This window comes from Pithys albifrons, chromosome 2 (assembly GCF_047495875.1).
Source record: "Pithys albifrons albifrons isolate INPA30051 chromosome 2, PitAlb_v1, whole genome shotgun sequence".
NCBI classification, from domain to species: domain Eukaryota; kingdom Metazoa; phylum Chordata; class Aves; order Passeriformes; family Thamnophilidae; genus Pithys; species Pithys albifrons.
In genome coordinates, this window is record NC_092459.1 from 110730698 (window position 1) to 110874876 (window position 144179).

At 40.1% G+C, this 144179-nt stretch overlaps 5 protein-coding genes across 8 annotated transcripts in view; 1 reads left to right on the forward strand and 4 right to left on the reverse strand.

The window, feature by feature from the left end:
- Positions 1–33655: 33655 nt before the first annotated feature.
- C1D (C1D nuclear receptor corepressor) lies at positions 33656–47617 on the reverse strand. 3 transcript variants are annotated; one of them, XM_071582085.1, is made up of 6 exons: positions 47510–47602; positions 40017–40103; positions 38881–39027; positions 37522–37588; positions 37005–37060; positions 33656–34213 (listed from the first exon to the last, which is right to left on the reverse strand). In XM_071582085.1, exons 3-6 carry the CDS (start codon positions 39025–39027, stop codon positions 34037–34039), a joined length of 447 nt encoding a protein of 148 aa, XP_071438186.1. In that variant the 5' UTR covers positions 40017–40103; positions 47510–47602; the 3' UTR covers positions 33656–34036. The 3 variants fall into 3 exon arrangements, with proteins under 3 accessions (XP_071438186.1, XP_071438188.1, XP_071438187.1); XM_071582087.1 differs by lacking the exon at positions 40017–40103 and having other exon boundaries at positions 47510–47617; XM_071582086.1 differs by lacking the exons at positions 40017–40103; positions 47510–47602 and adding an exon at positions 39917–39940.
- Positions 47618–59961: 12344 nt separating this feature from the next.
- Positions 59962–66897, reverse strand: DNAAF10 (dynein axonemal assembly factor 10). Its single transcript, XM_071582084.1, has 8 exons — positions 66686–66897; positions 65453–65553; positions 64157–64287; positions 63618–63719; positions 62843–62958; positions 62363–62497; positions 61582–61679; positions 59962–60857 (listed from the first exon to the last, which is right to left on the reverse strand). Exons 1-8 carry the CDS (start codon positions 66875–66877, stop codon positions 60650–60652), a joined length of 1083 nt encoding a protein of 360 aa, XP_071438185.1. The 5' UTR covers positions 66878–66897; the 3' UTR covers positions 59962–60649.
- A 50-nt stretch (positions 66898–66947) lies between these two features.
- PNO1 (partner of NOB1 homolog) lies at positions 66948–71818 on the forward strand. The gene is made up of 7 exons (XM_071548093.1): positions 66948–67153; positions 67243–67392; positions 69088–69171; positions 69836–69896; positions 70393–70510; positions 71025–71095; positions 71559–71818. Exons 1-7 carry the CDS (start codon positions 66974–66976, stop codon positions 71624–71626), a joined length of 732 nt encoding a protein of 243 aa, XP_071404194.1. The 5' UTR covers positions 66948–66973; the 3' UTR covers positions 71627–71818.
- A 1431-nt stretch (positions 71819–73249) lies between these two features.
- PPP3R1 (protein phosphatase 3 regulatory subunit B, alpha) lies at positions 73250–112063 on the reverse strand. 2 transcript variants are annotated; one of them, XM_071582088.1, is made up of 6 exons: positions 111798–112063; positions 87025–87064; positions 79213–79389; positions 77705–77764; positions 76757–76941; positions 73250–75413 (listed from the first exon to the last, which is right to left on the reverse strand). In XM_071582088.1, exons 1-6 carry the CDS (start codon positions 111798–111800, stop codon positions 75366–75368), a joined length of 513 nt encoding a protein of 170 aa, XP_071438189.1. In that variant the 5' UTR covers positions 111801–112063; the 3' UTR covers positions 73250–75365. The 2 variants fall into 2 exon arrangements, with proteins under 2 accessions (XP_071438189.1, XP_071438190.1); XM_071582089.1 differs by lacking the exon at positions 111798–112063 and adding an exon at positions 89203–89223.
- Positions 112064–138823: 26760 nt separating this feature from the next.
- Positions 138824–144179, reverse strand: part of CNRIP1 (cannabinoid receptor interacting protein 1) — a 7160-nt gene continuing 1804 nt past the window's right edge. Inside the window, exon 3 of the mRNA XM_071582092.1 lies at positions 138824–140269. Coding sequence (XP_071438193.1) covers positions 140105–140269 — 165 coding nt within the window. The 3' untranslated portion in view covers positions 138824–140104. The remainder of the gene's footprint in view (positions 140270–144179) is intronic.

Below are 144179 nucleotides of genomic sequence, written 5' to 3' on the forward strand. Positions count from 1 at the left end.
CAACAACCTGTTGCCTTCCAGGACCTGAAAGAAGGGTACCACCCATCCTCAAGCTTTCACAGTCATGTCACCTTGCACAGTGAAGGGCAAGGGGTGACAACAATTCCTGCCAACAGCAGCTGGGTTTTACTCCTACCATGATGCCTAAAGGGTGTTTGATTTTTTGGGTTTTTTTTTTCATTTTTTTCATTTTTATAGTTTTTAGAAGTACTTGTAACTGTAATAAAATGTAGATTTAGTGTGCTAATATTTTTAACAAGTTAAGTTCAATGTTCATATATGCTAACCTCTGCCATTTATCAGTAGCTCAAATTCTTTTAGTTATTTAGACTCTCTTCAAGGTAGAAAGCCGAAGGATATCAGAAGGCCTGCAGAACGAGACATAAACATGAGGCAATAATCTTGGCTCTAAGAACACTGGAAAACCTTTAAGAGCCCTGTGTGTGTCGAGGAAGAGGAGAGCTGATGAAGAGGAGGTCTCACTGACCCCAGACTCAAATCCTGAGAGGGTGGAACAGGGGTGGGACCCAAAGCAATGTGAAGCTGTACCGAGAGATGTGTGAACTAATGATTGGATGGGATCGTATTATAAAAGCCATGGAAACGAGAGCTTGGGCAGGTGCACGTGCATGTCATCATGTATTCCTAAGGTCCCTAGGCCTGATATTAAAGGACATTCACTTTTTATCTTATCCTACACTACCTTAGCTCAGAGTCCTGCTTTGTTGGGTCTCTCATAGCATCACCATCACCAGGGGAAGCTGACGTCTGTGGCTACATTTTCTTTAATCTCTTTTTTTAGCACCTTGGTCTTTGACTTTCTCTTCCATTTCTGGGTTATTATGATTATCACTATAGGAGAATTAATGTGGTTCATTAAAACCTACAGGTCCTTTCACTGTCTTCCAATGCACATTCAAAAACTGATGCTTAAATATTGTTTGTTTGTCAAGGCACGGGATGGTTTCGTGGAGTTCACCAGGGCTGTTATTTTTATTTCTATTTTTATTATTATCATTACCATTGTTGTTGCTGTTGCTATTTTGACTCTGCACCTGCTGAGGTAAAAAAGCCTGCAATGGAAGCATTTTCACCTCAATAGGGTGGGTGGAAGGATTACGTAAAGAACTTGTCTGTCTGGAAAGAGGGGCCTTGACAGGTCCCATGTTGTCAAACGACAATTGTGACTCCTCGCATTTCAAAAGTCATGCTCAGATGGTTTCATCTGAAACCCTCTGGGTAATAGTAGCCTTTTGAGGTTATGATATCTCTGGATGGAATTCAATAAAAGAAATTCACTTTCAATTGAAGCCCTGGAACACTGCCAGACAGCCCCAACAATGCAGTATGTCTCCAAAGAAAATTGGACTGAACCCCCCCTCCTTTTTTCTCCTCCCCTTTCCATTTCTCTCTCCATCTTTATTTGTGCTTTCAGCCTTGATTGTGGATTCCTTTTCTTGATATATTTCCCCTCCCAATAAGCTTGGGATCCTGAAGGTTTGAAGAAAAAGAAACACTGAAACAGTAGTAGCCAGTAATAGAGAGACACACACGCTCACAGTAGCAATGAAAAGTCGCTCTCAATAGCTGACCTTTGCCATCTACATGAAAGGAAACAGGATAGAAACCTCTGCTCTAGGTGGAGGGGGATATTATTACAACCACCACTTTCCTAGTCCTCATTAAGAAGGCAGATTAATGTACTTATTTGTTTAGTTGAAGGCCAAGGGCAGGGAAAAAGTTCACAAAACCTGCCTTGCTGCCAGAGGCAAAAGTGTTGGCTTTTTGCTTGGGTTGTCATTCATGATGACTTGGGGTTTTAATTTTTTTGCCTCCCACCCTCTTTTTCCCTAGGTTTGGCAAGAGCTGCAATTGTCTGTCTTCTCTTGTTTCTGATCATCTAAGTAGATTAACAAGTGTTCTTAGTTGGGAGGCAGAAAATGGAGAAGATCCATCAATCTTGTGAAAGCATTCATTTTCTCCAATGTTTTATTCATTAATGAACTACCTCTTGAGTTGTCACTGCTACATGTGATTTTATTTGGATCAAGTCAAATGGCCATAGGAACTGCATGACAAAAAATCCCAACCTCCCATGCCTTGGAAACAGACTATAGACCTCTCTGGCAAATTTTGTGCTGAACTTCCTTGTGGTTTGCATTTAATTCACCTTGGGCTGTAAATACCTTCTTTTGCTTCAGTTCCACAATGATTTGCTCTTCTTACATTAGGTTAATATTTCCAAACCAGTAAAGTTCCAGCAATAATAGAGTTAAAAAAAAATCTGACCTGCTTCCTCTCCCTACAGTGTTATTTGTCCTTTTATCCTCCAAACCTCAGAAGCTACACAGGTTCAGGTCTGGTCAAGTGTCAGCTGAGAAAACAGGCATGGGGTTGTGGGGGGAAGAGGGTCATTTGTTCTGTACATGCTGCTCTCTTCTGATCAGTCACATCAAAAGAATCGTAGGGGATGCTCAGACACCATCTTTTACACCAGAGGTCAAACCAAATTCCTGAATCACAGGGATCCTTGGGATCCCCTTGCACTTTCAAGAGAGTTGCCTGACTGTTGGCATCAAAGCCAAATCTAGAACACAAACTTCTGAGCCACAAGTTTAAATCCCACTCTCATTTCAGATTACTGCATTTTTAACTGTTTTCCCTAAACTGTTCTGTACATGCTATTAAATAGCTGTGATAGGACTCATTCCATAAGAGCACTTGCAGCTAATGTTCCTTGCAAAGACTTTGCTTACACAAATTCACAGTATCATTAAATATATCCAATCTCAGTTTCCTGCAGAAAACTCTTTAGGTATTGCAGTAAACTCTTTAAGAACAGCAGAAGCAGCAGATGGCAGCTCTGGAAAAATTGGCATGCACAAATATTAAACAGGGATTACATGTCTCTAACACACAAGATTTTCCCCTAAATTTCCCACAAGCAGAAGGAAATTAAACAACTGCTCCAAGTTCAACAAACAACTCAATGACAGAGTAAGGAACAGACAAGCAGCTCTTCTCACTTTCTCTCTCACACCCAATCCTGAAAACACGTCACCTCCTTAGAGTGAGGCTGGGTGTGAGAGAACTTCCTTGGGTCTAAGGTATTAACTAGATACTGAAATATTTACATGCCTTTACTGCATCTTATGATGTTATAGTAAAAAATTTCTCCCAGCTAGCAGACTGTATGCTCTTATTGTCTCAATAAATAAATAGAACACACACATGTGCATCTGAGTGCAATGAAAATTCATAGCAGTATTTGTTGCTCCCCATACATTTGTCCTCTGGCTCTATCCTCCTGAGTGAGTTGTAGAGTCTGTTCAGACTTGGTTTTCTTCTTGTATTGTATTTATATTAAAGAAAAACATCAATTCTCAAAACATTTACATACCTCCCTCCTTTGTTTATCTTTTATGGACCAACTGTTGATCTCCAGAAATTTTTTTCCCATTTTTCCTCTTTGCAAGAAATTCCATTTTTCCACACAAGAAAATATATATATTATATAATATATGAAAATATATGCTTACTGCCTGTGGAATTCACAGCATTTTTCAAAGAACAATAGTAGAAAATGGTAAAAAAAGGTAAAAAAATAGCAAGTTTAAAATCACTGCAGAACTACTTCCCTAGCCTTTTCAGTATCTGAAAGTTTTTAACTTTGTCATGAAGCAGTAATTGAAAGCTCTCCAGGCAGAGTAGTTCATGAATACCTCATCAACATGTTTCCTGTTATTTATCCCCCTTCATTTGAAATTTTTTTCAAAGAAAAAAATAACAAGAAACAAACAGTTATAACAGACTTAAACATGCAAGGCAATAGATTTGTGCTTTTGAAGCAATTCAGACATCTGTAGTCTAATAATCTGCTTTTTTTCTGTAGCAATAGTAGGGAAATATTCCTTGCAGTGTACAACAGAAGGTCTAATCTGCAAAAATTACAGACATTCTTCACTTTATTCTTGAAAAAAAAACTTTTGTCCACAGAAATAGAATTATCCTTTTGCTTCCTGGTTTTGAAACTATGGAGTAGAAACCTGGTCTGGGTCACATAGATAAACAAACCAGCTTCACAGCCAGTTAAATTTAGTTGGTGCTGGTGCATGTGTGTACACTGGTAATTCTTGGATGTAGGCACAGGATAAACACTGAAGTTTGGCATCAAACAGTGAAAAAGGTGCAGTCATACTTACCAAGATGAGCTCTATCATGGATGCTTCTATGTGAGGACCAAGGTCCTTTCCTCCATTTTTAATTTTAGCACAGCTTTTTCTAATTGACAATCCAAGGTGCACTATAAAAGAAAATAAACACATACTTATTTACATGGAATAGCATCCACATTGCTAACAATTAAAATCAAAATACCCCTTGAAGTTATAAACAGAGACCTTGAAGCCAGACCAAGAATTCCATTTTCACATTCTTCTTCCTTCCATAATTCAGGCTGTTAATAAACAAGTTATTTTCATAGCTGGGAAGACTATAAAGCCTTGCTTAGAATGTATAACTTGTACTTTACCCCCATGGAAGAAGACTAAATCCTTAGGAAAACAGAGCCATGAGTTCTAAGCTGTTCAAAAGCAGAAGGGTCCAGAAGAAAATCATTTTCCTCTAGCAGAGAGTCCATAACATCCAGAATCCTGAAGAGCAGTGAAATTTAGCTATAACATACAATACTAATTCAAAAATTTAAGGATCTGGGAATTTTTCAGTTAACAAAACCTAATGGGATACTAAGCTGGGTGTTCTAGCTGTAGTCATAAGTCATTTCATGAGAAGAATTCTGATCCATCCCCCAAATGTCATGATTTTCTCTTCAGTGATTTTATTCTAATAGACTGGATTATCACTTTGTGTTTCACTAAGTTCTCTCATTCTTTTAAGATGGTCACTGCAGCATAGCACTAAGAAAGTAATTTATTATTTTAAGCTAGTGCACAGAGTACCCCAGGTGACCAATATTGGCACCAAAATAACAAGTCTGACTCCCATCAGCCTGAGGTGTGGGTGTTCCTGGGAATACTTCCAACCCAGACCTCCTTCTCACAGTGTGAACATTAGGGCTGACACTGTTCCAAAGTCTAACCTGAAAAGGAGTTTTTAAACCCTATAATTATACTTGTTCAGCCTTGCAAAGTCATTGTGAAAATTAGCCAGGATAGGCAGAAAGTCTGCTCATATGACATTCGTCGTACAGAATAGTGTTAATAAAAGGCTGGATGAGGAAAGGAAGAAGCATAGCCCTCAAAAAAAACCCCTCAAAAAACATCCAAAATCCCAAACAAAACTGTTCATGTATCATAGGTATGTAAGACTTCTGTGAGAATGTTCTTTTTCCCTTCAGATTTTGACAGGAGCATAAAATGCCTTTAATTTTCACTTCTTGAGCTGTGTTTAAATCAGCCTTGTTTTCTGCACTTGAAAACACTGCTGCCCCAGCAACACTGAATTCAAGGATAAAGTGCATTTCAGTTCTCATTCCCACACTGCAAAGCCTACCATGTACTGGGAAGATATTGCAAGAAAGCAAATGCCTGCAAAGAGACATTCAAAAAGCAAAACAAAGGACAGTTAAATATTATGTTTTCCAAGTAAAAAAATATTCTAAACCCAGGAAATTTTTGTTTTGCTCTTAAAAGATAATTTGAAAATAAATACTGCAAAATAAAATCCATCCTATTTGATGTAGTAATGCTACAATGAATAGTTTTTCTTCCTCTTCTATGAGGGCACATTATCATCTCCAAGGCAAAAACCACCCAGCTCACACGAATCACTGACACTAGTGAAAGTACTCATCATTTCCATCATCATCTTCTTCTTCTGAGAATTTCGCAGCCTGGAGTCCTTTGGGACCTGAAGAATCAAATTACAAGTTAGAAATTCTACTACTAAGAAGAAAAAAGTTCAGCAGCTTTCATTGGAAATGGTGCTCTAAAATCCCTTGGCACTTTTTAGCCTCTCTCCTGTATGATGATTCACTTCACCACCCATACAGAACTCCATCTTCATTTTTTAATTTGTTAATCAATCTCCACACTAAAAGACAAAAGAAAGTTTCCCATACAAAAAGTCTTCTCTGTAATAATATTCCCTCCACAAGAGGTTTTATTTTGTTGAAAAAGGCAAGCATAGAGGCAAAAGCAAGCAAGTACAACCCACCAGGATTAAATCCCAGTGAATCAGAAAACAAACCCACCAAACTAACATTGGCTTCACACACTGTAGCTGCTCCACCACTGACCTCTCAGCCCTGATTCTCTAAGATGCTCAGTCTACAAGTGACCTCGAAAGTATCAGTCTGAAAACTCAAACTCCTCAACACAGTGGTTGCTGAAGAATACAAAGATGTTCTTATGTCAATAAAATTTCCTACTATGCCTTCTACAGGCAAACCACAAGCAACCTAGCAGTCTTTCCCTAACAAGTCTGATGATCTCAACCACTTCTCCTACTTAATTTCTATATCTCTACATCAACCATCTTTCTCTGATTCACTAAAACATTAAAAAAGGTAAAGAGAAATTCACTCAGAACTAGGAAGCAGCTACAAGGACTTGATCCTGTTCTTGGGATGGTCACCTGCTCTGCTGTCAGCATCTATCCACTAGGTAAAGAGTCCAAAACTAGAAGAGATGAGGGTTACTACTACTCCCAAGCATGTACCTTAAGCCACAGTCCTTCATGCTCTCAGTTCTAGGTGGCACTGGCTTAAACACTTGTGCCAGAGGTGGGTTCTGCTGGTCACCTTGCTGAGAGTGCAACCTTCCCATCTGGGGCAGGTGGCTCAGTAAGTCAAGCTGAATTAATTTCTGTCTCCAAGGACAGTTATTATTTCACAATTTGCCTTCAGCACTCAGCATGGAGCTCCCAACATACCTTATATACAAAGAACAGCCTTTCCTTGTCTTGTTTATCAAGGGTTTGTTAGACAATCACAACAGAACTATGCAGGAAAACTGCTCTCCAACACTGCTGGATTTTGTTTTGTTTCCCTCTTTCTTCCTCCACCTCCCACTCACTCCAAAATCTGAACCACAGGCATTGGTGCATCTGGAAGGGCAACTGTGGTCTGTAGTTCATATGGATCACTTCAAACCAGGGCTCACAGAGGTGTATGAGGGGAAAGGGGGAGGAAAGTTTGAGGGGAAAAATATTACATGATTAAAAAAAACATAGGATTAAAAATCACATGGATTAGAAATGTAAGATGCAGATGAAAGGTTATCCTTTCCTATTTGTTATCATGTTTCTTCAAGGGACACTGGCTTTCAGCAATAGTTTTTGGCTGGAAAACTCCCCAAGCTTAATTTTAATGAACTCATAAAACAGGACCCTAGAGATGATACAATACTCTGTGCAACCTCTAAACACCATGAATGACTAACACAAAATGACAAATGAAAGGAAATTCTACCTAAAATGTCTACTCATGAACAGAAATTGCAACTTAGAGGTTAAACAATATCCCACATGGACCTCAGTTCTGGACAAACATTGTTACAAAAACATCCTTTTCTTCCTGATTTTACTTTACTTGGGGTTTTTTTGTAATAAGACTCCTTTATAGCAGCAGCTGGGTCAAAAAGGATCCGTATTTAATTTTGCTGAGGTAGTTCATTGGTTTCAATTCAGATACAAACTCAAAAGTATCAGTTGGATTCAAACTCATTTATTGTTTGCTTTACAATAAAATAAGTTTGAAAAAGAGCCCTGAAACTCTCCAAGATACTCTTGTAATAGCTCTACTTCAAAGAAGTCCCCAAAATAAGCTTTAAAGGCATCACTCTTCCTACAAGAAAACCCAGGCATAAATACTGCACTTGAACCAAGAACCAAAAGCAGAGATATCTTGAATTTTGCCATGAATCATTAGAGAGCAGAATGCAGGCAGAGTCTGTCACACATCCCTGGGATATGCTGAGGGGAGAGCTGTGAGAGGAATGAGGTTCAGAATTGTGGAATTAGTGCTCTGATTTTCCAACTGAAACCAAAAGAAGCCAGCAAAAGCTTGCCTTCCTATCCTTTCCTCCACACTATAATAAAACCAATAACAAACTCCTGCCCACAAACTTGAGATTGTTTGCACCTTGTCTCATTTTCTGTCTATCTACAATGAAAGAGAAAACATCTGAAGTGGCAGTCCACATAGCTGGGGGATCATCAAGAGTTATGTGATACTGGAGATGGACAACCACAGACATTCCCCTAAATGTTGGGGCAAGGAATGGCAAGGAAAGCTGGGTGTAGTCAGGCAAAAAACCCCCATCAAAATGGCACAAAGACACCCAGAGCGGACCCATCGCTGCAGTGATATCAATATTGCCCAAGAGGTCTGGGCAACCTGGAACTGTACTCTGGGAAAAACTAAACAGAAGCAGCAGCTATGCCCTGCATGGATTTGATATATCCACTGGCATGTGCTAATCTGTGGAAAATCATGGGAAAGTTGTGGAAAGCCTCTCCCTGTAAGACCCACAGGCAATGTGGATGTACCAGGATTCACCATCCAAGGGCCTGCAGTGCATTCTGCAGTTTCCTGCTTTTCCTTCTGAGTGTTTCCAGGGTGACAGCCAGAGCCCTACTGTGTCACAGCATCATGCTGTGCCTCTCTGTTAGACCAAGATTCTGGGGATGCACATGCAGCAAAAGTCACTTCAAAATTGTTCCAAACACTTGTCTGTTCTGATCTGCCTCCTGTACAGAGCAGATAAAAGCACCCAGATACACCTTCAGCAGCAAAGGAAGGGCAGTATATTCTGGAGAATGGCTCCTATTTAAGTACCTCAGCAGAAGGGCAAAACCTCCACAATTTTCAGCATCCAGGCATTTTAGCTGTTAATGGCTTTTTGGGCAAGAAAGTCCTTGGCCATTGCCTGCTTGAAAAGTGCTACTGCAAATGACACACAGCAAACACAGAGCCAACCATTCCATGGAAACTGCTTCCTGTTGAACACTGAGGAAAATCCAGCTGCCTGTATCCTGTATGGCAGAACCAGTGTCTTTTTTCATCCTGACCAAGTAGTCCTCATTCAGCCAGAGAACGCGGGAGGTGTGAAGGATGCCCTTCCTTCCAAGCCTTTCTGTGTATGCTTGGCCAAACCATAAGCTGACTTATTCAAAAAGAGCAAATGGGAGCTGTGCATCACCTGCAGCTCACACAGGCCAACAGCCAAATGACTCTGGTTATTGTAACCTCTACACCCAGAGAAGTTTCTTTTGTTCTTAAAATAACACTAGTCACTGCAGAATGGAGACATAAGGAAATTGAAGACTGTATATATATATATACACACACACACACACACACATTTTGTCACAAATCCTGGGGCTTGTACATACTATTCACTTTAATTATAGATTTAATGATTTGCATATTACAGTACTGCAACTTCTGTATATCAATGAATATATCAATATTAGGTGTTAAATAAGAATATTAAAAGGCTCCTCTAATGCATAATTTACTTCATGGCAAACAATCTCTTCCTCTCACATCATTACTGTTGCAAATTTGGAACCTTATCTGAAAGGGTTTCCCTAATGCCTTTCCTAGAAATTAAATTATTAATAAAAATATGATTTACACTATGATTTTTTAATTCAAGTTGAGTAGCACTGTGGGAATGTGCTATTTTCTTAACTGAATTAATATAAAAAGTTGAGGGGAACATGGCAAGCTCTGAGTAAGAATGTATTTATTTTGAAAGTGTTGCTTGTATCTCAGTAACTGCATCAAATTCCCAGCCCAGCTCAAGATCTCATGGACCAGGAACTCTCCAAAGTGATTATAAGGAAAATTTCCCTGACTTAAACAGCTTGCAAAACAAACACATGATGGAAGATGGTGAGGCAAGACCCTGAATATCATTATCCCAACCTCAAAAAGTAGGAAATTCAGACTTCTGGAGTTACAGTGAAATTAGCCAAGGGGTCCAAACTATGGCAAGAAAATGGAACTGGACTCTATTAATTGTATCAAAAGGTGTGCTCATTGCTTACAATGGGAGTATTTCTTGTACTAAAGGTCTCATTAATCTGGTGGAAAAGGCGTAACAAGATCTAGTGGCCAAGAGCCAAAGTCAGGCAAGTTCAGAGACATGAAGGGTGACCATTTCTAAAAAGGGAAAGTAGGCCATTAGAGTTCCAATATGGCTACGTAGGGACACAGGGACTTCTCCAACTCCTGGAGGCACTGAAATAGAGCTGAATATCTGCCTAAAAAGATAGAGTTACTGTATCCCAGAAATTCACAGGCCTCACACAGGAATCACTACTCATATTGCATAGTCTGTGGTCATATTCAATGTCAATCTCTTCTGACTTTAACTGAGCAAAGAGCAAGCTTTCAAATTCCAACCTTTTATCTCAGCTACTTCCTGTCAGAGATGACATAACCATGGACAACACACCAGAAGCTAGACAGCAGGACAGTACCATCAACAGCTGCTGGTGTGAAAACCATGCAGTGGAAGAGGAAGCAGGGAATGGCAAAGAATGCAGGGGCCTATCTGTCAAAAATATCATGCCAACAGAACATGACATTTCTAATATTGACAGCAGCTGACAAAAGAAAACACGTGTACCCCACACTCTTTTTCTATCTGCTGGGAAAAAGGAAAGATTTGCCATGTCATTCCCTGAATTTACACTGTGAAGAAGGAGAGGGTCAACAATACTACCACCCTTCAGAAACAGCACAGCACAAGCCTTGGGAATTCATCACTGAGGTACAAACCAGGAATTAGCAGATGCAATCCACACACACCTTCCTCATGAAGAGAATGGGAAAGCACCCAACAGGTCCCAAGACAAAGCTGTCTTGCTGAGGTAGTTTAATAAGCAAAACAATCTCTAGGTCTAAAGGAAAAATCTTGGTTTCAAGAAATTCAGCAGGGGAGCTGCCATAGCATCACAATTTCCCCTCCAAATTCTACTCGCAACTCAGCCACCAACCTGCTGTGTGACCTTGAACAGCCCTTCACTTCCCCAGGGCTCTCCATCAGGCTTTGCATGCCTTGGGGAGCCTCATGTGACTCTTGCTTTACATATGTGCCATGCCTAGAATAGCAGGGCAAGAGGCCCTTGGCATTTCCACAGCACAAATGCTATTACTAGTACCGTTCACAGACCAATCCTGCTCCAGCAGTCACCGTGTGGCTGTCACCTTACTGGGCTGCATGAGCCATGGTTTGGGGAACAAAAGTCACAGCAGGGCTGTACCAAGAAGGATTGCTCACGTGCTGGTGACAGGAGCTGATCTCCTCTTTGCACTAAGCATGGAACAATATTGCACCCCAGATGCTGTTCCACAATGCCACCAAAATCACAGGTATTACCCTCACAGAGCTTGGCCTCAAAAGTCACCAGTTTCTTGTTCTATACATGGCCCTTTTTGGAAGTGGATGCATTAACATCAAGGGAAGGAGGAAAAACAATATTCTAATGAGAAAGAAATTAATGCTGCAGATTGATTTAAGATCCAGCTGCACATTCTATTATGGGACACGACAAAGCTTAAATATTGCCATTGTAATAATGTGACCAACTCAAAGTTATAAAAGACAAATTTGGAGTTTTAGTGGTAGCTTATTGGGTGGTTTCAGGGTTGGTTTGTTGGTTGGTTTGGCAGATTTTTATTGAGTTGGGTTTTTTTGTTTTCAAATGCCTGTCTTATAACTGACCTTATGGGCAGAGAAAAACTACCTGCAAATGGCTTCATGATCTGCCATTCATGCAGCCTACAAAAAAAATAGAGTATGTGGTTTCTTTCAATACAAGGTTTTGGACAGAGCTAGTCTTAAAATATTGAAAGTTAACTTTCCGCTCCAGTGCCTTGCAGCTCAGGTCTAAATAATGGCCACAGAACAGGAACAGGCAAAGACGAAATAAGTTTTAATTAGCTGTACAGTGAGGGTCTTTGTGTCATAGATAGATTTGATTATATCACTGATAACCTTCACAGGGCTTGTTATCACATTACACTATGCCATTCTTCTGAGCTGAAGAGATTTTCCACACACCCCAAACAGACTTAGCAGCAGTGAAAGAATAATGTCACAGGTCCCTTCCAGATATTTTGGTGGGATTCTTCTGTTTGACTGAGTTCACTAAACTGGGCTGGAGCCAGGAGAGCTCAGTGATGGCACTGCAAAGTAATGAGTGATATCAACACAGATGTCTGCCAACTGTGTGTTTACAGGGCTTGTCTGTAAACCTGTTTATGCAGTTGTATGTGGTACACCACGTACTGTACGTTAGCTCCTGAGAACAGGATCTGGTAGCTGCACACCAATGTACTCTGTGTAAACTCAGACTAGAAATTCCAGCACTGATATTACCTGACATGCCATGACCTTCAGGCATCACCCACTGTTATTTTACATACCCCAAGCTGTCACAGAACTGGGAAAGTCATGGAAAAAAAGCCCCAAAAATCGAGTAAGATGTTTTGTCTGTGACTTCAGCTCTTCCACTGCATTGTTGTGCACTTGGGAGAAGTATATCTAGTACTGAGCTTCACTCCCCCTTTGCTAGTGACCTGCACATGGCACCAGGCTGTTCTACAGCAATATTTGGAAAAGAAAGGTTTGGAATCCAGCAGAAGTCTTCATGTATGAAGGTAAGTGATCCTTCAAATAAGCACAGGCAACTTAGATCATTCATTCCCAGTTATTGCACCAGCCAAGAATGAGGCCTTCCTGCTGTACTTGGATAAGTAGCTATAATTTAGTAGGGCTCAGGCAGCAGGAATCATTAACAGCAGGATTCCTTCTACCTTTCCAAAGAAGGGAAACCAAAAACCCCTTCAAAACCTGTCTTTCTACAGGATACAGTAGATCTGACCCTCATAGCCCAGGCACAGCTTACACTGCAGCTATAACTTCACCAGGGGATTAGCTCTAGCTCACAACAGGACAGTGGAGAGCAGGATCATGCATTGCCATCTCATCCTTTCACTGCTCCTGGGGTAGATGGAGCCTCCAATGTGCTTGCAAGGAGGCCGACTCCAGCAGTCTTGTCTTATCTGCTATAAAACTGATAGGTGACAGGCTGCAAAACTGGTATGTTTGGTGATGAGCAGAGAATGAGCTCATATATGATATTTAACAAAAAAAAAAAAAAACAAAAACAAAAAACCCAACAACACGTTGGTAATAAACATATCCTGAAGCAGATTTGAGTCATATTTGGTATATACCACTCCACAGGCCTTGTGATGTCTCTGAGGGAAGAAGAAACCAACAGCCAGTGACATCCCTGAATTAAGCATGAATTGCCTTCACTCTCAGGTGCATATTCCTGAGTGGAACTCTGGGAAAAGGTTTTCTATTCTGTTCCCTATATGTCCAAATATGGACATACAAAGCAAGGAATAAAAAAATTGCACCTTTGACTTCTTACTTCCAAGTTTGTCCTGAGTTCTGGCTGCTGTTTATCCTCATGGCAACACATCATTGCCCTTCCTCACACACCCTTCACAAGGTCAGATTCTTGCTGATTCACATACCTTGGCAGGAAGGCCAGGCAGAGCTTTCCTCTCCCTGTCTCACTTCCTTGCTGGGGCCACCCATTTCTGCATGTTTCCTACCCAAGATTCTCCAAGTGCCTTTTTGCTGGAATTCAATGGGGCATAAGCTGACACAAAGAGGGCCGAGGGCTTCTGAACCAATGTGGGTAGCACATATTCCTCTCATGTAAGAGACAGCCAGGACACTTACTCTGAGGACAACACTGTGCTCCTGTCAGTCAGACTTCTCAGAGGCGTCTCTAATGGGCACCTGTTGGGCACACACACACTCCTGTCTGAACTCTGCCATTGTAGACAGTACAGGGTGGTCTAACCCTCAGCAGCTGTGAGGGATGGATTTGGGTTTATAATTCCCCCTCCTGCCTTCCTCACCATGGGTTGCATCCTGCCTCTCCCTCCCCAGCAGTGGTCAGACCTCTCTCTCCCCCACCACAACCAGCACAGCCTCGAGACCTCCAATACAACATCACTGCCACTGGCTGTGACACGAGGGAGCCCACAGTGCTGGGTAAAATCCCCTGGACATCTGCCCCCAAAACACACACACACCTCTTGTCAGCAGCAGCAGCATTTTGGCTTTGTGCTGGGGGACAAGCTCAGCTGCTGGAGCGTGCAGTTGTAGCTCCAAACAGCTGTTCTCCATCTCCTCCAGGGAAGAAGAAGCTGGTGGGTTGCATGGATCAGAGCAGCAGCCTGGAGCTGGCCCACAGGCCACCGCTTGGACCACATGGAACACTTGCAGTGGTTGTGTCAGGCAGCTCCCACCTCCAGCGGCACTGAGGCAATGCGAGGCTCACCCCTTCACTGGGGGCTTGTAACCATGTCCTCACATCTGTAACACACATCCAACATCTAGTCAGCTTTTATAAATTAAGCTTTTATTACAAAGTTCTGTTTATGAAGCTATACTGAATCATGATCCCTTTTCTTTTCTAGGAAGAGGTTTTAAGGCTTTGCCTTTTCAAGCAGTGAAGAAAGGAATTGCATTCCCCTTTCCCTCTTCTTCCTGCCACTGCCTTTCCCTAACTCTTCTGCACAGGTCTGTCTGTCTGTTTGCATTAATTATTTCCTCAATATCTCTCTTCCTGAAGAATTAAAAAAGCGTTCTGGAGAAAACCATGGATTTGAGCAGAAGTCAACACTAAAGCACCAGTCTGGGATCACTCAGCTCCTTAAGCATCAGTTTGAAGCTGCCTGTTTAAGACTTATTTAAACTCCTTAGAGCAGACTTACAGAAGGCAAGACCAAATAGTCATTTTAATCCCAGTGTTGCACTTATTTATTACTTTTTCTTTATTTAATCACAAATTACTGCAATGAAAAAGCAAAGCATAGAGGTAAGATCACAATTACAGCAAATAATTAACCACTTGGGATTTAACATACCTCTCTGCCAATGTTTCTCTCATATGAAGGTCTTTGGCACATTGAAAAGTACAGTAAATCCAGTAGAAAAATCAGTTTGGAAACTGCCATGTGGGGCAAGAAGATTCAGTTGAGATGCAAATTCCAACTTCAAACTGAGAAACACTTTCTCTCAGCCTTGTAACATCAAACAGCACATTTTAATATCTAAAACACCCTAAAAGGCTTCATTTTGCAACATCATCTGTTGAGTGGATCTTTAGGTACTAAAAGAACCTTATATCTTCAGGGAGTATAACTTTGCCAATGAAAGTCATTGCATGCTTTAGCCATTTGCAGATACGACAATTATTCAAATCCTGAAAAAGCTTTTCACTCCAATACCAGAATTACTACTATTACAAGAAATGTTTTGCTGAAAAAATAGGCAGAACCACCAACTGCTATATTACACCTTGAGCTGAAGTGTGAGCCCTCACTTACAGGAAAATTTATCAGGAATTTTCAGACATCTAGCAAGGTGATACTCTGAAAATCTTTCCAGCTTTAACCCACTTTTATTTTTGCAGAATAGTTCATCTTTTGATATATAATTTTTTTAAAGTAAGTCACTGAATGCTTTAAAACTACTCCTTAACAATATAAAGAAGGTTTTAGGATCTCTTCCTCTCCTTTTTGCCCCAGTTGTGGTGGTTTTGCCATTGTTTCCATTGCTGATTGAGCCTTCCCAAGCAGCACTTTGACCACATGTTTGGCTCTTTACTTGATCTCTCCCACATCAGAACACACTGCTTTGGCCTTCAAAAATGATTTGCTAGAAAACAAAATTACTTAAAAATATATGTGGCTGTGAAGCATTAGATTAATACAGGAGTACAGGAAATCAGAATGTTGTATTTTAATGAGCTGGCAGGTGGTTCATGATCATGATAAATTTCCTACTCTAGTTGACACATTTTCAAATGTTAATGTCCTCTAGAGGAATGAACTGTGTTGTAATGACTGGAATAATGGCTTCTAAGGTGAGCATTTGGCTTATTATGGTTTCAAGCCCTGGCACTCAATGTACATAGGTGTTAGACTACACACTCTACAAAAATGAAATAATTGTGATTATATAATGAAAAAAGAAGAGGTTTACAGAAAATGGGATGTGAAGAGGATCTGAATCATGGAGAGAACAACCTCCTTCATCAGTGAGAGACAGTAGTTAATCAAGTACTGTACATAACAAAGCAGACAAGCAGGCATCCCAAGGGCCACAATGTTCTGGATAATCACAGAAAGTTTCTTGTTGGTTTTATGGTTTCAGCAGAAGTAAAACTACAGTGTCCTGCTTCCTTCTCCCCCACCCTCACTGTGAGCTGGTTTGCTCAGGGAAAGGAATAGAGGCAGGTTGCACAAAAAAAAAACAGTAAGAGGAAAGTTGTGCTGTGCATTCAGTCCCAGAACAGCCAGTAACCAATGCAAGAAAGGCATCCACTGAGAGGCAGCAAGGACAATTTTAAGGATTGCCATTTTTGAACTGAAGGATCTGGATTTTTTATCTTGTGAACCATGGGCTCCTTACAGGCAAGTGCTGTAACTCCACACTTTCCTCCTCCCTTCATGCTCCCACATTCTCTGCCAGCAACAAGAACACACACAAATACTAAGGCCTAAGACAGCCTAAATATCTGCACAACGCAAACACCACCACAGCTCCTGCAGAAGCAGCATCATTCCCTGGATTCTCTTCTGTGGGCATACAGCTCCCCTCCAAGTACTTTCTCAATACCCAAAAGTTCCCGTGCACAACCACGCAGCAGCAGCATCCTCTAACAAGCTACTTGTCATCCCAAGTGGAATTAACCCAGTTTGCATCTACTGATGATCCCATGGTCATGGATGTATTCTGCTGTCCTCCCGACAATGACTTGTGTTTCAATGTCAAGGATACAACAATTTCTGCCTTCCCAAGATGAGCAGAGTCATCTGTTGAACACCAGCCATGGCCTTATTTGCTCAACTTTTGCACAATCCTACCTCTGCCCCCATAACATTGCTTTAAAAGTGTCCTCTGTCAAGAGCCACTCTGCAATCAACATTGCTGCCCATGTGTTATTAATTAAGTAATTTTACAAAATTAGAAATACAAATCACATTGTTTTCAACCAAAATAACGATCTCCCAATTATTCTGCCAACAGAAATGACTTGTAGCTCTTGGCAGGTCTTTTCCTTTTGGCCATTGTTTTCTTAGTTATTAACAAGGTTACAGTTGGTCCTTTTGATTAAAAAGCTTTTTGGCCAGAATCACTGCTATGGGAAAACAAAACCTGAAATTCAATATGCTTCTAGAATTCTTTTGAAATTTGATCTCAGCACCAATGATGGAGGAAGGTGAGGGGCCACAGGGGAGGTATTTTGTAACTTTTTCATTTCTCTCTCAGCCTAAGATTCTTAAAGACAGGCAAATAGGACTAGGAAAAAAAAAAAGAGAGTATTTTTATTCACTTGCCTCCCTGAAAGGTAAGGGAAGACCTGTGCTTAGCTTGTTCCTTTGAAAGAGGCCATTAAAGCAAAATTTGTGAGAGTCAACATCCTACAAAGGGGCATTTCTGCAGCAGCACAAATAAGTAAAAGCATAAAGAGCATTTCCAGATTTCTCTATGAAGTAGCTTGTTCCAATACCTCAGATTAGATGTTTAAGCAAGTATGTTAGGCACTTCAGGCTTGGAAGATTTTAAGGTTTGGGTATAATTGACTAAACAATTCAGAACATGGTGAACAGGGGTATCAGCCCTACCCTTCTCCATTGTTCTGCTTCCTTGCTCCATCAGAGAGAGCAAGTATAGATAACAAATCCAAACAGTAACCACGTGAAAACATAATTTTCAAGTAATACCAGTCTAAATCTTTAACAAGGCAAACTGAAGCAGATTGGATACTTTTTTCCCTTTTGCATCTCTCCAATATTTACAGTCAGTGATTTACCCCAACTAAGCATCTGGCACCGAAAAGGAACATACCACTACTTGTTGTAATTAGGGCTCTGGCAGACAGCACATTGTTGTATGCAAGTTACTTCAGCAGCTTTTGTATCTCAGCCTTTGCAGTATCCCAGTAATAGTCCTGGTACAGCTACTCTTGGCCATCTGGGAATTTTTCCCATCCTCAGCTAGAATAAATGCCATCTCTTCTGCTCTGACATGGTGCATAGGCCTGGAAGTGAACCAAAAAATTTCTTCCACAGCCATTTCATTCCATTCTTGGGAGGGAACAAGAATAAAAAAATAAAATTTAAGAAAATCAAGCCATTCAAAATTAACCCTTCAAAGGAGGACGCTGGAAAGCCAATGTTGAATGTTACCATTTTGATTGCAGAGACAGCAGGGCTAAAATTAAGTTGTGGGGTAGTCTTGCTTGACCTTAGAAGAGAAGGATCATGCATTTCAAGGCTTAGTAAGATTTATGCAATGCTGCACCAGTGACACTCACAGAATGTGCATTATGCTTGGCAGCAGGCCTGCAATCCAGCCACTTACTCCATCATGTACTATAACACAGAAGCAGTCACACCTGCAAAGCCTATGACAAATGACATTTCATTAACTTTGAAGACTGCTGGATCATTTTCCCAGGTTACATGTGAGCCAGGCCATAATAGTCCTTTCAACAGTCTATCAGGAAAAGAAAGTCACTATAATGTCCCAAATATTTCAGAGAGTAAATACTTCTCAATTTGTTAATGATAAAGTTCTATGTCAATTAGATGTAATGGGATAAAAGCCTATCATTAGGGATCCGGGGCCACACAAATTTAGAATGGTATTTCCCATTGCTCGTTGTGTCATTTCCCCACCACTCTTTCTCTCTGGTATTTATTTAATTTTTTACTGTTTCAAGTGACTAGCAGAGTGGTCCAGTACATTTCACACAATCTGCTTTCATGTCAAACAATCTTTCCAGGTATTTTATTTCAGTCCCTTGATGATTTAGTGGGATCAACAAATCAAACTGTGAGGTTTTACAAACACCAAAATGTCAACAGAAGAACATAGAATATAACACCTCGGGTGCTTTCTTTACGAATAGGATTCTTTTCTCCCCAGTCTGCCTTAGCTTAGTTACAACAACCAAACCCCATTTTAATCACACATATTATAGGTGTATGAGGATACTTGTCTGTGCTGCTGATAGAGAAGGGCTTACAAAACAACTCTCTTTGTAGAACACACGTCAGTGTTTTGCTCACTGTGACTTCTGTTGCCCTCAGTGTTCGCACTTCTAGCTGTCCTCGTGGAAGGAGAGGGAGGGGATTATTCATCTGTACAAAACAAAGCACATCCTCAGCAGTTCTGCTACACCGGGGCTCAAAACTTTGAACAACATTCGTGAAACTTAATACAGCTCAGACTCAGGCCTGCAATAGGATCCCACAAGTGTGCAAGGTTCTGAAGGCAGCAGCTCCATGGGGAAATTCAGCTCCTGATGGCATTAACTGCACAACAGTGACCACATAAAAAAATCTAGAGAGCAAGACAGCATTCACCTCAATTCTTCATTTACTTCTGCAGCTGTTTTGGAGGACCTGAGGATCACAGGGTGAAAGTCCTAAGGTATTCTTGCTGTGGGGAAAGAAACACTTGCAATAAACAGGCAGGTCTTTCTTTTGCCTGACCAGAGGCAGAGCCTACCTAGAGCAAAAGCCAAGGTTCTGGCTCTTAATTTGGACACACCAGTTCATCAATCTCCACTCAAGCTTATCCTGAAGAAGTTATCAGGAACACCACAGCCCTTCACAGTTAAACTGCCTCCTCTGAACAACATTAGGGCACACACCAGATCACAGCTCATACAGGACACTGTCAGAAAACACCTGTAAATCCTCCCTCCCCTCAGAATGAGGGCTGGCCCTCTATGCCATCTCATCACACATTTAAACATCAAAGCCTTCCCCTTGTTCTGGCCCTTGCTCAGCCACAGAGGAATTCAATCAGGATTAAGCCACATGAACTGCAAAGTCCTAGAGCTGCCAGGTCTCTGTTGGTGTTTGGTGACTTCTCAAGGAATCATTCTGGCAAAATTATAAGTGTGACGAAAAGCTATTTGCATCTTGAAAACAAGAAGCAAACAAAATTGTAATATTCCCTAACTACAACCTCTGGGGCCAACCAAGGACATAGTTTTCTGATGATCACTTTAATTGTGAAGACACAAATGAATTTGACAAAATGTAATCCATCCACGTAGAAAAAACAAAGAAATGCAGGTGATAATGTTGCTATTCCCTCAGGAAAGCAAACTCACTCCATGGGTAAAAGCACAGCTTTGCTATTGTAAACACGCCTACATCTAAGATTCATACTGCTCACACTGCTCTGTGAGCTGGAAGTTACATCTCATAGCATTTGGAAAAAAAATCTGAAAGCAGCCTGTCATGTGCAGATGGCCCATAAAAATTAGTCCTAAGTATTGTGCTGATTTACTTAAAACAGGCTGTACTATTTTGGATTGGCTCAGAAGGTTCTGAATCAAACACCAGCACAATGATCTAAACTAGGTATTGATTGATTTATGTCAACATCCTTTTACCTTAAAACATACTATGGCAGCCTTCATCCATTAATTTTGTTCTGTTTAGGAGTTTGAGTTTGTGTGTCTGTATTACTATTGTATTTCAGCTACATACCCTATAATAAATAATCTTAATGATCAAATGACAGGCTTCATATCTCTCTGAGCAGAGTTCATCTGATTTATTAAAGTGACACCAGACATTTACTCAAGGAGTAAACAGAGCTGACATTATAGGATGATCTCCAAGGGGAACACTCCAGGGTAAATACTGAGGAAAAGGAGGGGTTATACATTCCATTCCCTTGTATTTCTTGCCTTTTAACGTTATTATTTTTAATATTCCTATTAATATTACATATTTTGTGATCTTTAAGCAATAATCTGTGAAAGGGAGCCCTTGTAAAATGGTCAGTCTTAACGGAAAAAGAGCAATTGGTTGAATCTGTGAGGATCACCTGGAGAAGCCCAATGACTCTTTGTCCTAAATCACAGTCTCAGTGCAACTGTGACTACATGCTCTGCAGTGGAGTCCTGTCTTTACAAGGGATTCATTGAGGAGATCTGGATAAACCTCCTCAACTCATCACTAGTGACTACTTAAGAATGGGATTGTTGCCCTTCATCCTCCAAAAGCATCAACCAGATTTTCTTGTTAGGGTAGCGGGTTTGTGTTTCTTAATAAGAACAAAGGGAAACAAAAGGGAAAAGGGGAAATGTATAAATTAAAAATGATAAATCTTCCAGTCTAACCACGTGTTGACTTTTCTCTTATGACATAAAGACAAAATAACATGTGGGTTGGAATGACTTGACCTAGCAATGCTACCCCTTCTCAGAATGACAGTAAAAACCTGTCACTTTTGGTAGCAAATTAGATTGAAACTCAAGATAACTATTCTTTTATTTGCATAGAAAATAAGCCTTACCCTCCTTCAAATCTAGGACAACACAACATTCTGTTTCAAGACCCTGCTCTGGTGATCATCTATCCCCACCCTCAGGAGCCTGAAAATGCCACTCCAAGGAGCCAAATGGTTTTCCATACTCACCAACCAAAGCCAACAGAAAATAGATTACTGATGATTTTTAAATCACAACCAAGATGCACCTGAAGAGTGGAAACAAAATGTCTGGACCAGGAGGGCCACAAAGGACTCCTTCGCAACTTTCAGTTTGACAGAGATCCTCCAGGTCAGAAGGTTCAGGATTCTGAAACATTGTTTTTAAGTTGACACTGCTTTATCTTTTCAGCTAAAACTTGGCTAAAATGCTGCTGAAAAACAGAGCTTTGCCATGCAAGATTGCTCCATCTGCAACATGGCCTCACACATAAAGGTCCACATCTGTAGCTGGCATAATTCAATATAATGCTCCTTCAGCCAGCAGTGATATGAGCAACACTTATGGCTTCAAACTGAAAGGCCTCCCTACCATAAACACTGAAGACAGATGGAAAATTATATTTCACTACAACCAGCAAGTTAACCTGATGCTGTCATGAAAAACGTCTGTTTTCTTGACTCATCCATCATCAAGGCATAATAAACTTATAATCAAAATTATATCAATTCAACTGTTGCTGCCAATCTTTCCTTAATGGATTTAATTTAATAAAATTTTAAAAAATTTCCATGTCTGTCTATAGCAGACAACAATAGTAACAATGGCCTCATAGGGACTGTGGGGAAAAAAACCAACCTGTGGTCTGTCTATGGTCACTACTGGGGCACCAGGACTTACCTTTACAGGGCAGAATTGGGCTTACCTGCCCTTTCAGGGACATGGAGTGAAAAGAGTTAATATTTTCTTCTCCCAGCTCTATTTTGTCTGCCACTGGCTGGAATCCAAGCCCAGGAGGGTTGTTTGCTGTTATTTCAGGAGGGTTGGGTCTCTGCACCTGTAGATAAAGCATTGCAAAGTGTCACTGTAACATTGACGAGACAGCAAAATTCTAATCCCCCTCAGCAATTTGCCTCATTCAAAAAAAATTTTGCTCTTTAATTTCCCTCCTTCTTCCAATCACTCATGATGATGGGCCCAATTCAGTATTTACTGAAGTTTCCTTCTTCTTACCCAGCCTTTCTGCTGAGCTTGAAAAGTCTTGAAGTGACTTTTTTCAATAACTGAAAATGGCACTCACTACAAACCAGAAAGGTAAATTAAATTCTGCACTCAAGGAAGGGTTTCACCAGATCCAGGAGAAAGAAGGATTTTGAAATTTGTGATGGCATAACCTGGCCCAAAGTCACTGGGAATTTTGCTTGGGATTTGAGATATATTAATATGATATTTTCAGAACCTACAGACCCAGGATTAACAGAGATTGTAATGGATCAAACACGGGAAAATTTGATTCAGTTGGAGCAAAACTGGGATTTCTATTTAAACTAAAGCAGTACTTCAACACATGAACAAATGGCTTTTAAGTTGCTTGTGGGCACATTTTGACTTACAATAAGGAGGATATTATTAAGCCAACAGGTTACACACAAGACTACAATTCTGGAACAACATTTTTGGGGCCAAGAAACCTTACTAGTTAAGGATGTTGGTAGAATTTTTTAATAGGATTACAAAACTCTAAAACTCTGGACAACATGGTTGCCTAGTGGAGGACATGCTGTCCCTGTCCTAAAATCCATCTTAATTTTTACACTGATGCCCTTTCCAGTGTTACACAGGAGTGTTATTGGAAGTAGGACAGGTCTAGACATATTGTTTATGAAGAAAAGGGAAGAGGAGAAAGGGTAAAAATCCTTTTTTTCCCTCAACGGATATGCATGAGAACCTGTTTTCCCTCTAAAAAAAAAAGATAAGGGAAAAAAAATAGAAAAAGAGCTAAATGGTTTGGCAACCAGATTCATTCTTTACAGGTTTTTTTCTGGGACCTGAGTATTTTGCATTCACTCTCTAAGATAGAAACAGGTAATTCATCTTGAGATTTGGCAAGTGTAATGTTAAACCAGTGGGTTGATTGAGGAGCAAAATCTTCAAAGAGACTCATTCTGATGAAATTCTGGATTAAAAAGAAGAATGGCCAATATGTGAGTATAACTACATGGGTCAATGGGCTGGGACTGAAGCAAAAGAACTTTGCATTCCTCCTAAATTCAGTGGGGAAACTGGGGCAGGAAAGGGTGAATCACCAGAAGTTTTGTTCAAGGAATGTAGAACAAAACACAAGGTCTATTGCCCCCATCAGGTTTTCACAACCACATAATACCAGTGATTTCATTAGAGTCAGCCCTGATTTATTAAAAAACAGAGTCAAACTTCAGGTCTAAGGAAGCCTTTAAAATAAGTCTTTACTAATGCCTTATTAGTTTTTATGGTGTAAATCCACAGGAATCAGTCAGGCTATCCAAGATTTACAGTGGTATAAGTGAAAGCAAGATTGAAGAGTTAACATACAAATATGTTGGACCTCTGATGCACTTATTTACTAGTTTAAGCACAGACACAAGTGTTATCAGTGACCACATGCTAAGCAGATAATAAACACCACAAAAAATTAGACCTTGCCTTGAAAAAAGTTCTCAGATAAAGTCATAAAAAATGAGGTATTTGCTGGTGAAAACCAGCATTATTCCATTAACAGAAGAACACCTACTTTTGCTGGGCAAAGCTGCAGGCCTTGATCATGTTTTCCCACCCACTGGGAAGGACACAACTCTAATCTGGATTGTGCTGTCCTCAAAAAGCACACCCAGAGTGACACACCAGGCCAGCTAGGACTGAGAGGCAGGAACCAGGGAAGACAAATCAACACCTGATTAACCCTTCTGGTAAATGTTCATTCTCAGAAAAGTGCAGAACCTTTAGAGCCCACAGAGCACAGCTCCTTGCACCAGCTGAGCTCCTGTCCTGCAGTCTGCACTGGAGAAATGCTGCACTTTTCCTCTCAGTATTTCCCACCTCTCAGGATCCTGAGGGGAAGAAAAAAACACCTAATCCACATCTTTCTTACACCACTGTAAGTCACTAAAAAACCTATCCACATTAGCAGCCTTCCCTGAGTATAGAACAGAGGTGAGAGTAGAAATAGGTCTATAAACTCAGCTGAATTTAGAAGTCATTGTGTTACTTTCCAGTATTGCAGAGACTACATTACATTATGTGTATATGTACACACACGCACCTCTCCAGGAAATCAGACAGAAAGGAAGCAGAGCATACAGAAATTTGACTGATTGCTCATAAAACTCTCCTAAAATCTGTCAAAGTCCAAAGACACAGTGTATTCCCCTAGATAGGCTTGTTAAAAGAAGTAAGGTAAGAAAAGCAGCATTTTTAACCAGATGGGTGGAGCAGCAGTTTCACTTGTCTTAGGAATGCAATATTTCTGCATTTTAAAAGATTTGAGAGCGAGCTCTTTTTTTTTTCCCCCCCACAAAATCTCTCGAGCAGATTTCTACGACGTTAAAGTAAAAGCTCTTCTCGCCGCTGTCTCTTTGATGCTCCTTTGCTGCCACCACGTGGAAAAGAAACAGGACTTCTAAAAACGTGTAGAAACCGCCACGAGCCAAAGGCCTCATCCCAATCTGCTTTCCCAGTTTTCCTCTCCCAGTTTACCCATCACCCCGTGCCCTCAGGGACAGGGAGGTGACAGCCTGACAAAGCCACCCCGAGCCACCTGCCCAGCGTTCCTGTCCACAGCACAAAGCGGAGAAACACAAAAAGAAAAGCACAGAAAGCAACAAATAAACAGTATCACCACACAGCACATTTCTGAGGAAGGGAATCCTCAAGCATTAAATGCTCAATAACCCGCCCACACCCACGCTGAGCGGCTGCTCCTCCCCTCACTGCCACAGGTGTGCTCAATACAGATACAAGAAGTGCGAGGAAAAGTGACTAATTTTCATTGAAGTTTTCCTGTGGGGGAATTTCAAGACAGGTGAACATGTGCTGGGAGGCAAACACAGCACCTGGTAGGGCTGCTCAGGTGAGGTGCCCCCTCAGGCAGCACCACCAACCACTTCTTGCTGAGATGTATCAAGCGGTTAAAGAAACAAATATCCTTTTTTTTTTTTGTAGTAGGACAAATGGTTTTGGGAAAGGAATGCTGCCCACTCTGGAAGGGTACAGAGGATGCTGTGGAGAGTGCTGAGGAAGACTCTTCAGTGCAGATAATCCAAAGGAGCCCAACAGTTCATAATAATTATAGCCAAGTGGGGGTTGGTCTCTTCTCCCAGGCACTCAGCAATAGGACAAGGGGGCACGGGCTCAAGCTCTGACAGGGGAAATTGAAGTTGGAGATCAGGAAAAAATTCTTTCCAGAGAGAGTAATCAGGCATTGGAATGGGCTGCCCAGAGAGGTGGTGGATTCCCCATCCCTGGAGGTTTTTAAACTGAGATTGGACATGACACTGAGTGCCATGATCTGGTAAATGGACTGGAGTTGGACCAAGGGTTGGACTTGACGATCTCAAAGGTCTTTTCCAACCCAATCGATTCTATGATTCTATAGTTTCAAGGGGTATGTACACTGCTCACCTTCGCTTTTAATTGAAACCAATTTAACCTACTCTAAGATGTTCTCTCTGTTTTAATACATCTTGTTTTTGTAGCAATTACTGTCATTTAGGTAATATCACACAGATGTGCCCGAGGAGCACAAAGTTGTGAGAAGCCCTGTAGAATTTCTGGCAGCATTTCTTTCATTCAATCTAAATTGAGAGGCAGAAGCAGAGCCACCCGGTTGAAGTGTGTTGAAGGATAATACAGGAAAAGGAGCTCAAAGACTGAAAAAGAGATGAAATGGCCTTCAAGCACAAAGGTAATTAAACACGTCAATTTACACGCCTTTGCTGTTGTGCTGGAATCAAACTGAAAAACAAAGCTTAAGACTTACAAAGGTAAACTAACCTACTAAAATAAAGGAGCATCAGATACACTAAATAGGAAAAAAAACTGCAAACCTCTAAGCTCATGGTTGGCTGGTTCATTACCCAGATGCTTTGCAAAAACAGCTCCAAGATGAACTGCAGTTACGTCAAAGAAACATTCAGATATTTTAGCAACATGGGGACCACAGATGTGTAAACACACACACTGCCAGCAAAGTCACAGTTAACACCAGCTGACAATCAGCTTTTGGATTTTTTTGTTGGTTTTCTTTCCTGCTGTTGGTGGGACTTGAGCTCAGATGCCTGAATAAATTGTTACTAATCTTTGCCAGCTGAGGTAATGACCACTGAGGTTCCTGAGGCCAGCAGGCTACCCAAGGCAGGCTTTGTCTTAAATGACTTGGAATCTTAAATTCTTTTTGGACCAGATGAGCTTACCACTATGCAATAACCGAACACTTGGCTCAATTATATCTTGGCATTTTGCTATGGGAATGTAAGTGCCATGGCATCAGGAAAACTCTCTGCAAGTCAGAAGTCACTGTAGCTAATGTCAGAATGTGGCTTCTTTGCATTCTGAAAACTTGTGCATGAAAATCCAAGGGCAAGATCTGGCCCTTAATTGTTCTGGTAGTACAGCCTCACCAAGGTGGCAAAAGACAGAGGGAAAAAATTATTTCGTTCTTGTTAAATTTTTTAAGTGAGCCAAGTCTCAATCTGGGCAGTTTGTCCCCATCTTGGGAAAACATACAGGTACATCTAGAGATATCAACTTATGCCCAGAAATGACTAATTTATCTACCAAAATTCTGGTGTAACTTTTTTTATATAAGGAATGAGGTAAAATTCTTGGTCTTTAATGATCTGAGTGTCTTCCAGAAAACAGGATACTTCATTTTACACATCCCAAGAACACCTATTAAAAAGACTGTGTTAAATGGACCAGACTTACTTTTACCAGCTCAAACATAGAGCAGCTCCACAGCTTAAAAGAAACCCCCACATCTCCCTTTACTAAAAACAAACAACAAATTCAGTATGACAACTGTAACCCTTCTATTCTTTATGGCTTGAGACAAAAATTAAAGTTTCATATTTCTAATACATTCACCATATTTAAATAGTGAAAAGAGGTGCACTCACACTGGAGTTACCTCTTAGGAAGGTGCCATATGTGAATTAATTCCATTTTAGTGAAATTTAGTATGAAAACTAAATTCCACTGTGATCATAGTGTAAATTAATCAGACACATACACGAGTATCCTTTGTCTAGATTAACTATTTAAAAATTCAAAATCCATATAAAGCTACAGTAAAACAATGCTGTTAAAAATTGTGGAGTTGTACTAGATCTGCAATTCTGCAAATACAGAATGTTCCAGAGCCCTGTCATCATCTGAGATAAATTGTACTTTAATTGCAGAGCCCTTATTTCTCCCTAAGCAATTTGTGGCTTCAAAACTGTGCTGGGAGCTCAGTAATGCTGATGACCATGCATGGGAAAACTGGAACACAAGCACTCTAAGGGCCAGCACCTACCATGCAGTTTCTGAGGTTTCTCCAGAGCCCTAATTTGGACAGATTTTCACTGAGATAGCTTCTCTTTTTAATATCCTGACAATGCATTTCATAATTTTACCTCAGTGAGAGAGAGTCACAATCTTTCAAAAAAGACGGTCAGAGGTTTTAGCTGACATTCCAGTGTGGTCTATGCTTTACAAACCATGTTCTCCAACAACTCTAAGAACTGCTCAACCTTTAAAGGGGGTGGGGGATTCAGTCATGACAGAGACCAAACATGAAAAAGTCCAATACAAGTAGTTAAAAGCTGGCAAAATCACAAACATCTGGGAACAGAACATTACCATAAGAACTTGAGGCACTGTGTGGAAGTATTAGTGGTAAGGCCTGTATATAATAAAAGGTAAACAAAGCTTAACAAACACTGTCAAAGCAGGAAGTGGACTGTAACAAACAGACAAGTACATTTCACTGGAAGTAAATATTTTACTGCTACTTTTGTTACATAAAGACATTCATAACTACATAAAGCCGAATTCTCAGTTCTCTTGTGCTGGAGTTTTGCTACTGTGGCCTTAATGAAATGAAGAATTAAACTGACTTGGAGCAAAGAGAATGAAGGTTGTGATGTTATATAGAGGGTCCAACAATAGCATTTCAGTAACATGCAGTTCGCATTCTGTTACACACTGGAAGAACTTCCTGACAATCAGATCTGTGGCACACAGGTGGATACAATGTGTACATCCACAGACTGCTCCTCCTGCCATTAACTGCCTTGAGGAAACTCTCCATGGAAACTTCGCAGGAGAAAACGTGTTTTGTCTCGTGTGTGAGGAAGTTTGTCAGCCCAAGGCAACAAATTAAAAAGACTGTTTATGCTCTCCAACTTGCCAGTGTTTGTTACTAGGCTTTTCTCCTTCTCACCTTTTAATAATGGAGACAGGAACTTTGTGACTTTAAATAATGACTAATTTGTTCCCATGAGAGCAAAGAAACACTCAAGTGACAATGAAAATATAAGCATTCCAGAAAACAAACCCTACAGCATATTCATGAAAATAAACATTCATATCAAATGAGAGAATATCAAAGACTATTGCTTTTTCAAAGAACTACTTCACTTGCAGAAAGCAGCAGCTGCTCATTTACTTTAACAGGCTCTCTAAGAGCAGCCAGGAATTTGCCCTTAGAACTATCACTTTTAAAAAGTACATTTGCAAGCACAGCTGAGTTTTACTTCTTTTCTGCCTATTCTGGATCATTGTTATGCAATATATATCACCATGAATTGGAGGTGATGCTTAGCTTGGGAATTATTTTGTTGTTCATATGCTTTGGATATGCTGCCTAGGTACCTTAGATACCAGGACTCTCTGGATGTAAAGCTGGAACAATATAGAGCTGAATTAGATCCATTTTCTATCACTTAACACAGACTTTGAATTTGTCCATGGAACGTGTCCACACAAGACTGAGGAGAAGCCTCTTGGCAATACTGAATTATCATACTGAATTGCTTCCATCCATTTGCTGGGGCTGCCAAATTGAAATGATGCATTTCAAGGCAACCCTATGCTGAAAAGTAAAAGATAGCCTCTTAAATGTTCCATTTATAAAGCTTTTTATTCACAGTCAAATTTAGTATCCCCTCTGAAATATATCACTTTACAAATTGATACCTTGCCATTACAAGATTTCCACACCATATTCACTCAGCTTAGTAGTAAAAACAAGCTTTTGCTCTTTTCCCTTTGGTACAGCTGATGAAAACTGAGCAGTTCAAGGTCTGCTTCTTAGATCACCAGCATTAAGTATTCCATAGATCCATAATCTTCTCCTACAGGGAAGGTTAAAAGTCAGCAATAAGGTAAACTGTTAGTTCTAGCTGTAAGATATTACCAATGCGTGATACTGGAAAGCAGAAATTGAAGAAAAAAAAAACAAACCCAACCACTAATGCTAAGGATGTTAAGAGTGCTCTGCAAAACAAAAGCATCCTTGTGGACTTTCTGAAACTTTCTGCTGGAACTATCACTCCAAGCAAATAGGGAAAATTACACTGTAACACTGCAGAACTTAAATGCATTTTTTTCCTAATGTGTCACATGTGATTCTAAAATGGCAAGTTGTATTTACTTTCTGTACTATTTCCTTGTAACTGCTGGAGCCTAACACTTCTTTTTTTTTTTTAATTCCTGCCAAGTGAACATCTAACTAAGAAACACAAATAATAACATAAAGTAATAATGCCCCTTTTTGGCATCTTTACATTTCAGTTTATGACAAAGGAATAACCTGCCTACATTTGGGATGCAAGCAGGTTCTTTGCACCTTTTAAGCTGGAAGGTTTCTTTGGTTTAAAGTTTGTTAGACTTTTGGAGAAGTAGAACATTTCTAGGAAGCCTCAAGATAATTTCTCAAATTGTATCCTGATTTGCAGGTCACTGTGTGGCTGAAGTTATTTTTGACTTGTGAATTGCATCAAAAAGTTTGCTATTATTTCCCTACACTTTAACTCCCTAAAGCAGTTCCCCATTACTAACCAGCCACATCTGATGGAAGAAGAAATTACATTCTGACCAAGCTGTTCCACTTTTATGGATAACTTGGCACATGTGCCAGCTTGTAGCAATGTTAGACAGGAAATTTTTTTTTCTAGGTGTCAGGGGGGTTTTGTGTTGTTGCTTGCAGTAGAGACAAATCTGCATGAATTGAGATAAAGCTCAGTGAGATCTTGCCAGAAGGAACCCCATGCCACAGATGCCACTTACACCAATGTAACTCCACCCTTGTTCCCAGTTACAGCAAACAGAAGCCTTGATCTGAATATCTTCTAGGGCTGCAGAACCTGGTCTTCATCAATTCCTGGGTGAAAGAGGTAATTTCCTGAGAAAACCAGGATTTACCTTTAATTTGTAATAGTCCCAGCCCTGCAGTTAAAAAAATCAGTCTACCCTCTTAAACCTAAAATAATTCTTGATTCTGAGAGAATTTTGTTTGCTTTTATCATTCCAGATAAATACATTTGAGATGTTCAATAAAACTGCAACAGTGATAGATTTTGACAAAGCTTCACTGATTTTCAAGGCCAGGACAAACCAGGATGACTTAATAAAACATCCACTCTGAGGGGTGCAGTTCTCTAGTAATAAAAACTCCGAAGGAGTAGAAATGAGCACCATCGATGTGTTGACTTCCCAAGTCATGGGTAGCATTTAGAAGGATGAGAATTTAGGCCCTAGTAAAATTCCTCCTTTGTTTACAGCCACAGGAAACTATCAGAGAGATGCTTTCTAGGAGTGGATCTGCAGCAGCTTTTCACAGCTGAGAAAACACCTAGTTTCTCACATCAAAGGTACCCATTTTGATACAGTAAAATCTCTTTATATGGCTAGGACAGTTAATGTCAAATTCCTATTTTTATGTAGTTATTTGCCACTAACACTAGTAGGTTTTAAAGTCTTGAGTTGTGTTTTCATTTCTCTTTTATTTTATTGTAAGCTTGGAAAATTCCCCATCCAGCCTCATATCAAATTCCAGCCACAGCTGTAACTTCCCATGCTCTTGCCAACCTCCTCAGTTCCTTGGTGCAAAGACTAGAAAGCAAGAAAAGTTCCAAAACCAGGTTACCCATTACATGCCTGTATCAAAACAAAATCTTTAACAAAATAATCATCTCAGTGATATAAAAAACATTTAGTACTCATAATCATGATTTCAAGGTTCTTTCTAATAGGATTGTTAGTGAATAAGAAGCACATGGTGATGCTTCTTAGTTTGTGGGGTATTTGTCTGTTTTCTTTGTGTCAGAAAAGCAAAGCCACAAATCCAGGTTATGAACAGCCACACTGAATGATGCAAGTCTTAAAAAAAAACTTTACAAAATTGCATTTATCTATTTAAACTGCCTATTACTAATGTCAGATACCTGTATATAATTAATTATACCAGAAGGACTTCTACCTCGGTAAGTCTTAGCTAATAGCCTTGCATTATTCCTGTTTAAACATTTACCAATGAAATCTGTGTACTTTACTGGACAATGAATTATGACCTTTTCCAGAAATTATCCTTTTAAAACAAAAGCTATAATTGAAGCTTAAGAGGAAAATCATGTAATGGAAATGTCCTTCAATCCCCTTTTAATTAACAGCACTGTGCATAAATACAAGCTGAGCTGCTCATTTCCTCAAGACAAAGCCTCTCCAAGCAGGAGGACATTATCTGCCAGAACATTTCTTAATTAAAGTGCTCTGCCTTGTGCCACTTCAGACCACTTCTATGCTATTGTCTTCCCCAGTAGTCCGAAGAACACCTGGCCTTTCTTCTTTTTTTTTTTTCAGATCAGTGGGTTTGAGATTAACATTTTGAACCTCATGCTCTGCACATGCAAACCTCTACTTTCACAGCCAGTCCAGAATTCTATTTATATTAATGTAAGGCTGCTATTTGCAGTTATCAGGTTAGGACAATCAGACTTCCAAAAAGCCCCACTGTCCAAACCTACTGAGCACACCACAAGAACTGCTTTACTCAAGTGTGCTATCTTTGGTCAAGAACACCCTTTGGGCCTTTGCATTTTTAACCTTAACTGCACAAAAACCCCCAAACTCCCAAGTCCAACATCCCTTTTATATGACATATCCATGAGACTCAGCTCTAGAAACAAAGCATTCTCATTTTAACTCTCAACTGGCAAATGTTTATGGGCTTTTGACATGTATACTCACTTAAGCAGTCCTGTGGATTTGAGGCAGCAAAGTTCTGTACCAACATCAAAATATATAAAAGCCAGTTCTCTTCTTAGTGGGATTGAAGGAATTGCTGTTTATTCAAAAACTTTATAATAAACATGTAAATATAATAAACTTGTCAATGATACTTTACTTTCAAGTATGTATTTTTAGATAACCAATGAGAGAAGGACCTTCATTTTAGTACCTAATTCAATTTAGTCCACATTCTGCCCTGCACAGCTGCAGTCCATGTGAGGACAGTCACCATCCACTTGCACATCATTCAGCTTGCAGCTCTACTGGATTCCTTTGTTCTTAGCATTTAGTCTTTAAGAACATTTCCAAACCACTTCTGTGGACTGCTACTCAAACTATTTTTGTGAATGGAACTGTTTATTTTTCCTTCATAAGTAATTAGGTAACTGCTAATTGTTAAATAGGTTTCGGGCAGACAATTGAGCTTTTTATTGCAGCATCTTGAGAATTGAACCCACCTAACTCGATGGGTTGGACTCGATGATCTCGGAGGTCTTTTCCAACCCAATCAATTCTATGATTCTATGATTCTAACACACCTCCTATCCTGAAGGGCTAAGCTTCAAATTTTGAGGAAAAAAACAGTATTTGCAAGACAGAGCAGTGTTTTTGATTGCATCAGAGGACACTTTCCCTGATGAAGATTTGAGGAACACCAATGGTTGACCACACTCCTACCACCTCAGAGCACTTTTCTCAGAGATCAGCAGTAAGGGACAAGCACTGCAGCCAAAATTCCAATCAAGTTCCTGCATGTGCTGTTTCCTAATAGCTGTCCCAAGCCTGCTTCTTTTTTTGGACCCTACAGACTGCCCTCAGGGGATATCTAAGATTTCCATTGACTAGACATGGGGGCTTAGAGTAGAATCCAGGCTGTTTGCTTGTGGCCCTTGAAGCTCTGTTTTCTCAGAGGGAATATGGCACGAGTTCCAAGTTCAGAAGCTGAAAAGGAAACAGTTTAACACAGTGAATAAACTGTACAAAACTCTACAAAAGCAGCATTTCACACAATGCTCTGTAATGAACAGCACAGACTGGATAGCATGGTTTGAAACATTTTAATATTCATGAGATTAAGGACATATAAAAAAGCGTCAAGAAATCATCCAGCAGTACAAAAAAAAAGTGGAATTTGTAGGCATTATAAACAAAAAACATCACTGGTATTTATTACCAGCAAGCCTATGTCAGGTCATTATCCTTTGAATAATGAAATGTCACTCAAACATGCATCCAATGGCACTCTTAGACACATATTCAATGCAATCACTTCAGTGACAAGTGTTCTGGACAAAATATAATCCTGTAAAATTCTTTAGTATAACTTAATCTGTTACACAGCACCTCTCTGAGATGCATGCAGTATGCAAAGCATTTAAAAACAAGTTCTAAGTGTCTCTAATTTATATAAAACCAAGATTTAGTCCTTCTGTCTCTTTTTTCCTTTAGCAGGAGTTTTGGAAGTATGTTCATTTTCTGCGTTTGGTTCCCAGAGTGCATTTTTCACAAATCTAGAAGCAGCTCCTTTATCAAGTCTGGATGCCTTTTTCTTGTCTGTTATTTCTTTGACCTTGTTCATGTACGTTCTTATTCTCTCCTAGAGAGGAAACAAAAAAAAAAGCAAAGTGAATTTCAAACCATTCTTCCAAGATTGCCGCTAAAATGAATTAATGAGTAAAAAGTCTCCACACTGTACACTTTATAATACCTAGAAGAATAGCATCATTTAAATACATATAGCAGGCTCTTTTTAAACTTGAGACATCTCCTTTAGTAAATTTTCCATCACAGGTACCTGACACACCATCTGCATGACATCTACTGTAACAGGAACACAAAGTCCTACAGAGATGAAGACTCAGCAAGTGATTTACAGTGACATGAGAACTGTTCTGGCAAGCAAAGTTAGAAAATAAAATCCTGAACTCAGTTTGGAGTTTGGCCTACATAAAGGTGGCAAAATAATATTTAGATATTTGACACATTTATAGATGGAATTATACTGCCTGCCTACTGTCTCCAAAAGAACCCTAAATTCAGCATGTCCAAGCAAAGCCAGAAAGCATCTTCCACAAAATTAAAGATGTTAAAAGCATTACACATGCAACTACACAAAAGTCTAGGAGTTAAGATCCTGAAATGGTCAAGAGGGCCTATCAGTGACCCTGTTTAAGGCAGCCTGATGAATTTCCAGCTGTATCAGAAGTTTATGACTATAAATAACAGAAACAGCCTGTTTCCACTGCCATTCCATAAAGCAAGGGGATACTTTCTTGACAGCTTTGCCCACCATGTCCATGTGGGGGTTTTTTAACAACGCCACCCAAGTATATCCTCCCACCTTAAAAACTTCATTTCTGTGCCTACTCATCCTCATCTACGCCTGCAATAGATGAAGAAAATTACTTTGAGAGGGCAACTAAGCCCCTCTAAGATGGGAATCCCCCTCTGTTAAGTGCCAGCTTCTCTTCGCTGACTAGGGAGGACATTTATAGTAACTCAGTAAAATATTTAACAGTTTGGTTGACAGATTTCATGTTCACATATTTAGCCTAATATGGCCTTCAACTGTATGGCCTTCAGGTGTTCCTTTAAAAACAGCAACAAAATCTACACATATATGTAGCCCTCTACATGATACCTGAATTGTAACTGTGGATTAACAGAGCATTTATGGATGCTGCTAATAGAAATGTTGATATGCAACCCACACATTTCTCACACAGCCATCGTCATGTCTCTGAATCTGGGACAAAAGTTGCAAGACCTACATTGCAGAATCTGATTTTCAATCCTTCAGTGATCATTATAAGCAACTGTCAAGATCTTGGCCTCTCTGTCTGTATCAAAAACACAGCCTTAATGAGGAGGACTTTACAGGGTCTGAAATTATGATTGACTGTAATATTTCTTCGGTGCCTGAGATGCCTAATGAGAACAGATGGCAAACCTACAAGTATCAACATGGGAAAAAGGAGCTGAAAAATGTCAGTGTGACAAAAGAAATGAATTCTGATAGCTTGAGTGTGAGTTTTATTAATACAGTTTGAATCCCTGTATGTACACAAGGAGAGCAATTCTAAAAACAAAACAATTGTGACAGAAGAGTCTTTTTTAATTCCCTTTCCACATGAATAAGAACATCACAATGCTCTTGGAAGAAAGGAATGTGCATTCATTCACCTTGATGCTTGCAGAAGGAAAAGAGAGCTGGATAAGAATCTAGGCTATGATAATTCACTCATTCTTTGGAGTTCAAACAACTGGCAGTTGTGAAGTAAAATACCAGCATAAAATATCCACAGCAGAAGAGATAAAATTTTTTAGTGACACTAAATTAACACAATATTCAGACACTATATAATATAGGAGGAACAAGAAACTGACTGAAAGCTCATGAAATATTAACTGGTGCATTTTTTTAGTATGATCCAGTCTAGACTACTGAAAACCTTAAAAATAGAAGTATTCCTGTTACTCAGGCTGGCTTTCCACAGTTTTCAGTCCTATCTACCACTCCACTGGTTATGTAAGGATTACATTTAAGCAAAGCATTTTACGACTGCCCAGATTTAATATTTTCATTTACACAGGAATTAAAATGGGGAGCGAGAAGTTTTGATTTCTATTTTTCCTTCAGGCTAAATGATTTGATATTTTAAGTCAGCAGAATTTTCAAGATAGCCAGCCTTCTACACTGTAGTCATGCATCTAAATGGAATATAAAGACAAACCTAAAAGATTTATTATAGGTTGTAAATATGTCACTAATGCAGAATTACTGGACAATACACATACAACTGGTGCCAAAAAAGCTTTTAGCTTTGTTGCTGAACTGGATTCTTTACTGCTGAGAAAATGAATTAATGGAGGACTTGGAAGGGGGAGGGGGGCTCTTTCCCGTCTTTGCCAGTAAATCAACCACACTATACTTTTAGAGTCATACAAAAGTAAGAAAAGGCAGCTTCAGAGATTAACATGATTCCAAGTATTTGTAAGAAAAAAATGCCGTACTGGAAGTTATAAATTATTATCAGACATGTAACATTTTTCCATTTAACAGATACAAGTGAAAAGCTGCTCTGTTCAGAACCCAATTCTCAAACAAAGGTGGAAAAAAAAGAAAGATTAGATGATATCATTCATCATCTTGTTATTTTCTAATTTCAGCAGAGTCTGCAACTGTACTTTAAACAGTACTGTTTGGAACTAAAAATATGACTTTCTTAATTCAGAGAGCCCAGCAGGGCATATAAATAGTTACATAACACCAAGTAGCATATGCATGCTATTATAGCAACATACCAATTTTAAATGTAGATATAAACATTTCTTCTATATGGGTTAACTGTCCTGAGCAAGATGCATGCAGTGTAAAAAAATCTTACCAGTTCTTGTTTCACTGGATGTTCCTTTGGATTGATTCCCTGAGTAGCCAAGTATACTACAAGAAAAAAAAAATGGGATTTTTTTTGAAACTGAAAGTTGTCATGACTGAGGGTCCCATCAAGCAGTCCCATAGGAAAATTGTAGTTTCTACACAAAGTCATTAGAAAGAATTTAATTTAACTATGTTGTTAAGTATCTGACAAACTATTATCAAATGTTGCAGCTAAGAAAACCCCTGAAGAACATGATTAAAGTTTCTGTCCCTAAAAGGACAGAAAAGGTTGCCACTAAAAAACAGAAACATCCTCATGCATGTACAAAGTCAGCTTTTCTAAATATAGATTTTTGATTTGGAGTTTCAACATCATTTACCCTACGTATGGCAATAATGTGGGTCCTCAGGGTAACCAAAGTTTTAATTATTTGGCTATAAAATATGATTATTTAATGTTTGCAGCTGTCTAGGTGTTCAGATGGCAATCACAAATACTACTTTTTCCCCCACCACATACTCACCCCAGAACATTGAATTCAGCGTGTACACCGAAACCAAATCCAGCTTTGCTTGCTCAAGAGGATCTAACTAGAATGAAAAACAAAAACCCCACCACATTTGTACATTTTTAAGCAAGACGTGCACAGATTTTATTAATATGCACATTTTATAATTGTGAATGTATTAATGACAAGATGCACACTGAATTTTTGCACATTTTTGCACCACAAGTTCACTGACATGATATTTATACCTATTTCTGTGCCATCACAGACAGATCCATTCTCTCATCTCCAAGAATTCATGTCATTTTCCCAATCTGATGTGAAATGTCACAGTCCCATACAGCCAAAAGCACAAATATCTCTTGGCATGTAGCTCTTGGACTACTGTCTCATCAGAAACAAGTCCTGGCTTTTCCACAGAAATTTAGTTCAAAATAGTTGTTACTATCAATGGAAGGAAAAAAGATTGCTGAAACTCAAATATGAACATATAATGTATGTTAACACTACTGTGTGTTCAATGCATGCTGGAATATTTAAGGATGTAAAGCAAAGGAAGAATAAAAGTAATGAGGGTGTTTTTTTTCCCTTGACTGTCAAAGTCAATTTATTATTTTAGTCCTACAGGATTTCCAGAAACTGATAACATCATTGTACAGCTCACTAGTTCTAACATGGATACTGTCAAAAGATCTTGTGTTGTCAAGACTGTTTTCTTCATAATTTATTTGTGTAAGAAATCCTCATAGGATAAAGAAGCTTTCTCATGTGCTGGCTTTTTCTTGCCTTACAGAAAGAAATTACATGTTAGGCTTTAAATGTTAAAAGATAGAGAGGCTTTGTATGAAGTTCTCAGGCAGTACCTTGCTCTGCCTTTATGCCCTGATAGAAAGTGACATTTTAGAGACTTATAAAATAGCTAGAGGAGACAGCTCAGGTTCTGCAAGTCTAGACTTCTACAATCAGATCAATCCTCACTGCTGTCAGTTCACCTTTATATCCCCCTGGGTACACCAAGTTCCATTAAGTTTGCTGTGAAGAAGCCTAAGCCAAAAACGTGAATGACCCTTCCATTATCAAAGAGCACTCAGCATGCACTTTAAGGAAGGTCAGGAATAAGCCAGAATGTCCTCTGCCTAAATGACTCACTGGTAAGATCATCACTTACCAGCTTGGAAGAGCATTTCATTGTTTAGTTTGTAAGACTATCTGGGTATCTTAGAAATGTAGGAATTTCAAATAGCAGGTATTAAGGGTAGGAAGTGTCACACTTGTTATTGCAGTGCCTGGCCCAACAGACCCTTTTATTTCGGTTTGGGTTCCCAAGTACTCCTGTATTAACAAGGAAATGGCTTCCAAAGGAGGATTATCTACCTTTTGGAGCAGCTCACTCCTGGAAACAGACATCATTGTCTTCAGCATCTCATCTACAGAACCAAGGGATTTTTCAAATGCTGTGAGATAATCATGAATTTCAGTGGGATATTCTTCTGAGTTATTATCATCTTCTGACATTTCCATCTGCAAAGAGGAAACAAAACTAGTAATCTTTTTCATTAAGCGCCTACAAAGTCAAAAGATTGTATTTTACAATAAATTAGCATTAGCATTTATTCATTAAACATTGTAAGGAATGCCTACTTGTGAAGAGTTCTAGCAGGTAATGTCAACAGCAACACCGTTAAAGGTGCTGTAATTCCAGGGATATCTACTGGCTGCTGTGCAAAATGGCATGAAGGAGCATTACAAATGACATGACTGTAGTACCTATTCTTCCAACAGTCCCAAAACAGTGTTTAGCTTTTATGGTCTGTGATAGAAAGGAATTATTTGCTTGTTTAAAAGAAGTGCTCCATAAATCACACTACATAAAGAGCTACGCCAAGCAACAGGCAGGACACCAGGAAAAAAAAACAACAGGGATATGGCTTCAGCCTGTCTTAGAACAGACATTACTTCAGCTTTACAGGGGTTATTCAGCACCAGGTATGTCAGGGTCAGCTACATCTTCCAATACTAAATTTAGAAGTCAGTCCAAAAAATTCTTCTTGTGAACCCTGTATCCAGTTTTCTGAATTCTCTATGGGGTATTATAATCTCTGATATAACTCTACCAATAACAAAGCTGAGTTGATTCTGGGATTTCAGAATACTCTGGAAATTTTGTAGACACATCAATGCACAGCAACTGTGAAATAAGGTGTGAAAATCCCAAAGCCCCCCTTTTCTGATCCCAGCATTTATATAGTACCATGGCATTGGCTACAGCCCAGCCACCTGCTGGCTTAGAATTGATACCTTTAATTCCTCTCAAATCACATATTATCTTGGGCAGTTAATGTTACTTAGGGCCATGTTTTCTCCAACATCCTGTCTATTTGGTGAGCTGCATCAAGAACACTGGGAGCACCTGGATCACTGCAGCCTTTCCTCAGGATGAGTGTGATAATCCCACTCCACAGTTGCTGAGAACAGAGGGCAGGAACAGCAACAGAGAAACTGCACTTTACCTATGAACACCAAGCCACAAGGTCAGTGCAAACAGCTGTCACATCACTGGAGTTTGTCATAGGTAACAATTTGATCTTTCCTTTTTCCTGGCAAGAGAATGTGTGAGAGAGGTTTCTTTTTATTTATATTGCCTCTTGGAGATCAAAAAGGAGGAAGATTTTGAGGAAAAAACAGCGTGGAGCTACTCAAGCCTGCCTGCAACTCCAATTTTAACTACACCAGTGTGATTCCAGAAATCTGATCAGCCAGTTAACAAACTCGGGTTCACTGTTTTGGTTTGGATAGTTAAGAATTATAATCCCACTCAGCTGCATGACTGTTTGTCCTGGTCAGAGCCGGCTTTCAGACTGAGTACAAAATCACAATGCCAACCACAGGATGTTGAAGGTCCCCTCCCTACCCCAGCATGTGACCCACAGATGTAAATAATATTTTCAGTCAGCTGCAGCAGACCTAAGCAAGAAAGCTGAGCTGGACCTACAACATGCTGCCCACAGCAAGGCAAAATACCCCTGCAATTATTTCTGACATTTACGATAACACTGTTTGTTTCATTCTCTCCTGGCCACCTGCTTTACAATCACCCTTCTTAGGCTGATTAAAAGGGTTCAGAAACAATGTTTGTTGTTAACTTTTAGTCATATGATACAGCATAAAAAAAGTCCCTCAAAGTTACAAAAGAAGCCAGACTTTCCCAGTTCTTAGTACAGATAAGTTGGGTCAGAAGTTGTCTGTCCATACATATTTCCTACACTTACAGAGGGAGAAAGGTGTAATCCAATCCAATCATCACTTCAATACCTAACCTACAAGTCTTAATTTGATGGACAGGCATGGGCATAGTGATAAATTCCAACTTTACTCTCTCCCTTTATCAGTGTATCCAGCACCAGCAAGAATAAAAAAACAACCAACAAAAGCCTGTAGCAGGAATGTGTTATCAAAACTAACTTGAGCTGTTTTACAGCAGTTGCAAGGATGAACAGTCACTAGAGGATATTTGATATTCTTTTTAGACCAAGCTAGACCTAAATAAGAGAGAAGAGCAGGGAGATAGAAGGAAAGGTAACAGATACAGTTCAAAATGCATTTTGCTGTGATTGCTGTCTCATGAACCAGAAATATTTAAGTTTGTCCTCCTATCACAAAATATTCACTTGACACTGCCAATTAGCAAGGAGGGGCAAAAACATGCATTAGACTTCAAAGGACTTCATTGCTAAGTCCACTCCTTCTACCCAGCGAGGAGGAAGAGCTTGCTGAATTTGTGTTTTCTGTTCATTTCAACAGGAACTTGCAAGTTCCTACTCCTGCTGTGTAGGGACCTCTCTCTTTTCATTACACTGTTGTTTCAGCATTACTAATCTGGAGGCAGGATATGTTACAGTGTTGGCACATGCCAACAGTAAGGCAGCAGTCAACAGCCTCAAATGATTTTGATAACATTAAATCAACAAGAGTAAAATTACACTACATTAGAAAACGTGTACACTGGAAACTCCCCAGAACTGTTTCTGCCAAAATCAATACACAGGTTGCACAGTCACACCTGCAGAATGACAAAGCCAGAAGTGGGAGGAACAGAGATCACCTCAGGGATTCTTTAAACACACCTAAAGCCTACACTGCCCTCAGTAGTTATGTCTCAGTTATTAAACCACAAACAAAACTTCCCTCAAAATTTTTCAAGTGTTTCTCTGTGTATTTTGAACAAGCAAACATTTAAGTCATTGCTAAAGTCTAAGTTTACTAGATGGGTTTTCTGTTTTGAACTTACTGACTTTCAAACAGATTTTATTTGGCACAGACATCCCACTTTAAAAATTAGGGATAGTAGAAATACTCAGGTGAAAGAAGTAACAAAAATCTTGCTGAGTAAGTATGTGAATAATGGGGAATTCTAAAGGAACTAAGAGAAGAGCAACAAGGCTGGTGAAGGGACTGGAGCACAAGTGCTATGGGGAGAGGCTGAGGGAGCTGGGGGTGTTTAGCCTGGAGAAGAGGAGGCTCAGAGGTGACCTCAGCACTGTCTAGAACTACCTGAAGGGAAGTTCTGGCCAGGTGGGGGCTGGTCTCTTCTCCCAGGCACTCAGCAATAGGACAAGGGGGCACGGGCTCAAGCTCTGCCAGGGAAAATTGAAGTTGGAGATCAGAAACAAATTCTTTCCAGAGAGAGTAATCAGGCATTGGAATGGGCTGCCCAGAGAGGTGGTGGATTCCCCATCCCTGGAGATTTTTAAACTGAGATTGGACGTGGCACTGAGTGCCATGATCCGGTAAAGGGACTGGAGTTGGACCAAGGGTTGGACTTGATGAACTCAGAGGTCTTTTCCAACCCAATCAATTCTATGATTTTATGATTCTAAGACAGCATTTTCTTTCCCAAGCAGTAACACTTATGATGCAGAACACATAACCTGTGGTTGTGTGAACAAAAGTAATACATTATAAGATCTTTCATTTTGAGAATGCAAAGGAAAGTTCATAACCCATAAACATAGAAAAGGCCTAGATTGATTAAGGACACTGAGGCAAAACAACAGTGATGAAAAATGTGCTATGACTTCATAACATTAATCTACCAGAAACAATTTTCCCTTTTTTCCCCCGAGCTCAAAAGCTGCCCTATAGTTATTAGGGAAAAAAACCATAAAAATATATATTTGAGGAAAAAAAAAACTTTAAATTGCAAGAGTAAACCATTTTAATGAGAAAATTTATGCATTGCATTTAGGTCTGTTAAAAATGTTTTACAAAATGAGTTTCCAAACAGGTAGAAAATGTCTGGATATTCTGAAATTTCTGAAAAATTTGGAATAAATACTCATTTATTCTGAAACATGACTACATTTATGTAAACTTATGCTTAGAAAACAAACAACACTTTCTTTTCTTTGCAGTCAACATATCAATATACATATAAACCAGAACAAGTAATACACTGGAACTGGAGAAAGGGAAGGGATGGAAATATCAGACATTATTAAAGTACCACAGAAAAGACACAAATAGGAAAAGGAAAAAGAGCAAATATGTCATCTTCTGCAGACTGCATAAAAAAAGACCAAACAGGTGACAAAAGCAGTTTGCTGTTGTGTGAATGTGGCTACTGATCTGATACAACCAAGTTCAATGCTCTATTAAGGAATTTTAAATAAAAACAAAGAAAATACAGATGGTTGTGCACAATACAAGTAGCAAAATTGTCCATTTATCTTCCAGAAGAATAAAGAGAAGAACTGCAGAGCCCTTTTAAGAAAAGTACACCCATGACTGGCATATAAAGGTAAGACAAGGAAAAACTGCAGTCAATTTGCACATGGGTTTTGTGAGTAATTTTTTAATATATCTGTTCCTTTAACACAAACCTTAGAAAGTGATTGCCAGCTGGCTTAAAAAGCAAAACCAAACTTCCCTTCCACCCCCACAGCAAAACTTTGTCATAGTGAAAGACATAAACTCTAATTAGGCCCTGGATTCCTCTGTGAGAGATTTTGCTGAAGATAAATGGTGAAAGTGGTGGAAGGTACATGCATCTGTCAACATGGCAATAGGAAACCCCTAAAGACACAATTAAAAAATGCTCAGTGTTAGTGTCATACACACAGCTTTCAACTGGAATTAAAATTCCAAGTTCAGGATAAAAATGGTGTACTTGGAATATTTCGTCACGTGCAAACAATAAGACAAAAGTAATTTAACATTCTGCTAAATACTGCAGCTCACTTCACACTTCATGTTTATTCTTCTATATTCCCTAAGCACTAGAAGGCCTGGCCTCCATACTGAGCTCAAATCATCTATTTTTTCAGATTATTCACCTAACAAAAATCAGATTGGACTTCACTTCTTTTCACGAATATTTACAAATTGCATACAGACAGCCCAAACCAATGAGAGAAAGCCAAAACAAACTCAAAACCTTTTGGTCAGGGCATATAAAACCGCTCTCAAATTTCAAACAAACACATTAATAACGTCAATATGACAACCTATCTCTGTCAGCTCCTGAAAACTGGCACTATTGTCCCTCTGGAGTTCTGACTCACAGCCTGCAGTGAAGGCAGTGGATGTGCAAGCACAGCAAAGGTGTCCCTTCTGCTGCAACACTGTGGTTCTCCGCATCAGCATCCTAAATTTAAAGCTACCAGAGATCACAACCAAGTTCTCTGGCCACAAACCTCTTCTGGACACAGAAATCCATGTGTGAAAAACTCAAAAGGCTCTAATCTGTGACAGACACTCCTTAGCATTATAACTGATAATAAATAATTACTTGCCCACCAATCATCACTGTGTCCACAGGTTTCTTTTGCTACTAATGCTTTTCAAGCCAGCTTGGGGTAGCTGGAGAGCAGATCTAGCACAGTTAGAGCTCTCTTGCAATGCCAACTCACAACCTTGTTTGCAAGAAAGATTTCCATTGCAGAAGTAAAAAGGCCTACATGAAATACTAAGTATACACCAACAGGCTTATCTTGATTCCCTTAAAAATATCCCAACTCAAGCCATGGTAGTCAATCAGTGCACAATTTGCACTATATTATAAATAAGCAACAGCTGAGCAAACATTTTTAATCCTGCCTTCTAAGTCAGGATCCAGTCTGCCTCTGAGATAAAAGTCTCTTGAGCTTCAAAGTTTATTCTGATCCATCTGAAAAGGAGATTAAAATTTAAAGGGGGGGGGGAATAATATTTTTGAGGCTCACTTACACTTCAGCCCATGGTGGATACCACATGAAAAAACAGTAACCTCAGCTTGGCTCAAACAACCCATATTCACTATGGTTGCATCGATATCCACACAAACCATCTCTGATGTAAACCTTCAATTTGATCTTCACAATTCATACATTTTTACTCTCTCTAATCAGCTATCCTAGATTCCACACCTTTGATGACACAGTTGTTTCCTCTTCTGAGCAAATCCAGTATAACCTGGCTCTTGTTCAGCTCCAACCTGCCAGTACCCCCATCAGTAAGTACAATGATAAAACCATCTTTCTTTAGGTATGCCCAGAACACTTCTTCCTGAGAGGTTTTCATAACAGCTCTCACAAACAGGAAATATAACTTGCCTCCAGACTGCAGTTCCTGTGTGCTCTCAACTATGAACTTTACAACCTCTTCTAAAACTTACTGCCACTCTCCACTGGTATCACCACCAGGAAAATCCAGAATTAAAGCCAAGGAGTTTTTTATTCCTTTTCAACTGCAGACTTGCTTTGTTTCCTTTAGCTACTAGTTCTACAATGCATGAAAAAGCACTTTCTTTTATCAGGATTCAATTTCCTCTACTTGCATTTTGTGCAGCACCTCTCTCTGTACAGTTTTGAACAGAGATCCCAACGTATTTTTGGCTGTTTGCTATTTGTGCTAACTCTGACACTATTAAAAGCATATTTACCAATCTTTTGTTGAACATAACACAGTAACTGTGGGATGCTGTGTTCTAAACATTGTGTTCTTAGGATCAATCTCACTAATGCAAGAAAAAAAAGGCAAAAGTCTTTTTTAACTGTCTCCTGAATAGAATTTAAGAGCTGATAACCTGACAGAAAGGAGATCAGCTACTATCAGCAAAGAAAAGGGATGTGCTGAAACACTGAAGTCAAAACTCATCTGGGGACATGGAGTTTTCATGGGGATTGAAACACTGGAGGAGGGGGAACAGAGATGCAATCTGACCTGGCACAGGAAGGAGAGGGCATGGCAGTAACCACAGCCTGACATGGAAGGGAGAAGGAAGAGCCAGGAGAATAGTGAATCCTGGAAAAAGGAACCTCAGCAATATCTCAGCAGAGAAAAATGGAACCTCCAGAGAACAGCATGCATGGAAAATACTGTGTGTGTGATGGGGTAACTGTGTCACATACCCCAAGGCCCTGCAGAAAGCCTCACAGCCAACCTGTATGAAGGATGCAGAAAAAGAGTTACAGTGAACAAAGAGAGCTCAGACAATAGTAATCAAGTCTGCAACCTCAAATCTTTCATAGTCCGCTCTAACATCCCCTTGGCATCATCTCTTCCCTCTCACTGTTACCCCTCAAGCAGTCACCTGTTTCTTCTTACTCTACTGCCTTTTCCAGCTCTAGTTCTGCAATATCCACCCGGAGCTGTGGTAGCCAGTACCATTCCAGTGCATTGCTTAATTATTTAGAGAAAAAGCAGACCACAGACAAAGGGATTCTAAAAATCTTAAACCACTTCAAAGACAAAGGTACTTATCAGAAAGGTCTGTGCATTCCTGATAGGAAGCCTAAAAACTTCTATGAATTCCTTTCAAGTTTCTCATGTTTTGGAGTAGAGCCTTGTGTCTAGTGCTTTCTGACGTCTTTAGCAAGGCTCGTACTGCCAAGGGATTAGCAATATCCAGGTATTTTACATTGGAAGTGGCCAAGAAATACACGAGACGCCTTTCACTTTTGATTTTACAACCCAGATATTCCATTTTTGTTTGTCTCAAAAATTATGCCTTAAAATTGGCATAATCTAAAGTTTAATTTGCAACTCAAAGTCCCTTCTAAGCCTGCAGTCAGAAAGCTGTGACAAAGTGTAAGGAAGGGGATATTTTCACCTTTGCAGCAACATGAGAGAACAAGAACAAGACCTATTTAAACACGAAGAACTTGAGCTTAGTAGTTTTAAGCCTTTCTGTTTAGGGAAAAGAGTGCTGCTGAGCCATTTCAACCACGGTGTGTACATGCAAACTTCTGTTTGAAAAACACACTCTTCTTACAGCAGTTATCAAGTTCTCAAGGCTCCTCAAGTTGCAAAAACACTATTTTACTAACTTTTAATAGGAATGTAGCTATTTGCTGCCTGTATACAGCCTTCCTACCTACAGCCATCCATAAGGGGGGGAAAAAAGCCTATAGTCTGTGTTCTCTTTTTCATGGATACGTAAGCAAGTCACACATTAAAACACGGGCTTAAGCTCTGCCAAGGGAAATTGAAGTTGGAGATCAGAAAAAAAATCTTTCCAGAGAGAGTAATCAGGCATTGGAATGGCCTGCCCAGAGAGGTGCTGGATTCTCCATCCCTGGAGGTTTTTAAACGCAGATTGGCCGTGGCACTGAGTGCCATGATCTGGTAAATGGAGTGGAGTTGGACCAAGGGTTGGACTTGATGAGCTCGGAGGTCTTTTCCAACCCAGTCGATTCTATGATTCTATGTCATGCCATGCAATGCCATGTGCATTAAACACTCAAGGCCAACCTGGACGGGGCTCGGAGCAACCCGGTCTAGTGGGAGGTGTCCCTGTCCGTGGCTGGGCAAGTTGGAACGCGATGATCTTTAAGGTCCCGTCCAACCCAAACCATGAACTACGTTCGCTCCGCTCGCACGCGGCGCCAGCAGCGCACACACCGTGCCCGGCCACCAGCGGCCCTGACAGCGTTTCCCTCTTTTCCAAGGCCTCAGGAAAGCCCTGAACCCCCAGGAATCTCCCGGGGGATGCGGGGGGCACAGGGGGGTGTCCCGACGCTCTTACCTGCGGGCAGGTGAGCGAGCCCCGCGCGGGGCTCTCGGACAGCGCGGGCCGAGGGGCGGGAGCGGCGCCGGCGGTGACGTCACGGGAGGGACCGGGATGCGGGAAGGGCGGCGGGATGTGACGAAAAGGGGGAGGAGACGCACAGAGTTCGTACGCGGAGCGAGAGCAGGCAGAGGGGCTGCAAATAAGAAGAAAATTATAGGCTTGGTGTAGAAATTGGTGTAAGTTTGTCCCTGAGCTACTGCGGCGTGTTTGGATAAAGGGGTGGGGTGAAAGGGAAAGGAAGGGATGAATTGTTGGGGAGGGAGGGATGGGGGGGGGGGGGGGGAGAGAGAAAGAAAGATGAATTAAAGAGTGGGGAGAAAGAAAGGAAAGTAAAAGAAAAAGGAAGGAAGGAAGGAAGGAAGGAAGGAAGGAAGGAAGGAAGGAAGGAAGGAAGGAAGGAAGGAAGGAAGGAAGGAAGGAAGGAAGGAAGGAAGGAAGGAAGGAAGGAAGGAAGGAAGGAAGGAAGGAAGGAAGGAAGGAAGGAAGGAAGGAAGGAAGGATTAGAAGGAAAAGGAGAAAACAGGAAAAGAAACAAAAAGGAGGAAAAAGGAAAAAAAAGAACAAAAAAGAGAAGAAAAATGAAAATAAAAAAAAGAACAAAAATGAGAAGAAAAATGAAAATAAAAAGAAGAAAAAAGAGAAGAAAGAAGAAAAAGAAAAAAGAGAAAAAAAATAATCCCAGTTCTGGTTCCAGCTTTGATGCAGCTAATGGGATGTCCAGGGTCCTGGGGACACTGCCTGGCCTTGGTGGGAGTACCTTTTTAAGGATAGGTTTCTATGCACTGAGGACAGGTTTCTCACTTTCTAGGCAAATTATTTACCATGTGCAGTCTGTTCTCTCAGACTTTTCTAGAAATAGTCAGAGGGCTTTGGGTGTCTTGAGCAATCTTGATCCCCCCTACAGTCCATGCCCACTTCCTGGCCTCATTCCTGCACTTGTACTGCACTGTCTTGTGCTTATCTCCAGGAACTACAACAGGGATGTTTGTCCCACAACTGATGATTCAGTCCTTGGTTGGCTCCAAAGCCATCCACTTATCACTGTTTAAGACATACACATTAGTCCCTTATCTTCTAGGATTCTGCAGTGGGGAGGGAGATGCTCTTTTGAGGCAGAAAACACGCTTTGCAACAGCCAGCTCCTCTGGATGGAAGAGGTAAACAGCTGGCAGAACACATCTCCAGCTGTTCCCAAGTGTTCCCAGTTGCTTCCTGGAAAAAGGGAGGCACAAACTGGGTTTAGAGATGGTCTCCTAATGCCAGACATCACACGGAGACATCCCTGATGGTTGGCACGTGTTCCTGCCTGAGGCTGCACATCTTTGCCTCACCCTTGATTGAAGGTGTTTCTAATGGTGCTACTGGTTGTGTTTTCTCCTGTGTGTCTCCTCAAATCCAGAGGAGACCACCAATGTGATTAGAGGGATGGAGCACCTCTAATGAGGTGAATTGGGATTGTTCAGCCTGGAAAAGAGGTAGCTTAGGAGTAATCTAATTGCAAGCTTCCAGGCCCTCAGTGGAGTCTATGGGAAAGACAGAAAGGGACTACTTACAAGAATATGTAGTGAAGAACAATGGGGAATGGATTCAAAATGACAGAGTAGGTTTAGATTGGATATTAGGAAGAAATTCTTGACTGTGAGGGTGGTGAGGCACTGACACAGATTGCCAAAAGAAGCTGTGGGTGCCCCATCCCTGGAATTGTCCAAGGCCAGGTTGGACGGGGCTCTGAGCAAGCTGACCTAGTGGAAGGTGCCCCTGTCTACAGCAGGGGGGTTGGAACAAGATGGTCTTTAAGGTCCTTTCCAATCCAAACTATTCTATGATTGTATAATTCTAGATAATATATAATGTAGATATATGTATCATAAGAGTTCATCAAATAAATCCAAAGTGCAGTGGATTAATAGTTTTCCACTGCAAGAGCTGGCTGACTGGAAGATGGTCCCAACACATCTGTGGCTCCCAAAGACATGATCTGCATTTTTCAGGTTTACATTGTGATAAATAGTAAAACAGAAGTCAGTGTCTGCATTAAAAATATTGCCATTACTTACCAAAGACCTTTTTCACCTCCCTTCTGTTCACAATCTCATTTGAAGCTTATTGTAGCTCAAGTCTGCAGCCTATCCCCTCCAAGGATCAAGATAAGATCACTGGAATCCTTCAGTGTGGTTGAAGAGGGCCTGCTCTCAACTGTAGGTTATGCAGGAGCATGTGTGTGGCTCATTAAGTCGTGGCTGGTTGCCTGAAGGGAATGTGCTGAGCTGGCTTCCTCAGCATCAGGCTTTCTAGAGGAAGAGAAAAACAGGTCCAGTCTGGAGAAGGACAAGGCTGGGGAAAGTATTTTGGAGGGAACAGGAGCAGACGTTTGGGGGTTGTCAAGCTCCAGTACACCTCCCTGCAGGTTCAGTGCAATTTAAAATACTGCAAAAGTTAGCTTCCTTTTAATAAGTTGGTTTACATCTATATGCCATGCTATATTATTCTAATTAAACCAGTATGAACTGCAAATAAGAGTCAGTCTCCCCATTCCCAGTTGGAAGCATATCTAAAGATCTTCAGATGAAATAGTTACTTGTTTACATATTGCCTCTTTTTCCTCCAGGAGATTTGGAGGTTTAGGTTTTCAGTTTCAACCAAAAAGGGCTGCAAAAGCAATACATACATGTATTTATATTTATAACAAAGTATTTATGAAAACAGCAAACAGGAATTACTTAGGAGCCTTTCAGCTGTACGTGGAAACATACAGAGACAGTAGCATCACTGGGGTAGGGAGTGGTAACCCCACTGGCTGCCAATATTTTAGTGTCATAACTTTTCACTGAATTTTTATAACCATTCCTTATTTTCAAAAAACACAGTCTTAGTTCTTTTCTCATGTTTGTTTTTTCTAGTACAACTATAGAATTATGCAGTTTAGGTAAAAGGGAATTTAGGAGAGATTTTTTTCCTAAAAAATTCAGAAATCCAAGTCTGAAGGGTAGCAGAGAATTAGCAAGACCTGCAGTCTTAAATAGAATAATACTTTGAAGTTCCAGGGTGCCAAGTGTCTACAAAGATGTCAGAACACTTAACATATGTTTAGTTCATTCTTACCTCACTATTCACATGTCACAGGTTGGGAAATGCAGAGAGGGAAGTTGATTGATAGACTAATTGATTTACCAAATGTTATATAGAAGTAGTTGCCAGAGTCTTATTTCCTATACCCAATATTTTGCTTCAATTACAAGATCAAAGGAAAATGCAACCCATGCTGATCAATGTTCTGATTCAGCCAACTCTGTAGAAGATTGTAACCATGTAAAGCATTAATGCAGTACAGATTGTACTCTGTATTTCCTGATCAGACAGTGTGGCTCTGTCTCCTTCTACTGGTTTATATTTGTTATAGGTGTGCTTCTCCTGGCTCCAGACTACTACAGATTTACATTTTTTGTTCAGTTAACTGGAGTTCCTACACTGAGTGGAAAAAGTCTTGGAATTTCTTGAGGCAGTTCACTCAGGGGGTTATTAGGTATATAAGCATTCATTTTCTGCTTAAAATGGCTGTGCTGACTGGTTGGTTTTCAAGAACAGAAAGTGAGGAGTTAACAATTTACATTTATCCCAGCCAAAATCTGATTGAGATACAGCTGATATAATTCAATTGGCTTATACTAGTGCCACTCCAAAAATATTTTATATATGGATATCTATACAAAAATCTATCCAAGTAAAGCTATACTGCTATCTGGTAGTTAATGGAAGCCATTTCATTTGAGAGGCCTATGAATGATTATTGATTTTTCTCTATCATTCCCAAACCAACAGAAAAACAATCCTAAATATTTTCTCCAAAGTAGTCAAAGTGACAGGCATCTTTAACATAATTACTGCTTTATTATGATGTACCTCATTAACTGCACGTACCATATCATGACTCCTGCAGAGTCAATGTTCTTTATGGAGCAGATGTGGAGGCCAAATCCTGTTGTCTTGACCTCCCTGGAATCATTATACAGCCTGGGTCATGCAAAGCACCAGAGGATGATGTGCAGACCAGTTGTGGCTGCTCCAACTCCCAGAAATAATGCCACTGAAAAAGCTCTGGGAGATGCTCATGTAGAAGACAAGGTAAATAAAAAAAATTGCCTAGATTCATCTGGTGTGAATATAAAGAAGGTTGCTAGAAGCTACTTTTAACAAAAGGGTTAATAAATCATTAACAGGATAAAAATACAGACTCTAAACCAGACCCAAAGCAAAAGGTTGTTATAATAGGCATGTATGCTCATACTGAGGGAGAAAATAAAGCACTGGAATTGCTTTGTCTGCAAGTCCAGCTTCCTCTGACACTAATCACTCCTTTTGGCCTTCTAATGTGAAGCTAAATGAGAGCAGCAGAGACACTTCATTAAATAATTCAGCCTTTCTAGGTAGATACTTTTATCAGGTGTCCACCATAAGCCCTTTCTAGCAATTACTGGCAAGCCAGTACATCCAAAACCAGAGAACATTCCCTTTTATTCTGTCAGTCTTTGTCTTAAACCTCTAGGGATTCAGCAAACATGCTAAAAATGCTAAACCAATGCAGACTTAAATGGGATTAAGGCAATGAGACTACAGCTACACTGTGTTGAGACTAAAGAGAAATTTTGTGTTACCTCTGGACAGTCTACAGCTTATGTTTAAACTGTCTAAACTTGTGCAGCATCACATTTTAAAGGGTTAGTCTGCACCTGTGTCACTTGAGCTGCAGACCAGTTCCTGACCTAGCATGTTTAAAGTCAAGTTATGGCCAAAGTTATGAAAAAGCAGAGTAAAAAACATTACCTTTTAAAATCCCAGATCAGGACAAGCTGAGCAGTTTGGGAGATGTTAGTGTGTGTAGCACACTTGTGTCTGAAGGCTCTCAGCCACCTTGGGCATTCTGGGAGAGGCATTTTTTGTCTTTTTGTGAGGCCCATTTCTTTGCAGTGTCATCTAGTGACTTTGCAATGTGCTGTGTGGTCAGACCAGCGAGTTACCAGAAGAGGGTGCAGTAGGAGTGGGCTGAAGCAGGAGCATCCATCTGCTCCCCAGTACCTGCCGGCTGATGGGCATTTGTGCCCCTTGGTGGAAAGTGTTTCCTGTGGTAAATCAGAAGGCAAACATTCTTAAAAGGACAGTGACAGGCACCTGCCTGGCTCAGTGCCATGTTCATGGTAATTCATGTCTGCCTGAATTCTGCTGAGACCAGACATAAACAAGGAGGGAGGGCAGGAGCAGGGATTTTGCAGTGATTTATTATGATGCAGATGGTGAGCCCAGAAAGAGAGACCAGTGTATCTGGCTGCGAGGTTTGTTTCTCTTACCTACTAGAGTAAAAAGAGGAACAGTCTTGAGACTAACCCAAAGGGATGTCTCGCATCTTCCAGAACTAAAAAACCTGGAGCAATGACCTCAGGACAGTGGAAAAGAAGTTTAACATCCAAAATTTTCCATGCTGTGATACAGTTGGCTGAATTTAGGGACAACATATGTGGATGCCTAAGTCCAGGTGAACTTAGACTCACCTTTCGGTTAAAATGGTCTGGAAATGCCTTTTTTTCAGCACTCAAATTAAATTAAAATGGCTTTAAACCTACTAAACACAGACTCTTTTCCCTTTTGAAAACATAACAATTCTAATCAAAATACAGATGTAAAAGTACATGGAAAGAGGGAAACTGAGCTTGATGTAACTTTGTTTTAAGGAGGAAGAATAATATAATTCAATAAGACTGGCTTAAACCCTCTGATTAAAGCTTTTTTAACATAGATAGGGAGGATGAGATCTACACTGAGATAGTGATAGTTAGTACAGATCAAAAGAGCTTGTGTTCATGCCAACTAGATTAAATGACAGGATGTGATGAAGTGCTGGGTACCATATCTGGTTACTATAAATACAAGGTTTTATTCGCTCAATGTATATATATCTATTAGGTTAAATGCATTTATATATGGAAACTGTAGAAATAAATTGAAAGCAATCTACCATGTGTAGAGTATTTGTTTTGATACTGTTCTAAGATTGCATTTCTTCCAATTAGTATGTAAAGCTGTAATTTTTGTTACCGCCATCTCTCTTACTAAGATTGTAGAATTAAATTGTATTAGAAATTGAGGTTTATTTTTAAATGCATTAGCATTCCACTGGTGTCACTTGTTAGCTTCTGTGCATAAATTCAATAGAACCATATTTTATACTCCAACTTCATTTTAGCAGAAAGCCTAGGACAACTTTAGGAGTAAATTAAACTTAAGACCCAAATTGTAGTTGTCATTCTAAAGGGTTTTTTAATATTATTTATCTGCACATGGCCCCTGAAAAGGCAGGATATGGACTGGAAGAGTGTTTGCCCTAACCCAGTGTGGCTGCTCTTATGTTTCTTACACTCTGCAACAGCAGGATGGGGGAGGAAGGAAATGTGAATGTCAGGAAGGGAAAATACTGCTGGATATGAAGATGCCACAGGCCTGTGCCACCACACAGTTCTGTAAGGCAAGGGAATCTCTCCCTAACATCTGCTGAACAGGCCACAAAGTCCTACCTGGTCGAGTTATGCCAGAAAAAAACATGAAGGAGAATTTCTGTCATCTCTGCAGGAAGATTGATGAACAAAAATGAAATGATTTAGCGTGGTATGCAACTGAACTGAACAGATTTCATTGGCTGCACCTGCCTTGTATTGTTATTTTTCATTATTGCCGCAGTGCTACCTATAAACCTGAGCCTCACGTACTCCTTAGTAAGGAGATTGTCTCTCTCAGAAACCTGAAACAATAAGCAAAAGAAAAAAAAGATGAAGAAAGGAGGAAAAAGCCTTTAGTACACTGAGGACATGACTAGTGTTGGGTAATTTCTGGCAGACAGATGCAGGACAGGCTGGAACAATGTGCCAGGATAATGAGAGCCAGAAACAGCTACAACTGCAGTAGAAGAGGTGCAAGGTGGGAAGGGGGCAGCTCCCTTAGCCTTCCCAGCAATCCCCCAAACAAGAACAACTGAAGGTTTTATGTCACATATAGTCATCCACATCTGTGCAAAGTGAGGATAAAGGAGCATTTCTCTGCTGGTGGAAACATTCACACAAAAAAATCAGGTCCTTATACTTTATGTGACATAATTTTTGCCAATGGTGAGTTTTAATGTAAGCAGCCTCTTCCTGTAAGAGAAAGAACTGGAAGCAGGAGGGAATAGGAAACTTAAGTAGGAATTTACTTGAAAGAAAGAGCAATTTCAACTGCAAGGCTGTAAGAGTCAGACTGACAGGGGTCAACTGATACAATGCAATCTGGTAAAAACGGGCTGAGCTACTAATTCTGAGTTACTGCCACACAAAAGGGTTCCATCAGGTCTTGATTCCTCTGCTGTTCTGTGGGCTTTACTGCCATTCTGCAAGCTATTCTCTGGCTTCAGAGAATGTCTTAAATTTTCATAACCTTAAAATCCCAAGCAGCCTAGGAGAGCTTGCCTGTGCTTGTTTTATTTATGTTGCTGATGGGCTTTTATAGTGATGAAAAATATTCAGCTTTACTGCCATACTTAAGAATCACAGAATCATGCAATTGTTTAGGATGCAAAAGAAAAGACCTTGAAGATTCTGGAGTCCAACTATTAACCCAACGCTGCCAAGTCCACCACTAAACCATGTCTGTCCCCAAGTGCCACATCTACATGTCTTTTAAAGACCTCCAGGGATGGTGACTCTACCTCTTCTTTGGGCAATGCCTGACCACCCTTTCCAGGAAGACATTTTTCCTAGTATGGAATCTAAACCTTCCCTGGTACTACTTGAGGCCTCTTGTCCATCACTTGTTACCTGGGAGAAGAGGCCAATCCTCATCTCACTACAACCTTTTAGGTAGTTGTAGAGAGCAACAAGCATTCCCTTTGGCTTTCTTTTCTCCATGCCAAACAACCCCAATACCCTCAGCCATTCCTTGTAAGATTTGTGGTCTCCTACTAAAGATTGAGGCAAAGAAGGCATTAAAGTACCTCAGCTTTTATCCTTGGTCACTGTGATTCCTCTGGCATCCAGTAAAGGACGGAGATTCTCCTTAGCCCTCCATTTGCTGCTAATGTATTTATAGAGGGATCTTTATTGTCTGGCAGTAGTCAGGTTAAGTTCTAGCTGGGCTTTGGCCCTTCTAATTTTCTCCCTGTATAACCTCATAAAATCCTTGTGGTCCTTTTGGTTTGCCTTCCCCTTCTTCAACAGGTCATAAACTTTCCTTTTTTATAGCTGAGCTCCAGACAATCAAAACGCTGCCGAACATACAGGGCTACCCCAGAAGAAAGGCAGGGTGTAATGTAGAGTCTACCAGCCTTGGGTGGCCTCTTGCACATTGACAAGAGAGGAAGGAGGCATTAATCTGGGAAGGGAACCTAAATCCCTGCATTCTGCACAGGCTGTTTTTACTGCCAGGTGTAACAGAAGAGCAAATTTACAGGCGCCTCCACATGGTTCTGCAGCTCAGCTCCTTCTGCACATCCCAGACATGGTGACTGAAGATTCAACTGACATTGTGGAGGCAGGGGAGTACAGGCAGGAGGGGGGAGGAGAGCTCTTGCAATTAGAGAAAACTGAAGCAGGTACCTCTGTCCCAGAGGCTGTAGCTGTATTAAGCTAAGTAGCCACAGGCTTTGTTCTTTGGCTCAGAGACCGACTGACATAGTGTGTGACCATACTGTTAAACTGAGCTGGTTACACACAGGCAGACTCTTAGGAGCACCTCCTGCTCATGCTACAGTCCTGAATCACATCAGCAAAGTATTGGGCCTGTTAGCCCAGATCAACTTTTAACAGTGTATCCATGCTGTGATCCCCTTTTCCACAGGATCCTGCAAAACTTCCCTGCCAATGGCTTCCTTGGTACCTGAGGCAGAGGCTGGCCAGAGCCTGGGCAAGATCCTCCCTGCCCTTGAGACCCTGAATACTCTTGCATCAAACAACACTGACCCACTTCCAGTGTCCTCTGTGGATAATGCTGTACAATTGGAAAGGCAGGATGTGCCCTGGGAAGCCGGTCCTCCCAAAAAGGCCAGCAAGGAATGGAAACATTTTATGGCCAAGGCTAGAACCAGTCACATCTCCAAAGCTGCCAAATAGCTCTGGCCCAGTTCCACAGAAATACCACCAGATCTTTCCTCTAGGCTGAACCTGCACTGCCATGGGTAGTGCCACAGCCATGATTTACACTGCACTTCAAGGGATTCAGATCTTGGCTCCTGCCTGAGCCAACAGCTGCCCTTGCCCAACGCACTGGGACTTGGATTTGCTACTACAAAATACCTTGGATGCACAAAGGCTTTAAATACACACTAAACATACAGACTGTGGTCTGGACATTCTTCAAGGAGTGGGCATTGTTCTGCTCAGAGTGCAGGCTATTGAAAACTCAACAGTAACAGCATCAGGAGCAAGAAAATGCAGGCTTAATAATAGGAGGGAAAAAAGCAGTAAATCAATGTATTTTTCTGGCAGTTTGTCGATACCAGCTTTAGACAACTTCATTACAGTGATGAATATGCAGGCCACAAGTTAATAGCTTCTTACTTATAAATCAGTCAGCTTAGCCAAACAATCCCTGTTTGCTATCAAATCTACCTGATGGCAATAATTTAGGGAAGATGAGCTAAACTGTATTGACAAGCTGCATCTGTTGGCTCTGAAGTTACCACTGGAGAACAAATGTCTTTCTTTTTCCATGCAATTCCCCATCTTCCTTCTGTGCCCCAGTTCTGTGATGCCCCTTACGCAATCAGTGGTTGTGAAGAGGTGAGTGCTCTGTATTGTAGCTTCCCATACAGAGTTATAACTTGCTTTGCTTTGCTTAAAATTAAATCCAAGTCATGGTTATTGTAGGCCAGATACTGGCTACATGCAGAGAAACCTTGGAGGACTGTAATCTCCAAGGACAGGTAGAAATGGTGAAATTAAAAGTAAGTATCTTGATGTGAAAAAACCCCCAAACAAACAAAACAACAAACCAAACCTGATTCGTAGTAGTTGGGGATTTGGGCAACACCTGGCTAACAACAACAAAAAACTCCAACCAACCAACCAACCAACCAAAAAAAACCCAGACACAAAACCCAAAAAGCACAAACACATACCTATAATTTGCCTGCAGCCTTGCCCATAAACAGATTTTTCTCTTCCATCAGCGCACAAGGATGTTTTGCACAGGAAACAAGTGATGGCTGCCAAGCAGATGTACTTGTGAAATGTGGTCCCTCCAAGCTCAGTAGCACATTCCATTCCCTGGCCCTGGGCAAGGCAGGGGTTTTCCACAGTGCTCCTCACTGCTGCGTCACACAGGATTTGGCCCTGTGCGTTCCATCTCTGATGCATTAGGAGTTTATTTAGAACACACTTCAGCTCCTCAGCCTCCAGGCTGCAAAGGCAAGGTGCCAGTCTTCAGCAAGAGGGGGAAGGACTATAAATAGAGCAGGCAAGGCTGCCACAGGCAGCTTTTGGTCTGCTTAAGTTTCTTGTTTAGCCTGGAAGAAGCAGAAATCCAATCTGCTGAGGGGATCTAGCACAGTACAGGCATTAGCAACAGCTCTTCTCTCCAGCCAGTATCTGTCTTAAATTTTCTAGGTACACAGATACAGCCACTTACCTTTAAAGAACAAGAACAGCCCTACCTTCCATCTGTGCTTCTCTCCAGCTCTCAGCTTTTTGCAAGCTCTTGCCATGAAAATTGCCAGGTATTTTCATGAAATCAGCTACTCATGAGCAAGACAATCCTTCATTTTCAGAGCAAGAAATAAAATTAATCCTGAAATTACACATAGGTAAGACACTTTTCATCTTTTTAAGGCCCATGAAGCTTTAAGAACGGTTGTTTCTTAATTCTTGCTCTAATTTGTATCCCCATCATGCTGGCTCACTAGGAGATCTCCCTGGAGTTGTTTGTATAAGGGACATTTTTACTGCAGGACAAGTACATAAAAATAGCACCAAGAGCCCAGTCCTGCACTCAAGAGGTCTTTTCTCTTACAGGTACCTACACTGACTGAGAGTTACTATTAAAAAGAAAAACCCTATTTCCACTGATTTCCACTGCTTAGCACACCTTTCAGTGAGTATATTTTATTTACAGCACAAAGCTAATGGAGGCCATCCCTGAATGGTGCATTTTGCACTCGAATTCTTTGAACTCCACACCAGAGTGAATTGCAGAGCAATGGTTCCCCCTATTCCCTCCTTCTGGCATGTACCCTAAGAGGGATAACATTTAAAATAATTTCAGAATATGCTTTCAGCATTATGCTATGCACAAAAGCAGATGGGATTACTTGGGTCAAAAAAAATCACATACTAAATATTACACTTGAAAGCAAACTATCAAGTCTTAGGGAAGACAACTGGATCTCATAAATCTTTGTCATCCACTAAATATTTAACCTACATTCCCTGTGTTTTCATGCTTGCTGGCCCTTGTTAAACCTGAGAAAAGAATCTAAGTTCAAAGGCAAGCTGGAGCAGAGTATCTGTGACCTACTACAACCATGGACTTCCACAGACACATGGGGTTTATGGTCTGTTGCAATTTTCCTCCTGCCCACCCTCTGCTACACAGGCATGAAGGATTTCTCCATTCCACAAGGCTTGTGGTTTAATAGCCTGTGAGCCTTTTCTGCCCACAGGTTCTTCTTTTTCCTCAGTTGGTTTAATCAATTGAGGTAGCCAGGAGTTAGTAAGGACAATTTTATCACACTTGTATGTAGCTGGGATTTCAGATGAGAGAAAACGTCTGAAGTTTCTCTCTCCAAAGCTTGTCACCTCATGCTCTCCACAACAGAGCTGACTAACAACACACAGGGAAATTTGCATCCTATTTCCCTTTTAAATTGTGATTTAGTGAGTTTTCTGTTGTTAACCCGGACAAAGACGTTTTCCCATCACAATCTTGTTTCAGAAATAAGTATTTTTATCTGAAACTTGCATATGGACATACAAGTCAGCTGAAAGCTAATACCAGACTAAAAAGTGACAAATAAAATTTGCTGCAATTAAGAAAACTCCCACCCTACATCCACAAATAGAGGACAGTAACTGGATGTGCCTGAGAAAAAGAAGTGACAGCAGCACACACTGGTAAAATCAGAAAAGAAACACATTGGAGAGAAGTAATAGGGAGTTACAATTACAGTAACAGTAAACTGCAGTAACAAAGCTTCTTGGTCACACTGGGTTTTGAAGAAACACTGAATCCATAAAAATTTTTTAAAAAGACAGTACTTTAGGTACTTTTTAAAGTTTTTCACAATGCAGGTAAGTTTTAGTGTTGTGAAATGAGTGAAGTTTTATCTAAGTACTTACCTATCCAAGTACATTCCTTCTCTAAATCTCTGTATGTTTGAATAATATACTTTGCTCATATTAAGACAACACTCCATACAATTTTATTTGTAGAATACAAGGTTGCAACACAGATAAAAACAACAGAATATAAAAAACTTGTTATGAAACCAAACTAAAATAATAAAATAGTGCATTTTACTCAATAATTTCTGTATGAACTTCAATAAAAAGCTTACTCCATTAAACCTGAATATTTCAGCATTAGTTCTAATTTCTCTAGTGTATTAAAAAATGCTCAGTTTAACAGACATTCTAATTATTAAATCCAGTAACACAAGAGGTTTCTGTGAGGAATTGTATAGTAGTTTCCATTGCATGAATTCACATGGAGAATACTACATATAAAAAATCCAAACCATTTAACAAGTGTGAAGAGATTTGCACTATTGATAAACTGAACACAAACTAAAGTGGACTCTGAAATTACACAGCTGTGTTACCACAAAGGCACATCTTATTTTTAGTGTAAATTCACATTTCTAGAAGGTAAAAGTTTTGTGCCCAGGCAACTTCAAGTCATCGCAGCACAATCAGTCAAACAACTGTAACTGCACTTATCTGAACTTTCAATAGAAAGATCTAGTTTCTATTCTTTAATCCAGTTTTATTAAGGGAGAAATTAAATTAGAAACAGAAGGGCTCCCCCCTCCTGTATTTACAGACTGCAAACTCTGCTGCATTCTCATCAGAAATTTTAGTTTTCCTGTCAAATTTTGTTAAGTTTTGTAACTATCAGCACCCTCACAGTTTGGTCAAAGGCCCCACAAACACACAGGCCCTTTTTGTCAGGGCTCCAGTCCAGGCTGGAGATGGGCTGTGTTGACAGAGTCACGTTCTGCAGGAGATTGACAGACCCTGCCACGCCCATCTCAGCTCCTTCCGAATCCTTCTTGGAGCGCTGAGCCGGGTACTCGCTGGCAGGGGGGAAAGGCAAACAAAAACATGTGCTTAGAATTTACAAACACATCATTATCCTCTTTATTTCCTGTTCTAAAGATAAGGCAAATAAATGTCTGTCATGAAAAATAATGAATAATCAGATCCAGCTATAGCCACACTGAGTACTTAGTAGGTGTTCTATGAAAGAAAAAAGGAGGCAGGAAATTTTGAATCCTGACACCTCTGTCCTATAGCCCTTCATTTTTCAACCCTTTGGCTTTTGCCACAGGCAGGAAAATTTCATCTCAGCCATCACTCTGAAACTTAACGTTCCTTCTTTGCTCTCTTTAGGATGATTAAACTATTTTTCCATATAATGTAAGAAGATGTAAACATAAGAATCATTGGAAGTTGAAGCTTTCAATATTCTTCTCAGAAATAACTGCTTCAGTATGAGAATTTTAAGAAACCATTTTCTTCCAGTTATCACCCTGTTAACCAAGAATTATAATTAGATCTTCAAGACAACTGACAAGAGCAAAATTTACCTGTGCTGTCACATTCTCTTACGGAGTAATTCAAGATTCCAGATCAAGTACAGCCACTGAAGTCACTCTTTCTACTGCATTTGTAACCAATAATTTTAACTAGATATTCTGAGGTTGGAAGCAGGACCCCACTCATCATTGGCAGAAAGATTCTTTCTTACAAGACTAAGCAGATGGTTTCTTATTCCTGGCTGGAGAAATAATCACTTACTATTTCCAGAGATGAAGGCTCCCAGATCCTCCACTTGTCATAAAGATATCTCTGTTCTGTGGCAGGTGCCTGACCTGCCATATGGTAGATTTTTGTGCCTAATAAAAGAAAATAAAAATCAGCATTGTACATAAGTCATTTAGTGATGGGTTTCACAGGAAAGGGTGCAGGATATTAAAACAGAGACAACTTGTATGAAAAGGGTCCAGCCTTCTTAGGGTGGATGGGTAATTTCACTGTCTGACATCTCTTAAATTCATTACTGGAAGGGAATACACTACAAACACTGGGCAAACAACGAACAGTCTACACTTCAAGTTTAAACCTCAACCAGGGCACAGCAAGATCATGTAGCAACAGAAAATCACTTAGGGAAAAACCCCAGCACACGTGCTCTGACTTAATGCATATCTGGCTGTAAATATCCACAAGGAAAAGCTTAGACACACTAAATGAGCAACAAATTTTCCCATTTCCATTATTACAAACAGCGATTCTTCCATTCAGAGTCAAAGTACTTCCAACACCTTATCTGCTTTGAGTGTGAAGACATTATATTGAAACTCAGCTTTTTCTAGAAAAAAATAAAAGAGCTTCACCACAAAACTGGCTTTTCCCTAATTATCATCAGATTTTGTTCACTAAGTAAAAAAAAAATAAAAATACTATTTTATAAAGTGACCTGGCAATCTGCTAGGTATTTATACTACATCTGGAGTACTTTGACAGCATATATTCAGAAAGTTTGTCTCTTATTGAGAAATTCTCTGTCTCCCCATACCTTCTCTGAAACAGAAGCAAAACCTTTGGTTGGATGCTGAGTTCTCATATCGAAAACATGGAATTTTCCCTCAAGTGATGTGGCCACCAGCTTGTTCATATTTATATCTTTTCTGTCAAACTCCACACTGCAAACCTGGAAATATAAAAAGATACATTCAGTCTTGAAATTTAGCCACTGCTTAAAAAGAATGAGTGTTTTTTGATTTGTAAATATATATTAATCATTCATTATTCCTACAATGACATCACCACCAATTTGGAAATAGCAAGTTCATCTGAAGACAGGAATCCACTGAAAAATACCCTATTCTGTCTTGATCAAGAATTTGAGGACTACAATTTTTTGAACTTAAAGAAAATTATTCCTTGGTACAATTTAGCAGAAACATCTTCTGAGTAAGTTTTACAGACAGAGTCCTTTTAATTTTTCCATCCTGCAAAGCAGCTGGAATGAAAAATACTTTTATGGTTTCCTTACCCCATTCTTAATGTTGGTCTCCCACCGCAGTGACATGGTTTTTAAGTCAAACAATTTAATGTCCCCGTTGTCGTATCCAGCACATACGACACGTTCCTCTTGGTTGTAAGCATTGCCTGGACACAGAGAAAGAATTCATCAGAAAACACAAACCCTCTTTAGCCTGTGAATTTTAGAAGTCCTAAGCCTGTAATTTCAATTTACATTCATGCAACACCAAAAAACTCCCTTACAATTGGGATATTAAGATTTAATGAACTGGATGGTTTTCAAACCTGAAGCGTATAGAAAAATCTTCTGCAGAACATAAGGAGCTTGTTCTGCCCAAAAGAAAAATGCAGAGCTCACATCAAGCACTGCTGTTTTCTTTAAGTACCTTCTCTTAAACTAATGCCTTAATGCTTGGTAGTTGGAACTGCACTACAACAGTGATGGCACCAATCCATTTACACTCCTTCAGGACCACACAGCTGGATATACTGGTTTTACATTCCTATGCATAAAAATAAAGCTTGCACAGCTTATCTATGAAACCACAGAATCAGTGAATCATTTAGGCTGGAAGAGACCTTCAATCAAACTATCATAAAACTGGCTTATTTTGAAAAAAAACCCCAACATAAACCCCACAGATATTTGGCAATATCGAAAAGCAAAACCTGCTACTTTTGCATCTATCCAAAATAAAACTATTCCATAACATCCTGAAATGCACTGATAATCATCAAAGGCCAGTCATATTAGAGGGAGGAACAGTCATAATCTGATCCATTACCAAATGCCACTGTCCAGCAGTCTCTTTTGCTCTCCCCCTGTACAGGTTCCATATTAGCCACAGGAGTGTCCTTCTGCCTTGGGTCCCACACCTTCACAGTTCCTGGGGAAGAAAGTCAATGGATTTTGTGTTAGGGATAAGTTGTGTTCATTTTCCCAGGAAAGCCCTTTGCTTTTCAGACTGATTATTCAAAAATCTTCCAAAAAGCCTGACTGCGTTTAGTGGATACAAGAAAGAACGACAAAACCAAAAAGAAACAAAGTGAAAGCATTTAAGGATGTATTTTCTCTAGCTGATATTTTGTATTTATTCTGCTTTGTATTCCTTCTGTCCTAACCTCAGTGACAACAGTGCATTTTGCTTATCTACAGCTTCTAAAAGAATTAAGAGAAAATTTGTCCCAAGCAAGATTCAAAAGACAGTGTATGAAAAACTAGTTGCAACAGCCTTGTAACTAGTTCAGATGGCAGACTGTGCCCTGCCATCAGAGCTCACAGGCTCACAGGAACTGAGAAGACTTGCAGAGTTCACTAACTCACCATCTCGACTGCCAGTCACAATTTCTGGTGCACCTTCCCCAATTCCTAAGCCACCTACACCATCTATACTGTTTATGATTTCCTTATGACCTTTCACAGAATACACTGGTATTTCAGGAGCTTCTAAATTCCTAGGCAAGAAAGAAAAAGAACAGATAATGTGGCATTTTCCTTGACACTCAGGATTTGTATAAAAATGAGAGGAAATTTGAGCATAAATCATATAAGCTCAAACTAACAGTGACAACAAAATATGGATATCACCATTAAGAACCACAAGTCTTTGTTTGATTCCTTCTTTGGCTACTGCTTTGGACTGGTCTGAAAGGTTTTGCTCAATTCTCGACTTCCCTGGCAGTTGTGGGATTCACCACAGCAGCCCTTCAGACCTAGCTTTTATGTTGGGCTAAAAATGAATCACATTACAGACCAAAATACTCAAATTAGCTCTGCTTTCAGTAAATCTATAAAATTATTTATCTGATTCACTGATCCCCACTAGCTCTGACTGCTGTTCTCAACTTCAGGTCAATATTGTATCCAGCCATGAATTTCATGGTTCACTTCCCACTGGTTCCCATTCTTTGAGAATCCTTCAGAATTTTATTTTACATTTTAACTAGTGACTATTCCATGTCATTCCTGCTATTCCAACAAGAATCAATAACTCCTTGACAAAGGAAATATAAAGATAATTAAAAAATCCCCTTTTGACACTATTGCTTTATTTGCTAGTAAATTTATCTGAAAATTATTACGAAAATTATTCAGGGACCTGAAAAAACATTTAAGACTTCAAGATTAAAAATACATATTTAATCTAGATATAAAATTCAGGTTGAACACAACCTATTGTTTGCATTTGTGTATCCATTCAAAAGCCTCTTTTCAGAGAAAGACTTCACAGAATTTTAACAGGGTTTTGTAGCTGCACACAGAAGATGGGAATGAATTAAACACTGTGCAGATTTCACCCTGTTTTTAGAAAACAGGCACGGTCCAAATACAGTAGCCAGTCAAGTTTACACTGGGTCACAGAATCACAGACTATTCTGAGTTGAAAGGGACCCACAAGGATCATCGAGTCCAATTCTTAAGTCAATGGCCCATACAGGGGATTGAACCCATGACCTTGGCATTATTACAACCAAGTTTTAACCAACTGAGCTAATCTCAGTGTCCCAACCACAGGCAGCATGGAGAGCATCTCATGCAAAACCCACATACAGAAAAGTCTGTTCAGACAGACAAACACAACATCAAGGCAAAAAGCTTCCAGATAATATCCGTACTTACCATATGTTAAGGTTTCCATCGAAATCTCCCGTGGCTAAGTATCTTTGCTGCAGAGATGTAGCACCGAAAGTCCCACATTTTATAGGTTTGGGCTTTTCAATCTTTTGAAGAAAGGAAAGGTCTGTGTCAGCACATGGAAAAGGCAACGCACGCACAGACCACGCAGCTCTAGGGGGTCCACAGGTGTCAGTGAAACATACATGGGGTATTTAGTGCAAAATGCTACCAAAATGCTATCAAAGGCAAGCTGCACTTTGGATTTTATTTCCTTGTGCACATTAAAACAGGGGGTTTACTGGTCTTAAAGAAAAACAACATATTTACTTGTGGCCTGGTGGGGCTTTATGCGCCTGAGGCGCCGCTACCCCTGAGGATGGGCCTCTGGTTAAAGATCAGTCTGAGGTAAAAAAGAAACACATTCCTACAAAAAAAGCACATCAAACACAGCCAGAGCCCTGTAACCTGTAAGGCAACCCACGACAACAATGCAAGGAACACATGCCAGATGAGTGGCAGTAAACAGATGGAAAAGATGTCCAAGACCATTGAATCCAACCTGTGGCCAAACCATCCTGTCAACCACACCAAGGCACTGAGAGCTACGTCCAGTCTGCGCTTAAACACCTCCAGGATGGTGACTCCACCACCTCCGTGGGCAGCCCATTGCGAGGTCTAATCACTCCTCCTGTGAAGGAATTGCCCCTGATGTCCAACCTGAACCACCTCTGGCGCAGCTTCTGAGTGTCACGGAATCAAAGAATCAGTTGGGTTGGAAGAGACCTCCGAGGTCATCAAGTCCAATCCTTGGTCCAACTCCGGTCCCTTTACCAGATCACGGCACTCAGTGCCACTTCCAGTCTCACCTTAAAAACCTCCAGGGTCGGAGAATCCACCACCTCCCTGGGCAGGCCATTCCAATGCCTGACCACTCTCTCTGTAAAGAACTTCTTCCTGATATCCAACCTAAACCTCTCCTGGCAGAGCTTAAACTCGTGTCCCCTTGTCCTACTGTTGGTTGCCTAAGAGACCAATCCCCACCTGGCTACAACATCCTCTCGTCCTCTCTCGCTGGTTGCCCGGGAGAAGAGGCTGATCCCCACCTGCTACACCGTCCTTTCATGAAGTCGCAGAGAGCGATAAAGTCACCCCTTATCACTGAGCGACAGCACACGGCGGGACCAGCACATTTCCCAGGCAGCCCAGGCTCGGTGTTTGCCCCCCGGCCCCGCTCACCTCCCGCAGCAGCTCCAGGCGGGCCCCGCGCAGCTCGTACAGCTGCACGACGCCGGTGCCGCGGGCGGCGCTGCCCAGGCACAGCAGGCGGGCGCTGCGGGGCACCCACTTGCAGTCGAACACGGTGTAGCTCAGCGACTGCTGGGCGTGCGACACCACCTGCGGCCGCTCCAGCGCCGGCGCCCCCGACATCCCTCCTTTCCTCCGCCCGCGGAGCCGCCCCGGCGGATGCGGCAGCAGCGCCCGCCCCTTCCGGCGCCGGCACCACGTGGGGGACCCGCAGCCGACATGGAGACCGAGGCGGCGGCGGCGGCGCCGGGCGGCGGATTCACCAGCGTCGTGTCCCGGCGGAAGCGGAGGAAGCGGCGGGCGGACGGCGAGGAGCCGGCGGGGACCGCCATGGACACGGCGGGGCCGCAGCCCAGCAAGCGGCCCGCGTTCCCTCCCGTGTCCGCAGAGGCGCTCGGGGTACGCCGCGGGGAGCGCCGGCCCTCGGGTCTCGGTCCTCGGGCTGACCCCGTCCCCTCACGGCCTGCGGTGTCGCTTTCCCCTGGCAGGTCGGAAAGGGCGAGCTGAGGAAGATCCCCGTGCCGGCCAACAGGTACACGCCGCTCAAGGAGAACTGGATGAAGATATTCACGCCCATCGTGGAGCATCTGCAGCTTCAGATCAGGTTCAACTTGAAAACGAGAAATGTTGAGATCAAGGTAAAGGGAGAGCCCTCCTCGTGCCTTCCCCACTGCCTGGGAGAGACTGTGTGAGAGCTCATAGCGACTTCCCCGCGTCTGGAGGGGAGCTGGAGGGAGACTCCGTCAGGAACTGTAGTGACAGGTCAAAGGGGGATGGCTACAGACTGAAAGAGAGGAAATTTGGGTTAGATATCAGGAAGGAATATTTTACTATGAAAGTGGTGAGGCACTGGAACAGGCTGCCCAGGGTTGCTGTGGATGCTCCATCACTGGCAGCGTTCAAATCCAGGTTGGATGGGGCATTGAGCAACTTGGTCTAGGTGGTGTCCCTCCCATGGTAAGGGGGTTAAAACTGGGTCATCTTTAAGGTCCATTCCAATCCCTGGACATTCTACGACTCTAAGGCCTCTCCTCATGGGTGTTCACAGATTAGAGACATGTCCTAAATCCCAGATGCTTCAAAAAATCGACAGTGTAGTTTCATCTACTGAGATGAAATCTGGCAATTATTGTTCAGAACAAGTATTTTAAGTAAAATCCAAAGTGTAAATCTGCTACAGGAGGGGCCAGCAGGAGCTGGGGGAGTGTTCAGTTTTTGTAGGAGAAAATTATGTACTGTAGCATTAAGGAAGAATTTTAGTCTATGTGTTAGATGTGATTCTGGAATTCAGTGTTTACCTGCTATTTAACGCTACCACGTACTTCCCTGACAATGACTGAGCAGTGTCTTTTGAGTGGGCACCAGATCTTCTAATGTCTTTGAGTCAAACAATAAGGGCCTGTAGTATTTGACTACTTGTGATTTTTCTTTAATGGATTGCATTGGAAAACTTTAGGGCACAGATACCAGCACAGACCTCTAAATGTTGTAGATGCTCATTCTTTATCCTAATTCCTTCTCAGAAATATTCAGATTAGCAGTTTATAAGTGTAGATCCAATGCTTTGACATAAAACTTACTGTATGAACAATGCATATGAGATCTTCCAATGTAATAATGAAAATACAGACACCAACGGGCATTTTGCTTCCTAACCTTGAAATCCTACAGGCGTGATGACAGAAACTAGAGGAAAGGTGACAGAACTATTCCTTATTTACACTTCCTAGAAGTAACTTAAAGAAAATGGTAGGGGAAAGCAGGAACTCTTGTAGTTCCATTCACTAACTGTGCAGGGGCAAAATCTGGGATTTTAACCGCACTTTTTGATATGAAATGATGTCTGGTGAAAATCAAGATGGTTTTGTTCTTGATCAAGCAGATTTCACTTAGTCCATATCCATCATGATGATTGAAAACTTTGAGTTTCATTCACCTGCTGAGACATCTTTAGATTATCATTAGAATAACTCTCCTGCCATTATCATCCTTCTCTTTTTTTTCCTGCTGTTCTCTGTTTCCATGTAGTTGGTGTTGGTTTTGTGTTTTCTCAATAAAAAGGCTTCTCAGTCAGTGGAGATGGAAATTTTCAGCACCTTCTCTCTTCTCTCCTCTCCAAGCACAGCCTGGGGCAGTTGATGCATTCATCTTGTTGAGGGTCAACATGACAAAAAAGCACAGAGCCCTATTATTTGTGTCTTTCAGTTAAACACAATATACAAGCATTAACTGAATATGGTTTTTTTATGGTTAGTCTGTATCCCTCAGATTCTTCAAGTCCTGATCCTAACTTGCACGGTCTTAATTTGCAAACATAACTTCTTGTCTTGCAGACTTGTCAAGAGACAAAGGATCTCAGTGCCCTGACAAAAGCAGCTGATTTTGTAAAAGCATTTATCCTTGGGTTTCAAGTAGAGGTGAGTCTCCCAGCAGCCAAGTTGTGAGATTGCTCTAATTTGCTCACATCATGTCTTTGGCCTCACTGCAAATTACAGTAAGAAAGAAAGAAAAAAAAAATCCTTAGGTGGTTTTCTAGAAATAAATGTTTGATACTGTGAATCGAGTAGTTGTTCAATTTTTTAGGATAATGAAGAATAAAAACGTAGCGTTCAAACAGCATGTAATTAAAATTATAGACCAGAGGACATATTTAGCTTTTGTAAGGCAAGCAATAATCTGGCTCTGAGGCGCTCTACACAGGTCAAGACTGATCATTTTGCTTTAGTCCAAGCCAGTAATCTGCAGTCTATGCAAGCTCAAGCTTTTACTTGGAGAAAACAAATCCATTTTTTACAGTGTTGTAGAGGCTTGCTCCTTGCTCCAGACCTCTGCTGTACTGGCTTCACTAGCACAGGTGGGGCTGGGGTGAATGCAGGGCCATCCAAGCATGGGTAGGGTTCTCTAGACAGAAATATGGATATTGCTGTTGAAAAAGCAGTGGATTTAGCTTTAGCTCTTATTTAGTAGGTTCAATGGAGAGATACAACTGATGTCATTCTCCTTATATGTGTAAAGATAACACCTGCTTTAAACTCTGGTACTAGAACACTTGTGCTGATAACAAGTCTCTTGCTCTTTTAGGATGCTCTTGCTCTCATCAGATTAGATGATCTTTTTCTGGAGTCATTTGAAGTTACAGACGGTGAGTAGTTTCTGCTGCAGTATCCCAAGAGCTGTGTGTGCCTCCTACAATTATCTGTTCTTTCTTTTCCCCTGTTCCACTTGTGTCACTTGCCCTCAGGCATCAGGAAAAACAGAAATGTCCATTATTTCATGTATAACTGGAGCTCCTTGGAGTGCCCTGCAGAGCAGCATCTAAACCTGATCTACTTAATTTCTACCTTTCTTAACTGGGTGTACTTTGGCTCTGCTTCTTCTACCTGAAATGCAATGGAAAGCTTTCCACTGCAGTTCTGCAGAACAATTTCTCTTGAATGCCAAAGACTTCAGAGTCAGGTAGCATTGGATGCAGTTTGCACTGCTGGTCACACAAGGCGAAATCTGGATGGATTTGTATAGCCCGGTGAAGCTGTTTTTGTATTACTTGGCATGAGTTGTTTCCAGTAACTTGACCAAGGGAAGCATTACAGGGATACACACCACTGGTGTTAACCCTGGGCATGTTCTTCTCATTTCAGTCAAACCTTTGAAAGGAGATCATCTGTCAAGAGCAATAGGGAGAATAGCAGGGAAAGGTGGAAAAACCAAATTCACCATAGAAAACGTAACCAGGACACGCATCGTCCTTGCTGACACGTAAGTACAGACTGACTTCCTCCTGGGCAAAGCACAATCCCTCAGCTCATCCATGTCCTCTGCCAGGAGGTAACTTGCACTTTTTGAAACTGTTGTAGAGCAGTAAAAAGAAACTTGATTTAAGTGCTATTTTTAATGAACACAAGTATTTATTTGACCTTTGGTTATGAGAATGACAGTCAGAAGCACACCTACAATTCAGTCATTGCCTACAATGTAAGAATTCCTTCCTATGAACAATCAAAGTCGAACTGTTCAACCCAGCAATGTTTTCCTTCTGAAGCTGCTACACTGTTAAATTTCCAAATTGTAACATCTATTTTAAAAGGATTCAGAACACAGGTCTTATGTTGTAGGTTTTCTGGATTTCAGTTGGGGTTTTTATTATTTGCAAGTGAAGAAAAGGAACTAGTCCACTGATACAGAATTCGACATTTATCTCTAACCTCCAGCTATTAACTCTGTAATTACAGAGGGTTTTTTACATTAACTAAGGCTACTTTGCTTTTTACAGAAAAATTCATATTTTGGGATCTTTTCAGAACATTAAAATGGCACGAACAGCAATTTGCAATCTAATTTTAGGTAAGTCCTGTTATCTAATCGTCTCCACTCCATGTAAGTAGATCTTGCATTGAAAAAGTGCTTTTTGGCTCTTACCTTCTTCCTTGGCCTGTCCATACATGCATTTGGAGCAGGTACTTTGCTGGCAGTTGGCTTATTAGCCTTAAGAAAAAGGTTTAGAGAAGTGAGGAGTCCAGGGCTTGATTCTAGCTCCAAACCCCTTTCCATGCTGCAGAAAGATGTTCTGCCTTCTGATGTAGCTGCAGCATTCCCTGAGGGGTCTTGGAAGCCAAAGGGGACAACTCACCCTGACAGCAGCAGTTTTTAACTCTGCACCTGCACTAAAACAGGGTGACTGACCTTGATCATCCTTCTCACCCTTGGGCTTAGTTCTCCACTTTTAACACAGGTGTGAGAGCAAAACATCCATTTTTGTGACACAGATAATTTCATTTGCTGACTGAATTTGTGCTTTCTTCTGCAGGAAGTCCTCCTTCCAAAGTTTATGGCAATATTAGGGCAGTGGCCAGCAGAGCAGCTGAAAGATTCTGAGCTGCACCACCAAGGACTGGGGCTGGGAGTCCACCAGGCCCCTGGACACACAAGAGGCCTGGAGCTACAGAAGCTGGATTTGGAAGCTCAGAAGAAAATAGAGACTGTTTGTGCAGTCTGACTGCCTTCAGACATGTGTGATTTGAACATACATGTTGTTTATGTATAGTAATTAAAAGGTATTTTAAATTGGTTGTGTCTGTATCAAAAGTACAAGTACCTGATTCTACTGGACAGCCTCCAAGAAAAATATGCTTCATTACGGATTTTCAGAACATCAGAGTTTTAAGAGGCTGCTGTCAGAACTCCAGAAAGCCTCTGAGTTCAATGTTTGGAGCCTAAAGGAATCAGCACAGTTAAGTGTTTATAACCACACATCATGGTTTAGTATCTCCTGGAAGAGTCAACTGGAATTCAGAGTTCAGTGGCAGGCTGCCCACTGAGTCTCTGCTGCTGCTGGAAAGAGTTAAGACAAAGAGGTAAATAACTTACTTGCTCTTAATCCTGAATCTGTATATATGTAGACTGTTGTTTAATTCTCCTGAAAATTATCTGTAAGGACAGCCTAGTGAAGCCAAGAGCCACAAGGGTACCAGAGCACAAACAACTGTTAAGTCTTGTATCAACTCCTTAAAATGCTAAATGCACACAAGAGTAGGGGGAGAGATTAGAGAGACCACTCACAGAGTCCCAGTATAACTTAAAAATGGGCCCTTCTAACCTTGCCAGCCAAACTTGTTGCCAAGTCTCTTGCAAAATGATGCAGTTCAGGCTTGGGAATGAAAACAAAAACTGAAATGAGATTATCAAACACACAAGCAAATTCATTCAGTAAGCATTTCACTCAACGTCCAAGTTTCCAGAGCAGCACTTTGCAGTATGGGATTATCATTACAGCCAAATTGATTCAAGCCTTCAGCTGCCAACAGATGTTAAGATTTGCTGAATTCACCTAAATACATCAGCAGACCAGGCTATACAGGGGAGACCATGTCCATTCTGAGCAGCTCCAGGTGTACATCCCTGGTTAGCACATCTTCTGTTCCTCATCTGCATTTACCTCAATTAGCTTGAAAGACAAGGGAGAGTGAGGCAAGAACATAGTTACTATTTATCCTAAATCAGGTGCATATTGATACTGATGCCAACCCAAATGAGCAGAAAGAAGAGGGCAAAGCCCAGACATCTGCAGCCCAGAGAGCACAGCAGAGCTGCTGTGAAGGACACACCTCTGCAGGGAGGGCTGGTGTGACCAGCACAAGGCTTGGACCTTTCCCTGAGACAGGAGCTGCCTTTCATTCTCCACCTACATTAATGTTCGGATGGGTTGGTTGGTTTTGTTTTTAAACCCCCTTCCACTTACCAAAAGGATTTCAATCTATTTTATCCAGTTTGGACACCTGGCAAAGAGAACTATGTGCCTTTAAACAAAACCCAACACGTAAGCAGTCTTGAAACACTGAAACGAACTCTGGAATTGTTCAGTGGACTGTGCACCCTGTACAGTTTTTCAGTACATCTTCATAATGGAAGAGCAGACAAAAACAAGTTTTCTTCAGATCAGGGTGCAGAGCTGCTTTAAGGTGAACAGGAAAGGTTGTGTAAGTACCGAAGCACCTCAGGCAAGGTTCAAATATTTTATTTTGTATTCATATAGTATGAAGGTTCTTATAGTTCCCACAACATATGATGTAGCATGCAGAGGAAAAACTAAACATTCAACATAAATCATTTTTCCCCACACAAACTAAAAAAAAACACCTCATCCCTCCCCTTCCAGTCCCCTTAAGGAAATAACATTAGCACTAATTTCTATAATGCCAGCCAAGATATGCACAAGCAAGAGAAGTTGAAAGCATTTGCTAAAATGTTTGTAACAAATACTTATGTACAAAAAATTCACAAAAGACTAGTTCCCCCTTGAAGCAGAGCACATGGCAGTTGACACTGGAACAGATACAACCACTGGCTGGGATTATAAACCACGTACTGATCCAGAGGAAGAAAAAAGTTACATGTAGTGGAGGTTTTTGTTTTGAACATTAACATTTACCAAAGTTTGGCAACATTATCTTTTAAATTATGCAAATTATGTAAACAAGAGGAACATTTCAAATCGATCTACATGCAAAACTTCATGTCATGCAAGGACACCAAGCACCTGGATTTCTCTCTCACAGACAGAGCCCATGATGTGCAGCACTCAGTTGAAGGAACAGCTATGGCAGACAGGTGCTCGACTGAAGAGGTTCAGACAACCTGCACTTTCCACTGCTCATTATAAAACAATTTTTTTTTAATAGAAAAACTACTATACAGGAAAGATGTACTGTCCTAAAAAATCTAGCAAATGTTTTTCTTCCAGCCAATAGTACCACTGCAGAAAAGGGAAGGGATGATATAAAGTTGTAAAACATGGCTCGCTACTTTTATATCACACAAATATATCAAGTTACCTTCCGTTACAAATTATGATATGGACAAATCTAGAAAAGAAAAAAATTCTCCAGGCAAAGGACTGGAGAATTGCAAGAGGTATAAATTTAGATAGTGTGAAGTTTTCCTCCTCTATGGCATAGGTTAACAAGATTTCCCCCCTGTATGAATCCTATATACATATATATATAAAATATTACCAGTTATTTATGCTACCTGTAGTATTTTTTAAATGCAGGGGGGAAACTATAATGGTTGAAACAACAGAATTTAAATGGCAAGAACATTTTATAACCTAAGTCCTGTATACAATAAGTGGATGGGAATCCTGCACAGTTATATTGATCCTAATTTCATTTAAGCTAAGCACAAGAGAAAATCGTGAATGCATCTAACACCTTGAGCAGCTGTATCTAAACTGAACCCAGAGCAGCAGATGTGTCCTGGCTTCAGGACAGCTGTAACTGCTCCCAATCCCTGGGTGACGGGACCTAAGGGCCATCAAAGCATTCCGCAGTCACTATGCACACGAGGACTAGTTCTTGGCAGTAGCATTAAACTATATTCTCATATTAAGTAGAACTGTACTAAGTTATTTAGCAAAGAGACACAGTCCCTGGTAATATATTAACAGGTATAAATAAACTTAGTCTCCTGTGTTACAAAAAAAAAAAAGTACTTAAGGTGATTTCATAAGAAGCAATGCTTTGTCAGCCAGTCAATATATAGAAACATCTGAACAGTCACAGGAAAAGGAAAAGAGTTGACCTAACACCCAGTTAAAATTTTACATTCTTCTACTATATATATAAAACTGTGTGAAATAAAAGTAAGGATGTATATCAATATATTGAACTGTTAATATTCTGCTTGGCACTTTGTACTCTAGTTTTGTTTCTGAATCAAGTATATTAAATTAAAGCCCACCTAGCTACTACATATAGAAAGCTACATATATATCTATATATAAATACACACACACATATATATATATAGATAGATATTTCCTTGTTATAAAAGATGAAGAAAAATAAATTAAAAAGCCAACCCCTTCCCTTTCTCCGCCACACTGATATGCTCTTTCCATCTTTGCTGTCCTTCAGACTTTAAAGTGCTACACTGAGTTATTGAGAGAATAAAAGTTCAATAACACTTAGTTGGCTTCATGAGGCTCATGTTGGAAAATGTGGCTTCACAGAGAAAAATACTTCCATTTAAATACACAGAGAGCATTGCTGGACGTCTGGAGCAGATCTTCAGAGATGGAGAAGAAAGCAAAAGTGTTGGGTGGTGCCCTACAGAGTCACACGTCTACGACCATCTTTTTGTGGATATCTAGGCCTCCTACAACCTGGGAGAAAAATAAGATTCAGAAAGATGAGAATTGAAAGTTAGAAAGGTACAAGGGACACTAGATGCATTCAAGTCAATCATAACGACAGCACTTCCCTGGCCCCTCCACACTGATCTACATTTCACAAGTACTGTGAGGGACAGAAACGATGTATGAACCAAGGTAGTTCAATATTAGTACAATTTACACACTCCACGGCCTGAAAACCTGGGTAAATGAAACCATTTTGGCATTCCTCCCCTTCTCATATACTGACCTTGCATTATTTTTCTGCATGTTAAATGAAATGCTCAATTGATTTCTAAAACACCCTGTAAAGCTGTGCACTTGTCCATGAGAAGCAAAGAGCCTTAGGAACAGCAGGATTTCTGACAGAACTGCACACAGCCAGAAAGGAATTACCAGTGTTCAAAGGTGTGTGACTAATCATACAGAGGAAAGGTGCCACGTCAGAGGAACTTCTTACAATGCGTGAGCAAAATTCAAAAGCCAAATGGTATCTTCCAAATGGAACAAAGGAAAAAATATTTTTGCAGACAGACAGCACAAGATTAGGAGAAGGCAAAATGCAAGAGGATAAGAGGTTGTAGAAGTGAAAAATGTCTAGTCAGGAGGTCAGCAACAACTGATGAAATTATAAGAAAGAATGAGGAAAATCCAACAGCAGCACAAGACAGGAAGCCTGGGCAGAAGCCCAGGGACAAAAGAAAAGCCAACATCACTTGATGGATGGCTGGAACCCAAGAGCCCAGTGCAAGAAATGAACAGGTCATGCAGGTGTTTGCAAGCTGGGACTGAGCTTGTGCAGATGACCACATGCTTTACACGATGTCACAAAAATAACTAAACTTAAAAAACCTCAAACATGCAAACAATAGAATCCTTCTGCTGTAATAGCTGGGGGGGGATGGCAGATTTCCCCCTCCTTTTTTTTTTTAAGGACTCCCATTCATTACGAACAAGTTATGTTTGGACTGAAGTTGTAAATTCAAAGAGTAGGCAAAAAAAAGCAATTCCCAAACTGTGTTACCAGGTTCATGTTCATTAATACACCATTTAAAATTAATGTGTAACACTCATTATTGCCATTTTCAAATGTTCAAGTTTCAAAGTGCCATTTATTTATTTTTTACAAAGAATTTATGGCAACTTGTCAAATATACCACCCGGGTGAAAACCAACCATTTCAAGTCTCAAGTGCTACATTCAAGCATTCAGCTCAGTACTAACCCCAAAATTTTTAAAATACACCTTTCAACTGTTTGCCCTTTTCCCAGAGCAGCACTTTGAGGGGTTTTTCTCCCTGTCAATGACACAAGTTTTCTTCAGAAGTTACTTACAGCGCAGAATTCTTCAAAGGATATTCTTCCATCACCATCCTTATCTGCATTAATTATGGTTTTATCTACAATTTGCTGTAACTGAGTGTCTTTGAGATTGTTCCCAACCATCATCTTCAGCACCTGGAAGAGCTCTCCGTTTGAGATATAGCCATCTTTGTCCATATCATAAATGCGAAAAGCGACTGCAGAAATAAAATAAAATAAATATAAAACATTCAGGAACATATGTATTCAGAAAAGAACAATATACTCACTTTAGAAATATCAACTGAAATTGTTTTAAGCACCAGCAGTAAAAGAATTCTATAAACACCAAACAGGAAAATCTCCACAACCACAAGTAAAGCACCCAAGCCAGCAGCTCATTGGCAATGAGAAAAAATTACAACCTTCCAGGAAACAGATGAATCAAAATCCCACCTGGTTACTTTGTTGCAAAAAATTTGGCATCAAGACGGAATTTATTTTAAACATTTCAGTCTTAAATAATTGTAAACTATATCCATGACTGAGCCTATCCTTTTTCCCACTCCAAAAGTTTGGATCTTGAGTTGTCGTTCTGAAAGACCAATTTAATGCTTTTCTACTGTAAGTAGCAAAACATTGAATATTCTTCTTAGGCTCCACAGAGCAAAGCATGTGGTTCACAAAACCTGTGTAGCAAGTGTTCTTAAATAATAATAAAAAACTAATTGTATTTTTAAACAAACAGGAAGCAACTGAAGTTCTTCAGAAGGCAACATCCTCCAGCCTTGCCAGCCGAAGAGAGTGCTGGCAAATCTTCATACAAATAAATGACAAAGTGTGTAAAAAGATTACAGTCTCCCTTCATGATTTCCCATTCTTTATAAGAACCTGGATTTGCTGATTTCTCAATCTTAGCTAACAAAAGTGTATCTTCTGAGAATCAAAACATTTTTGTTAAGGAGAAATCAAAATACTTACACCTCAACTTCTGTTCTTTATCTCCTTTGACACTGAACTGGGAGACTCCTTCTATAAATTCTAAATAATGCAAGAAAAACATGTATAAAAATGTATTATTTAATAAATCAAGGAAAAAAACATTCAGAAATTTTTAGAAATTGTAAAAAGAACCTAAATTCCCATAATATCTTTTAAATACTGCCTACTTGGTGACATCTAAGTGTCCACTATTTTGATATTTGAATATTCTTTAGTGGGAACTACCCCAAACCCAGTACTGTGCTCACTGAACAGACCTGGTCACCCCAGGATTTAAGTAATTTTGTTGCTGGACTTTCCCACAAGAACCTGACAGAAAACCCTGAGATCTCTACTAAACCTACTCCATTGGGGATTTCTAATTGCACAGCTCCTCTCAACACTGGTTTCTCAACTAAAAGAATTACATTATAAAATTGAAAACTGCTCTAAAAGAAATAGCTAAGAAAAATATTTTTCTCCAGGAAATAGGGAAAAAAGAAAATTGATTTTGACAACTCCCTGCTCCCTCCCAAGAAGAGCAGCTCTTGATGATTGTATTAATCACAGCTCAATGTCACAGACAATAAAGCATCATCTTTCATCACTGCCTATTTTTTCACAAGGGGATTTTGAATAGTTCCATACAACAATTACTGCTTTTGATCAAAACTCAACATTCCAGTTAGTTAATCCCTATAGAAATTTGAGGGGTATTGTAAAGGTTAGCAGCTCTTGTATGTTAATATTTCATTTAAAATTTAACCTGTCACTATAAATGAGATCAAAGAATTTTCTCCAACTAAAAAAACCTTGAGAAATTTACCTTTTCCAGTCATATGCAACAAGAAATATCAAGTATTACCTTGAACAGAAATTACACTTCTAAGGGTCAGAGACTGTTTTAACATAAATTAGAATGAACATTATAACCTCCTGGCCCTTTTTAATCATAAATATTTCAAGTAAGTCTAAAATGTTGAGCAACGTACTAAATCAAAACTTTTGGGTTTTTTTCACTTTAAGTGTTTTAAGATCCACCTAAAAAGAATCTTCTAAAAGAAGTATCAACAGCAAAGTCTAGGCCCCTTTCTATTTTCTAAATTCTCCAACTAAGAACAGATTTCATTTGGATAAGTACAACTAATGCACAGACACACCACTCACACAGCTCACCCCACTTTTTCCAGTCTCTCCTCAGATAGCATCACAATTAAGAGTCTGAACTGATGCACTTCAAGAGATATTTAATGAGTAGTCCTAAATCAGCATGCCCTTGAAAGCTGTTACTAAACAATCTGCTCTTTTAAGCATTTCCTTCAGGAGTGCCTTAATGCACCAGAGAAACTAGTTTTACTGGTATTTAGTTTCACTAGGAATTAGCACCTTATTTTGATTACTAAGTTTTCTTCACCCCTTCTTTCTCAGCTGAAGAAGGATTTGAATATTTTGATGCTTCAGGAGTTCTGCTGAAGTGCCACCACCTGTCACAGAGCACTGTGCCTTACCTTTGAAGTCCACTTCTCCGTTGCCATCCGTGTCAAATATATCTATTACTCGCTGTACTAACGGGTTCTGTTGCAACTCGGGTAAAGACATGAACTCTTCCACGCTCAGAGAACCAGAGTTGTCCAAATCGAGCTTCTTAAATCTCTTTCCTAGTCGTTTGATCTCATCAGCATCAACTGAAATGAAAAACAACCCCATACTTATGCTCAGAAAGGCTTCAGTAAACCCTCTACAGTTAAACACAATACACAGTTCACTGCTTTCCTACAAGATTTCCTTCTACTTTATTACAACTATGAAACACTCTTATGGAAAGCTGTAAAGATAACATGAAATTCTGCAGACAAACCCAAGCCTTTTCACTTTTTTTTAAATAAGCCTTACCTTTTTTCCTCCCTGCACCAGCCATAATACAGTTAGCCCTGTGACTCACTGAACACCACGTGCTGACACAACATTTTGAAGGATTGAGGATGCTTAGCGAGTTCTTAGTCAGACACCTCTTACAAATACAAAGAAATTAAAGAAGAGAATGAGTGTTCTTTGAAAGGGGTACCATTACCTTTACACTAGACTAACATAAGATGTTAGAAAGACAATTTTATTTAACTTATTAGCAAACTCAATGCTTCTTCAGCACAGTCAATGTGAGATCTCCTGGGATATGTGCCAAATTGAGCAGGTTAACACAGTCTCACTGTTGACCAGTTGACTCATCTACTGAAAACATCCCTCTGACAGACCTAAGATAATTTTTTCTCTCCAGCTCAAACAAACAGGCACACCTGAAGCCATGACCTGCATATAGGTATTTTTTTGGGCCCAGAAATTAAAGTAGATTCAGGTTATGCAGCAGCACCTCTTCATCTATCCTCTTCAAATTATAGAGAATCTTAATTCAAGCATATACACAAGTACCCTGTTTTACATGCCTGATTTTGCCAGGGATGAACTAAATTTTTGAATCCATAAAAACAACTAAAAGCAATCTTGTACTTTGCTACAGCTAAAAAACTTGAATTTTTTTCCCTGTAACAAGCTGAAAATATTTTATCAGTTGCTTGATTTACATAAGCTCAAGTTAGTTCATAGGCTGCTCACCATGTGTGGCTATGAAGGAGGAACTGAGGTTCTTAGGAAGCCCCAGGAAGAGACCAGCACAGCAAACCACAGCGAACACACCTTACAGAATCCAAGGTTGGCCAACATCCTCAACCAATTTTATCCTTCACTCCTCAGTATTTCTTAGCTCCATGTAGTGGTTTTGCTCCACTAGTAACAGAAATTGTATTACCTTCTGCAAGGCACATACACACCACTGATCCACTATACATTAACACCTTCTTAGGCTTCTGCATAAAACCAGACAGCTCTGAGTCTTTCCAATACATAAGGTCAGACAACATGCTGAGCTGGATGTTTGGGAACTGCAGTCAGTTCAAGGACCTGATCCTCTACCAAAGCAGTAACAAACTTCATATAAATTCCTTGATATCCTTCTCTAAAAACCGAGACACAAATGCAGAGATCCTCACAACTGCACTAGTGCAGAATGAAAGGCAGACTGCATGCCAAGTCCAGAAGCACAAGATGATTTTCTGTCAAGACTTATTTCACCTGAATAGTATATTCTGACATCCTGCAGTCAGTCAATCTTGGTTGCTGCTTGCAACTGCAGAGGGCAAAAAAAGGTCAATAATCCCAGAACAATCTTCCCTTTGCTGTGCCAGCAAGTGACAGATCTGATTCTGCCTCTGGGGCTATAAAAGTAAGACTAAACATCATCTGCCTTCCTCATTTTCCAGTCTGCAGCGTGGTATTTCACTTCATCAGCCTCTCAACTGCAGTGACACATCCCATTTACCCCCAGTTTGTGCAGAAGCCTGGAACATGACTGAAGGGCTGCCCTGAGCAGCACAACACTGCAGGGGCAAGAGCACATTGCTCAGCCACCCAGGAACCCTCCGGATCACATGGAAGGAGCCGGAGCAACATATGGTAACCTGCACAGAGAACATCATCAGGACACCAACAGAAGACAATATTAAAAAGGAACGGCAAAGCAGAGCTCCACTGGGAATTCTAGGAGTTCCAACAGCACAAAATGCTTCTTGTCACCAATACACTGAAAACATTTGCCAACTTTTGCTTCTCTCCACAGAAACTCCTTTGTTTCCATTCTTCCTGAAACTCTTAATACTAAATGCAGTCAGTCAGTCTTGGCAATGGTAGGCACTATACACCCTCACTCCCAGTCCTGCCACTGGACAGTTACTGGACCCACCCCGGTTTAATGCAAAGCCAGCACCTTGTCAAGCTGTGAACATGGGAACCATTTTTACTGCAAGCTCTACTCCAGGCTTGTAACTCACCTAGGAAAAGTTGATATCCTAAAAAAATCCTCACAACACAAACATTTGAAAAAGCACAACAACATTAAGGGTGGCTTGTCATATGTATTACATATGTAAACACATTTTCCAACGTATAATGAGTGTATGAATAAACATAATTTGTATCTCTATTGCTTCACTTTAAAACAACTTAAACAGCAAATTGAAAGTAGCCTCTATGATGTATAATGCACTGTCATCCTCCTTCCAGGTCAGTGAAATCTCACTTCTAATATTAATAGAAGGACTAATCTTTCCAGTTCAGTCAGTGCTAAAGCCTATTAAGCAACCTGAAATACTTCATAGTTCTTCAGTTTCACAAAGTCACAATAGAGAAAAATGACAGAAGCATTAGCACAGCCATATCTCTTCTCCCTTGCCACAAAACCCAATGAGTTAATGAACTGCAAGTTCTGAAACATTTCTAACTTATACTGAAAAAAACCCTAAACATCAAAACACAGCAAAGACATTTTTACAAATCAGGATGTAAAGAAGCAGCTGCCTGAGCCAGGGCTGCAGACCAGCAGTCATTGGATAGCACCATTTTCTCACAACTCAGAAGCAGCATTAAAGCAAGTCTTACTTCCCAACTCCAGTTCCATTTCCTGGTTTGGGAGCTCAAGTCCATGCTATTTTTCCTCACAAACATATGAACAAAGACTGGAACTGAGACCCAGAGTTCTGTCAGTGCTCTGCTGTGAAGTGGAGCTGATTACCACATACACAAACCACTCAAACACTGCAACAGTTTAAACTGGCACGAGCTGGCACACAAGACAGACAAGACCAACTCTGCCACAGCAGAGAGACAAGATCTCCCACACAAGATGTGCTAAGAAAACAAACCATTGTCAGAAAGGTATTTTATCTGGAGCTAATGGAGCTTTAGCAGGACCTACCAACAGGAATTAAAAAGCAGAACATTTTATTGGACATTCAGAAACTGATCCATCACACACAATGATAACAACCAATGCTACCCTGCAATCTCTGCCAACATCTGCTGGGCACAAGAACCACTCCTGGGTTAACCTGCTTAGCATTTGCAATTAGCCAGATACTTAAATTTACAAACCAGAAACGCTTAAGAGCAGATAAAACACCAATTTACTTTGTTGTTTTAAAGACTGTAGTCACAGCAGCCAAGATTATGGATGATAAAGATAAGAATCAGATGAGGGGGAAGGCAAAGAGGTTGGAGAGGCATGTAAGAATATTTCTTAAGAACATTTAATGTTTTGCTGAATTAACAAAGCAACAGCTGCCTAAATTAGGAAAGCAAAGAGTTCTGATACTTGGAAAATGTTAATTACTCTTTCTCCACATATACACACATCCAATTTCACAGCTCATACCAGTTCAATGGCAATACACAGCCCAGGTACAGACATTTCACAGCAGTTTCTACTAGAATTGGCATTACAAATTTCTCATTCCAAACCTTGAAATGTTCAAGCAAAGAGTTTGCCTGCACTGGAGATTTAAGAGGTTCTGTTCTTGAGGAGGGGGATGGAAAACAAGGCAAAGAACAGTACTGAAAAAAATTAGTATCTCTGCCAAAAGCTGACCAAAGAGTAAACTCTTCCAATGTTTTGTTTCTGGCAAATGACACACCACGGATGACAGTACTTGGAGGAGGAAATAATGAAAAAGCAAATTACAGGAATAGGAAAATTTTCTTTAATAGTTCACGAGCATAAAAACTTGTGTTCATAATGAACATATATGGATAAACATCTGAAGAACAGTGTTTCATAACTGACTGCGTAAGAATTTCATATCAGAATTTAATTATTTTCCTTAAATATATTGCAAACACCTCACCTACTGTTAAACTGTTTCCACAAGCTGAATTTTAAAAAGCTTCTACACTTGAAAAAAATTGTATTTCAGTAGCATCTTTGTCTTCATAAAACAGCTTAAAGAAATGAAAGAATATGAATATAAAATAAGGGATAAATGCATTACAGTTCAATATGACCTAAATTTGCATAGTTTCTGTCTACTCTTCCTTCAAATCAGAATCTTCATTTCTGCTGACTCCCTCTGCTTAGGCTGAATTTACCTAAAAACTACATAGGTTTTCTGTGGTTTAGGGTTTGTTTCTTTATTCTCCTTTGGATTTTTAAAGGAAAAACAGCCTACATTTATGTATAACATCAGATTTCAGTAATATCCACTTCATTTCTTGTTGAGATTACCTCCCAGAATGTGCATATACAACAGTCCCCATCTATGAGGGATGTGTCTCTTTTTCCAAGACCTCTTTTTCCATGGTATTTATTAACAGACTTGCTTAAAATTCCACATAGCTCTCACTGAAGAACAGAGCACTGAATTAAATGTTCAGTGTCTGAACAAAACACGAGTTTCCTTCTCCTCAGAAGGCTCCTTACAGAGAACCCAGTGCCCACACAAACACCCTCCAGCTCTGCTGGAAATGCCTGGGATAGCTCAAATCCAGGGAAGGTTTCTCAGCTGGAAGGACTGATGGTGGCAGTAGCAGACAGAATTTTACAAGACAAGTTCAGGAGATGGGGACAGAGATGAAAACATTAGGAAATCTAAGGGAGTTCTTCTTTAAAAGGCCTTGCTAGTAGCTCCGTTGAAACATCAAATTCTTTGCTGTTTTAAAACACACAAAATTATTTCTGTTTATTTGCTAATCAATTTTGAGTTTCCTTCACCTTGTAAAATTAACAAAAGGTGAGTAGGTTAAATAGTTCTGATGTTAAGGAATTTTTGTTAGAGAACTATCAGTACTTTAAAAAGATTCCTCTTTCATCCAAGTATTAAAATTCTAGAGCCAACACCTGCTTTGTATCTTGAATTCATTTGCATACATCTACAAATGTGATGAATCAGGATAAAAATGCAAGGACTCCAATTCTTTCAAGAAACTACATGCAAATGCTCTGCCCAGCTCCCATTTTAGTGCAGGACCTTCAGCCTCGAGTTGTTCACTTTCTAGTATGTTGATCCACACTTCTTCCTCCAACACAACAGCAGAAGATGATCTGTTATGCTTTAAAATAATTCTGTTCCAAATTGCTATGCACGTAACTGATGCTCAGAGAAGATTCTGAGAACTATTCAAGTGCAACTCAAAAAGCTTCATTAAAAGCCTGTTTCAGTGTGCCCTATGTTGAAAAATGTAATCTCAGAAAAAAATGATAATTTTTCTAGTTAACTTAAAGGTACATAGCCAGGTTTCTATTAATGTGAGAGTCAAAAGTAAAGAATGCATTAAAAATCAAAGAATCACTGAACGGTTTGGGTTGGAAGGGACCTCAAAGATGATCAAGTTCCAACGCCCCTGCCAAGGGTAGGGACACGTCCCACTATCCCAGGTTGCTCAGAGCCCCATCTAGCCTGGCCTTGAACACTTCCAGCCATAAAAATACAGATCTCTGAAATCTATGACATTCAGTGATGCTTTAACAGCAGAATTGCTGCATCCATTGCTGCAAAGTACACAACACACACAGAGGCATCTGCAAAGGGTACAGACCGAAGAAAAGCTGCACATCTCTCAGCAAAGAGGTGCTGAGCACTTCTGAAATCTCAGTGCCAACCTTTAAAAAGTTGATTTTTCGGATACTCTTAAAATACTGGCTCAAAGTTTTAACTAACAAAAAACAGACCAAAGTGCGGTCACAGAGAGCCCAATTTCCACATATTTTTCAAACATGAGATCATTATAAACAAGAAAATTGCTAAGGTATTAGGGAAAATATTTCTGTAAATAAAACATGTTCTGAAGTTCCTTTTAAATGTTTCCAGGTTAATTTTTCCTCAGAAGAATGGATTGCAGAGATCTCAAAATAAAACAGACCTTCAGCAAAGCTCTCACCTCTATCTACAGTCTCATCTGATTCACGAATATAACATTTCAGAGTAGCAACCAAGTCAGCCATTTCAGTCTTGGAGATCAGATTTCAAAAAGATGACGCCCTTGAGAACACATTCAACCACTTGTCTTGTATATGCTTACACACAGCTGGCCTAATCCTTTTCATGACTTCAGATGGGTCAATTACAATTGCCTAAGTTAGAAAAGGGATACTGGTCTCCTTATACTAAAAATCAAAACACTATAAAATAGTGTATATACTAAAAACACTATACTATAATTTTTACTCTACTACAAAATGGGTTTCTCCACATTGCTATGATAAAATTTTCTTGTGGATCATTTGACATCAGATTTTCACCATGTGAAACAGCACCAGGTCTTCAGTTTGTCCCTAAGGAAACTCTGTCCAATGGAGCAGTAATGTAAGAGGGATATACACGGCTCAGGAAAACACTACTGAAGTCTTCATCAAATATGAAAGTCCCACCACATACCCATATTTAACAAAATATACTGAGAGCCTATCACAGCCATACACTGCTGTGGATAAAGATTCTCTTGTGTTTACAAACTGATGACTCAAATTATAATCCAGTGGATTTGTGTATGAGGCATAGAAGACTTGCAAATTACTACCTAAAGCCTCATTTCTCTGAAAAAATGTATTTAGAGAAAGATTCCTCCATAATTTTTTATTTTGTGTTATGGTTTGAAGTCAGTTGACTAGCACTGTGAAAGCAATCAAGGGAACAGTCCCTATCCTGAAGAATCACCCCATTTAAAAAAAAAGATCCAATTAACCCAAGATGAAGAATTTTATTATATGGTCCAATAAGATACATACAGGGGTCTATACAGGTTTTAGGGCTGAAGAAAATTATTCAAGGGGAAAAACAGCTAAGAATAGGTGCCCTTAGCATAACTCCACAGGGACATTTCACAAGACAGCCCTTTCTTCAGTCAGCCTTAGGCAAGAAATACTTTGTTATTTTTACAGGGTAGACTAACCCTGTGAGATGGAGCAATGAACTTTAATCTCACGTGGCTAAAAGCAAGTAACACCAAGTGGCTTCTCAGCTGCCTGGCTGCAAGCACACACAGGGAAAAAAGTGCTTTTTCAGTCTCAACCTCTCTATCCTCCGAGGGCACAAAGCCAGTCTGGGCAATACACAATACACCTCACTCCTAACACAGCACAGAGTGCACCGTGAGCTGCTCTACATCTCCAAGGACCTGGCACAGGAACTGATGGAAAAGCCCCACCATTGAATTATCACTTACAACACTTCACCCCCACAGACAAGAAAACTATCCTAAGTTTATTTCATATTCTAATGGGGAAACACCAACCACCTCCAAACTTCAAGTGATTTTTATTTTAAAGATGGCCTGATTTTTGAGTTTACAATTGAACAGCAAACGCTAGGTTATTTCCAAAGGTCATCTTTAACCCTTCAATTTTACTCTTTCGGTTATATATAAACTAAATAGCATATATGAAAGTTTTACATCTCTACTTCCATCTAATATTACAATGTAGCAATTAAAAACAAACTTACAGTGCGAGCACATTTCCAAGGGGTAGCTTGCCTCATTTCCCTGAAACACAACGAGAAAGAAAGAACAAAGTTGCAATTATTCCCAAATTAGCTGTGAGGAACTCTTTACAGTTTCAGCACTGTAAGAATCCCAGACAATACAAGTGACATTGATCTTTAAAAATACGTATTTTAGACCAAACAACCAAGGACAGTGTTTTATTTGGCTAGATCTATATTACCAAAACATACAAAGAAATATGAAACCATTGAGAACTACCACCACTGAGAATTCCCATGAAAATGTCAGTTCACACGATTATGCCAAGAACTTCAATCCCATTTTCTAAACTCGAAAAACCCCAAACTCACTATTTATATATTGACCAAATGCTACTTTTCCAGTTAAAAATATTTAATTTCAAAACTTCACAAAACCTGCTTTACCATTTTATTTCATACACAGAAACAGACATGTCCTTACGAATTCCGATGACAAATCTTACTCAGTTACCATAAGAAAATGCAGTATATTTTCTCCCCTGAGCCACAGGCCCCTACCCCCAAAGAGGATTCATACAGGAAGAATGAAGCAAAAGAAGTGTCTTACATTACCAGAAATTCAGACATAACAGCTTTACAGTATTTTAATATATTAAATACTTTTGCAATGTACTACATAAATACGTTCCTGTTTTGTAGCTGAATGGAAAATCAAACTAAGATTTTTAATTTTTGCTACACTACAACACAGTGATAGCACAAAAAAATTAAACATTTGAGGGTATCAACACTTTGGATTGGTACACACTGAAATCAACATGAATTACTGACACATGAACGCCAAAACACTCTCACCGCTGGTATTTTCCCCCAAATGCCTCACTTTGAGCCAGAGAAGATCACAATACACAGATGCTTAATGACTTGTTTGAAACCATTAGCAAAGAAGCAACCACATAACTGTAGAGATTCATAACCATTTCCAAGACAAAGTTTTTTAAGGGAGCGTTTTACACAAGAGAACAAAACATGTTTCAGATGAGTCTAAGACACGTTCTATTCAGCAGTGATTCTCTCACGGTGTGGAGTGTGAGGCATTCCACAGCTCAGCACTCGCTCATCAAAATAACACAAAATTGAACAGAAATACAGAGATTACTTGACAGAAGCAGAAAAAAAAAGGAAGAACTACATTTAGCTTGGAGGCATGAGACTGCATTTCCTAATTAGGTAAGAAAGGGGCAGAACAAACATCTTGTGAATCTAAACATGTCTGAGAGGAGAAGTGTTGCTGAGGGGGGTGGTGTTTGCATTTTTTACCTTCAGAACACTTTTACTTTGCTTATCCCCCATAATCCACAAGTTCATACATCTGCTTTTTAAGTAGAGCAGCAAAAGATACAGCCTTAACTTCTTCCCCAGTGTCTACTTAGAGCAAGGCAAAGTAGAACAGCAACACAGATGAGGACCAACATTCAGAGGCATGACTGGGATATTCTGCAGAGACACTTATTACATCATGGCAGGGAATCCAGGACAACAGTGCCACATGGAAAATCTGGGATGGAACCCAAACAAAGCCTTAGAAAAAACAGCAAAGACCAAAACAGGCAACAAAAGGTGAGTGTGTGTCTATGAATATAAAAGGGTAGGGGATTTAAAATGGAGAAAAGCAGAATTTTGAAACAGGAAGAAACAGGAACCAGGATCCAGCTAGGCTGCTCAAGACACGAGGTCATGAAGAGGCAAGAAAAACACCAGACTGGAAGGCTGCAAATCAAAGGAGAAAGTTGAATTAAAACCAGCGCATTTATGCACATCCACGCAAATAAACAATCATAATCACATTAGAAGCCCGTTCTGGGCATTTACATCCTTGTTCAGGTGTTGGGAGAAAGTTAATTTCTAATAAACAATCATTCTGCCTAAAGAAACATAAAATGCTTCTGAAAACTGAGCAGGAAAAAACCAAAAAACTCAGGAATAATTTCTTTCAGTTCACAAACTGAGTAAATGTAATGTTTAAAAGGAGCCTTTACTATGCATCTAGATGCACATGCTAAGCCACAATCAAGTTAACTAAGTGGAATAGCCTAAAAAATACTTGGAGAACAAGAGAAAAAAGTGAAATAAATTTTAGCTTAGCTTTTCTGTGAAATAGTTACAGCTAAAAAAAAAAGTGTTAAGAATACTTACCTATCCAGGACTGGATCTTGGATATCTAAAAAAGTAGAAAAATCTAGTAAGTGACAAAGTAAAATTACACGATTCTTCAATATTTGCCACATAGTATTTAAATAACGTATTTTAAAAAGTAGTTACCTGCTACTGATGTGATGATTTTCATTTTGACAGGAGGATCCAAAAGTCTAGTAAGATGCAAAAAGGTGTTGGTTGCAGGGGTTTTTTAGAAACTTTTGAGCTACTCATGCCAAGATTCCTGCTGTGACCTGGACAAACACAAAGGTGCTACTCTATACCAAAGCCTTGATCTTCAGAGATGAAGATGAATGGTTTGGTCTTGGAAGCAGGAATTTTTCGTTGTATTCAGAGAAGCAGAACAAGAAGATGACTCGTGCCCAAATACAAACAGTCTGTGTACACACTCAGAGACAGAAGATAAGCCCTGAAACACAAGCACTAAGGAGGCTGAGGACTTTGCTGCTTAAGAAAAAAGAATTGTTTAAGAATAAGGTATAGTAAGTAAAATGAAAGGTGAGAGCTATATCCACATTAATGTGTTATGGAAAAAGCAGGGAGGGAAGTACAGCTATGAGACTTCATAAAGCATCAAAAGAGCCCTTTAAGAAAAGGGAAAGAAACCAGGTATACATTTTCATCTGTACAGTTTTGATGCAAAGAATTACCCAAGCTTAACACCAGGAGGAGGCAGCATTCTAAAGACCACTGAAAAATGTTCCTTGTGATTAGACCCACTTTTGACAGTTACTGCAAAGCATAACCACAATTATACACCTTATTCAGTAAAATAACACTGCACTGAAACTTTATTGAATAGTTTTAGGATAACGATACTCATTCATATATAAAACAAGAGCCACTGTAAAATCTCCAAATCTGCCATTTCACTTCTGATAAAGCAGTTGATTCATACACACGTAGAGTAACAAGGTTCTGATACAACTCATAAGACTGTCAGTTTTAAAACCTCATTAAAATATTAGTGTTTCATACCAGATATATTCCGTATACCTCACATAAAGTGAGATTATTCTCTCATATACACTGTATCCTGCTTATACAGCCACAAAATCAGGACTTGTAACTACAGATAAACACAGCTTAAGGAACAGGCCAGAATCTACTAACAGAGGGCTGACCCAATTCTGAACACTGCAGAAATACCAGTTTCATACAGAGAAGTCGTAACATGTCACTTAAGTAGTTCTCAAGTCTACATGATATGTAATGTGTCCCTTTAAGAACAAAAGAGTTCTTTACAATTTTCCTCTAACTACTCTTTTCACCTTTCAGCAGCTGTGACTTTTTACTGATTAAAGATAGCCTCTTAATAGACTTTAGTCTTTATTTCTTCTGCAGTTTATCCTCAAAAAATGTGTTTCTTGATTTTTCTTTCTCTGGCAGCTATTTCCCATACAAATCACTCTCTCCTTATGATCAGTTTTGTACATGCTCCTCCAAAGTACCAGAGTTAAGGGCAATTATCTTGACACGTTTCCTCTTAGGGAAAGACACTATCTGTGGATACAAAATAAAAAAGGGAATTAGTAATTGGCAAAATTAGCAACAGAATCTCAATTCTTAGCTGAAGCTGCTTATACAGCTTGCACACAGTAAGAGAGGACACTGCAAAGCAGTTCTTCAGCACACATCAATTAAAACACTTTCTAGGTCTGTTTGATTGCATATTACTTTTCTGCATGATGCATATCTTTTGGTAAATAGTTCAGGGACTTAAATTACAGTGTCAGGCTTCAATTAGTTTTCTGCTTTTATGTGTTTGAATGGCAGCAAGCCACAATGTCACCTTAGGACTAATCTCAAATTCAGTTCTCCAGAGGTGATGTGTGAGTGACTACAAATGAAAATTAACTCCTGGACAGTTTAAAAAGTTGGATTGTTTCAAAGATTCTGTTTGTTTCCATGGCCAGATAATGAATTAACTCACCAAGAGGCAAGAGTGGTCTCTAATCTGTTCAGTGCACGTACAGTAGTTGGCCAAGGTTTACTTTCTGCAGCAACACACAAAGCAGAGTAATAAGCGCATCCATGTAATTGGCCTTAAACATGCAAACTGCCTTGTGCATCTGGCTGTTACACCTCTGCACCAGATGTTTGTGGGTTTGATGCAGAGTCACCTCATGGGGTGTTGGCAACACACTGTATGACATTGTGCCTTGTGCATCTGCTCCCACACCTTCTATGTTACTAATTATCTTTGCTCTCACAAGAAAGAAACTCCAGCGCTTAAGTGAAGCCATGTCAGCTGGGGGCATTACAGCAAGGTAATAACTCAACTCTCAAGTTATACAAAAAGCTGTTTTCCATCATCCAATACTACACCTAGAAAAGAATAGAAGTGTTAAGAAGAAAGATGGAAGAAGATGGTAGTCAGCATTTAAGAAGAGCCTCCACATAAGGCCCTTTTCCCTGTTCCACAAACACACAAAATGCTTCTCTATCTTTTCTCATTCTTTTCCATACCACCAAAATCAATGATCGATGAAAATTACCTGTTGCAGAGAATTCTTCTTCTTCCTCCTTGTCTTCCTTCCAGATCATTTTCCATGTACTCCCATTTTCACAAAGCTTTAACAATGAGGAACTGCCAGCTTGGTGAAGAGAAGCTCTGTTTGCTTTTGTTGGCTTGGTTTTGGTTTGGTTTTTGGTTTTTTTTTAAATGATCATTGTTTAATGGGTTATTAGAGCTTTGGCTTTCAGAGGTTGGCACTGTATTCTTCATCAACAAACAGCAGGCAAGTTGGCAAACTAAAAAGGATGGTACATGTTATCGAGGCTCTAAAACATTTCTGCATGAACAGAACATGCCATGGAGGTGCATCCAGAGACAATCCAGTGGTTTAAAACAAAATTCACATGAAGCCCAGGAGGCATGAAGCCAATTTAATACTAGAATTTCTGAATTAAATGTTGGTCACAAAAATATGCAAGATCTCACCTACTGTAATTTATACATTTCATATGTGACTTACCAGAGCAACTAAAGCCTAAAAGGAGTTTACCAGAGCACAGATGAAAGACAAACCTCAAGTTTCTGTAGACACCACAATATGGTTTAAAACAAGAAAAGCAGGAATAAGGTTTGAGTGGAAAGTACAAGCGTGGAAAGTACAAGCAAGAAAAACACTTTCATCTACTCCATTCAAACACAGTAAGAATTCACTCATACCGGGCCTTTTTTTGTGAAATTTTATCAGAAGAAGTAAAAAAACAAAGTACTCAATAGGGAGAAGTTGTGTCAGCCCAAGAGGAGTCTGTGAATCAAGAAAAATGTCACCAATTACCTTCCAGTGTATTTAACAGGAATATCCAATTTATACACCGCAAAAGGAAACTTGTAATGATAATGTCCTAGGTAAGATCGTTAGGGAATTTGGCATTTGTGTTTGACTTGGAGTAATTAAGTCACCTTTATGATTTTCATTGCAGACACCAAACTAAGTTCTGCTTAGGACTGGGGTATCCCACCAGTTACCCAAAACCAAGACTGGACTTACTTAAGAGCAGGTAATAGTGCAGAGTAACTGCCAAAAGTTAGAAAACAACAGGTAAAACAACTTGAGACTTCCGTATTGTTTATGCAAAGCAACTACTAAGTACCCACTTTGCATAGAAATATCCCAGGCACAGAGAGAGCAACTCCCCCAAATACTTCCTCCTTGGAATTAGCAGCTCTCCAGCACAAGATTTCTACTCAAATACAGAGAAAATAAATCCACCTCTGATGTTCTTATGATCATACTAATGTTGAGTTAAAATATTGTGATGCAAAAGAATTAAGTGAAGCCAAGAAATGAGAAGGCATTAGAAGACCAGTGGAAGTTCAAGCAACTTTAGAGACAGTTTCAGTGCTGACCCCAAATTCTCAGCCTAGTTTCTAAGATCATGACCTGAAAAAGGAATTAAAGAAATACAAAAAATGCCTGATAACCACCTCACATTCAGTAAGTTCCAAAATTAAATATCTCCCAGCAGCTTGCTGTACTACACTTGCCATTCTTACATTATATTTCCAGGTCACCAACAAATCCCTTCATCCTGAAGGGACAGTATGACAGCAGTTTAAGATGCAAAACTTTAAAGCTGAATCCAGCTGAGATGACAATTTATTGAGCCTTCACAACTACACAATTTTCACCACTTCAGCTCTGCTTATACTCCACTCACTGCTGCAACCAAAGCAGTGGAAGAGCCCCATGACATTTCACAGCCATTACCTATTGGTCCAAAACCCAATAGTTTGTGGCACTGGACAGTCAAATCTGGGCACTTTGTTACCCTTTGGCATGAACATCCAGTTGCAGACACATGCAACAGAAGGAAATAAACAGGAAACAAATGAGCAAGGAATTCTTACAGGTTATCCAGAAAAGTAAGAGATTAAAGAAAAGTCAGTAAATAAGGAAAGAAAGGACAAGGAAATAAAACAGAGAGGCAGCAGTAATTGTACCAGGTAAGTAACACAGACCACAAGTACAACAGTAAAGGACTCAGGCATTATTTTAGTACTTAAGAGTTGTGCTCCTCTGCACTTCCCTGAGTAAGGACTACCATTAAAATCACTAATTTGTATTATTAAAACTACTCCAACAGCTGAAACTGCCATCATGGATCAAATTCACAGAATGGCGCCGGTCATGAAAGAAATAGAGAGTATGGTCTTTACCAAATAAATCTTGCAATGGTTTGTTTGCAAAAGAATGAACAGTACTTTTATGGAAGAGTATCCATCATTTGTTTCTTTAATCTACCAACAACAAGGTGCATAAGGAGAAATGAATTTTATTTGTTTTCTCATGGACCTCTGAAGGCAAGATATAGATACAAAAGCAAACTATGAAATTTATGTATTGACCTTAAATCTTGCTATTTAGATTATCTTGGGTGCAATGACACAGCACATGCAGGAGAGCCAGGGGACTCAGGCCCAGTCAGGTTCATGACAGGCAGGTCCTGCTTGACCAGCCTCACCTCTTTCTATGGCAAGATGACTCACCTTGTGGATGAGGGAAAGGCAGTGGGTGTTGTTAACCTGGACTTCAGTCAAAGCCTTTGACACTCTTTCCTGTATCAGTCTCTTGGAAGAACCCTCTGCTCATGGCTCGGACAGGTGCACTGTTTGCTGGGCAAAAAACTGGCTGGATGGCTGAGGCCAGGGAGTGGTGAGGAATAGAGTTACATCCAGCTGGAGGTTGGTCACCAGTGATGTTTCCCAGGGATCAGTTTTGGGGCAGGTATTGTTTAATATCTTTATCAATGATCCAGATGAAGAGATGGAATGCACCCTCAGCTTGCAGACCACACTGAGCTGGGTGAGACTGTTGATCTCCTGGAGGGTATGAAGGCACTGTAGAGGGATCTGGACATGCTGGAGCAATGGGCTGAGGCCAGTGGCATGCGGTTCAACAAGGCAAAGTGCCAGGTGTGTCCTGCACTTGGGTCACAACAAGTCCACACAGTGCTACAGGCTGGGGGCAGTGGCCAAGAAGTGGCCCAGTAGGAAAGGACCTGGGGGGCTGGTCAACAGTGGCTGAACTTGAGGCAAGGTGTGCCCAGGTGGCTAAGAAAGCCAATGGCATCCAGAAATAGTGTGGCCAGCAGGACCAGGGCCCTGGTTGCCACTGTACTTGGCACTGATGAGGCTGCACTGAACAATCCTGTGCTCAGTTTTGGGCCGTGCACTTTAAGAAGGACACTGAGGTGCTGGAGCATGTCCAGAAAAGACTGACAAAGCTGGTGAAAGGTCTAGAGCACAAGTCCTATGAGGAGCAGCTGAAGAAGCTGGGGCTGTTTATCCTGAAGTAAAGAAGGCTCAGGAGTGCCCTTGTAACTCTCTTCAACTCCCTGAAAGGAGGCTGTAGCCAGGTGGGGGTCAGTCTCTTCTCCCAGGCAATCAGCAATGGGATAAGGGGAAACAGCCTCAAGTCGCACCAGGGGAGATTGAGTTCAGGTAACAGGAAAAATTTCTTCACTGAAAGAGTGGTTAAGCATTGGAAGAGGCTCCCCAGGGATGTGGTGAAGTCACTGTCCTAGAAGTGTTCAAAAAGTGAGTGGATGTGGCACTTTGTGATACGGTTTTGCGGGCATGGTGGTCTCTATTCATTCAAAGGCTGGACTTGATGATCCTTGAGGTCTTTTCTAACCTTATTGATTCTATGACTATTTTGTACCTTCCTTTAAGCTGTTAAGAGTTCCCTGGGATAAAGAATGGATTCAACAGCCATCAAGCTTTAGAATGCACCCTAAATATTAAAAAAAACCCTCAACCTTACCTTGCTTTTAAGTTATTCCCAGTGTTTTTGGGACATATTGGCTATCATATATCAACTATTACTGGTCACTAGAAAAAAACAAAGCATGGAGAAAAAAGGTTGAAGGAAGGCCATTTATTCCAGCACAAGACTTGACTTCATTTAGACATTTCAGGAATGATTTAACTTACCTGACTCAGCACTAGCCCCATTCTTGAAGCTTCTTATGCTGAAGGCACTAAACCAAGAATGTCAGAGGGAAACTGAAAACTGCCATCATTTAATTCCTACACTTTAATAAAAAAACCCATAATTTTTCAGGTGTAAATTTTCCAAGGATTGCTAACCTGTTCTCCTCTAGATTTTATTCACATACACAAATATTATCCAAATATTGACCCCACAGGAGCTAAAAACCGAGAACCATGTTTTTAATTGCCCAGAATATGTAATAACTGAAGCATCAAATGCTTTAGAATCCAGTCTAATAATCTTTCCTCTTAAAAAAGAATCATCTGAAAGAGCTGGAGAAAACACACAAATTTCATTTGGGATTAAAAATCTTATCATTGTATTTAGTTAATACATGGTTGTCCAGTCAATTTAAGGTTTCATTTGAAGAGGTAGACGCATTTTCCATTTTCTGGTAGGCACAATTTTCAAGAGGATACAACTATCTAGCATGACACATCCACAACTCCTTTGCTTCCACTTGGGTGTTTAACACCAGTGACATAGGACTGCCAATACCCTCTTCCATTCCACCTTCATGTTTGGATACAATCTCAGTTTTGGAGACTACAGCATAAACTGTGTTCTCCCCTGAGAGCAACCATCATCCCTTGACACTAAATCATAGAATCATAGAATTGACTGGGTTGGAAAAAACCTCCAAGATCATCAAGTCCAACCCTTGGTCCAACTCCAGTCCGTTTATCAGATCATGGCACTCAGTGCCACAGCCAATCTCAGTTGAAAAACCTCCAGGGATGGGGAATCCACCACCTTTCTGGGCAGGCCATTCCAATGCCTGAGCACTCTCGCTGGAAAGAATTTTTTTCTGATCTCCAACTTCAATTTCTCCTGGCAGAGCTTGAGCCTGTGCCCCCTTGTCCTATTGCTGAGTGCCTGGGAGAAGAGACCAGCCCCCACCTGGCCAGAACTTCCCTTCAGGTGGTTGTAGACAGTGGTGAGGTCACCTCTGAGCCTCCTCTTCTCCAGGCTAAACAACCCCAGATCCCTCAGCCTCTCCCCATAGGACTTGTGCTCCAATCCCTTCACCAGCCTTGTTGCTCTTCTCTGGACCTGCTCCAGCCCCTGAATCTCTTTCCTGAACTGAGGGGCCCAGAACTGAACACAATACTCAAGGTGTGGACGCAGAGTACAGGGGAAGGATCACTGCCCTGGTCCTGCTGGCCATGCTATTTTTGATCCAGGCCAGGATGCCATTGGCCTTCTTGGCCAGCTGGGCACACTGTTGGCTCATGTTGAGCTTCCTGTCAATTAGTAGCCCCAGTCCCTTTCTGTCTGGCTGCTCTCCAGCCACTTTACCTTATGGTAACTTTTTGCCTGACACTTTCAGTTACATTTCATGTAAAGTTTACCAGAATCCTGAAAAACCACTGAACTTGTATCAGTGCTCAGTTTCTAAGTATAATCTTAACTGAAAAGTGAAAACTATAAAGGTACAGAAGATAGAATATTAACAAAAGCTGCAAACTTAATACCTCACCTGAATGCTAATCAACAGCAAACATCAAGAAAGGCTACAAGCATTTTGTAGTCAAAAAAGTGGAGTGCTGGAAAAAACTAAAACCAAACACATCTTCTAACTTACCTTTAAAAGGAGAAGATGTAAAGTTTTAGATGTGTTACCACCATAGCAGCCTAACCTTGTTAATCCAGCCTCTAAAGAAAACACTCTGTGACCTTCAGTAGTGAAGGAACTCAGAAAAAGATTAATACCTAATTCTTCAACATGGCATTTAAATTGCAGACATCAGAGATAATGAACCAAGGCAAAGGGGATTGCTGGATTTGGGATTACAGTAGAGATCAAGTCAGGTTAAAGCTGTTACAGCATTCTGACATTGTTGATCATTGCAAGTATGCAGAGTAGGTGTTATAATTCCCTTTGCCACATTTAAAACAGAAAGTCTCATTAAAAAAAAACAAACAAGGGATGATTCTTTAGAAGATTCTTCCCTCTCTCATGTATGTCAGGTTCTACCACATCCCCCCTCATGATGCAAAAGGCAAGAAAGACTGTGCAAGTCTTAGGAAAAGCCTGCAATACTCCTTAGTCACTATCTAATCCAGTCATGCCTCTGCACAAGCTCCATCAGTCATTTTAAGGGAAGCCACTTGGCCCCTGGCTGGCATTTGGCCAGTCACTTCTGCTATCCTTTATTTAAATCCTTCACTGTCCACGGGGCTCCTCCAATGTGAGATATTAATGGCTTAAGGCCACCACAGTCCAGACACTATTCTAGGATATCACGGGGAAGCCCTAAACCAACCAAGCAAGAAGCAAACCTGAAACTAGAGATGGCTACTGTTGCCAAAGCCTCTACCAGACAGGAAAACTGCAAGTTTAAGAGGATTCAGCCTTTATCCTCAACACACAGTTTAGTTTTATTAATATTAAAGGAAAAATAGAAATAAAAAGAATTTCAAATATTTTATTCAAATAGAATAACCCCACTCACTTTAAATTTTAATGTTTTCAATTTCAAGTGCTCAGGACTGAAAAGCAACCCATGAAGTCAGTCCAGTTACAGAAGGGATTTTATGGTTTATATTCATATACATAAATGGCATTGCTTTTCCTATCCAAACTCACAGGTGCTGAGTTTTCAGCAAAAATCTAAACATGCATGATCTTAAAGATATGACAAAGTACTTGGTTTGATGTATAGACAGCACTACTTTACTCATCTGCAGATAAAACAAAAAGGTGTCTCCCAGAAAAAAACCTGTCACCCAAGACAGAATAAAACATAGAGATCCAGCAGAAAGCAGCTTGCCAAGCTGCTTAAGAAGAAAGCATCACCAAAGATAAAAAGTTTTACTGCAAAGTTATTTCCCTAAATTCAGGGAACAGAAGAAGCCAAGTTGAAGCATACACTGAAAATACCATTCACAGGTGTGTATCTATGCCCACAAGTTCCATGCAGACATAATAAAAACCTAAAGGATAACTAGAATACTTAAAACTTAACTCAGCAACATCTGCAATATGTTATATGTGACTATTCAAATTTTCTGTTCTATTTTATGAGCTTGCAGTATGCCAGGTAGACAGGTAATAAACAGTGCTAGAGTCAAACACAGTGAGTTTTTAAAACAAGGCAATGCAGACTGTGCCACATTCAGAAAAGGAGCAAATAAATCTTATTTGAAGGGGAAAAGCAAAACCTCCTGTGTACCAGAAACCATAAGCTCTCATACAAAACCATAAAAGCTCTGAATGCAAAAACTTGCATAATCACTGCAATCTGTAAATAAAACTTGAGAGAAAAGGCAGTGACAGGAACAAAAGTGTTAACTTTATGAGCTAAGGTACAATTTGCAATTTCACTTTTGGCAGTTCCCAGCTGCTGCTCTTGAGAGGAACGACCCAGGCTGCTTATGCAATCACTTCAGAGCTCGCATTTCTAAGGCTTGCATCACTCTTGAAAATTCTCAGAACCCCGTAATTTTAAGGGCATAAATGAATAATGAACTCTCCAAAAGCCAAGGAAAGGAGATTCCCAGAAAGATTCTGAAGTAACGCAACCCTTAGTAGAGGAACAATAAAGTTGTGCCACCACTAAATCAAAGTAAGTTGCGATGCAATCAAGGGTTCCATGTGGAAGGTCCTTGGGGTAAGACAGGTTGCTGCTCCATTGTCTCTGGAGGAGTCACAAAAGATTTACGAGGTATTAATTTATCTGTTCCACTTATGTTAACGTATTTCACAAGCCTCTTCATGGGAGTTTATTCAGTTCTCTCAGCTAAAGGGAAGACCACAGCAGGCTTCTTCTCAGCTTTAAATGTAATTGCAATAGTTTCTAAGCCGATCCACCCCACGCCTGTGCTGTTACAGGGACTAACGACACACCAGTGAAAATGAAACCGAGACCAGGCTGTCCACAAAATTTGTAAATCCAAGTACAAAACAAGGCAGAAAATACAAAGAGTGCAAGGGAACAGACACATCAATGACAAATTACAAAAAAAAAAACCAAAAACCACAAACAAACAAAAAACCCCTGAAACAAAAAAAAACAACCAGAAATCTTTATGTGTAACAAAAGTAGCATTGAAGAGGTTTAGAGAGCATTTCACAGAAGGCAACATTGTATATAGTGTATACAGTACACAGTGCAAAAGAAAATGGGAGAAAGCATAAAAGGTGACTGAAGATTATAACAACTGACTAAGGTTTCGTGGGATTGTTACAATTAAGGGTCAATATCTTAACAAAGAAATGGCATCAATTTACAGTTAACACGATATTAAACCAAAACAAAAGACAAAGCAGCCACATTGATCTTGTTCTTCAGGACACTGTTGGATACAAACTGGGTATCAGACACTTTTCCTTCTCCAATTTAATCACTTCATCAACAAGAGGGATTTTTCCCTCCCCTTTTTTCGGTGAATATAAACATAGAAAATCCAAGCAACTGCAAACAGTAAATTGTGTCTCACTCGTGTGAAAGAACAACAATTTCAGATTTGGAACAGCACAGTAACACATAGAACAAAGGAAACAAAATTTGATTCAAAATTGATATCACTGAGAACCTGGAGGGACTACAAAGTCCCACAGTTTCCACCAGGAATTAAACCAGATTATACTCAGGCTATTATTTAGCATCTCATACTCTGTCAAATGAAGGAAGATAAAACTACCCAAAAGACTCAAAACACTCACTTTGCAGGTAAAATATTTAGTAAGTAATTAAAGCTTCTCCCTTTCTCTGCAACAATTGGGAAATATAACAAATTTTTCCCAGAAAACAATGCTCCAAACGTTCTCTCCAACACAAAGCAATAGAAGAGTGGTCCAACAAAACTGAGAATTTATCACTGGCTGACCCACATATAAATAGGAACAGAAGAGTTATTTTACAAGAAGACATTAAATGACCTATATTGAACTATAATTTGCTATCTATAGATATACTCTCATGAGGCTGCTTTCAATGAGGCCAATTTAGTTGTCAGCACTTCCAGGTACTATAAAACCAAAAAGAACTAAGGAGTTTCAGCCATTGGCTCTCTAGAACAATCACAGCAAAAACTCTGCCAAGTTAATTGGTAGTTTAATATTCCTCCAAAATTAGCAGAAATTGTTAAAGGATTATATTCTCTGTAATACTTTCAGTCAAGCACTCTTGCCACTGGATTGATGACGACTGTGAAACATGAGGTTTCTTTTCTCTGCATTGTTTTTGAAACATGTTCAGTCATTTCTGGAAATAAGTCACTTAAAGATATAGTACTTGTTGCCATGCTTGGAAGTTTAAACTTATTTTCTGAGTAATCTTCAGAAAGCTAAAGGCAAGTGCTATCAACATCTATAGTCAGAAACTACCTCTTAAAAATACAATTTGTGGCACTCCAAATACAAGAAATGAGTAAAGCTCAGGAAAGACCAGTCTGCTGAAATTTCTGAGCTTCTTGAACTTGGTTGTACCAAGATCACATGAAACACTCAAAGCCCAAACTCTCCAGGCAGGAAGAAGAATGATAACCATTAGACCAGTTTCCTCCTATGACTCTTCTGCATTGCTGTGAGCATTAGAAAGGAGTAAGAGCACTTTGCTGAAATGCAGGAAAGGATCTATAGCACAAATCTATCTAATTTCTGCAAGAAATGGCCACAGATCCTTGTGCCTGATGAGGTGTATCTCACATCTGTATCAAACAGACAAATACGGAAGATGAGAACACAGCTGGAAATGAAAGGACCGTGTTATCCTCCAACAGCAACCCACAAACATTAGTCAATGTATTTGCTTCTCACACAGCTCATAAAGGCCCCTTGCCACAAACTGTTAACCAACCTGAGCAAGCAAAGATCACTATCAGTTAGAAACTAAGTTTAGATGGCTTCATTTTTAGGGGTTTAGACACAGCAGATTCACTGCAAACAGATCTGTAGAGGGGAAAGAAAACAGCAAAGATCCATTAACAGATTATACTGCACCATACAACATATTGAGCTCCTCAGTGTGGAAGACCACCCTGCAGTTGGATATAATTCCCTATTCACAGCAGAGTTTGGAAGCAGCCAAGAACAATGTGACCTGTGTATCTTTATCAATTCATTATCCTAAGTTTTCAGGTTTTACCAGTGTATGCAGTGATGTGTTAAGAGTAAAGGCTTTGGGAACAGCTGCAGGTGTATTTTAAATGAATCTAAGAAGGCCTAGAGGAAAAAGACAATGCAGCTCTATTGGATACACCACTTTACTCACAGTTATAATAAAATGCCCTTGAGCAGGGAAGTTTAAGTGCCAATTCAGAAAGTCTCAGCAATTCCCACAGGCTGTACCACAAGGGCTTAGAACAGTCAGGAAAGTCACAGAGGACACCACACAAGTGCACAGAAAGAGGGTGCACAAACAGATGCTACCAGCAGCCCTTCTGCCCAGGTAAGAAACTTCTACACAGTTCAGTATCACTTAGTGTGAAAAGGGGAAAAATCTTGAGTCTGGAAAGAGAAAAGCGTTTTCAGGTTGCCCAACAAAAGGGGAGAAAGGGGAAGGAGTACACTAAAAAAGATCACAAAGTAGGCCGAGTGTCATTCAGGATCCATCACAAAAGAAGCTGAAGAACACTGTGAAGAGCTGTGAAAATGACATGTATCTCAGAACAGACAAGACAGTTCAAAAACGGTATTTGGTTTCACAAACTGACAAGAACAGAAAATAATCAAGGAGGCAAAGACGCAGAGCTGGGCAAGATGTGCAAATCAAGGGAAGCAGCAGACAGTATGAAGGGGAATTGTTGCATGAATATAGAATCTGAAGAAAGGAGATTATTTTTATCTGGTATTCCTAATCATAGTTAACACTAATCTCAGTTATTTTCCTTTTTTTTTTTGCTTTCACTAAAGGAAAATAACTTAATCAGAATTTAATGCTGTAAGCTATTAAATTTAGACATTTTAATAAGCTCTGGTTTAGTTTCTGCCATTCAAGCATTCATGAAGAATTCAGAGAAGAATAAAGATGAGTCATATGGTTTGAAAACACGCCCTACCAAAACTATGATCCAATAGAGAGGAATTACAATCACTGTAATTAAAATATCAAGAATTTTACACATTAAATAGGTCTTATGGGCAGTACCAGCTTCCATTCTAAGTGAACACTCAATTGCCAGCATTCTAGAATTCTGGAAAAATTAGCAATTTGTTTTCTGAAAAAGATACACTGCAAATTTCCAAAGTCTCCCAATTATCACACACTTCCTAATGAAAGAAAAGAAAAATGAAACATAGTAAAACACATTAAAAATACCACAATCCTTCCAATTAAGGTTTTCACTGCTATGGACTATTCCAAAATCTTGACAGAGTTTTCTTTATATGACTTGTGTCAGGGAGATTTGTCATAAACCTGAGGTGATGTTCACTCAAGAGTTGGTTATATGGAGTAATTCTTAAATGCTACTTAAAAGATGGAATATTTTATTTTAGGTAAAGTTCTTCAGGGCAGAAACTGACTTGTTTCTTGTATTTATATACAGGAATGCAAATATTGAGCATCAAATACAGACATCTGTCACTTTTGTTACAGGCTAATAAAAGGGTACTCGAAAGATTAAATCAGAATTCCAACCCAGTTCCAGTAGCTTATACACAACCATGTCAAATGTTTGAAAAATTATCTAAAATCTCATTACCAAAATACTGCCAACATCTGTAAGCAAAAGGTTCATGCCACTTGCTAAAGGAAAGATCCCTTCATCCTGACAGAAACCAAAGCTTATTAATTGCTGGAACTGGCAATATAACCAGAAACAGCTGTCCCAAAGAGCTGTAAATGTTCAGTCATAAATGTAGATAAAAGCAAGCATAAAAGTACACACAAAATTAGAAAAATTACTGATACTTACAGGGTGCACAGGTCCCAAAACAAGTCAAACACATGCACTGCTGCACAGCCCTAGTGACTTCCAGTCATAATTCCCAGTTTCTCACAATGAAGAATCCAGTTCAGGGCACAGGACAAATAACTGGATTCACCCTCAGTGACTGACCCAACTGTGCATGGAAACACAACCTGCCCACTGAACCACAGGCCACCATCCTCATTCTCTCTTCATATGCTTCCAAAAATATACTGTTTGCAAACCTTAATAGACAATACATACACATTTGTACACCACTAATACAAACTGCAGGGCAAAGAGCACTTCTAATTTTAAAACAAGTGTTCTAACAGCTCTTTGTGAAACTCTGGGTAACACAGATTGACTTCACACACTGCACAGAAGCTGAACAACATCTCTGAGAAAGTAGCCAAGGTAAAACTACTGCTAAACCACATGCATTCTGTCCCTCAAACCAATTGTTCTGGAATCTTTACCTGTTCAGCAATACAGTATTACTACTTCATTACATACAATGCTTAAAACTTCAACCACCATCTTCTCCTTCTGCTCAGTTTTAGTCTTTTATTCATGTGACTTTTAGGGCATTTAGTCACCTTTTAACTCACCATCCCATTTTTTTCAAGGCCTCTCAGAAGAGAATTTTTCAGAATTGACCTTTGGCAAACTCAGCTGCATCAACACCAGGGTGCACTGAACATCCAAGACAACACAAAATTCAAACATAGTAACTTTCCATCTTTTACAAATTACATGTATCATTCATCTGATTTTCCAATGCACTGCCTGAAACAAAAAAATCCCTAAATCCAGGGGTACCTAATGCAAAAGCTTTGATCTTGTTACTAAAATAAACAGTGTTTTGAATAAAATATTGCAGGGAAACTAACACTGCTTAAGACTCACTGAAAAACATTAAGAAGTAGGGCACAGATATTCTACTGGATACCCCTATGAAGAACAGTGATTAGAGTACCAAGATAGTCTACTCGAGTCAAATATAAAAATTGTGTCTATTTATTCGTATGGATGGCATTTTTATTATTGCTGTTTAGGAGTTCTTCTATTTATCATGGGGTTTTTCCTAGACTTGTTATCAGATCTACATGCAGTAAAGCTTTAATCTAAAGAAATCTGTGAAGTGTCACTTCAGCATTACCAACCAAACTGACCCACGACTGCTCACATACCAAGGTGCTAAGCCTGTTAGCAGTGGCTCAATACTAAATTAAACTTCCCCAAGGGAACATCTTACACACACAGCACTGGAAAGCTGTTCAGTCATCGTGCCTGCAGAGCACATGAGTTCTTCACAAGTTCAGAACTGAAATCATACCCACAGAGTTTATTTAAAAAAATAAAATACCCCCACAAAACAACTCCTTTTAAAGTCCTTTCTGCAAGCCACAGGATCATTGAGCAGAGGGAATTCAAGTGACTTCTTTCAGCTTCAGTGATGCTGTTCAGAACCTACACAGTCAGCAGTGAAACAACAGGGGTTTTTGCCTTTTACCAACTATTACAAAAAACAAACACCTGATAAATTTACACGGAGAGCTACTCACAGGGTGACAACAGAGAAGGGGTAGTAAATGGTCCTGTAGTTTCTAGATGCTGAAAATAAAGGGTAAAAAACTTCTGTATTTGTCACAAATATACCAGAGTAAGCAAAAGTTCCACAGCATTTAAAGATGATCTTAGAATTATACTGTGATAATCACAGTCAACTCTGCTTTTTCAGTAGTTCAGCTTCTTCCCACAAACATAGTAATGCTGGTCTTAATTTCTGGGCTTCCTATCTGTTATCCCATTCCTTCCTCTCCTGCCCCTCCCAAATTCTGAGAGAATTTCTTTAATAAATGTCTTGCTACATTTAATTCCTATTTTACCTAATGTAGACAATGTTATGAAGGGTTGTGAACTTCAAGCTGGCTGAATAAGCACAGTATCAGCTTACTGGGGGAGTTCCTCTTCTTGATGTGGCTCAAGTTTGCTTAAAAATGTTCATCCACACAGACTGTGCAAATATTCACTAACTGGCACAACCTGTTTACAGCTCAGAAGCCAAAATATTTATTGGCAGTTCATGAGAAATGTTGTCCTTTAATCCAAAGCATTTAAAGGGTTTCCGAGACTTCTTTAACAGTTAAAGATTATTTATATCACGGGGGATTCTTCCTTAATTGTGGAAGGGAGTATCAATAGCAGGGCCAAGTGACTGTCAAGTTACAAGAGAGTCAGATATAGTCTCCAGCCTGTTTTGCAGCATCAACAACCCATACTGCTTGTGGCTGTGCTAGGTACAATCTGGCAGCAATATATAAAACAGTCTTTCTCTTTGTGGAAAAAGCCTAATGAAATATAGCTGCCAAATTAAAATTTTCAAGCCACACAAAACATCAAGATTAAAAAGAATGGACAGTCCAGAAATTAATTCACTTGAAAGAGGAGGAGTTTATTCTTAGACAGACCTGAAACTTGTAAAAAACCCAACTCTCCACAGATTTTGCCAGTAAAATTATATAGAACAGACCTGAATAGAAAGACAAGCTTAGTTTAAGCTTAACCCTGGTTAAAATTAGCAGGATATTACTAAGGAAATACAGTATTTCACAAAGTGACCAAAATAATCTAGCTACATCATACATCAAGCAGAATATATTGTCTCTAGTCCTATACTTGAACTAGTACACCAAAAGATTTATCCCGTTCCAGATTAAAGATGTTGGTGCATGTCCAAGTCTTTCCCACTTCATTCAGCACATTAAGGCAATCTCTGCAGCAGATCTTTCTGACACTGCTGGTGTCAAGATTATTTAGGCCCCTGACATCGAAGAAACAGAGTAGCTTTTATGGGATATGAAAGGTCCATTTCCAGGTCTAATCTCTAAAAGAAGGCACTTCAAGTGGCTAAGACAGTGTTACAAAGATCTGGAAGAAGGTAGTGTGTGACTAAGCTTCCAACCACTGCACACCATCCCAGGCCCCAGGCCCAATGGACAACACACAGCACATTTTCTAGCACCTGCATTTTATAAAATCATCAGCCCCAAGACCTCAAATTCTGCAGCAGTTAATTTGATTTAGACATATTTATTTCCAGAGCTACAAACACACTATCCATTTCCAGTACCACATACTAATGTTAACTTCTAAACAATAAAAGGGACCTTGGGTAAGTTATTACCCTGCCATGACCTACAACACTTTTCATCTGCAGAACAAGGACAATATTTACCAGCCTCACAAGAGCACAGCAAGATAAGTTCTTACAGTCTTTAGGAAAGAAAGAACATGTTTAAGTAATTTATATAATCAAGTCAACCAATAAAATTCTTACTGTTTCCAGGAGTTCCAACTTTTTTATGTTTTAATTAACGTTGGCCTGCAAGCCAAACAAGATGCCTGTTTTCTAATGGTGCTCTGCCCAGAAGTTCCAAGTTAGTGACCTTTAAGCACAAGCATTTTTCTCTTTTGATGTAGATCCACGTCTCTCATTTCTTCCCCATCACTTCAATCTTTACTCCCCCATCCCCACAGTGCTTGCTCCTCCAGAAGCAGAGGAGTTTGATCGTGACAAGGACATCACACAGTAGCACCTTCCCTGTTTCTGCTGATTCTGGCAAAGAAATAGCACGTAGGAAGCGTGGGAACAGTCAGCTCCCTTTGCCCCCATGGTGTTTCTGTAGGGAACACGAAGGAATAAACAAGCTCAGGAAAACAGAAAAACATATAGTCCAGAAGAAGAGAAGGACAGAAAATTGGGAAATGTGTCACTAAATGAATTTGCTGCCAATGAACAAAGAACAGCACAGTGCAATTTTTCTCCCAATTACAAGTTCACAAATGGTATTACACAGAACAGGGAGAACAGGCTTGGGAGGGAAGAGAAGCAAGGAAATCAAGAGCAAATTGCTTTCAACAAGTCATATATTAGCTCAAATTACAAAAAAATATTTTTCTATGAACACAATTTCTGGTCACCACTTCATGTAATTAAACCAAAGTCGTAAGAGTTTCATGCTCAACTACCATTCAGACGTAAAACCTTTTAGGAGAGGGTACAATTTTCTTTAGTGAAACACAGCTAAACACAGGCAGTAAGGAAGAGGGAGGGAAAGCAAAATAGTTCTTTTAACTAGGAAAGGAATCAAAGCAATGCTGAAAAACCTTATACAAGTGTAATTTATGAATTACAGTAGAACACTATTAAGCATACCTATAATTTAAAAAAGTTATTCCTTCTCTGCCAGGTAAGCACCAACTCAACATCCAGTTACAGGAAAGCTGCCAAGATCTTCACTGCTGGATTCAACTTCTTGTATGTCTTTCTGACATGAACGATGGAATTCATGGCTCCTCAGGACAGAAAGCTCCTGGAGCAGGTCCAGCAGAGGGCTACAAAGATAATTAAGGGACTGGAGCATCTCTCTTATGAGGAAAGGCTAAGGGAGCTGGGCCTGTTCAGCCTTAAGAAAGCACGGACCTCATTAATGTGTATTAATATCGTAAGGGAGAGTGTCAGAGGATGGTCCAGGCTCTGCTCAGTGGTGCCAAGCAATAGGACAGGAGGGAATGGGCAGAAACTGATGCACAGGAAATTCCACCTGAATATGAGAAGAAACTTCCTTCCTGTGAGGGTGACTGAGCACTGGAACAGGTTGCTCAGAGAGGGTGTGGAGTCCCCCTGACTGAAGATATTCCAGAACCATCTGGATGACCCTGCTCGAGCAGGGAGGTTGGACCAGATGACCCACTGTGGTCCCTTCAAACCTGACCCATTCTGTGAAGAGGCAGAAACAGACCAGGAAATGGTTTGGCACCAAAATGCACATTTCTGCCTCATCTTGTTTCCTCAGAAAGACCAGAATTACTGAATCCACCTTTTCTGGCACTGACTGACAGAAGACAGTCCCATCTCCTTGAAGATATGAATTAAACACAGATTTTAGATGTTATTGGTGACTGAAGTTTCCCTTTCATTGCTAAGCCAGATGTGTTAGATGGTGAATATACCGAAGTTTCTCAGGTATGCCCATCAGAAACCATTTTTTGTTCAGCTACTCAATTTTTATTCCTTCCTATTGTTAAATTAATAGTTTAATCATATAAAAACAGAATTCTACTTCTACCATAGAAATGGTTAAAAAATACAATTACTTTTTAAAAAAATCTCTCCTTCTGCATTAACAGGTTCTATCTTCCTTTTTAGATCACAGAGTTAAGGAAACTTGCAAATTCAAACTGGCTTCTAAACTATACCTCTGAGAATGACCCCCAAAATAAAATACTTCATTAACCTGACTCAAATATAACCTTCAAATGAACTTCACAGTTTGAACCCTAGACCAGTTCTCCACCTGTGGCAGAAGCCCATCAGTAGGCTGGAAGAGAGACCCTGTGAGTGCCTCTCATTTCCTGTCAGCTGTTACGAAAAACTGAACTGACTATCCAGATATTTGTCATGATAGCAGTGAAATTATGATTTGGTAATGAAATAATCAGTCTTTTGTGCAGCTCAGAACCAAAGTATTTAATAACCTCCCCACTACATAATAAACAATTATCTAAGATGGTCTTCTGAGTTTGTTTGTTTGTTTTGTTGCAAAAACCCTGTTTCAGTGGTTCTTGACTCCAGTAATTTAGAAAGTGTCAGATCAGCTCCAGCTGGAGAAAAGCACCAGAGGCACCACTGCTCAAGTGAAGTGAGTCAAAACAACTGAATAGTCCAGCTAAGATGGGTGCACCATGGAACATGTTTTCTGTGATTCTTGTAGGATTCTGTGGCTTCAGTAGCACAACTATAAAGTTCAAGAGCTGGATATGAACCAGAACACAGATCATCCCAAGAAAAGAGAATTTATCTATCCAAAGCCAAGATTATTTAATACCTTCCATCTGTGCTGCTCACCTTTTCCTAGAAAACACTACTCATAGGAAAAACTTGCTAAGTCAACTCTGACAAAAATAGCTTATCAACATTACTTCTGGCATTATGTAATGGACTCATCATCGTATGCTCTGACAGATTATTTTAGAACTGGCTATACCAAAACATCCAGAACTACATTCTTTGACTCACTAGATGTTTTTGTTTTATCTTAAGCCACCTACTATGAACACAACAATACATTCACCTCTTTTTTCAACAGAACTGTCAGCTCTCTGATCCTGTAAGAAGACAAAAGAAATGTTGCTCCAATCTGTGAAAAAAGAACTGCTCTGTTCTAATAACATAAAAGTATAAACAAGATGTACTCCTTTATTACACTGAAAACATCCACTGAGTAACGACAATAAAAAGAAGGGCAACTTAAATGAAACACTGGGGGTGTTTTTGTTAATGTTTAGTTTTAGCTTGATTTTCAGACTACAAGGCAGGTAAGATCAGGTGTTACCAGAACCAGTGCAGTGATACAACTACAGGGAAAAACCTTCTGGTGTTGTCAGGCTTCTGTCAGAAAACAAGCACCTTGACTGGTAGAGATATCATCCACCATACCTTTTTTTAACAGTATCTGCATTTCCACATTGCAATGGGTCATACACAAATACTATTCATGAAGACACAATGTCACAATCAAGATGAATATACCATCAGGAGATGACAGGAGAGCTCTAGTTACAACAGAATGAAAGAAAAGAATAATCAAAGTGAAAGTTAAGTTCATTACAGGTCACTGACATCCACATGGGCATCATGGTTAAACAACACTTTCTTTCCTTTTATGCATGTTAGTCCATCTCATCAGGCAAGTCTTTGAGAACACAATTTTCACAGAAGTCCCAACTCCTGGCAGGATGAGAACAACTGTTTGTGTGGAAGATGATCACTGCCCATGATGATCTATCTATATGCTCCCAGTAATAAGCCATACTGCAACCATGGCCTAAATCATAATAACATTTTCTAAGTCTCAACTTCATCAATATCTTGTTCTCAAAATGTGAGCCTTTTTTTCTCATGGTCTTAATGTATTCCTAACTGGAACCAAACCTTTACATTTCAAAACATTCCTCTGAATGCACATCTAGCATATGTTAAAGTGTACACACAAAACCAGCCTGAGCATGGTGCATTAGTTTCTGCCACAACTTTAAAATTTTAAAGGAAAGACTGCAATGTCCTGCTAAAAAACCAAAGGGAAACCCATTTTCGACCCCCAGGCCCTGTGAGGTCTAATAAGAAATGTGATAAACAGCTGGCCTTGCTCTGAAAGGGTTAAAAACAAAAAAAAATTAAACCACTTGCGTTTCTCCAGCTATAAAACCAAAATATTGCCAGGGTCTTCCTGTAGCCAGGGTACTGGATAATTTAGGCTAAAATAAATGTTTATTAAAAAAAAAAGGGCGTTGATTTCTTGGCAGCGGTGAAGAGCAGGAGACACCCCTAGTGTCGACGTAAAATACTACAGGACTCCATACTGTATCTCCGGGTTAAATTTTACGGCAGTAAAAGGGAAATTTAAACCGTCATGATTGAAAAAACAGAGCGGCTCGAACACACACACACCAACACACCTGGACACAGCGCACACCTCCCCTCAAACCCCAGTGTCACCATCCTATCTGGAATGTCCGCTTCCCGCAGCATTCCCGTTAAAGCGCACATTTATCCAGCCCGTGGGCTACGTGCATTTACAGCTTTCCGGCCCTGCACACCAACAGCACAGCAGCGCTGCTGCTGCTGCACCGGGGGCGGGGGGAGAGCCCCGCGGAGCTGCCAAACAACCCCCGCACGGCACCGCAGCCCAAATCGCCGCCGGGGGTTTCGCTTCCAAGCAGCTCCCGGTGCATCTGGAGAACAGATGAGGCGCAGCCCCGGGGGGTGAAGGGGGGACGCGAACCCCCCGGGCGAGGGGAAGGGGTGCCCGGGAAGGGAAGGGCCGGGGCGGCGGAGGGGAGAGAGGGAGGAGGCGGGGAGGCTGCGGGGCTCCGTGGGCGGCGGAGCGGGGCGGGGGACGCGCCCACCCCCGGGGAGCGCCGGGAGGGACGGAGGGAGCGGAGCCCGGCGAGGCGCTCGCCCCGCGGGAGGACGTGGAGGGCCCGGGGGCGGGAGGAGCGGGGTCAGGGGCAGGGCAGCGGCGGGGCCACGGGGGTTGGGGGCCCCGGCCCGGTCTCGAATATTCCGGCGGGGCGGGAGCTGGAGCGGGGGAGGTGGGAACAGCGAGCGAGGGAGGGGGGAAGTGAGAGGAGGGTCCTCACCATGGCGGCGGGTGGGCGTCAGGCGTCTCCCCCGCTGATGAATCCGCCGAGCCCCGGCCTCGCTGTGCGTCGTCCGGCGTCGCCGCCGCCGTTGCCGCTGCCCGGAGCGCTCCCGGTGCCGCCGCGGGCGCCGCTCCCGGTCCCGTCACTGCGGCAGAGGCGCCGCCGACCCGCGCACGGAGCGAGCGAGGAGGGAGGGAGCGAGCGGAGGGGCGCGAGCGGCGCTGGCGCGGGGCGGCGGGGGCGGGGCCTCCACATCCGGGCACTGCGCCGCGCCGGGGGCGGGGCCGGGCCGTGACGGCACCGCAAGGGGCGGGTGGGGAGTGCAAAATGGCGGCGGGGCTGGGGCGGGGAGGCTGGGGCTTGTCCATGTGGGTGGAAAGGCTTAACGTCGTCAAGGCCAGCAGTGAATGCAGCGCCATTGGTGTTACCCTGAATCATTCAACCCCCCCAGCCACATAACCCAGCGCCGGATCCTCTCTCTGCAACCACGGCAAAGGAGACCGCCCCCTCCAGCCTCCTCTAGGAGGCTTGTGGAGGGCGGGGAGGTCCCTCCTGAGCCTCCTCTTCTCCAGGCTGAACAACCCCTTCTCCCTCCGCTGCTCCTCATCAGAGAACGTGGAACCGGCAGATCCTTTGTACAAGGCCTTGCGTGCTGAGCAAACCCACAGTTTTATTTTTCTTCTGGTTACTAACCCAGAGCTGATTCAGGGTGATAACACACAGGTTTTTTTTTCCTCTGTGTGGTTTGACATGATCGTGTGACTGTTTCTAGTGCTGGGTCAGATCAGCTCTGTGTGGCCACAGCGAGTGGCTTGAAAAGTCTTGAAAATCTCCAAGGATGGAGATTCCTAAGGAGGAACAAAGGAGCAGAGAACGAATCTCTGAATAGTAGGGCTGAAACACCTTAATAAACCTGATGTTTATTGCTACTGCAGCTACTAACTGGTGTTAAAAACTGTCATCTTTGCTCCTTGAGGCCTTTGCCCAGGGAAATGTTCCCTCATGGAGCTCCTGGAGCTGTCCTTGTTCTCCTACACACCCTCTGCTTAGGCTGGTTCCCCTCAGCCACAAAAAGCTGTATATATATATATATATGTCACACATATATAGATGTATTTTTATAAACTGTGCTGCTGGAGACCTCGCTGCTCAAGCTTCCTTCCTTGTGTGACTTCTGCTTTCTGCAAAAGGGGAAAAAAAAAATCTTGGCAGGGAAAAAGCTCAGCACAAGCTCAAGGAGGCCTTTGGAAGTGTGGCTTTGGGAGGTGCCTGCTCTCCCTGTCTCCTGGCTCTTATATTCCTTAGGTTTTTATGTTATATTGCAAGAAGGTATCCAGGCTTGAAGCTGCTCGGTGAAGAATCACAGAATATTTCAAGTTTTAAGGGACCTCTGGAGATCATCCAGTACAACCCCTGGACTTAGCAGATTTTTAGAGTACAAGAGTTTCAGTGCTGTTAATAGTTAATTATATGCAAAACTACAGGAATTGTGCAGTGATGAGATAATTCTTAAAAGTGTTTGCATGTATCTTGTGGTTTCATGCCAGCAGTTGGTGCTTTGTACCCTGGATAGTCTACAAAATAAAACAACTGATAGAGCTGAATGCAAGCTCAGATTAAGATGTAGTCTTAGTACCCCTCTGAGCCAAGATTTAGGGCAGTGCAACTGCTTGCATAAGAGAAGCTGACCCTCAGGGACTGATCTCTCAATATTGTGAAGTTTTAAGTAGGCCAGATGATGCCTTTAAAAACCTCTGTGAAGGATAAAATAAAATAGTGAATAAAGATGGGTTGATCTCACATTCCTTTGGCTGTTTTTCCCTTTCTGTGCTCTCTGCTGAATGTGTTTATTTTGGAGCACCATGACACAACGTATAACACTGTGACAAATGAAGTGGTGATGTGAAAATGATAATTACTTACAAAATACTGTGGTGTTAATACTGCCAAAGAGAAGATTTGGTACCACGTTAACGTTGTTATTCGGCTCACAATAGTTAGACACTTTGCCAGGGAAATGCAAATTAATTCTGCCAAGTTCAAGGTGAATGACGAGCTAATTTGTGGGGTATGGGAAGACTGGATTATTGCTTTAAAACCAGGTTAGTTTTTTAGGACCTTAGCTGAGAGCATGAGCTTTCCAGTCTAAAATGGTCATTTCCTCTCCCTTCAGCTCCTTCTGCAAAAGGAACTGCCTCGTCACTCTTGCCCTATTTGTGGGAGTCTGAGCTGATCTAAGATTAGCAAAGGTTACCTTAAGAGTTCATGGAGAAACCTGGAATCTTGAACTCAAATGCTGATGCACAAATGCTAAGATGGATTGGGAATCTCCCATATGGATGGCTGGTCAGAAACTTGGATAAATCAAGGGTGACCGTGGAGTTCAAGAACAGATTAGAAGTTGTTCTCATCTAAAAGATTGAAGCAAAGCACAGCAATAAACGAGCAGTTCTTAGAAATTGTTAATGACTGACGAATGTTCTGTTCCCAAACTGATGCACAGCAAGGGGGGAGCTTGAGCAGGAAGAACCAAGAGTGGATCAGGGAGACTGCACAGAAAAGTCTGGCAAAAATGAGTAAATGAAGAAGGTGGTGAGTGGTGAAACTGAATTGTTTTGCACCAGAAGAAAACGAAACAAACACTAAAACATAAGTGTAAGCTTTGAGTTAATAACAAATCAGCAAAACAGGCCCTGCTGGTAAGAACCTGGGCCTGGCCACAGGTTATAAATCAGAAAATGGTCTGATCCAGGGAAGGAATTTTCTGCCTGTTGTTATTAACAGATACAGATGTCTAGGATGTCTCTTCTTTAGGGGGGAAAAAATCTAGTTGATAGGATGTCTAGGAATAAAATATTCCTAGATTTCACTGAAAGTTTGTATTAAAACTGACTGGTCTCTGGGAAAAATAATACCTTAAGATCTCAAAATAAAAAGGAATTCTGATGTAAAAATGTCTTTCTGCTTACATCTATCATTGCAGCTGCAGATGCAAACCTGAAGTAAAATCAGCTAAGTTAAATTGTATGCAGCTAGAATTTCTATTGCATAATGTAATGAGATTAAAATAAACAGAAATGGGGAATATAATACCTTAATTGTTACCTATTTATGTTCCAAGTAGAGAGAGCCAAGAACATATGAAAGTACAATTTTTATGTTGTAATGCAGTTATGTCACAGCTAGTAGTTTTGAACCTCTAGATGCAGTGCAAGGATGAGCTAATTTGGTTTTAATTCCCTTTTCTGTTGAGTGAATGTGCCCAAGTTGCTTTTCTTTTATATCTGACTTCTAAAAGAAGTTAAAAATGAAAGATGGCATTTGTTAGTGTAAAGGTAAAGTCTGTAGAAAACCAATGGCTTGCATATAACACTTTGTGTTATGTTATCTGTTTTTCTGACTAATGTTTTTGCAAATATTGATATATGATTTTTTTAATGTGAGTTTCAGACAACACTGTGTTTTGTCATTTTCTGGTATAAGTAAAGCTTACCTGCAGCATAATCACAACCATTCAGACTAGGATCATTATATCATGGAATTGTTTGTGTTGGAAGGGACCTTAAGGGCTACCTAGTCCAATCTCCTTTCCATGAGCAGGGACGTCTTTAACCAGATCAGATTGCTCAGGGCCCTGTCCAGTCTGACCTTGAATGTTTCCAGGGATGGGGCATCCACCACCTCTCTGGTCTTCCACCATTTTACCACCCTCTCTGTAAAAATCTTCTGTATCTCCATGTAGTTGGAAGCTGATTTAGCTACAGATAAATAAATACGTAAATGCTGTACCTATTTGGAATCTCCAGTGTTATTAACCATAATGATGTGACTTGCACAGTGCTTGACCTAGTGTCATCTGGAAAACAGTTTCTGTGCTCTTGCTTCTGTGTGGGGGCTCCAGTTGCAGTTTTTTTCATGGCATTTATCTTTGAAAATGCTATTTGTGATGCCTTAACTGTCTCTAAGTTTTGAGGATTGTAATTATAACGTATGTCTTTGATCCCCTGAGCAAATCCTTCTTTGTCTTGCCTTGCACTGATCTTCATGTAAACAAACTCCCAAACCTTGCTGGATGCAGTTTGTATGAAGCATTCCCCACTCTGCTAGCCCAGGGTGAGAGCTGCCACCTAATTAAATAATCTTCTGGCCTGACCCTTAGCAGGCTGTAAGCAGCTTTTCCCAGCAAGGCAGGTAAACTCTTGGGACAGTGCAGCAAAGCTCGAAAATACACAATTTTTAAACATGTGTGTGTTCCTATGTTTTCCAGTAGTGTTTTATAAAAATAAACAAGCTCTTATTCTTCTGTAGTTCTGGAAAAGGAAGAAAGGAAAGCAATCTTTTATGAACTGGCTCTGAAGGAAAGTGTTTGCAGTTACAGTGGGCAAGGGAAACTGTACTTTATCAGCAAAAGAGGAAGGCTTTTCAGATAGAAATGATAACTGTCCTTTCTCAGGATGTTTGAAATGCCTGAGTAGTGCAGGTCCTGAACTCTTAATATCTGTAAAACCTATTGAGTCCATATTGATTCATCTTGTTTCATTTGTAATAACAGGTAAAATAATAAGCAAATCTAAAGATACGATACTGACTAGAACTGACAAATGGTTGGAAAGATAATGTGCCTCTCATTGTATCTCTCTCACTCCTACATCTGTCTTTTCAGTTGAAAGAAATCAAAGGGAGTCTGCCCTTATTTTCTTGCCTATTTGTGAGAGCACATATAAATTGCCAAGACTTGGGAGGAGAGGGAGATGATCCTTTTCATATCCAGTAAGGCACAGGTGAAACAAACTAGTCTAATGAAATACCAGAAGAATGCTATGGGCCACAGGAGCCTTGTGAAGCTGTAAGTTAATAGGGTGAATTTCAGTTATCCATTGGCTCATTTTGCACCATTGTGGGATGTTGGATTTCCAATTGCTAGAGCAAGTGAAGTTGTATAGTTGCCTCTGGCATATATGCATTTACTGAGACAGTGGTTGTAAATGCTTCTGATCTGTGGATCTTGCTGCCCAAGGTGCTGTGAGTTAAAAGACCTGATTGTAGTTCTGGGCCCCTCAGTTCAGAAAGGATATTGAGGTGCTGGAGTGGGTCCAGAGAAGAGCAACAAGGCTGGTGAAGGGACTGGAGCACAAGTGCTATGGGGAGAGGCTGAGGGAGGTGGGATTGTTTAGCCTGGAGAAGAGGAGGCTCAGAGGTGACCTCAGCACTGTCTAGAACTACCTGAAGGGAAGTTCTAGCCAGGTGGGGGTTGGTCTCTTCTCCCAGGCACTCAGCAATAGGACAAGGGGGCACGGGCTCAAGCTCTGCCAGGGAAATTGAAGTTGGATATCAGAAAAAAATTCTTTGCAGAGAGAGTAATCAGTCATTGGAATGGGCTGCCCAGAGAGGGGGTGGATTCACCATCCCTGGAGATTTTTAAATGCAGATTGGATGTGGCACTGAGTGCCATGATCTGGTAAATGGACTGGAGTTGGACCAAGGGTTGGACTCAATGATCTCGGAGGTCTTTTCCAACCCAATCGATTCTATGATTCTGTGATTCTATTCTATGATTGTTTTTTCTCAGCTCTCAGCCCCCAAGGACTTGAAGCCACAAATTCAAAATCATTGCAAGAAACTTTTTTGCTTTTTTTCTGAGCTGCATTATGAAGAGTGGCCTTCAGATTTCCTAGGCTTACTGCCAGTTCTGGCTAGGATAAGCTGGGGATAAAAATGCTTTCTGTGTCTTTGACCCTACACCTATAATCATCACTTTGTCAGATAGCTCTCTCTGCAAAACAAATGTATGGAAACAATTTGCAAGAAAGGTTGAGACTAAAAGGTTGCTTTTTTTTTTTGAGACTCTGTTGCTTGCATAATAATTTCATATAGTGATCTTGTTTGCTTAGCAGTTCATAAGAGTTCCTGATGGCATCCAGCTGTAGCTGGGCTTGGTGTAATTGGAGGCTTTTTTTCAGAAGACGTTTGTTCTGAGGGCTGTTGTAGGCTGACTGCTCAAAGACCTTGCAACAACTGGAGGCAAGTGCTGTAGGAGTACAGTGTTTGATTTTTTTTTCACTGATGTGCCTCTCTACCAGCTTTTCAAAGGCTTATTTATTTTGCTTAACTCGGTTAACGGAGATAAATATGTATCGGTCTGACTTGTGAAGTTCTTATCTTCCTGCAGTAACTGATTAAGGCTGTAGAGATTGGCCTGCACAGGTTGCTAATAAGCTATTAATGTATGTTACTTCAATCTTGTGGAAACAATCTTGAATTACTGTTTTATCACTAGTCATGTGTTGGCTGACTGGTTCAGGTTTGGGCCAGTACAACTTATGAAGGTGATGACTCAGGCAGCAAACCGGGCCTATAATTTAATGGTGAAACAACAATGTGACAGAAACCCTGCCAAAAGGCCTTAATTTATTCATTCTTTTTCTTGTGGTAGAGAGAAAAGTGGGTATTTGCTTGCTTGCTGAACCCCTAACAGTCTGAGCTGGGGACAGATTTTGAGAACCAGTTAGTAATCTGACTCTTTCAAAACTAATCAAAATAGATGCTGTTCTGATGTGAAATACCTTTTAGCATAACAGTATGTGTTATGGGGAATTAATTAGTGTGAGGTTCTGTGTCTATTAACTCCTTTTGTTGTCATGGAAGAAGAAAATAATTGCATTAACAAATGCTGTTGGTGGTATGTTATGTTAAACTGCATCCATCTTAGCTTTCTATTTTTCCATAACTTTGTCTGCCATCATCTCAGTGCTCATGTAACCTGTTTTCATTTGCAGCTCAGGGATCAGTATGAAAAATTAAGCAAGAGCTTTCAAGGAAAACATGATGCAGCATGATCACATGTGTTCATGTGAGTGTTCAGAGGGCCCCCCGAGCCAAGGCAATGAGACAACACTGAGGTAGTCACTGTGCATGTGGGATTCTCCCCTCTGTGCCTCAGGTCTGTGCAGACTCTTGGGAGTGCAGAGAGCACTTCGTGGTTTGTCATTTGAGTCTGAGAAATAGGAGGGAGTATAACCCTGTATGCCAACTAAGTCTGTTCACCACAGGATGTTTTTTTTTTCTAAGGGAATTCAGAAGGGCATTTAAGAACTTCCAAGGAACAAATTAGGTGCTAATAGGAAATACTACCTGTGTTTTTACAGCAGTGACGGGTTGTATTACTTAAGACATGGTGAAACTATTTTTGGTGATATGCTTTTTTCAAGTTGTAAATCACCTGGTCTATCAACTGTGCCTGTCTGTCAGCGTTTGGATCAACATTGGATACTGCCTTTTTCTTACCAGGGCAGTATTTAGGTATTCTGGATCAGCTCTTCAGTGGTGGGTGAAGTTTCAGTAGAAGAGTGAAGTTACTCTCACCCTGCTGGATGAGGATTCTGTGTTTTGTTAACATAAAGCAGGTTTGGGTCCCGAATCCCAAGTGTTTGAGTTTTTTCCTCTCACCCCAATGCCAGAAGGCATAGATTCTGTCACTGAATGCTTGATCTTTGCACTTGTGGCATAGTATGGTTAGCCAAGGAGTCATGAATAGGTTTAGCCTTCTGGCATCCTTTTCTTCCTCAGAGAAAGAGCAGATAACAGACTGCAACTTTTTTTTGTGTGTGTAGAGTCACTAGACCTGCTGGGAGTTCTTGCTTTGCACATAAGTTAAAGAATCCCTTACAGGAATTATAACCTGGCTTGACTTGTTTTTAACCTGTGTTAATCTGAAGATTTTGAGTGATTTAAGCCTGTGGGCCTTCATGTTGCAGGAGACTGTCTAATTAAAAGGGGGACTTGCCGGGGATGGGGTACAGCTTGTTTGTGTGGTACACTGTAAGTCATGATGCTTCTGCCTCCTACCTAATTGGCAAAGTACCATCTTCTTTATGATGTGGAATGGATTTATAACTTCAGTAAATTTACCAACAGTTTCTGATCCATCATGCTGTTCCTGAACATTCCCACAACAAGTTTCCCACAAGAAAAAAAAACAACCCTGAGATTTTCCTCTTCCAGAAGGACCTGCAAAGAGGTGATTTAGAAAGTCAGAATAAAGACATTTTCTCATGTTTTCGTATGAGACTTCCCCCTGCTACTTCTGTTTTCTTGCAGACAAAAGGTATGCATAATGACAGTGAAATTCCTAAGTAAATACCATGAATTTTGGGTGACTTAGTCATACAGCACTATTTTTCTTCCCTCTGTCAATAAGTCTGCTCTCTGAAAATTGTACATTTTATTTTGCAGCCCACTTTGCACATTGAAAACAGCTTCAGATTTTGTACTGTAAAGCAACACCATTGGAATTTTTCTCCATCCCAAACAATTTTACCAGTTGATGATAATCTCCTCAAAGGTACTGTTCCTAGTTCATGTAGAATGTATTATACAACAAGAGATACTCCAGACTGTCCTCAATGTGAAATCTGGTTTCAAAAAACCCAGCTCTGTAAGCCTTGTCTGTGGTGGAAAGAATAAGGCCAGTAGTAATTCTAATGCTTTTTGGCTGGTGGGGAACTCAACAGAACATTTTGTGACTTGGGTGCATGTGTTTATGCATAAAACAGAGGTTGAAGAGAAAAGTTTAACACAAAAAAGGATAGACTATTAGTTATCAGGGTAGTACTAATGAGAAGAGACTATTTGTGTTGAAAAAAAATCATATTATCTTACAGAGAATTTCAACTTTGTCTTTTCCCATTCCTGAAGTTGTTACATGACCCTTTCAGCAGACTTAGGAACAGTTGCTAAAATTTCAGTGGAGAGTTAATGCCCAGGGAGTTAAGGTACACATCTGTACCTCACAGTGCTCTGAGAGCTCTGTAATGGTGGCAAATCTTGGTATTAAAAATAACATGGAAACGTTTTAGTCTTGTAATAAGCATGTTACTGATGCTACAACTGCATGGGTTAAAACTGCCAAATATTTACTGAGGTGTATAGAGTTCCACTGGACCCACTGTGACCTACCATTCCCAAGGTAACAGCAGCTGTGGGTAAGACAACACTGCCATTCAGACAAACCTCAGTGGAGCCGCAGTCAGTGTCTTTTTCCTGTTATAGCTCACACCAATTTTGGACTAGAATAAACAACACTGTAGTGGCTTTTTGGTCAATGTAATTTGCAGTTTTCTGGCTGAGTTGTGCACACAGGAGTATTTTGCTACCTTCCCAGAGCTAAAAGTGTAGGATGTGTCTGGGAAATGTTTATGTTCTGTCCTTCTTGCAAATAGAAACCATTCTGAGAAACACCCTCATGGCATAGTGAGGCAGAAGGCTACTTCCCAATTTTGACATACATAGCAAAGAATAAACACAGGTCATCAGTTAATACTCTTTTGTCTTGCTGGATGTGACCTCTCCAGCTCTAGCAATACTTTGAGCAAGACCTCAGGAGGAAGCAACTGAAAGCTTTCATTCCCTGTGTCTGCATCCTGTAATCATAATCTGGGATGGAAGGGACTAATTAATGCCTCAATACCAGGGAATGCACACCCAGTTTTCTACTGATCAGATGCAGTGGCAATCAGTTACTACTGGATTTGGCTTAGGGTCAGGGGAGAGAGAAGGGATTCTCTTAGGGTGAAGGAGAAGTGTGTCTGTAATCCTCTTGGTAGTGAAACCCAATCTCCCTCTGCTGACCAGGTCAGTCTGTATCGGTAGCACAGTGAGATCTCACTTGTACTCTGAGAATTTGTCTGGTGCGTATGGAGGCTTCCTCTTTCTCTCACTCGCATAAATGGAGATCTACCTTTCACGTTGAACAACCTGCAGCCCTTCTTGTGTGGGCTGTTAGGGTTTTTTTAAGCACTCTGTTCTGAGTGCAATAAATAGAGCATATTTTAGATTAATTCTCTAGGGAAATAATTTTCAGTATAACCTGGTTTTCAACACTCAAAAGCCTTTGGATATAGCCTAAAGCTGTTGCAAACCCTGGGAGGTCAGAGCCTTTGAAATAACTGTATGGAGTAAGCAGTGTTTTGAAAACAAAACAAAATGAAAAACTCACCCCTGTCTGAGCTGTATTGCTTTCAGAACCTCCGAGATCCTGCAAAGTCTGAAGGACCCTGCAAATGGACTTTGTAAAGAGGAAATGCTGCTCCCTGTTCAAAGCCCCTGAAGGTGCTGAAAAAGAGCAGAGAATGTCTAAAGCCAGTAAAGCTTGTGGTACTAAGATAAAAATCATCCATCATTGAAGCAGTCTGGGCTGGAATCTTCCAAAGCACTTGGGATCTGTTGATAAAGCAGTAGATTCTTGGGAGTTCCTTAAATGAACTAAAATACATCTTAACCAGAGACTATGATACCATCTTTTAATTCATGTTGTTGTGGAGTGAAATGTGTATAAGAATTAAAAAAATGAAACAAAACAAACAGAAAAAAAGAACTTGCAGTACTGTAACTACAGGTTTAAGAATTTACCTTGTTTGTACAGTGTTCAATTACAATCTGGTTTGTGTCATCTTCAGGGAAGACATCGCCTCACAGTGTAAATCCTTTAATTGACTGCTATGTTAGTAACATTTTACTGTTCAAATGGTTAATTTGCTAGTGAGGATGATTGTTTATCTTGTTTTGAACATGTGGGTGTTCATTCTGACTGAATCCATACATCTGTAGATCTGTGCTGTAGAACATACTGAAAGCTTAAAATACTCAGTTCTTGGCATCATAGTAGCCAGTTTAAGTGTTTGTTTGAGATCTCCATTCATGATTAGCCAACTTTGAGTCTTCTGCTGTGTATCTCCTGGCAGTTCTGAGATAATTATATTTTGAGAGAATTTGAGTTGAGGTAGCTATGCAGATAACTTCCAGTTAAAATATAAAACCAGTTTGCCAGGGATTTTCTGGTTTCCCTGAGCAGTGAGGCTGGAAGAAGGCTGGATCCCTGAGCAGAGCAGGGAAAAGCTGTTGCTGTGGGCAGCCCCTCTTGTGCCCACTCCTTAGTACTAACTACAGAGTTAGTACTAAGCATCCTTAATGTCCTCCTGTGGTGTGTGGTCAGTTCATGAACCACCCCTTGGCATCAGTGAGGTAAGTGATGATCCACAAGTCTAAGACAAGTTTTGTAGTGTACACACTTTTCTGGATGTCACTTCGGCAACACCTCCACCAAAACTCTCTTTACACCACTGAGTTTAAATAGAGGATTTTTAACACCAAACTGGTCATTCATTTGCTATGAATTACTTTACACAGTAGGTATCTCAGGTGGATGTGTAAGCTCTAAGGCCTCTTGAAATGTCTTCTTTGAAAGGCAGTAGCACTACTTGGTGGAGGATTCAGAAAATCTTATACACATGTGTAGTGTATTTATATGTGCATTGGTATTTACAGAATTTAATCCATTAATACTAAAAAGTGCTTGACATTAAAATATAGTGAATTCACCATGGCTTGCTATCTTCAGCCTAAATACTTCTTTGTAGAGGAAAAATAGACAAAAAAAGGATTTTTCCTGACTTATAAAGTTTCAAAATGTAACATCAGCAGCGTTAGGTGAAATTTTGTATGTGCAAAAATTTACATAAAGGAGATCAGAATAGCTCACTAATAAAATTTCAGATATTAAAAGTGAGACAAATCCTAAAAGCTGCGTATTTTGTTTGTTTTGGTGCTATCATCTAAATTCAAGGTAAATCCAGTGAAGATACTCAACTAAACTCTAATATTCATGTTTAATATAAAAATGAATATTGAAATGAAAGACTGTGTACCATAAAAGTTGGAAAACAATTCAAAATATCAAAGGTATTAATAAGAAAATCCACTTTGAACTTAGTTGTACAATAATCAATTTACCTGGCTCTCAGCAGAACTGATAGCTCTGGTGTCTGTGTTTGGGGCTGTCTGGTCTCATGCTATAGATTATCTTTTAAATGTAAATGAATGTTTTGTGAATTAATAGTAATACGTATTTTTTAAGGACAATTAGTTTGACCTAATTACCTGATTAGTGCCTTTTGCAATGACATGCTACTTCCTGCAGCTATAGCTAAACACTCATTTCAAACAAAAATCACTTCTATAAATATGTAACTGTTTGTCCCTTAGAACTCCTTTGACAGAAGGTGCTAAAGCTGTAAACTTTTGTGTTTGAGAAAGTATGTTTTAAATTTGGATGGCTCCTGACGAGATAATTCATCTTCCCCACTGAGTTTCTTCCCTCAGATACCTGCATTGTGTTCAGTAATAAATTTTCATGCGAACTGGAGGAAGGCGTTTGGCCTATTCTTAGAGCAAGGCAAAATTACACTCTGCTTCTTCATGATCAGCTGTGCACCTTCCCTTTACCTCACGTGCATCAACAAGTGCAGGGCCATGGAGAAAGTCTTGGAGGAACTTGCAGCCTAAATGGAAAGGATAACTAAATGTTATTAGGGTTAAGATCTCATTTTTCCTTACCATTAGGTTATAGTCTGTGGGTGGATACCTTTGTTTCTGCCATGCTGCAGAAAAAGAGAATATACCTTTGGTTTTGCACTTCTTACTGGAACTTTCCCCATCTACTTCATGAACCTGCATCTGGCTGCTTCCTAACCCAGTTCTTAAAAATAGTATCCCTCTTAGCTTGAACACTTCATGTAGTTCAAGTTTTTCTAAAGTTAATTACTCCAACAGTTGTGCTGGGGAGAGAATACACATGTAGTTCTGTTGGCAGACTGTGGAGAAGGGGAAAAACTTCAGTGAAAATAAAAAGCTGTAATAGGTGGCTGGGAGCAGAAGCCTCTTTTTTTTGCCCATTGTCACCAAAGCACCATCTCTACCTACCAGTGTAGTTATTGGCACACACTGGGTGGGTAAAGCTGGATTTCATTATCAGACTTGAGACCAGGGCTGGATCTGGGTCAGGCTGAGAGTTGGAAGGAGCGTGGTGCATGTGGATAGGAAAGAGCTGGAAACAGATGGCATCATAGCGGGAAGAATGAGGCAGCTCATCAGCTGGCAACACTTCTCCTGCATTTTGGCAATTGTTTGGGTTTTTTCAAGGAAGAATTCAGTGTTGGGTTAACTTTTTGTCATTAGATTTTAGAGTTTTTGATCCTAAGAAATTAGCTTGTCCACTCTGAATTTGGTATTTCTTAAATTCAAGGCAATTTTAGGTCTTAAGGAGCATGACTACTTCTCACATTTCAGGACTGGATTTTCTTAATTACAAAAGAAAAAAAAAAGCCCAAGTTATATGTAAGTGTTTTGGCAAAGGGTTCCCCAAAACCCTGAGCAGAATATTCATCTTTGTGGCAGATGGTTCTACAGTAATTGCTGATTCATAATCTTTTGAAAAAGGAAGTAAGCTACTCATGAGTTTATGGACTAAGTAGTTTGACTCAATTAACCTGTTTATATCAGCATATTGCTTTTAGAGTAAGCTTAGAGTTAGGAAATACTGCTTATATTTTACAAACAATACTGCTTGTATTTTATGAGTGGGGTTGATTTAGTTTAGGAATTACATAGAAGAAAAGAACTCATGCATTCATTTTTATTCAGTAATTCATTCTTAAACTTCGTTAAATAACAAGATAGTTTTACTAATCATTCCTGTTTTTCTTAAGCAAAACCCTAAAATATATAAAACCAAGCATTAGCTTCATTTCTAGGGTATTTACAGTTTAGTTTTCAGAAGAGATGGGTTTCTCACTGACTAATTTTTCATGTGCTTTAAATTCCTGCTATAGGTTTAAATTATCATTAACTTGTGGGTGAATAATAGTGATTCTTAAGCTTTGAAATTTTAATACATTTTTTACATCTACTTATTTAAAAAAATATGAGTAGCTGCCTGTGAGAAGGACAACTGCTTTCTTGAAGGGAGAATTTATCTAATTATATATAAACATTTATTCCATGCTCATCACCATAGTAACAGAGGCCTCAAGTCGATGTGCTTTGCTGAGCAGGATTGCAAATGCTGTAGTGAGCCAAGGCCTGAACTTCTGTAAGAAAATGCTGTCTCACATTTGGTTGAGGCACAGCCAGTCCCTGCTACACCTTTTTGACCTTGTGCCCCTATTTATATCCCTGGGGCTGCAAGCGTGGCAGAAACAAGGGTGGGACTGAAAATTAACCTCCTGAAAATTGGCGTGCACCAAATCATTCCTCTGATCTGCCTGAGCCCTAGTGAGACACTGGGGAGAGTCAAGAACATGTGATTGTAATGAGTGTGGGGAGAGACAGCTACAAATTAAGCTGATTACAAACCTCCTGTGGAAGCCACTTGTTTAGGACCTGAATGTGCTGTAGCTGAAATTGTTCAAAAACAGGTACTGGGTTGGGAGTTAAGCCAGTGTAAGTGGGGAAATGATCTAACCCATATATTAATTTTGAAGTGGTTTTGGTGACTTTAGAAATATATTCCTGAGCCAAGTATATCTACTTGGTGCTGTTCTGTCTGAGAAAAGAAAATGCAGCAGGACTGAACTTTGATGTCTCCTCTCATATGCTGATCTCTGAAAAGTGGCCACAGAATTTAATGAGAATGTTCACTTCAGGGGGTCTGTTGCAATTAACTTAGTGCATCTCTTTATTTTCGGCTTTATCTCACTTTTATCTGTAGCTAGAAAATTTCTGTCAGAAAAACCTCTTCTTTTTCATCTTAACAGCAGCAAGGGTAGTACTAGCTATTTTTGTAGCCTATTTGAAAGTAAATCTCTGATGTTTTCCTTTTTCAGATGCTCCCTCTGTCTTATAAAACATTGCAATAGTATGTGTTTTATAACTACAAAGCTTTAGAAACTCAGATTTTAAAACACCCCAAAAACTTGATGAAAGCTTTTACTTTTTATCTGCTACATTAACCAGGCTATCATTTTGAGCCTTTAAAATTACAGTGCTATTTTATTTTCCAACACACTTTAGATCATCACTTCACCATCCGAGGTCCTGATCCTGTGGAGACTTGCACACTTGTTTAACAAAGCATGTTTCAAATGGTACCACGGATTTATTACTTTTCTGTGCTGTTACCTGGTTTGAAGACAGGCAGGTACTGGGACATCTGCATTATTTCTGCAGTATTTGCAAACAGAGGAATGATTTGCAGGTGTAACACAGCACTGCAGTTAATCACCCCAGCAAACTGCAGCACCAAGTGTGATCTTCTATAGCCATTTATAGTCTGAGTTTTTAAGAGCTGTAACTCTGCTTTTGGCTTTGTTACCTTCTGGGGCTGTTGGAGATTACATTTGCAATCAAGTTGTTGCCAAACTTCCACTCGATGTTAAGGTCATGTTTACTACTGCGCAGCTGCACGGTGAAGAGCTGCAGTAAAAGCAAAATAAACTCTTTGTGAAGCAGCTTAGTGTCACTCTGTGGGAGTGGAGAGCAAGTGGATGTTGGGCAGAAGCTCAAGCTGACTGTAGACCAAAGCAGAATGTTGTTGGCAGCAGTTAAATTTTACTGTTTCATTATAGCTGATGTCTTCTTGACTGCAGCTCTAATAAAAACATCTTGTGCCTTTCTGAGCGCTGTCTAAAAAAGAACAGAGGTTTAAGAAAACTGGAGTCTGCAGCTCTTCATATGTGGTGTTAGTACAGTGCAAAATTTACATCGAGTAGCCGGATTGAGTGATCTGGTAGCCTCTTAAAAACCCCATGCACATTAAATTTCTGGTACTGCTGATGAAAAGAATGCTATTGGAACACTTGGGTTCCTGTTGCTCTTGCAGGGAATGGCTACAGAGGCTAAATATGCTCCTCCCATGTGAAGGTTAAGGCTTTCTCCAAGTGAGATGCAACGGGGCTTCAATTATGACTGTTCTGGATTAAACATTCTCACCCACATACCCCTGTTTGGTTTAAAATCTTGTAGGTAGATGCATCTTTGCAGGTGTGAATGGCAGTAACTCTTTGAGCTTAAAAAAAAGCAAAAGCAAAACAACAACAAAAAACATGGCCAGGGAAGATGTTTGACTGCCCCTGATACTTTGACAAGCCTTTTTTAGCCACCTTTAAGGAACAAGGTGTAAGCAGTGATGGTCAGATGCATTTGACAAGCAAAATTCTCCAAAATTCTGGGTTCCCTGTGTGAAAATAGGCCACAGAGGAGTTTTGCATTATCCTTATGTAAGGAAATATATATAAACCTAACCTTTGTTAAGCACCAAATGTCCATAGAGTACCAACACCTTATTGACTGACTTGTATAAAGCTTCAGCTGGGGGTCTCAACATCTTAAAAACCAGACAATCAAATGCAGAGATAATGGCAGAGAAAGATCCCTCACCACTTACTGTCAAGGGCAAAACAGACTCAACTTGGGGAAATCAATTTAATTTATTACCAATTAAGTCAGAGTGGGATAATGAGAAATAAGAAACCTTAAAACATCTTTGCCCTCCCTCCACCTTCTTCCAGGCTTAATTTTACTCTCAAATTCCTGAAATGCAGACACTTTTGAAGTCTCCTGCTCTTATTTGTCCTATTCAAAGTATAAAGATTACTCAGAAATGGCAGTACCTCACATAGAATGTTGCCACTGCTCTCTTTTACCAGACAGGCCAAATAACGTAAATAAAGCCATTCTGGACTGTAAAACTTTTTAAAATGATTGAATGACTTCTGTAAAGCTTAGTGCATGTTGTGGTGATGTCCAGGGATCATGTAAGTAATTCATGTTCCGTAAAAGTGAGCTTCCCAATCAATGTATTGGTTTTGCTCCTGAGCTGGAGATGCTGTAGTTGCCCAAGTTCAGGTTTCACCCTCAAATACCAGTCTAAATGAAGCAGAGTCCTGAAAACTGTTCTGTTTTTCTGTGCCTGTTTCTTGGGCTTTCTTTGCCAGGCAGGAGTTAAGTCATGCCCTTTGCACACTGTGGTTCAACTCCTCAGTCACATCCCCTTTTCCTAAGTGAAAATCCTGGTGCACTTCCCATGCAGGAGTAGCACAGAAAGGAACCACATTGGGATAAAAGACCTGGTACTCATTAATACTCAGGGTTAACTAGATATGTAGTTTAGGAAGGGTTCTACCCTACCATTTATTTTTGCTAATTTGGAATAAGTGAAAGAGTTGAGGCCAATAGAACCTTAGGGAGCCAAATGATTATTTTAACCTCTCATCTTGTTAGAAAGTAATACTTTGAATGAAAAAAAAATCATGCTTGATGTTAGTAGTCTATAAAATTACTTGGTTATGTACAGTCTTAGTTATGAAATGCTACCTACAGAGCTCTTTAGACCAAAGCAGGTTTTTGTGGAAAATCCTCTGTTATAAAATTTCCTGCTCCTAGATGAAATAAGTTAAGCACACCAAGCTCCCAGTTAACTCTTTGTGTGTATATATTTAATTTCTGCTGAGTGTGCTTGAAAATTGAAAGGATATTGTAAGGTTTTATTTATCATGTGTTTCACCAGTCTTTATTTGAAAAGTAATTTTTGAAGGATCTTTAATATTAGGAAATGCTTTAAATAACAAGGGACAATTGTTCCTTTTCCAGAATGGTCTGTGATTTTTCTGGTTTTTAAAGCTTCTAATGTTCTTTTTTCTTTCAAGTCAAGTAAAGCAGGTAGATTCTTAGCAACTCTGGAATTCAAGCTGTGTGTCTAGGTATGTAGCTTTGGTTAAAACATTGTGGATCAGTTTATGAGAGTGATTTTTGGAAGCAGAGAGAAACCAGGTAATTCTCATTAGACTTGAGTTCTAATTACTTCCTTGTACTGTCCTTTGCCTTTTTAGCTTCGAGTAAAATTAACTCCATCATTTTGTGTTTCTCAGTTGCAGTTTCAAATTATAAGAGCGTGATTTTTTTCAGAATCTTTAAAAAGTCCATAATTTCTTTTCAAATGTATCAAAAAAACCCCAAACCCCTACTCAAAGAAATAGAAGTTGAAGAATGGGTGTAAATATTAACATGTTTTCATTGTAAGCTGCAAGTTCTATTGGGAAACTTGATGTCCAAGTTCACTTTAAGTCTTTACACTCACAATAAGTCAAACTGTTCCTTAGTAAAGATTTTTACTTGATCTAAGGAGATTTAACCTTCCGAAATGTTTCACCGAGGAGGTTTTTTAATCTGCTTTCTATGTTCAGTCTTTATCAGTATTCATACTGAATTTTGAGGATACTCTCTGGACATTTCAGTTTATGAAACATCAGCAACAGATGTAATTATGATTGTAAAAAGGGACAACTAGAGTGGCTTTACACAGCTGTCCCTTTTTTCCCTCTGGGACTTGTTAAGTGTTATACAAACAAGACTCTCTGGTTGCCTTTGGGACTTGCAGTCTTTTTTTTCAAGCTATGCTATCTGGCCTGTGTTTTGTTTCATTATAAATATTTTGTTTTTAGCAATTTACATTTACCATGTAGCATAATAATTTCGCAGGGATAATTATCTATGAACAGGAACAGGTTGTTCTGAAAAATTACCCTGAGCATAGGGTGTGATCTGATGTGGTCTGCAGATTGCAGATGTGTTAGATAAGGCTTTGAATTAAAAAAAAAAAATTAACACCTCTAAGTTATCACATCAGAACGGGCTTTTCTGACTTAGCATCCCTTGCAGCCAAATCTGTCTTTATTAGTGTTATTTCTGAGCCAAAACACAGCCTGCATGATTATACCATAGTTGGCTTTGAGATAATAGCAAGTATTAAAGACAGGAGAGACTTGCAATATTTTTTTTTCACTTATGACTTGAATAGGAGAAAAGAGTTCTGAGCAGCAATGTAAGAGCTTTGGAGTAGAAGATGTATTTCACCTAATCCTTTCTGCCCCATTTTGCTCCACAGGGCTTTGATCTGTGATTAGATCTGAATCAATAGCAATTAGTTTTTCATGACAGAACTGTTCCTTGCAGCTCCTGCAAGGCTGGAAACAGGGTGAGTAGGGTATCTGTCATGCTCTGAGTGTGCAAAGCCACAACACAGTCTTAAACACAAAAAATGGAGCCCAGACTTATAATGTAGTATCACACATGCAAAATATGTTTACCCTGATCTTTTGAAATCACTACAACAACAGGCCTCAAGGGCTCCTTGTCCCCTTGGTATGCATGTGTTATTCCCACTGTTGAGGATGGGAATTAGTTCTGCACATCAGGGGAAGGATAAACCCATTGGACTAAACTTACCCAGCAGGGAATATGAAATTCTTGAGCTGTTAGTTGGGGAGAACAGCACAGTTTAAGCATCACTCCCACTTGGCTTTTGTCACCTCTGCATCTGGGGATTTTTTTGCTAAGGAAATGGTGGAAGGAGCAGCTGGGAAACATGATAATAGCACAGTGCTACCTTGGTGGAAATTGCAGCTCAAGTGTGGCACAGAATTCTGAATAATGGAAATGAGCTGTTTTTCTGGAAAAAGCAGCCATCTGAGCTGACCTTGGCAAAAGCTGACTGTCACATGCTGAATTAATAAATCGTTGTGCAGAGAGAGGATTGCAATTATTTGTGTTATTTAAAATATACTTTCAAATTTGTATTCAGGTATTTCTTTCAGTGGTTAGGCCAGATGTTAAGTTCTTTGAATTACTGTGATTTATTGTTCCTCTCCTAGTACTATCTGGATGGCTGATGACTTCAGTCACATAAATGACATTTATATCCATCAGATATGTCTGGACATTGTTGGACTTGACATGCTGAGGTTTTTCTGCTATATAAATAATTGCATTAGGGGTGGGGCATGGAGGAGCAATAACAGAAGTATCTGAGGATGGTTTACCTTATAAAAGTTTGATCTTTTGTTTTCTGGGCCTTTTTTTTTTCTTTCTTTCTTTCTTCGTTTTCTGAATCTTCTTTGCTAATCCTGTGTGGAAGCTTGTCAGGCGTGGGGCACTCCAGAATGTTTAGAGCTCCTACACATTTCCAAATTGAGAACCGCCAGAGTGTCATCTTTGCAAGAGCAAAGCTCCCTCCTGTGGAAGAGAGGAACAGCTGCTGTGTCGGAGCAACGATAAGGGCAGGATATTTGAGTTTAAATGAGCAGGAAAAGGGGCACAAGCACAGTAGGGGGTTGCAAATAGTGGAATTGAAGCTCCTGCTTCCTGTTATTTTTTTCCCCAAGAGAATTTGTCACATTTTTTATTACTTCTTTCTAAAAATGTATTTTGTTTATAACTGTTAGCTGTGTGTAAGCAAAATTGGATAGTTTAAATAATATAACATGGCCAAAGTGGATTTTTTAGTGCTAAAGGTGTCTAAAGAAGCTGATACTTATACAGATTTTGCTCTCTGTATCTCTTTGATGAAAAACCTCAGTATTTTGGTCAATTCTGTGAATTCTATATTATAGAACCTGCATTACATTTTTTAAAAATTATTTTTATTTTTCCCTTCTTTAAGTTTGATATTCTGTTCTGTACATCCTGAAGAGCTGTATCAACAATGATTTTTAATCTTGTCTTTGGTGGTCCTTGGCAGAAGGCTCTGCTGAGCTCAAAGCCCTGTCTGATGTGGAAAATACAACTGCACAGAAAGCATAAAGACAAAATTGTGATGAAGGAGCTTGAACTAGAACCCAGCATCAAATTCCTGCTAGAAACAGTATTTTTACCTTTGAGCTGAATATGATTCATGCTTGCGATCTGAAGGTGGAAGGCTCTAGCTCATTAGCACATTAGCAAAACCATGAGGCATTTACTTCCATAAATGCTAATGTTATTCCCCTGAGAATGAAGCACTTGGGAGGAGGGAGGGAGGGAGGGAGGGAGGCAGATCTTTAGCATTACAGTGGAGTTTTAATTTTTGCCAACTCCAATTCATTGCCAGAGGGAGGGGATGGAGACAGCACAGAATGCACTGACCCACTGCAGAAAACTGCTGCATTGAGATTGGGTATTGGGACACTGTTCACTGGCAAAATGGTAAAATTGCTGCCTGGGTTCAAGCTTGTGGCACAGTTAATGGTCGGACTCGATATTAAAAGGTCTTTTTCAACCCAAATTCTCCATTTCCTCTTAGTAGCTCCATCTAGTGCTTGACTGGAGTATTTCTGATTGTTCCTTTTTCCACTCTGGCAATTTTTGTCTGGTTTCTCAGGAAATTGAAGTTTGTGTTGAGCACAATTTGTTTTGCTTCTCTTCTTCTTTGCACCCACCCACCCTCAAAGTTAAATGTTTTTTCATAGAAATCAAAGGAAAGGCTGAGGTCCAGTACTGAGTTGCTTTGAGTTTTATGAAACTGCATGTCTGAACAGAGTACAGTGGATGAAATTAGCATGCATAATGACAGAGGGGCTGCATCATATGTTGAACTGTAATATTAAAACACCAGGGAATACACAGGAGATGGACAGGATATTAATCTCCATAAGTTCCACAGTTCCACATTGTGATGGACGACCAAGAACAAAAGTAAATTAAAAGTTTTACTATGTTTTTAGTATTCACATGGCACATTGCTGTGAAGCAACTGTGAGCTGGAAGAACATTGCTTTGAATCCCTGAATCCTCCACAGTTAATTTTCTTTTATTGGAGCTGTGGGGATTGAAATAATGATGAAAATATGGAGGAGAAAACTTACCAGAGCTGGGCATTTACTCTTGACTGTAATGACTAATACTTTGTGCCTGTTCACTTTAAATGAAGCCTTGTTTGAAAATTTGTAGACCATGGATGAAACAGGCTTGCAAAGAGATATTCGGGTGTTCTTGCAGTAATTTAAAGCACTGGTTTGGATTACCGGATGAGAATTTCACTAAAACCTTGCCTTCCTCCAGGAATTCTGCATCAAAGGGGTTCCACAGCAGGTAATTCAAAGCTGGGCTGAGATATGATAATCAGCATACTTTTTTCACAGCATCCTTATCTCATTTAATTTTTCATTTCTATGAGTTTTTAATAAAAGCCTAGAATGTAAGAAAGAGATGAACTAAAACTGATTCTACCTATTTTTTTCTCTCTTCAATTGAAGTTCTCTGGTATAAAATAAAATGTGGAGTAAACCAGCTTGAGTCTTGTTAAGCAGTGAATTCTGCTTGGCTGAGCAGTGCCAGCTTCTACTCAGAGCATTTTCTGGTGTCCCATGAGTGGTGCACAGGTACTGATGCACTCAGCTGATATATGCCCTCTGTGTAGGAGACTTAAGGGCTTCCTTGCTTTTTCCATCCTATGGAATATAGGGATGCTTCTCCCACCCTCTCAGATTATTACATTAAAAGTTTTTGAATGATTGGAGGCCTCAGAAATTCTGTAAGTAGCTTCTTACTGCACAGCCCTCAGGGCAAATGAGTAATAGATTGAGCAGCAAATGTTGAGAGAAGTGAAAACCTTCTCCATCACAGATGCAAGGTAAGAGAGAGGACATTAGGTGGTGGTAGGTAAGCAATGACAGTATTCACTGGCAATTTCTGACTGCCTGGAGAATGTTCTAGTGAGATCTGAGAAGTCTGAGATTAGTAGGAAATCTGTGGAAAGTTCCTGACACTGAACTTAGTTAGCCAGAAGCTTAAAGCTACTTATCAATAAAAACCATGGGAAGTTCTGTAGGAGATTTTTGAGGTTAGGAGCAGCCTTTCTAACAGAACCAGGAAGAAGTGTTGAAGGTGACTGAGATGCAAACTACCAAAAGAGATTTTTTTGGGAGTTCTCTGGCATTGTTATATTTTCATATGAAGACTCCTACTGAATCTTTGCTCAGCACCTTTGATACACTTTGAGATTTTCTGTCTGTTTTGTAGCATGACTTCAAACTCATGCGCCTCCTGTGTCTTCCCTTTAGATATCTGGACAGAAGCTTGTGTCTCAGACAAGGCATGATCCCTCATGGATTTGTAGAGTAGACTGTATGGAAAAAAATAATTTACTTAGTTGTCCTAGTAATGGTTCTCCAAGAATAAAGGCTATAGAAGAACTGCAAGATGGGTAATAATCTCCTTTTCTTGTACTGTTTAGGTCGTATCTGAGCCCTGGAGCTCAGTATATGTCAGCACTCCTTCTTTGCTTCCTTATTTATGCTTGAGAGCTGCTGCTGCTGCTGGCATTGCAGGGCTGAAGTAGAAAGAAGTAAGAATTGATAGGTTTTTTTATTAAAAGAAGAAAATAAACCTGCAATTTTTCGGCTCTGTAAGCTCATTATGTAACTGATTCTGTGTCTGTTTGAAAGCACAAAATGTTATTTCTTGATTCCTGGAGAAAAAGAGATATTTTTTCTAAGATAGGGTAAATGATCTGTAGAGGAAATGTTTTCACTATATTTAAGAAAATCAGCCTCCCTTGAAGTATTTCCTTGGTGAGTTATACTTAATTTGTATTAAAATGGTTAGGCCTAAGTTCATACAGTTCTGTTTCAAGCAAGGGCAGTTCATTCACATTTTAGCATATTGGGGCAAATTTGTCTCTCCTGTTAACTCCATATATATTGATGGAACTTTGCACCAGGAGTGCATTTGGCACTTTTTTCTCACCATCCACCTCCAGGGTAGGAAAGTTCAGTGTAAACATTGTGCATTTGAAAATGAGGGGATCAGCACAGTTTTATCTGGCTATTGCCTTGTTCTGATAGACAAAATGTTGCAAGGCTCTTGAGCAGTGGAGATACATGAAGCCTTTTGTTTGTTTCTTTGCTTTTCTTTTAATGCTTTTAAATCTGTGGAGTGCAGCCACATAGTTTCCAGGGACAGGGATGACTGCAGTTGTATTTTCACAGCCTAGTATTTTTTTGCATTTTCTCAGCTTGCCTGTAGATGTCTCAGAAGCCAGAAGTAAAAATTATACTGCTAATTAAAAAAAAACCAACAACCCAAACGAGCAAACAAACAAACAAAAGCACCAACTTTAGACTAGATATATTTTCTATACATAAAATTGGCCACGGCTTGTTCTCCACAATAAATCTGAAATGTGGAAATACCTTAGGTGAATCTGTTGGCATAGCAACTTAAGTGTGTGCCATCCATCATAGTCAGAAAGGAGTGCATGTTGTGATGTTGCACATTATGCCACTTCTCTGCAGACCTTCTGGGTTTCACAGTAAACTCATAAAGATTCAACTCAAGCTTCTGAGAACATTTGGTCCCTGTAGCACATACGTTGTAGCTTAATGTAGATATTACTGAGAGTGTTGTCACAGTCACTCCTGTGACAGCAGGAGGCTCCTGACCTTGTCTTCACCATGCTGAGAGTGAGCAGAAGGGCCAGTTTACCTCCAGCACAGTCAAATGGTTCTTGTCTTCATCATCATCCACTGAGAGTTTATGATTGCTTCTCTCAGCATTGTTCAAAGCCTGTAGGAGTTATTGGATGGGATACCAGGCTGTTCCTTGCTATTTGGGATAAAGGGAGTAGGGGAGGTCTCTTTTCTGGGAGGGGAAGACAAAGGTGTAATAGAATAAAAAGCACTTGTGCAGGGATGGCATCATTGAGACTCAGGGAGGGAAAACAGAAGCATTACTCTTGGTCAAAGCAGATGTACTGCTATGAATTATGTTGTTATATTTAATATTTTGAGCATCAAAATTGATGGAAAAGCTGTCGTTGCTTTTAAGCCTTGTCTGCAATGAAGATCTGTTTCTATCTCTGTGCTCACACGAGTGGTGCAACTCACTGTGGGTCAAAAGGTTATGAACTCCAGTGATTGCAGTGGGAGAATTCACAAAACCTTGTGGTATAGACAGAGAAACAATGCAGAGAGGACTCATTTGGCCCTTCCTGGGTTGATGCAGCCTTGTGTTCCCAAGGCTGAAAGCCAAGGCTCTCAGGGCTTTGAAGCCCTAAACGCTGGTGTCAGGGAGAGGGGGAAGGAAGCAGTCCAAGGAATGCTGGTGAGAGCTGCCAAGCATGCAGCAGGGAAGGCCTGTAGGCCTCCTAGCCAAAGATCTGGATTAGCTGCACTAAAGGGACTTTCCCGTCGTCACTTGTGAGCTTTGAGGAGCTAAGGGAAAACGTGAATGTTCTAAGACTCATTATACTGCTGCTTTGTGCTTCAGGGTTGACATAGATATTAAGGCAATGCTTTGAATTCTGAAAGGCACAGCTCTTGTTTCAGATCTCAGAAAGAGGTTAGCATTTACAATGTGCCACATCCTTATTTAATCAAAGCTTTGCATGGAGACTTTAGAGGAATAGAAGGCATAGCACATGCATCAAAATTTCACAAAGCAAGTGAGGGAGATGCTCTTAACCAAGTGGGAAAGAATCTCTGCCTTGTGTTACAAAACTGGCATCTTCATTGTACAGAAGTTCTGCTTATGTCTTTTATACAAATAATTTTATAAATGAGGTTTTCTGAAACTCTGCTGGTCTGCACTCAGTAAGAGTCACTGCATCTGCAAGCCAAAGGACAGAGCCTCATGAAGCCAGTGAAACCTCCCTGCTGTGTGTTAGTAGGGCATGGAGGCTTGAACAGCAATATCTTTTTACATATACAGCCCGATGATAGGAAATAGCAAAGCCTGTAGTAGCTGCACTAAACACAAAACCTTGTGCAAACTCTAATGATCTCATACAAGTCCTGTGCAGGATCTCAACTGTGACAATCATGACTAATAACTTGCTGTTACTCAGCAGTCTGAAAGCACTCGCTGCTGCCTCTAAATATGAGGGAAAAATGACACAAAGATTTGGACTATTTGTTTCAATTTTTCTTATGAAAATGACAGCTGGACACTTCGTGAGAAAAAAATCTCCAAGTCTCTCAAGTATAAAACCTCCAGCTATGAGTGTTCAGTGGTTTCAGCTGGATTGACACAGTCAGCACTTCCTGACATATATATTTAAGCTTAGTGTATTGTGTCCTGAATTTTGGAGTTCTGTACAAAAATGGAAGTATTAATTAGCAAAAGCTGTGTAAAGAACAAACTTGTTTGGTGATTAAATGCTGAAGATTGAATAATGCACCAAACTGTCACAGCAACAGTGTTTTAGTGACTCAAGCTTTATGAATATTTAGCAGAGTTGTCCTGGATGAAAGAAATTCAAAACATTACTTTCCAGGGAACTGCTAAAGTCTTGTATCTGCCTTACTAGGAGGAAATGTTTGCTTTGTTAGCAAAGCATTTCTTGAGCAAGGGGAAATGGATGGGATTATTTTGCTTTGCGTGTGTGGAGTATCAGCACTGGTGCTGTGGATACTCAACAAACACCATGAGAATAATCTTCTGTTTAAGACTAATGCAAATCACATTTCTGTATGATTAAACTTCATCTAGGGGAGAAGAAAGTAATAGCTGATAAATTCCATTGACACTTTCCCTGGATCTGCCATTAACCAGTCCTGATCCCACCACTGCCTTTGTCTGTAAAAGGGGTGTTGCAATCAGATGTTCAGCCTCAGTTATTCACTTCAGCATTTCTTAAATGCTGGAGAGCCAGGACATTGTGGGCCAAGGATTTTATGGAAGTTGAGCTCAAAGTGAAGGCCCATCTTACATGTTTTAATTTTACTAGGACAGAAGTTTCTCTGCAAATTTATTTATGAGATGTATTTCTTGTCAATGTGCTTTCAGTTCATACATACAAACAAAATAAAACAAAGTGTGCCAATGGCTGCAGAATAAAATCACTTTTCTAACTGTGCAGAGAGAACTGATTGACAGCTGGAAGTCTGGAATCATTAAATCATGTTATCAGGAAGCTTCTGCTAAAGTGCTGGCAATAATACTTCTGTTTGAAGTGCAGATTTCATTTCAATTTGGTCAGGATTTTTTTTCATTTTGAAGGATTCTTTCCAGGAAGAGTCTAGGAAAGAAGTTAATGCAGAAATTTGTTTGTAAAATTTCATTTCAGTAAAATTTGCCTGTGTAATGTTCCTTGGAGTGGAGATGCAGCTGGATAGCTCACCAGTATTGCATCAGTGTTCCTTTGTCTTGGAAACCTGCAAACAGTCAAGCTTTTTGATTAATATTCAGAGGAAGAAAATAAATCTTTGCACTTCACTTCTGTCCTAAATCTCTCCTTTCCAAATTATGTTAGTGCAACCAAATGCATATTAATAAGCTCTACTAAAACCAGTAGCTTTGAGTGGTCAGCAGGAGGCCCTTTGGACTGGATTCTCAGAAAGCCTTGACTACATACCCTCTGCTGTTTGACTCTCTAAAGCCACTGCTGTTTTTTTATACAATATTTTCAGCTCATTTAGGTGGCCATAGTAGAGAAGAAATTGTTTAAGTCCTTTATTACAAAGATCAAAAGTCATGGTTACCATTTACATACACAATTTACAAATTATTCACAAAGGGAATAACAGATATGCAAGAACTGACTGACAGCTTACATCAACCCAAGTTGGGGATGGGACAAGTGTAGTTGTTTCCTTGCTTTACTTTCTTTCCTGAAAGAACAGATGTGTTTGTTTTGTGTTGTCTGTTTGTGTTAAACACTGATCTAGTGTTTATGTAGCACCTTTAGTTATAACCATGCAAATGCTTACATGCTTATCTCTATTTGAAAGAGTGCAGTGCATGTGTAAACGTGCGCTGGGATCCGCACCCTTCACACTGCTGAGTGTTTGTTGGTCAGAAATCCTGTCAATTTTGGTATAATACAGTGGTCAGGCTTGAAAATGTTGATTTGTAGGATTTAACTGATTTGAGCAATGTGTCATTAAAACGGAGTTTACCATCAGAACTCTAAGAACTAAATTAAGTATGGCTGCTGTGTCTCTCAAGAACACTCTAGGATCTTAAGACAGATCTTAGCCATGTTGTTAAACTTCTTTGATACCACAGCTGATTTATTGCTTTTCCTTCATCATGTTTTATACCATTTCCTAAAGCTATTTCAGAGACTGGGAAACTTAACAACAAAGAATCCTATTTTGAGAGATTTGGTAAATTAGCCAACTTCACAGGATATCTTAGAGCACTTAACAAAAGGGAGAATGAGTTTCCAAATCCCTTGGTATGAAACACAATACCAACAGTACATTAGCTGCCATTTAGCTAACCCTACAAATATCCGTATTTTGATTTTTTTTTGCTGTCCACTGGGATGACATGTACAACAAAATGCTTGAAGGAACACACTGATTTAGGAGAAAAACCACATGTAAATACAGAAATCACCAATGTGATGTTGATCCAAATCCTAAGCAATAAAGCAAAACACTTCACAAAAGTTGTTACATCTAGTGGGAATAATCCAAATACTTACAACAGTATTATGGTGGTATGACTTTCTACCCAGCTATCAGATACTCTTTACCATGAACTTTTCAATGTTCTCAGGGTGACAGATAAAGAATGTTGCAGATGTCATGGTAAACTTAAAACACAGTAATAGGCAAATATTTTAGTGGCACCACCTGTATATACAATGTAGTTGTTGGAACCTTATGGAACAAAGCAACATTAGAGTATGCCTTTGTTAAGGCTTCTTGCTGGTTTCAAAAGGTAGATTTTTCTTTAGGGAGATTGTCCAGCAGTATTGGTTTCCCATCTCCTCAGTGGAAGGTCTCTTTGTTGATCCACATGAGACTGCGTGTTTCGTTTGGTTTGCATTCGTACTCGATGCTGCCAAAGCTGTTCCCCCACTGGCAATGATCCCGTTTGTGGTAGTTGTAGAATTTGACTTGCCAGACCGTTTCAAAGGTGCCAATATCGTTAAACTGCAAGGAAGAGGGAATATCAGTGTTAGTGAGCTGATTCTTCTCTTGGTTTCTCTCTCTTAATGAGAAACAACACTCAGAACTGAAAAACTGAGTGAAACTGTGAAACTGCAAAACATAAACCAGCTGATATGGGGGTTATTGTTCCTCAAATCAAAGGTCTGTAAAGCCAGCTCTAGCAATCAGAAAGTCTTTTATGCTTTATACATAAAACATGAAGGATCAGATTCTGCATGTACTGTCTTCTTGCACTTACATCTGGGAAAGTCAAAGGAGTAAAAATATTCAAGTTCCCACATGGATAAATGATAACTAACAGAAGAATCAAATCTCTAACCTTTCTTAAGATGACACAGCAGTAGCTGGCCCAATGACCTCCAAGTGGCCTGTATATACTGTAGATCATGTACCAGTGATCTGCTGTGATACAGACCATCACTACATCACCTTTATACCACACCTAGAGGCTTCAGTCAGGACTGGGAAGATTCCTTTTGTTCAGTCTGAAACCTTTAATGCCCCTGTGTTTTGGAGCTTTGCGTTTGCAGTGCCTTGACTGAAATGTGCTGCTAGTGCACCACTTATTCCTTCCCTGGGATTCTGTTCCACATTTTACATGAGACTTAGGCAAGAGAAGTTCTCTGTTCATTTCTGTAACTGCTGGTTGGACTGTGATGGTGCAGCTGAGTAACAGAAACTAGGAAGAAGATAATCAGAGTGTTTAGCAGACAAGTGTCTATTACAGTGAAGAAGTAGTGAGATGTTGACTGTAAGTTGTCTGATTGTTCTTGCAGCTTCAAAGTGCATGAAACTATGGCTATAGCAATAAAGGATGCTTTTTTCTTTAAGCCACTGCTAGACACCTGTACAACACCAAAAAACCTTCGTGAGGCTTTCAAAGATAGAGTGTGATTTCTGTTTTAATGGTGATGGAAAATTTGAGTTCCCATGCCTTGAGACATTGCAGAGAATCTGAAGTATGGGTGTGAAGCCTGTAGGCATTGCTGTTGGTCCCAGTGGTCTGGCTTGTTGCTTGTGTTCTAGTGTTAGATCATAGTAGACAGTGAATTCACTGCTACTGAAGAGCACTGTTCTTCGGCATTTTTTCCCTTTAAATATTTCCATCACTCACTTTAATGACAGTTTCTTCACTTGACTGTTTTCCATGCCCATCATGTGCCTGGGAGCTGATCTTTGATCATCTGCCTGCTATAATCACACTTGCAAAGTCAATATAAAAGCCCTTTTACACAGAGACTCTTCCTGAGTTCCAACATGAGCCTGTTGTATCCAGTTCTCTCACAAGGACCTATTTGCTTTGGTGTTTTTTGTTTTAAATTCAAAATGTGATTTGTAAGCTGCTGCTGTGTTATGGACATTGCTTTAAACCTTCCCTCAGCCCACTGTGGTAAGTTAAATTTAGCCTTGACAACAGCAGGAGTTGCTGTGTGCTGTAAGTGGAAGGGTTTAATTTGGCTCCAGTTCCAAGTGTTACCTTAAAGGAGTAACTGAAATATTTCTGCCACATCCTTTGACAGAGAGAGAATCAGATGTACGTGCTATTTTATCTCTCCCAGCAAGTAAAATCCTACGTGAGGACTTTTTGTTTCATTAATCATCTTTGATAGTAGTCCTGATACACTCATAATGCAAGATAGTAAAGGTTAAACACATTGGCTATTACTATGCACAGTCCACAAAGAGAAATTGTCAGAGAGAAGCATCAGCCACCCTCAGTGTGCAAACTGAGTAAGAAAAGGCATTTCTAGTAACATTTCTAGATGATACAACACAAGAGCAGCATTTCATTTTGTTAATGTATGGAGGATCTGAATTTCAACAAGACAGACGAAGAAAACAAATTCCATCCTCCTTCAGTGACCCAGTTTGCTGAGCTACCCTGAGTAGTTTGACTGCTGTGGATTTTCAAGAGAAGGGAAGAATTAATTGCAGAGCTTTTCTACTACCATGTGCCTCCCACCAGCCCAGTACTTAGCAGATGCAGAAGCTCTGTGCTGTAATGAACATTCTGCATCCTCAGAGCTGCCCTGTGGTCCTGCAGCTGAATCCTGGCTACTCCACTGGGTCTGTATATCCTTCCCTGAGGAGGAGGGATGGCCCCATTCTTCACAGGTCAGACCTAGAAGTGTATTTCTCTGTCTGCTTTTCTCTGTCATCCAGTGCTATAGGTTTGAATAGTTATTTAATCACTTCCTTGGCATTTGCACGCTGGGATGATTTGATGGCTATTATTGGGAATAGAGGTCTTGGCTTCTTTATTCAATCTCTGTCTGATCAAGACTGAAGTGAGGCCCAAAGAGAGTTTTCTGATCTGGTTAGAATCTGCCAGACAGTTTAGCAGTTTCTAGATAATGTGCATAATTGAGCACTCAGGTAACAGAAACACACCCTCAGATTCTGGAATTCAGAACCAGGATTGTTGTTTTACATGTAATAAACTCTGGCTGTCACAGGTCAGATATCTACAGCCAGCTAAAATAGGAATGCAAAGAATTATTTGTTTAAAGTTTTAAAGCAGATGGGAAATAAATTCTTATGGACCTTTATGAACCTTCAGTCATTCAGGCACTAGATTGGCAGTACTAGACCATTTTTTGACTGCAGGACTGACTTGACAATCTATTTCTAATGCAAATTCAGTTTTTATGCCTTAAATAATATCCTTACCTCCCTGGGATGCATCAGGATCCTGTCTGCTCTAGAAAAGGAAGTGGAGGCAGAAGTTCCTCATAGTTGAAGGAAACAGGAATATTTAAAGCTTTTTACAGTAAGCCCAGTTTTGAAGATTCAGGAAGTAGGCATTCAAAGCAGTTTTCAGGCTGGGGTATCTGAGGCTGGTTCCCTAAATCTGTTACGGCTCTACTTAGCTAAGCAGCTAAATGATGAGTTAAACATGTAAATCCCTGTTGAGTTGCCTATATTTAATACTTAAAAGTATCAATTGTGGACATGTAAGTCTGTATTGAGGGACCTATCTATCAAGATCAGGTCCTAAAAGGGATTGAGGACCTGCTTAATGCTTGAAAATCCTATTAGCTTCATGGTCAGTATCCCTTGATTTGATCTGTAAAAGCAATTCTTTGGGCAAATATTGTGGCTACTCATTGTGATGCTGCAACGAACCATCTGAAAATCAGACCCTCCTTACATTTTAATTGTGATTGGCCTCAGTTTTCTCCATAAGAAAAGTTAAACTTCCAGATTATGAGAGTTCACATCAGTGCTGCATGTAAGGGTGAAGATGACTTTTAAAACAGGGAAGCCTTGGTCAAAGCAGATGGTTTTTTGAGAGTGCTGCCCTTGCACCTCCTGGTAAAATATAACTACAATGCTCAATAGTAGCATCCAGCAGCCCTGTTCAGCTCATTGGGAGGTAATATGACATGTTTGGTTTTCCTGTTAAAAGGAGCCAGATGTATAGAAAAGTGATTAACATGGACAGATAATTCAGGGTAGTCTTATTAACCTAAGACTATGAAGTAATAACTGTTAATGTGATGTGGGTCTCCAAAATTAAGTTAGGCACACTGTAATTATTAGAAACACTAAATGGAGATGTTGCAGTTGGTATTCAGAAGGGGATTGCTATGCTAAATGATGATTCCAGAAAAAAAAACCAGCTAAGATCAAGATAAAATCTTCTGTGCAGTGAGCAAATGTGAGAAAATGCTGAAATCTGGTGGGCTTGGCAAGGTCCTAAATTTGTATAAGTTGGAACAGATCTGCAAGAGAGCTTCAGATGAAGATGGTTTACTGCCTTCATTCCCTTTCTTAGTTCAGAAGACATTGAATAAACAGCAGAAATCCCTCACAACTGTAATCAGAAGAGGGAAAAAAACAAACCACCAAACCAAAGCAAAACAAATCTCCCTCTGCATGCCAAGCACAG

Excerpts from the sequence above, each read along its gene's own strand:
- C1D (XM_071582087.1), bottom strand. The coding sequence starts at position 39,027 with ATGGAAATGTCAGAAGATGATAATAACTCAGAAGAATATCCCACTGAA. Across the intron at positions 37,589-38,880 it reads GGAGTGAGCTGCTCCAAAAG|TTAGATCCTCTTGAGCAAGC; the intron begins GTAGATAATCCT and ends TTTTCATTCTAG. Across the intron at positions 34,214-37,004 it reads ATCCAGTGAAACAAGAACTG|GAGAGAATAAGAACGTACAT; the intron begins GTAAGATTTTTT and ends TTTCCTCTCTAG.
- DNAAF10 (XM_071582084.1), bottom strand. The coding sequence starts at position 66,877 with ATGTCGGGGGCGCCGGCGCTGGAGCGGCCGCAGGTGGTGTCGCACGCC. Across the intron at positions 63,720-64,156 it reads TGTGACTGGCAGTCGAGATG|GAACTGTGAAGGTGTGGGAC; the intron begins GTGAGTTAGTGA and ends TTTCTTCCCCAG. Across the intron at positions 62,498-62,842 it reads AGACCAACATTAAGAATGGG|GTTTGCAGTGTGGAGTTTGA; the intron begins GTAAGGAAACCA and ends TTATATTTCCAG.
- PNO1 (XM_071548093.1), top strand. The coding sequence starts at position 66,974 with ATGGAGACCGAGGCGGCGGCGGCGGCGCCGGGCGGCGGATTCACCAGC. Across the intron at positions 69,172-69,835 it reads TCCTTGGGTTTCAAGTAGAG|GATGCTCTTGCTCTCATCAG; the intron begins GTGAGTCTCCCA and ends TTGCTCTTTTAG. Across the intron at positions 70,511-71,024 it reads CGCATCGTCCTTGCTGACAC|AAAAATTCATATTTTGGGAT; the intron begins GTAAGTACAGAC and ends TGCTTTTTACAG.
- PPP3R1 (XM_071582088.1), bottom strand. Across the intron at positions 79,390-87,024 it reads CTTGGAAATGTGCTCGCACT|TTGATGCTGATGAGATCAAA; the intron begins GTAAGTTTGTTT and ends TTTTCATTTCAG. Across the intron at positions 76,942-77,704 it reads TAAAGAACAGAAGTTGAGGT|TCGCTTTTCGCATTTATGAT; the intron begins GTAAGTATTTTG and ends TTATTTCTGCAG.